The 125,979-nt window shown below is 41.6% G+C and overlaps 2 protein-coding genes across 6 annotated transcripts; one reads left to right on the top strand and one right to left on the bottom strand.

Annotated features, from left to right (window-relative positions):
• Positions 1-11,071: 11,071 nt before the first annotated feature.
• On the top strand, positions 11,072-18,415 carry LOC308328494 (twist-related protein 2-like). Of its 2 annotated transcripts, none has more exons than XM_080782351.1 (2): positions 11,072-12,307; positions 17,320-18,415. In XM_080782351.1, exon 1 carries the CDS (start codon positions 11,362-11,364, stop codon positions 11,938-11,940), a length of 579 nt encoding a protein of 192 aa, XP_080638477.1. In that variant the 5' UTR covers positions 11,072-11,361; the 3' UTR covers positions 11,941-12,307; positions 17,320-18,415. The 2 variants fall into 2 exon arrangements, with proteins under 2 accessions (XP_080638477.1, XP_080638476.1); XM_080782350.1 differs by having other exon boundaries at positions 17,280-18,415.
• Positions 18,416-18,560: 145 nt separating this feature from the next.
• LOC308328306 (histone deacetylase 7-like) lies at positions 18,561-84,999 on the bottom strand. Of its 4 annotated transcripts, none has more exons than XM_080782074.1 (25): positions 84,807-84,999; positions 56,498-56,682; positions 55,532-55,619; positions 55,142-55,274; positions 53,701-53,786; positions 52,268-52,384; positions 51,617-51,729; positions 50,449-50,547; positions 48,772-48,940; positions 47,896-48,125; positions 43,173-43,391; positions 41,403-41,610; positions 41,042-41,175; positions 40,688-40,808; positions 40,208-40,257; positions 38,709-38,816; positions 38,132-38,187; positions 36,033-36,120; positions 34,423-34,542; positions 31,750-31,847; positions 28,359-28,477; positions 27,907-28,040; positions 27,164-27,248; positions 21,870-22,017; positions 18,561-21,594 (listed from the first exon to the last, which is right to left on the bottom strand). In XM_080782074.1, the coding sequence occupies exons 1-25, from the start codon at positions 84,823-84,825 to the stop codon at positions 21,549-21,551; spliced, it is 2,973 nt and encodes a 990-aa protein (XP_080638200.1). In that variant the 5' UTR covers positions 84,826-84,999; the 3' UTR covers positions 18,561-21,548. The 4 variants fall into 4 exon arrangements, with proteins under 4 accessions (XP_080638200.1, XP_080638201.1, XP_080638203.1 ...); XM_080782075.1 differs by having other exon boundaries at positions 51,617-51,726; XM_080782077.1 differs by lacking the exon at positions 84,807-84,999 and adding an exon at positions 75,514-75,847.
• Positions 85,000-125,979: the final 40,980 nt, after the last annotated feature.

Below are 125,979 nucleotides of genomic sequence, written 5' to 3'. Positions count from 1 at the left end.
CTTTTTTTCGTATGAAATTAGAGTCTGCTTATTGGCCAAGTTGGCTTTGATGAGGAATTTGACTTGGAGAAGATTATCATTATAAAATGTTATAATATACGGACATTGCGGTACTACTGTAGGTAGGCTACTGTAGGAGCATGAGTGAAAATAGCAGGAATCAGCAGCACTGGATGACATCCATATCTAATGATTTGTCCTGATGAGGAGATGCACTATATTGAAACATTGGCCATAGTTATAATATCCCCCATCAAGGTTTGACTGTGCAACTATTTTATTTGTGAATTGACAGTTTATACATGCACTAGAAACATTCAGTTAAAGGGATTCCTGAAACCTGGTGTCCCGTGGTTTGCTTTGCTAATCCTGGGGTTCACACTGATTCAGTATTTTCCAACCCTTGTGGCCTGCACATGGTCAATTTATCTGCTGATTCACTGAGCATGATAACGGTGCTGTTGGAGAAAGTGAACCTTGCACATTTAAGAACGCTGAGTCAGTTGTGAAACCAAGAGTTCTGTGTGATGATGTGAACAGTTATGCTGGCTAAGGGTTCACTGTGTTGAAATACATGTCAGTGCAATACTCATATGAGTAGGATTGAAAATCATTGTCGAGGCAAGTAATACTATATGTAGAAAATTGATTAAAAAAAAGTACAACGTTTCAACCACCGTGGGTCTTCATCACGTCTGACCCGATAAAGATTCTGCGTATTCGGCTTACTATAGACCGGTGCCCGGCTGTAGAGCACTGAATCGGTAGTAGTGCACCAAGTCGGTAACGATGGAAGTTGGAGATCCATGCCCCACCTGGCTATGCAATACCCGTTGTACACCGGGCACTGCACACCCTGTGGTGACTTGGAATGCCTGTGTCAAATTTGAAGTCGGTGGGGCAAACGGTTGCATGGATTACAGACGTACGTACAGACGTACACACACAGAGACGTGGTACACTTATAGATAGATAGAAGAAGATAAGATAGAAGACTACAGCGGTGCCCGTTGGGCACTGGCCTACTTGGAACAATGCAATTTGGAAATGCATGGCAGTTATTATGTCTGTGTCCCTTTTATGCCCATATGGAGTTCTTTGTCAGGAAAGATGGAGTTTATGCAGATGTCAGAACAGGCCAGCTCCATATATGGAGATATAGGGGTGATCAGGTCCAGAGCCCGGGCAGAGGCTTTTGCGCTGGTTCTAGATAACAGACTCGACACCGGGCACTGCACTCACTGTGGTGGTGTGGAACGTGTGTGACAAATTTGAAGTCGGTGGGGCAAACTGTTCTCGAGTTATGTGGATTACAGACGTACGCAAATTCGATTTGGTCAAAAATGTTCTAAACCTCAGATCAAATGCTTGGCTACGGTGTGTAGTACCAGCATTCAAATCCGAGGGGGGTAAAACATTTCTGGCCTTCTTTGGTCCTTGGTCGTGGAACGACCTGCAGTCCAGACTAAAATTGGCTTTGAAAGTTTAATTGAGAAGTTTCAAAAGGATCATCTTAGATGTACAGTCCAACACCTGCACATATTTGGATATGTTATGTACTACTATCCCTTGTTTAGACCTATATATTTATTATTTCTATTTATGTTTTCTAGTTTTAAGGTATGCGGTCAGCTGTATGGCTGGCTCAGGGAAGAGGACGCCCCTGCCTTGCATAGTCCCGTGGGAGGCAAATCTCAATGATTGGGCATGGGACACAAGCTAAGGCTTGATCACCCTTTAGCTGGCCACCTTTGATGAGGGTGTATAGTGTTGGAAGGCCGAAACACCCGCTGATTCAAAGGCACACTACTGAGGATGTGTCCCAAAATTGACATCATACCCTAGTTAAGAAATACACCTCCTAATGCCACTCTTAACATCAAGGCAATCTCATGTGAGCCCACACCATCTATTGGCACAATGGACAGTCTTAACATCACGTCCCGTGTTTTATGATTCTGTACATTGTGTATTTGCCCTGCCACTAAAATAATAAAATAAGGATGTGGAAATCACATGAGCAGAATACCTTTTCTCTATTTCTCTATATCCTTTCCTTTTCTTGGATTGAACCTACTGTTTTATGGACCCATGGGAGGGAGTATGGGACAGTGGGCTGGGCAATTGATCCACTAGTCGTCAAACTGATCACTCTTGGTTACTTACTCTGCCTAACCAAATAGAAGGGGTTGTGTTTGTCCTGTCTATGTATGTTTGTGACATGGAAAAAAACAAACAAGAAGTGTCACTGACAGTAACTCTGTAACCTCCTATAACTCTATACTTCTCCTTGAATATATTAATAATAATAAAAGATCTTAGACACAAATGCAGAAATGAGTTTGTTGCTGTTTTTCATCAGTATGTATTGTTCAGAACATTCAGAGTGTTGATTTGACTATTTGACATTCTACTGCGTGAATGATTACTTGAAGTCAACATGCAAAACCTCTCTGCAAGATTGGTTTATTACAGACCAACCTAACCTGTTGCCTAAACCTAGGCTCTTTCTCTCTCATATTGTATCCCCTGCTTAGCTGTGACCCAGTGGTGGACAAAGTACTCCACTCTTGAGCATCTACGTACTGTTGATACTCGTGGTCAAATATTACTCAACTGCAAGTGAATGTTACTCAGTCAAATTTGTACTTGAGTTAAAGTACTGGAATAGGATACTTGCTCTTATAATAATGTAATGCTTTTGAAAATACTTAGGTACTAAAAAGTACACATTTGTAATACATTTTCTTTTTAATATCAATGAAACAATTCTAAGATCTTCCAGAAACAAATGTATGTAGATATACTGTACTGTCTGTACATACTATACTGTACCAAAATGGGTTCCCGTCTTGAAGGTATAGTTACAAAAAGTTGTTCCCGCCCATCATGTAAAATTGACAATCTACAAGCTCACTACTCGTTGCTTCACGACAAGTGGTGAGCTTGTAGATCAGCTATTTACACTTTTTGAAATAGGGCTTAATTCATGTTCTTTGTCTCTTCCTAGAAATGTAGTGGAGTCAAAAATACAAATATTTGATTGAAATGTATCCAAAGATACTCAAGTAAATGTAGGCCTACTTACTGTACTTACTGTCCACCACTAGAGAGTGGTTTATTACAGAATACAGGCCAACCGAACCTGTTGCATAAACTTCTCTTTCTCAGGCAGTACAACATAATGTATCCCCTCCCCTGCTTAGCTGTGAACTCCACTGGGACTGTTTGTAATGTGCCATGGATGGACCCCAGGACTTAAACACAGTAATCAGAGCCAGTGCAGGATATTGGCTAAATTACACATGAAAGCAGGGACGTTTGGGGGAAGCTTGAGCACTAAATATTATGATAAATTACAGCCTAATATAGAAAGATAAGTCACAGCCAAACAAGAATAACACAGGTTAGCACGCAGACGAGAGGCAAAAGTCTTTTGAAGCAATCTGCCTCGAAAGGAATACGAAAATAAAAAATGTCTAGTTGCGTTTTTAGTGCAGCCTACCCTCTAGCACCAACTCCTAGGGGTCAAACAACAGTTCGGGAAGTTTATGTGTTCACACACGTGTGTACAGTACAGTAGCCTAATGTGTAAATGCATATATACATGTGTTTACAGTATGTGTGATGTGCAGTTTACAGTATGTAGCAAGGTAGCAATGTCTGATGCCTTGTAAATGTCAATCAATCGGACGTGCCACAAGAAAGAGCTAACTTGATTGATTGATTTGCCACTTGAACCCCAGCACAGCAAGAGATTTGGTGTAGGTAGAGTGAAAAAAGAGTGTACCAAGTAGGCCTACGGTTGCAATTCAAGGGTTTAAGTGATTAACTCTCATCCAGAGAAGTGTCAGATTCCAAACAGACAATAAAAACTCCCCTTCCATACTTCTCTTCTGTCACTAAAGGTGCTCTCCAGCTCTTCTCACTGACCACGATGCCTCTCGTATTCTGAGCCTAACGTCCACCCTGGTCTCTCTAAGTTTCTATCCTACTGCCCCCCCCCCCCCCCCAACACCACACCCACCCCATACACTGTAAAGAAGAAAAAAGCACCTTGAAACACCTCCCACCCACCCTCCTCCAGCCGCACGCCTTCGCCCACCCCCCACCACCTTCCATCCGCCACCCCCACAAACCCCTATAAGTGGATACCCCACAGGAAGGGTTTCTCCAGGGGGGAAATGGGTCCCAGATGTCAGCCTTTGTCCCACTAGGCTCCTCAGGAGGTATGGAGCCACAGAGAGATGGGTAGGGGAGGGGTGCAGACGCCCATGACAGCAGCCAGAAGGGCAGAGGAACCTCCTTGGGTGTAAAGGTGGAGAGACATTTATTTGTCCAGCCAGGATCACTTTCCCACCAGGTCAGGTACAGCGATTGATTGGTTCCATCATCGTACCAACCCAGTGAGTCACTGATCAGTCAGTGCAGTCTAAAAAGGAAAACTTTTGGGAGCCTGACTGTAATTGAGTTGACTGCATTACTGACTTAAAGAAATTGTTTTCCTATATCTGGGGAACTTCAAACGGCTCTTCTCTGTCAACATGGCCGCTCCTCCATGGAAGCATTTCAGCGCGAATCACGTCAGCCGGTACCATATGTCGGAGGGACAGAGCTGGACGATACAATGGTCTTAACTCCTTTGATATCCAAGCCCCCGCTTGCTATATAATATATATTACTGTATATTTATTTCCCTTGCTGTTGTTGCTGTCTGTTTTCAGCTCCGGGAAGGGTTAATTATGACCCCCTCAGAAATACAAAGAAGAAGAGAACAGGGCCGGAGTGTTTAGTGAAACATCATGTCAAGACTCTGACAAGGAAATGAAATGTGCAACATCAATCAGCCTATGAGGACAGAGATCAAACGAGCCTCCACACTCCTGCATCTGGTTCTGTTTGGTCAGCCTCACTTTTTTCCCCTTCTCTCTCCCTTCTTTCTCTTTTCTTTTCCCTTTCTTAATCTTCTTCCATTCTCTCCCGCTCCCCCCTCTGTTCTTCTGCGTAAAAGGGTGCACCACGCAATTGGCAATTCCTGTTAGCCCACTCGGTTAGTTTACTCATTTTTTCCATGATTATGGCATGAAGGCATGCTTCACTAAGGTAAGCAACAGCCCCCAAGGTTCGCCCCAGCAACAATGGCTTTCCTGTCCTCCTGCATAGATCCATTGTATCTGCCGGCAGTGCACTGCCAACAGACACCATTCTACTTTCAGTTAATCCTGGATTTGACTACAACTTCCTGTCCCTCCAAAAAGGCCTGTTATGCAAATAGGGACATCTATATAATTCAGTATCTCCTTCCCCAGCACCACTTTGATGGCCAGATGAGTTTTTCGCTCTGAGTTGATTGAACCTGACCGGGTTCAAGCTACTTTCCATTGAGCGTCCTTCTCTGAATGAAATCTATACCAGTGCAATCATGGGGCTCATCAAAATCTTCTGAGCCGCTCTCTTCACAGAGCTCACTTTTATGTCCGTTGAACGCACAGGCAATCACACCCAGATTGTTGGCTAGAGTGCTGTCACAACACTGTGTCATAAATGACATACGGTTCACTTACATTCCATGAACCTTTTATTGAATAGGCCTACCACTTTTTCAAAATAAAACCTAGACTTTTATGTGTTTTTTAGAGTTTCCTTAAACATGACTAAATTTGATTTAGTCTACTGAACAGTGGTGGATGTAATGGTGCCGTTTTTAGATATGGAAGCAATTATTAATTATGATGTCATCAAAAAGTACATATTTTCAGAAACTCCGGAGCGGAAATCCCCAACCAGATCACTTCATGGTGATGATGCGTGATGCAGAGTGAGGCTGGAGTGTAACTTTGTTGAAAAGCTATGTGACAGGTAGCTTTGGCCACAACCAACTCTTCTGGCTTCAACAGGATTCTGTACATCTGTAGGCAATGTTTTTGCTTTTGAGTTTTGAGTGTACGTGTGTTGTTTGTTCCCCAAGATTTATTTTAGGCTTTTATACTTTACCTCAGATAGACCAGTGGAGAGACAGAGCGAGAGGAGACATGTGAGACAAGGCTGGGGTCGGATTTGAACCGCAATCCTCGACTCCTCGCATTCGGAGCATAGTGGTCTGAGCACTGGCTGAGCGACCAGCCACCCAATCCTTTATGTTTTATAATGTTTTATCACTTCACAATGGCAGTGTTGTTATGAGAGAATGCTTTTGGACTTTTGACTTGCATGCTTGAGTTCCACGCTCATATTTTGTGTTGACACTCATACCATATAGCGACATATTTGGTCCGTTAATGTTAAAGAGTAACCAAAACCCAAATCTGTACAGCCTGACATGATTCTGATGGTGAAATGCATCAATCGGCTATTGGTTGGTGATTGTACGATGTGATGTCACTTCCTTTTGCCTTACAAACAGGAAGTGGAACTCTAGCATTTCCGCAAACAGGTGTTTGAGGAAGACTTTGTGGGCATGCACTTCATGTCAAGGACACCTAACTTGATACGTATTATTAATCTGTGGACACCCATTTGAAAAGATTTGGTTCCAGGGACCCCCATAAGACAAGATCCTAGTTGTTAGATTTGGTTAAGTACAGAATTCTGCAACTGTCTTTAGCTACTGCTGGTGGAGAGAGAAACAATTGTCATTCTTAAAAAGTACATTGTCTCATTGTTTTACCTCCAAACTGGTGAAGTTATAGTGAAATTAATCACGTGCAACTTGGCGTCCCTATTTAGTGCATGTCATGGACAAAAATAAAGAATAAAATAACAAAAATAGCAGCACATCGCAGCATTGTGACGCATTGTGTGATGGAGATTGGCTATTTTTCCTATTATTGAAATAGTGCTTTAGATGTAAAACTATTCCTCATTTTGCAGGGAACCCTTGGAACCCTCTCAATGAGGGTTCTCATTGGGATCTCTTTGAGAACCAGTGTGTTAGTTAGACCAATGGTTCTCAAAATGGGGATCCTTGAGGGGGTACAAAGGGTCCCCAGCTAAATTTGTTAATATAACATAATCAGTTTAAAGGAGCATTCAGTGATTTGGGTGATTAGCAACAGCACGTGCACCAAGGCCCGCCCCCGCTCGATCGTGATTGGAGGAAGGCCCCCTCTCATCCTGATTGGATGCAAGGTTAATTAAATAAAGTTAGGAAGCGAAGACCGTACGGTGGACTCCATGTTGCTCCATGGAAGGAAAGAAACATCCGCGTTCAACTTCCTTTGTCTCAATTGCGCATGTTTCTTTCCTTCCATGGAGCAACATGGAGTCCACCGTATGTACGGTCTTCGCTTCCTAACCTTATTTAATTAACCTTGATTGGATGAAGGCTGGCTAACCCTAGCCAAAAACAAAACCTAAGGGTTTTTGACCCCAGGGGTTAACTGGGGACAGGTCAGCAGAATTAATTAAAATCACTGAATATACCTTAGTGCTAAATATATTAATATATTAAGCACTTATATACTTATTTAAAAATAATAGCTTTTTTAAGCCACTGCTATCCACTGCTATGGTAGAGGCATATTGATGACCCCAACAACTCTGTCGAGGCCTTTATTATTGTGTCCTCTCTCTCTCCACTCTCCTCTCCCTGAAGCCTTGATGAGCCTGAGCGTTATCACCTGTGAGGACCAGATGAACTAGGTTGGCTAACGAGCAAGACACTATAAAACTGGGTTGTGTGTGTCTTTTGAACACTTTGTCTTTCCTTGAGTTGATGTGGCAGGTTCTCTGTGTCAGGTCCTGTCACAGAGGTGTTTTAGTTTCTAGGAGTGGTTCGTTCTTGAAGTGGGGGTTATTGGACTTAAGAAAATAGCAGATATACAAGCTCCTAATTAGCATGTTATGTGACATGCTATGGTGGGGGTTATTGGACTTAAGAAAATAGCAGATATACAAGCTCCTAATTAGCATGTTATGTGACATGCTATGCAGGTGCTAAGGTCCTCTGTCCTGTCCAGTGGTATTTTAGTTTCTAGAGCAATGGTAACCTCTCAAAGTAGGGGTTATTGGACTTCAGAAAATCACACCCGTGTGAAGTGAGGGGCATACGTGATCATACATCATCTCATGCTGGCCAAACACAAATCACAAAGAAATTGCCGATCTACAAGCTCACAATGTGTCACATTCCACTTTCTTTGATGAAAAGGAAATCAACACACATCTTACTTCATGCTACGTCTTTTCAGCTACTGGTCTGGCCAGATACATCAATCTGGGGGTCAAAGTCATACGATTAGTCGCACACGTTACCGCAGTGAAATATGTTCTCCTTGCATGAGGACTAATGTCCGTGTTTGAGGTGTTGTGTGCAGTAGCCTACACGTGTCCCTAAAAGACCTATTGGAAAAGAAAACACTGCGTGGTGATGATGATATAGACAAGCCCTTATAAATAAATAAAAATAAAGTGTTTTCACTTTAGCTCATGTTCCTCAAACACAACTGAACAGAGTTTAATTATACAGGGCTAATCTGTTTTTAATATCATTCAAGAAGACGTCCAGACGGTGTATTCTTGACCAGTGTAATCTTGACCAGTACACAATTGTAACTTTTGTATGAATAGTAGGCTATAATCCTAGATTCATAGTGTTAAAAATGAGATTCCTCTAAATATGGGTAGAAATGTAAAAGAAAATTTAAGGAATTCCAGCCCCTGCCCCTCAAATTTCCCTCTGCACGTCTCTGGTTATGGATCTGTAATGCCGACGGGTCCGTATGGTTACAGCCTAGCGTCGTATCAAGGACCAGATTTATGAACATCTTCTGTCCGCCTACCAGCAGACTGTTGAACAAGGCATGACCACGGCATGTCCCTAGCTGTCACCCGGCTGGCCTTGGACTTTTGGAACATGGCCATAACCGTGTACCATACCAGTAAAGCAATGTCCTGTTGTGGACTATGTGGTTGAACTTGATATTTACCGATACTCTAGTCTGCACCTTAATCTCATGTACAACGAACTGATGCTCTTCTTGCACTAATATCTGCTATGAACAGTATACATACTGTACATGCTGCCTTGCTCATGCATCTTATTTATAAACCTCGTGCACATAATGTTTGAATGGATATGCAAAATCCATCCATGTGTAAATAATATGTAGATACCTTGTCTCTTTTTTGAGTCCTTTTTTTTCCCCCTTCTTCCTTTTCTTTCTCTTTCTGGAAACAATCAAATGATGGAGCTTGCACAAAAAATGAATTCAACCACTGTTTTACAGCTGTGGACCTGTGACGTGACAATACAGCTTATTCTGAGTCTGGTTCCATGTACAGTACACACTGTCAGAGTTAAATTTACACTAAGGTTTTTACAGTGGAGTTATTGGGTTCCCAGAGATTACAAAAATACTAATACCAAATGAAGGTCTGACTGATGTAGCCAGATGAATATCAAACTGGGCGTTCTTGAAGTGAAAGGGATAGAAAGCATGTCAGTGTGTGCGTGCTAGTGGTGCTGTGTGTCTTCAGCAGGTCCACATGCTCCCACCTTCCCCAGGGTCCAGAGTGTAGAGCAACAACATGTGTTGGCTGCCCCAGAGGACATGGAAGGCACAATTAGCAGGGCTCTCTCACCTTATCAGGGTTGAGGTCAACAGGGCATTGAGGTCAAGGGTTATTCTGGGTACTGTCTGGCCTTTGTGGCTGTTAACGTGGAGATAGATTGAGCAGCGGACAAAGCACTCGGGCCCCAATGCTTCAATCAAAGTGTAGATAATACTCCTGGTCAAATATGACTACTATACAAGTGAAAGCACTCAAATTTGCACTCGAATTTGCACTCGAGTTAGTAGGCCTACTGGAGTGCAAAGAACATGCTTTGGTATTCAAAAGTAAATTTCTTTTGTAAAATAAATGTATTTTTATTATCAAGACATTTTTTTTTTTCTGACATTTTTAACACATCGCATCACGGTGCGTTGTGAGGATGTAGATCTGTTTTCACTATATTTGAAACAGGACGTATTCATAATGTACATTTTCCCCTTCCTAGACAGTGGAGTCCAAATTACAATATATGTCTTGCTAATGTGGACATAATACGTACAATAATAAGTACAAAGTACAAAAAATATAAAGTAAAGTAAAGATACTATAAACTAAAGTACTTACAGTATTCAAGTAAATGTACAGGTTCTGTCCACCGCTATTGTAGGAATGGATGAGGGCTGATGGCTGATGTAACCGATGCTGGAGTTGTTCATTTATAGTGTTCTTGGACTATATGGCATAACTACACTGAAATATGTATCAAGAATGTTATTATTTAGTTTGAAATGTTGATATATCATTATCATTTATCAACACCTGATTCTTTATAAACATGGTTTAATATATGTTCAAGCTTTTGAAACTTACTAAACTAACTAAACCTCTTTTGGCTTTGTGAATTACCATGGTAAAATCGGTTTATTTGTATAACCTGACAATCCAACTGCATGCTGTTAATAGTTATTTCAGTGACTGAAATTGAGGATAACAGGAGATGGAGAATATTTGTTTTATAAAAACAAATCATAATAATAATAAATATGTATTTATTTCTACACTAAAATATATAACCTCTTATATAAAATGTACACATAGTAACATGTTATGGATTATGGCACACGTATTCTTTGTCAACAGCATGATTTATACTTTACATGCTACATTTTACACTTTTTTCTCAGTCTGTCATGAATATGTTCGCTCAGATGAATATTAAACAATTTTCAATAGCATTCAAGGTTTATGTCGGGAGGGGGAAAAAAAGTTTAATAATTGCCCCTGACTTTGATGAGGGAAAGGACAGGCAACCGGGTGCGGACTAACGCCAAGCAAGCTCCAGCAGAAATCTGGAACCCATAAAGCCTCAGACATCTCCTGGAGAATTAGACACAGCTCTCCTCATTGGCGGAGCGGCCCACTTACCCCCTTCCTCCACCATCCACCAGCTAGCGCACACTTCCTGCTTCCCTGTCTGGCTCTGACCAAGTCACACCCAACGGAACTGCGTGCAGCCAATGGAAGCAGCACGCAGGCCCTTGCGTTACTGGACTAGTATAAAATGGGAGGAGGTGGACCAGCCCGTCAGAAGGTTTGTTGATGTTCTGAATGCCAGATTGAGATGGGAATGTGAAGGTGACACCTTTCAACAAGGAAATCCAGTCTAATGGAGTTTCAACGGGCGTAACTTGAGAAAGACCGTTCTTTTTTTTATGCTTAGGAGGAAGAGAATTTTTTTTTAGTCTAGCTTGTGAACACCATCTTCACTGTAGAAGTGTCAGCGCACAAGCGAAAGGGACGAAATCAAGGAGTAATAGCATACTGTCTTTGTAGGGAAAGACAGTAGGACTTCAGTAGGACGCTGCAATGCGAGAGGAGGTGTCCTGCACCAACTCCCCCGAAGGAGGTCTTGGAGCCAGTGAAGAAGAAATGGACAGGGGGTCTAAGAAGACCCTCCAAGGCCAAGGGGGGAATCGAAAGCGGGTTCCGTATCCCAAGAAGGACGGCCTCGGTCGGCCAGAGGAGACAGGAGCTGGAAGCCCCAACAGTCTGCTTCCATCTGGGCCCAAGAGGGTGAAGAAGAGCCCCACGACGGTGGTCTCAGTCGCTCCCTCGACGCTAGGCCCGGGGCCGGAACAGCCCTTCGAGGACCTGCACACTCAGCGCGTCATTGCCAACGTGAGGGAGCGTCAACGTACTCAGTCTTTGAATGACGCATTTGCCTCCCTACGTAAGATCATCCCCACGCTGCCTTCGGACAAGCTAAGCAAGATCCAGATCCTCAAACTGGCATCGCGCTACATTGACTTCCTCTACCAGGTGCTGCAGAGTGACGAGATGGACGCCAAGCTGGCCAGCTGCAACTACCTGGCCCATGAAAGACTGAGCTATGCCTTCTCCGTCTGGAGGATGGAGGGCGCCTGGGCAATGTCCGCCAGCCACTAGGGTCCCTGTTAACCTCTCTCCTCTAAACCCCCTGCTGTCCTCATTCCTCTAAACCCACTGTCTCTACCTATACACCTATTTCACAACTCGTAAACACACATTTAGATCCTCCCGCTTTCCAGCTTTAACACTTACATCTCAAGCCTTGCCATGCATGGCTCCTCTCCTCTCGCTCTGTGTATATGCTACCCATTCTCCATTCTATGATAATAGTGTTCATTATTATCAACATCAGTGGAACTATTCCTGCAGCTATACCTGTTCACCCTTTACCCTTGTCCCCCCTCCATTTTTTACATCATTCTCTTTATTTCTTGCCGTACAATTTATGCCCAATGCAACCAGCTGGTCCTGTGCATTCCCTCAGGTATGGGCACACCAACACGCCGTATAAACATGACAAACACACTCACTCATACACGTGTGCAACTGTGTGCACACACCTCTGTTTTACCCATGCACTTGTCACTGTGAGTGTGTTACCTATAGGCACTTGTCAGTGCATACAGTCACTATGTGGCACCTTTGGCACAACAGTAGCGTGTTATGTTACACATTATTATTATTATTTCAGCTTGTGAAAACAAAATAAAGTATTAACATAATATATATTACAAACCACAGCAAAAATAAAACAATATACAATATACGTTAAAAAAAGAGTAAATAACAAATATCATAAAGATGTGTACATTGTTGCTAATAGTAGTAATGTAATATAATGGCCTCAAACGTTATCAAGGATGCAGCAACTTGTATATGCAGGGAATTTATGATTAATGTTTATACAATTTAGTTTTTAAATCCAAACATTGTGTGCTTCGAGAGATAAGTATTCTGTATGTTAGAAAGTGTTTGATTATAACACAATCCCCCCCCCTGGCTCATTGGCACCACAACGACTAAATTATTGGTTTTATAGTTACAATCCTCAACGAATTGGGACATTCTTTTTAGTTTTGCATTTATGTACAAACTAATAGATTATACAAGTAGGCATACTTTATCCACAAAAAACTTTGAGAAATATACATATTCCAAGATTTACAATGCATTTTATGAAAAATACATTCATGGAATGTATCTCGTCTGAAACGTTTTAGTTTAAAAAGTGGTTTTGTATATTGATTTGACTTTGGTGCGTTTAGTGCAAATTTCAACGCGTAACTTAAAAAGTTACAAATAAAACAAAAAATATGAACTGTCAGAACCCCAATAAAAAACATTGAAAAACATCAAAAACTACGCATTTGTCGTACCATTCATTTTGGTTAAAATATTGAATCAACCAAATTAATTAAAGAGCATATTTGGTTTGCTTTTTAAAACACGTTTATAACAGCGATATAAGATAAAGTAGCAGTTTCCACATCGATGTCTATAAAGTGAATGAACAACACATTCAAACGTTAATGCCAGCCAAGTTAACCTCGGTGCTTGGCAGACATATTATGTACGACTGGATGCCATTAAAAGACAACCACTTGTTTTTTAACGTGATGGATGTTGGATAGGGCCTTATTATCTCAACAAACACATAAACACACACACAGTGTCTTGGACAGGTATAGGAAACAACAGAGGGAAACCAAGGGGAAGGGAAAAGCATCTCTCTCTCTCTCTCTCTCTCTCTCTCTCTCTCTCTCTCTCTCTCCCTCCCCTGCAGCCTTGCCCTTTCTCCTCAGGATCTCTTGTATCCAGTGTCGTGCAATCAGGCCCCGGCAGGGCCCAGACAAGCAGGAACCTTTAGATTGGAAACAGTTGTGAGGCATTAGGAAGGTGTGTGTGTGTGTGTGTGTGTGTGTGTGTGCACACGCGCACAAGCGTGTGTGTGTGTGTGTATACGTGTGTGTGTGTGTGTGTGTGTGCCAGGGGGGCATGGGGGTTGTCAGCATATGTGTGTGTGCAAGTGTGTTTATATGTGCGTGTGCGTGCGTGTGTGTGTGTTAGTGTACGCACACACACACCAGTACTCGTGTGTACCTGCGTGCGCATAGGCATGTTCACGTGGATGCATGTGTGTCCATGTGTGTGTGTGTGTGTGTGTGTGTTTACACGTGTACATATAAGTAAAAGGGAATGCACGTGCAGATGTCGTTTTCAAAGATAGTATCTCACGCGCTCATATCCTGGACTCGGTTTTTTTCAAAACATACATTCTTGAATGCCCATGGTGGCTCGTAACGCCTCGGAGCACAGATAAAACTGGAACTTAGAAAGATCAATTAAATTAATAAGACTGGGGAAAGCCAGTCAAAGACAGGAGATATAGGACCAAAGGTAGTGATATAAAGTATGAAGAGTTACTACGGGGAGTGGAGGAGGAGTGTTCAGGTCTAAGGTAGTAATATAAAGTATGGAGAGTTACTACGGGGAGTGGAGGAGGAGTGTTCAGGTCTAAGGTAGTAATATAAAGTATGGAGAGTTACTGCAGGGAGTGGAGGAGGAGTGTTCAGGTCTAAGGTGAATCTGCATGTCTGGGGAGGAGAGGAAACGCAGAGCTTTTAGATGAAATATCACCACCAACACCTGCAAACATGAATGGACACTGACACACATTCAGACATCTGCAAACTAGTAAGCACACACACACACACACACACACACACACACACACATGAACGCGCGCACACAGCACCACACACACGCACGCGGCACGCACCCACGCACGCACGCTCGTGCGACTGCAAGCATATACATACACATAGACTTGAGGGCAAATGCCATATGCTTGTGCACACATAAGTAACTACACACTATTGTGTGCAGCTGTGAACAAAGATGAATCAAAGATTACAGAAGCATGTGCAGGTAGAGAGTATGTAACATAAGATTATAATCAACTACACATTCACACATAAAGTACGTGCATGTGGACACATTTACTTGAGTACTGTACTTCAGAACGTTCTTTTTGGGGTAGTTGTACTTTCTTGAGTATTTGTAGTTTTTGTTAGTTATGACTTGCATTTCACTATTTCAAAGACATATATTGTACTATTTTCACTCCACTACATTTCAAGGAACGGAAAAAGTCTTATGACTGAACCCCTTAAGCTCTATTTCAAAAGTTGTGTGAAAATAGCAGATTTATAAGCTCACAACGTGTAACGGTGCTTTGCATTGTGAGCTAGTAGATTTTCACTATTTTTGATATTGTTTTTTTATTCCTGGAAAATCTTTTAAATGTCCTTGTGAACATTTCTAAATGTCAATACAGCAATGCATTGATATTAAATAGAAAATGTTACGTTAGAATCTTTACTTTTTAAATGCATGTACCCCAGCAAATACTCCAGTTCTTTAACTCAAGTACACATTTGACAGAGCATCTTCCACTTGAAGATTGAATTTGACCAGGATTATCTACACTTTGACTCAAGTAGTGAGTCAAAGTCCACCACTTGGTCCACCGCATGGTATTTACTGCAGTCTCCAGACACACACATGCAGCAGCAGCCTGCCATGTGCACAGTCCAGGACTCCAGGTGTTACAGTACTATTAAAGCCACGCCGCCTTTTGCTGTAGACTTTGAAGATTCCAGTGCTGTGAATAGAAACCCAAGGCCCTCGCTCTCCCTTTACATGTGGAGGGGAAGCATCCTTGCGCACGTGTGTGTGTGTCCGTGTGTGTGTGTGTGTGTGTGTGTGTGTGTGTGTGTGTGTGTGTGTGTGTGTGTGTGTGTGTGTGTGTGTGTGTGTGTGTGTGTGTGTGTGTGTGTGTGTGTGTGCGCGTGTGTGTGTGTGTGTGCATGTGTGTACGGGTGTGTGTGTGCATGTATGTGCGGGTGTGTGAGCGTTTGTGGTTGCTTGTGTGTATTTGTGCTTGTGATTGTGATTTCTGATTTGATGCTGTTTGTGGAAAGATAGCTATAGAGCACAATCAAGTATATGTACATGTATATATGTACAGTATGTATGGATAGAACACAAATGTGCACGTGTGTTTAGTTCAGCCAGTATTTAGGGTGTGTGGGTGTTTGGCTCAGTGTGCACTTCAATTTATAGCGTGAGAGAGGCTGCTGCTCTGTTTCAGCTGGCAATAACAATACACTCTATTCTGTTTATCCTCCAATCAAAATGCCTGTCACTGCCGCTCTTTTCTCTGCTGCAAACCTGTGTGTGTATGTGTGTGTGTGTGTGTGTGTGTGTGTGTGAGTGTGAGAGAGTGAATGAGTGAGTGAGTGTGTGTGAGCTTGCGTGCGTGCGTGTGTGGTAGTTTTGACCGACCAGCTGTTGGATGCTCTGCTCTGCATATTAAACTTCCAGCTTTAATTTTGGCCTGATCTAGGACCAGATGTAAGGTCCTTTGCGGCCAATCTATAGTTTAAACGCCTTGCATGAAATAGGCCCTTTCCAGAAGTAGTGGGCTTCTGAAACTCATCTTTATTTTTAGACGGTCAAACTTCAATCTGCAGCAAATGCAGGTGGTGTGCGACTGTGCGTGTGTGTGTGCGCGCGCGTGTGGTGTGTGTGTGCGGTGTGTGTGTGCACGGCCGTGCACGTGCATGCGCACGTGTGTGTGTTACGCAGCTGGATTGATAGAGCCACGGAAGAATAATTTCTGGTTTGACACGTAGGCAGGAGAATTGAAACAGGAAACTCTGGATGATTAAAACAGCGTTTGGACTCGGATGCGTCCCTGTATAAAATATGGTGCAAATAATTATGTCCTTATCTTTCACAATCCCCTAGCTTAATGTCATCAGTGTGCAATCGATCACCAGTTACACCATGTCAAATAAGTAACAGGCCATACGAAAGGTCAAATGAGCACAAAATGAATGCATTATTATGCGTTATCGCGTTGAAGCAATGTTAGGGTTTACAACTCACAGTTCAAATCATTCTGTGTTATCAGGAGGGTGGAAAGATTTGTCATTCTTTACTTGTAAGATGTGAGGGCATTCGTTTGATGGTATGACACTGTCCAAGACCTTCTTGTCTCCCGTCTACTAGAAATGTCTCTCTCTCTCTCTCTCTCTCTCTCTCTGTCAGGATGGAAAGGCAAACTGTAATTAGGGACAATTCAGAATGCTCCAGATGAAATGTTTACTTGTCAAAACAAGAGAGGAAGCAGAAGTTAAGGAGTTGTGTGTGTTTATATACTTGCATTACACAAAAGACTGTGCCAGTGACACAAACACTTTTATGTTCTGCATGTAGTAGGCCTACCATATATATATATGGGGTAAAAACTTTACTTGAAATACTTGTTAAATTTGTATTTTTAAACATACACATTAAAATATTTGTATTAAATGTGAAATGTGTCTTCATTGAGAGACAGCCAGGATTTGCTGTTAACCGTTTTGTCTCTATGTTTCTCCTTTTCCTAGAAAACTGACAAAAGAACCATTCTGTGTCTCCCTGATACAGAAATATGTTCCTGACTGACCCAAAATGCCTAAGAATATCTCGTCTTCTCTTTTGTCTCCAAGTGGACTGGACTAAATGTGCTTTTTAAAGGACAGACGTCGAGGTGCATCTTCGCGGCTCAAACTGCAACAATTTTCAGTCTTTTGAATATTCCCAAGTATGAACAATCCGAAGTATGAAAAAAAAACACAAGAAGAGCCAACAGCCGGTCTGAGGAGACAATGAAACCAAATATCTGTTGGTTGGGATTCCTCGGATAATTAATACCGTGATAGCAACCATTTCAAATGGGACGATGACTCCCTGCCAGACGAACATTATGATGAATAATGATAATGGCACAGCGATTGATGGGTGGTCACAGCCAATGAATGTTTACAGCTAAGATGCTAATAAGCTAATCGCTCCCGGCTCTTAACCCCACCCCATCCCCATTTTGTGGGTAAAAGGGAAGAGCGTGAGAAACATGATGAAAAAGTTTCTGCTTTGGTACTGTAGTACAGCTTCCTCTGTATTTTCTATTTAACGTGACTCTGTGTGGTGTGAATTTGCATTATGCATCACATTCGGCTTTACATCATGGAAAATATTCAAGGGAAGATTTCTGTGTGAATGATAAGCCACTGATGTCAGACCACCCACTATTCCACTTTGTGTTTTTATTCCTAGGATACCATTGAATGAAGTTATAGATTATAGATTTCTAAGACATCAAACATTGTATTGCCGTGACGTGAATGGAGTTCAGTTCTGCTGTTAGTGAATATAGAAAATGGTACTTTAGAATTCAAGAAAGGCTGATTAATAATCTATTGAGTAGGCCTATTTCATCCAGCATTTTTTTGACCTTTGCAAAGTTTATGCTGTGACATGTTCTCAGTGAATGGAAAATGCATTTAAAACGGTAGAACATTCTTTGTAAATTGAGCCAAAATTCTCATGAAGTGGTTACCGCTACAGCATAGGGAAAAAAAACATCTTATCCATAAATAGTCTAATTGCTGGTTGATCGCGTTTCTTTTGTATTGTGACATCTGCTTTTCATTATTTTCATTATGTCAGCTCCTGTGGATAATAAAATGTTTTGATGATTTTTTTTTGAGTGCGATATCTCGATAATGTCAGACTTTGCATTCAGTAGCAATTCTGAAGTGCGCGATACACACACAGAGAAATTATTAATACACAAAAACAATTGTCACTTATAAAATGAACATAACGAATGTAGTACTGTACACCAATTAGGTGAATATAATTTCCCTTTATTAAGGAAAATTTGTTTTTAAGACAAAAATAGTAGAAAAGACAAAAGGATGACATGAAACAAAGTTATGTACACTGTACAGAAAGACTAACAGACCAGTCATGGAGAATGAGATGTGTACGCGTCTTTGTAACTTGACTTGGCCTGTTAGTAGTTTTCATTAAGATCCAGTTTACTAAGGCTACCTTCACACAGGTTGGTCAGCATAATCATTTAAGGCACGTGGGTTGGTCTTTAACTACAGCATTTACAGGGTTAATTGTCGAGAACAAAAGTACAGAAAGTATACAAAATGATTTAAGATAAAAAGACGTAAGGTCAACTCGTCATGAATGTTCCTCTGATAAAACTCATTAATAAGAAATCAATGTTCAACTAAACAACAGCAACAGACTGTCACATGAGGTGTGGAAATACAATAACTCACTATGGTCAATGGCAATATGCAGCCATTGCATGGACATTTTTTTGTCTGTCTTCAAAGCACCACAATGCACAGGAATTAAGAAATACAAAAAGATATTTTAAAGGTTTTCGTAGCACTGTCAGTTTTGTTTTAAAACATGCAAACAGCCAGCACTTCAAAGACAACATTTTTGAACAGGGATCAATTTAGATTTAGAGAATGTTAGTGAAAAGTGAAGTTGTTTATACATGTACATCCTTCTGTGCCTTTGGTGATATTCAACTGTTAGCATTGAAAAAACAATCACAATCTTTAGAAAGTCTTTGAAGTTATTTAAGCCATGCCAGTCCATGGCTAGCATATTGTTCTCATAAGCTTTGGTTGCTCTCAACCTGTGTCCAATTGCACTGTACGCATATGCAACTACCTCAATGTTATTACTCCATGTTTAAAAGTCACTGTTTGGTCAAGGGAAGGAAAAAAACATCCCTGATGTTGACTGTAGAAATAGTAAGGCACAAGATTAATTATCACTTGTTGCGTTCGTTCGTGCATGTGTGTGTGTGTGTGTGTGTGTATAATTATATATAATTATTTTATAAAATACAGCAGGAATGCTAATCCACAGGTGGAAACACTGGTCCAACTAACCTAACATTATCAAAATAAGAATTTAAGACACAGGTCATTTATCTAAAATACAACCCTCTCTTACCTGAGGGTATCTGTTAAGTGCACTTTGTTTGTCTCTCGTGAATGTCAGAAGACCAAGAGATAAAGCTGTTCTTACTCAGAGTCGCTGTTCTTACTCAGAGTCACAGTTCTGACTCCATTTCCAAGTCAGGGAACCATTCCTCACTAAAGAGTAGTTCCTCATGTCCAAGTTGATGTGGATGCGTAATCTGTATACAATCATCTATGTGTGGTGCTGTTACACACTGTGTATGTGGTTAGGCAGCGTGGTGCCTTATAAGCCCTATTTCTTACTTTGGCTATTCAAAAAATAGCTGATCTACAAGCTCACACTGCATTGCAAATGTGCACATTGTGAGCCTGTAGAGCTGCTATTAAAAAAATATAATAGATTTTTATTTTATCTTGAAAAATTGTAAAAGATCTATAATGACAGGCCTAAAATAGGGACGGCAGCATTATTGTTGTTCATCTGCATCGTCATGTATACAATCATCTCTGTGTGTAATGCAAGACATCATGGGTATTTGACCTGTTCCCTGCCTTGGTTGAAAGATTTGTTTGATTTGCATTTCCTATATATTTTTACCCCCCCTCCCCGCTTCTGATACTCAAATGACTGAGGCATGAACAGATTACCAACGCTTTCCCTTTGTAAAGGAACGCTGTTAAGACTGCTTTGTCTGCATGCATTCGCCCAAAAGGGAGTGATAATAACGACCATGGCGGTCGAAGGTTGTGCTACGTCAACTCCCTCAGGAGGTGAAGAAAGAAAGAAATTCTTCTCAACATATAAAACAACATGAAACATACACAGTACTGTATGTGTCACTTCGCCGTAGCTACACTCCTGCATGAGTGTTCAAAGAAAAAAAATAAACTTACATGATGATGCATGTACAATAGACACCAAAGTAAAACGTTTACATATGCATATTCAAATGAGCTTAAAAAAAAAACACGAGCGAAAACGAGATGTTTTGTTGTCAACCCCTGAGGAAGCTCCAGGTGGAAGGTGGTCTTCTCTGTCGTATGAATGGAGCTTCTTCAGGTTCACATTTCAGACCGTACAGTGCAAAACAAAGAAAGAAAACTCAAGTCTCTGATTCTTTTCTTTTTTTTTTCTCTCCTTCATTGGCGTCTTGTCACATGCGGACATATATGACATCATCAGAGTGGGACGTCATATGCGTCTTAAGTGGTGGAGGACACATTATCTGTTCTTCTTCACGGACGTGTCCTGGGAGGACTATACTTCCTCTTTTCCGAGAGGTCGGCTCCAGCGAGCCGCGGTGAGCTTTGACCTTAACAAGGTTACAGCAGTGCAAGTGGTCTCAAACAGCTCTACTGGGACACATCTCTGAGGTGGCTCTGCGCAGAGCTGCGGGGCTGTGCTTCATCAAGTCTCCCCATGCTACGTCAAGTTGCTATAACTCCCAATGGGTACAAACAAAGTGAGTGGCGGCCATGAATTTTAAATCCTTCAAGTCTGTTTTGGAGGTTACGTTACTTCTTTCTCTCCTTGCCTATAGTTAGTTCCCCCAGACAATGTCCCATGCAGGGAAAATCACAGAGATGCATCATGGGAATATGAGTCCTTGGTCTCCTCAGGTGTTTGTCAGTGGTTTGTTTGTTTGGTTGGAAGGCTTAGTGTGTGTGTGTGTCCAGTAGTAATGCAGTTGGAGGTGGCAATGTTTGTGTGAGGCTATGAATGAACTGGCCAAAAGGAGGAGCTGGTCCCAGTGATGATCTATTTGCATGGTGTGCGCGCATGTGTGTGTGCGTGTGTGTGTGTGTCTGTGTGTGCGTGCGTGCGTGTGCTTCAGCACAGAAAATTGGTTGAAGACATTTACTGTATCAGGAACTCTACAGGGATTCACCATCTTTTTCCATGAGTTCATTTGGATGTTTTCTTTCAAAAGAAAAAGGAAAGAAAGAAAAAGAAAAAGACAAAGAACAGTTTCAGCTTGTTTATATGAATAACATATTACACACACGCTTGCGCACACATGTATGCACGCACCCGCGCACGCACGCACTCGCAGGCACACGCACGCACACGCAAGCACACACACACACACACACACACACACACACACACACACACACACACACACACACACACACACACACACACACACACACACCATAAGATTGTATTAGTTTGATAATGGAGGTGGTAGTTACCTGTCCGGGGTGTGGACCCCCATGGAGAGAGCAGCCAGAGCGCTGAGGGCCTCGCTGTCTGACTCTCGCCTCAGCCTCAGCCTCTGAGCCTGCAGGTAGGACACATCCACCATGGAGGCCAGCGGCTGGACGCTCTGCCAGTACTTACCTGCATAGAGAGAGTGTCATAGAGTCACGCTATCGCCTTCCAATGTTCTCATCCTTGACCTTAAGCCTGATTTATAATTATTCCTACGACGGTGTCCTACAACCCAAAAGTGTCACGTCTGCTCCTCTGTCCTTTGGACTTTGTGTTTATTCGTTTTTTGGACTTTTTCTCGTTCCGTTTCGGTGTTGTAATAATTTGTTGTTTTCCCCAGGCCAGTACATGTTATTTTGTTGGAATGTTCTGTACTTTAATGTTCTGTGTCTTTCCCGTCTGCCTTGTTTGCTGTTACGTGCCTTGTCTCGCCTCCCTGTATTATTGTAACCCTAGTCACCTGTGTTTCTGTTTGCCTGTTAACCTGTCCCAGTGGTGATTGTCTGTTTCTACTTTAGAGTAGACTCAATGTGAATGCCCGGAGAAGTTGCATCATTCTTGCATATTTAATTGGCTGCGTTTGCCTTCACACTGGCTGTGTCACAAACCGCAGCAGGGAACGTTATCAATGTGTTCAATTCATAAAGTGAAATGATATGTTGTTAAAAATATATACTTTGAGTAATAGGACGTAAAGTTAGGGTTACGTGGATGCAGGTTGTCGTCGGGGACTGGCTGTGTGTGTGTGTGTGTGTGTGTGTGTGTGTGTGTGTGTGTGTGTGTGTGTGTGCGTGTGCGTGCTTGCGCAATAACGGATCGCTACACCTTTACCAACTTGTTTTGTAAAGTAGCGGCTAGCCTACTAAAGCCTACATTCATAAATAAACGTGGTAGGTTAACAGGAGTAGCCTTAATTCTCAACTGTCTACACAAACACATACCACTTTTATCTAGCTCCAGATCAGCGTGTCAGGATTCCCAGTCCAGGTCTGTAGTACTACGAGCGTAAACTCTTCATGCGACATGCAACATTGTGCGAATGTGCGATGGAACCCAATCGCCTCCATTCTCTGGTTATATATGCTGTACACTACATTGTTCATGTATCGTGTATTGTTCACAATCTCCATATGGTCTGTGCCATCCCTTTCAAGCAGGGAAACTGCAAATATACTAGATAGCTTGACATGTGAAGTCAACTTGGAGAAATGGAGAGCAAGGGGTTAAATCTGGACTGACAATCATTTCCACTGACACTCAGCTGATTGTCACTCACTCACTCCCCAATTGCCTCACTAATCAGCATCAGTGCATTCACTGCACCTGAGAGTAGGGCGTTGGCCAAACACAGGAAACACACAAACCTCCATGAGAAACAGCAGTGTACATCCAAACAGGAGCAACACACACAAACAGCAGAGCAGAACGGTGCAGCCATATAAATGCTGGAGAGACAGCCGGTGAGAGAACTGTATATTTGTGACAGATCATGCCAGTTGCATGCCAGTTCATGGACACTTGTTATTGTTTGTTGTTGTTGTTTATGATGACTCTAGTTGAAGTTAAAGGAAACATTGAACAATGAACATGATCCTTTGATTTAAAATACATTTCAGCATATTTGATATAGGCCTATGATCGTCTGGTCAAATTGCAATAAGGGCTTCTATATCTTCATTAGACCTGATGTCCACGGGACATCTTTACGCATCGCAGCGTATTCTGCGTAATAATGCCTTCTCTTTCCTTCTCGTGTGCCAAATACCAACTTCTTCATCTCACAATGGCACATTCAGCCCCTATATTTTATGCGATTGCATTAACACCTGCGGTGAATGATCGGCACTCTTTGATCAGGATTCGAATGAGCCTTCACACCTGCCAAACGAAGCACTCTTTCCGACAATACGCAGCAGGATTTGTTTTAATCGCAGTAAGCATGCTGGTGTGAATGTGACCTTTGTCCATACAGTAAACATATGCCCCAGTGTGTTCAGTACTTTGTCAGTTCGTCGTCGTATACAATGTGGTCAGTTCTAGTTTGTCTTCTAGTCATTTTGAAGTTCCTTTTGGTATTTCCCCAGTCCTACTGGGAAGGAACAACAAACAGTTGGACTATGGAGATAAGAGGCTTCTGCCCGACAGCATATAAATCGGTCGTGTATCTGAAAAGTGCCATTATTACATGTCCATGTACATTATAGAAAAATACGACTTGGCTAGTGTTGTATTTGTATATGATCTGAATAGGAGCAAAGGTCTGGTAATAGTTGTGGCAAATACGTTGGCATGTCTTGTGGTCATTGAACACAAGTTCTATGCATCACAACCGTCACAATGTATAATATTAAAACCCGCAATCTTAAGCCGCCATGTTGATATATTCAGCAGCCGACACTCAAACTTAATAATCTATTATTTGCCCCAAAGTCTTGTAGTTACGTGTGTCCTCTGACATGTGGCAAGAGGATCAGTCACTTACTCCAGTGTGTGTGTGTGTGTGTGTGTGTGTCTGTGTCTGGCGCATGTGCGCCTTCTGTGTGTGTTCTCAGAATGCATCCTGCATATATTTCATCCCAGGCCTAAATTATGGGCTTAACATTCTTGTGGTTTTGCAAATATTTTTAATTAATCTAATTGGGTTGGGATAACATTTGTGTGCAATCAGGAGGGGATGTTGCGAAGGTCGTGTGCCAGAGACGTGTTTGAAGATAATTGGAGACAGGGCAGTAGTGTGTGTGTGTGTCTGTGTGTGTGTGTGTGTGTGTGTGTGTGTGTGTGTGTGTGTGTGTGTGTGTGTGTGTGTGTGTGTGTGTACACGCCCATGCATGCATGTACTGTATATGTGTATGTACTGTATGTATGCTCTATGAGAAGTAAGTTCCAAGTCTAAATTTCACAGGACATCGCACATTTACCGATTCCCATTTTGCAGAACAAAAAACATAAAAATAAATAAAATACTGTACTAGCGCTACACAAGAAGAGCAACGATGAAAATATCACATGTGTTTGGAAATGATGGGGACCTTCCAGACTGGATGGGGACATGATGAGGACCTTCCAGACTGGATGGGGACATGATGAGGACCTTCCAGACTGGATGGGGACATTATTGGGACCTTCCAGACTGGATGGGGACATGATGAGGACCTTCCAGACTGGATGGGGACATGATGAGGACCTTCCAGACTGGATGGGGACATTATTGGGACCTTCCAGACTGGATGGGGACATGATGAGGACCTTCCAGACTGGATGGGGACATTATTGGGACCTTCCAGACTGGATGGGGACATGATGGGGACCTTCCAGACTGGATGGGGACATGATGAGGACCTTCCAGACTGGATGGGGACATTATTGGGACCTTCCAGACTGGATGGGGACATGATGGGGACCTTCCAGACTGGATGGGGACATGATGAGGACCTTCCAGACTGGATGGGGACATTATTGGGACCTTCCAGACTGGATGGGGACATGATGAGGACCTTCCAGACTGGATGGGGACATTATTGGGACCTTCCAGACTGGATGGGGACATGATGGGGACCTTCCAGACTGGATGGGGACATGATGAGGACCTTCCAGACTGGATGGGGACATGACGGGGACCTTCCAGACTGGATGGGGACATGACGGGGACCTTCCAGACTGGATGGGGACGTGATGGGGACCTTCCAGACTGGATGGGGACGTGATGGGGACCTTCCAGACTGGATGGGGACATGATGGGGACCTTCCAGACTGGATGGGGACATGACGGGGACCTTCCAGACTGGATGGGGACATGACGGGGACCTTCCAGACTGGATGGGGACGTGATGGGGACCTTCCAGACTGGATGGGGACATGATGGGGACCTTCCAGACTGGATGGGGACGTGATGGGGACCTTCCAGACTGGATGGGGACGTGATGGGGACCTTCCAGACTGGATGGGGACAGACACCATGCTTGCGATAGATATGCTGCTTTCACTCCGACCTTGAACATTTGAATGGGATGCCTAATGCCTAAATCAGCGGTTGCCAAACTCTTACATGTCTTGTCTAGGGCCAGAGGCTATCGCAAGGACCCCCTGTTGTCCAAAATGACTTGATATTTTATTGTTCTGCCTGGAGGCCGTGGCTTTCACTTTGAAATCCTCTGGCCTAAATCAGCTGTAATATTATGTTGGAAAAAAGGGCAGTAAAAGAAGGGATGGTGGCTCAACAGTAGCAGTGCAAGGACAAGTTACTTAACTTTGAGAGTTTACAAACGGAACCAAATGGACCTCAGATATATAAGATGAGTGATGGAAGAATATTGGTAATAATAGTAATAATTGTAATTTTCAAATAAGCACAATCTACATTACAATAATTCACTTTCTATGCCAGGTAATGTGTTTGTGTAATAATCACAAAACACCCACAGAGGAAATGCAAAACGAATAGGCATAATATTAAAAGTAATAGAGATTAATGACATAATAATTCTATCATTTAGTGTTAGTATTTAAATGCTGTTTAAAAAAAAAGCATTGTAGCATGCATCAATTCAAAAAAAGGCAAAACAAAGTAAGGCATAATGTGATATAGTAACTGTATTTCCAATTCTTACAACATAATTGCTTTGTTACTCATAAAAGTAATGCATTGCCAACAACACTGTGAGGAATGCTACTGTAATGTGAGACTGCAATAAGTAGAGATATACTGTAGAAAGACTGGAGATGAAGAAAACAAGATTGAGCAAAAAACTTCGGCGACATGACGACAATGACATAAAATACATAGAGTATATTTACTGGTTGCGTTTAATGTGTGGAATGTCTTGGTGCTTATTGCACATTCTACCGCAGGTCGTTTCGAGGAAGCAATCGGATTGGTTGAAACAGCCTTCTAGCCGTGCGTTAAACCAGCACTGTTCAACAACACCTAATCAAAACAAATAATTCAGCTGCTCTGTTCTCCCAGAGCGCTAGCAAACTCGGTGGCTAGGCTAGCTAGTTTCTTGGGACATTTGTGGTCGTAGTGACTACATCTGTCAAAAATATATTCTTTCAGCGATTTTCTTAGTTTTAAGGGTAACTGTGGTAGAATTGCAATATTACACTTCAGTGATGCTTGCGGAACTCGACTTCGTCTCGTTTCTTACCGCATCACTGTCGTGGCAATAATCACGTTAACCCACACCCTCTCGTGTAATATTGCTTAAGTGCATGTCATGTTGTATTCTGCACACTGCGCGTGTATAATGCAGTCTGTACTGTTGATGTCTGTACTCACCTTGCACCTGAAGGACTCTCTGAAGGGAGTGCACAGCATTGGCACAGGGCCTCTGTTCTAGGACTGATGGGGACAGGGCTTCCACCTGAGAGACAAGGGTGGACTATTACGCTACATACTAGAACACTACATACTAGAACACTACATACTAGAACACTCAGGTTTGCACTATTCCACTATACATACTGTACTAGAAGAACACTGTTTCCCAAACAGATGGCCGGGACCCTTTTGTGGGTCACGGAACCAATTATTTTGGGCCACGACTCGAGTAAAAATCCCATTTTCTTTTCCAGCATTTCAAAAATATATATTTAAAAACAAGTATTGCGAAAATAGCCGATCTACACGTTACAAACGTGGCGCAAAGCAACATGTTGTGAGCTTGTAGATCTGCTACTTTCACTAGTTTGGGTCCTGGGCCCAAACGTCTATTATTCTCTCTTTTGGGTCTCCACCTGAAAGGTTTGGGAACCAGTGTACTATAGAAGAGCAGGATAGCACACACACATGTGCGCACGCACGCACGCACGCACGCACGCACGCACGCACGCACGCACGCACGCATGCATGCAACAACACAAACATGCAGAATGTAACTGTATGCGTAAATGTTGCTCCATCACTTGCTCCCCCTGCACACACACACACACACACACGTGTCCAATAACGGTCCTCTTGCATGCAATCACGTGCACGGGCATACGTGCACGTCGTGCACGCATAGCACACAGCCCTCATACCTCCATGCCGAGCAGGGAACTGACACATGCTTCTGAGGCATCACAGATGGCAGTGAGGTCGTGACCTCCCTCCAGAGCCAGAACCACCTGACCACCTGCCAGCAGCATCAGCTGACGGGTCAGGAAGCCAAAGCCTGTCAGGACACACACACACACACACACACACACACACACACACACACCACACACACACCACACGCACACGCACACGCACACATGCACACACACGCACACGCCCACGCCCACGCACACACACACACACACAGTAGTGTCATCAAAAAGACAAATGCAACTTCATTTGTGTGGAAAACAACAAACACCTCTACACATTGATGTTGATGTGAGTGTTTGTGTGCGTGCAACGTGTGTCTGTCTGTGTGTGTGTGTGTGTGTGTGTGTGTGTGTGTGTGTGTGTGTGTGTGTGTGTGTGTGTCGAATTAGGAAACACTTACACTTGGCTGAGACCCGGTATCCTCCCAGGGGGGCTGGGTGCCCCTCTACGGCGTCGAAGCCCGCCGACACCAGCACAATGTCGGGACAGAACTCCTGGGCGATCGGCATCACCAGTGTCCTGTAGCAGAGAAACCGCATACCGTAGATATAAATAAACAGTGAGTCTCAATGATGTCAATAATTCTCCATACATGTTTATGCCAGCGACTTCCTCTTGAGAAGGTAAACAAACTATACCGCCACATTTATGAAATATTCGGTTGCACTGCTTGCGGTTCAATCGCATCCATGTGTGTGTGCGTGTGTGTGTGTGTGTGTGTGTGTGTGTGGGGGGGGGTTATGAAAAATCCCAATCAGTCATAGATCAGAAGCGTGTTCAGGGGTCTTTAAGATAAATTACGGTACATTGTAAGGCAAGGCAGACATGGTTCTAGTCAGTCCTCATGGTTACATGTGAGGTAGAATACAACAATACAATACAGTGGGCGCCTTGCCTTGGCACAGAGCGCACCATGCAGAGTAGCTAATTAAATCTGGATCGAAAGCATGATTCAGACGATGCTGTCCCGTGCTCAGATTAGCAGATATGAGGGAGTATAAAGATGTGCAGCCTCAACTTAAATGGTCTAAGCATGGGGTCAGAACCAGCTTGTGGGCCTCTAATAACACAAGGCCTGTCCTGGTCACATCTAATCAGTCTGAAGGTACTTTGATATAGAAGCTGTATATATATGTGTGTGTGTGTGTGTGTGTGTGTGTGTGTGTGTGTGTGTATCATTTTAAATTGGAAGATTTATTTTCACACGCAAAAATCTTTATAAATGGACAGTTTGGGTGTAAATCTGTAATCTGTAACTCTTCCTGTACACTACTATATATACTCTATACATAAAGGCTGAAACAAAAAGTAAATTTTAGCAGGAGACAGACAGACAGACAACAGTGTTGTCTGTGTTACATAAAGGTGAGTGACACAGATAAATACAAATCAAGTTCAAGTTGCAGCCTTGACTGTGACGCCTGGCTGCATACTCCCCTGTACTCTGTTGGGACCACTTCTCCCTCTCTTCTCTCCTCCTCCCCTGCTCTTCCTCTCCTCTCCTGCTGTCAGTGATTTAGCAAGCGTGCACGGCCCATGCCGCGTTTGATTCCCCCCACCCCCGCCCTCTCTCTCTCTCAGGGCGGCAGTTCAAAGGCGTTTGTGAGCCGCCTGGTTCCCATTAGGAGCTCGTCCCTCTTCTCACGTCACTGACAGCCAGCCATCTGGGATCCATTGGGCTTAATTACACCGCCTTTGGATTCCCTAACAATGCACCCCCCCCCCACCTCTCCTCTCCTCTCCCTCCATACACAGCCTGGCCTATCAGCTTTTGCACACTCTCAGAAGTGCACAAACACACACACACACACACACACACTGTACGCATGCATCGGTGGGCTGAAATACACACATGCACCTATACGGTACAGTACGCATTCCTATACGCACCTCTTGCACCAGTGTATGTCACATGACGCGTGTGTGTGTGTGAGTTGAGCTACTGGTGATTTTGGACTCAATCATATCTAATTCTGACCCCTTTGGTAATCCACTTTGCTCTTTCATTGCAGCACACGTGCGCATGCACACGTCCAACATGTACACACTGGCGGCAGGAAGGAAGGCAGGCAGACAGACAGGCAGGCAGGCAGACAGACAGACAGACAGACAGACAGACACGCGCACGCACACACGCACACAAACGCACACACGCACGCACGCACGCACACACACACACACACACACACACACACACACACACACACACACACACACACACACACACACACACACACACCATTTTGTGACACATAATCTCAGCTCAATGGAGTCCTCTTTTGACTATGCGACAATCCCACCATTCCCAACCACAATATTTCCCCTGTCACTAATACACACCCAAAAACACAGACATACATCATCAGCAGTCACACTCTGGTATAATTTTCTGTTCCCTTCCAAAGAGAGAGAGTCTGGAAACCCCTTTCTTTTAAGTCATGTAGTATGTGAAATGAAATATAGCATTGGCTCCAGATTAGTTGTGGTGCTCATTGCATAAACAGGATTTTATGATGCATTAAATCTCGTCTGTACAGAATCGTATGCATCTATTGGCACTGAGGTATCAAGAGATTGGCAGCACTGAGCAATCCCAAATCAAAACCCTGAATTCCCGTTGCTCTTTGTACGGGAACGCTTTCTGTGTCGGGTAAAATACTGTACCATGTAATTTCTCTGGATAACTAAAATTGAATGCCATTGTTAGTAGGCACATTTCTCACAGGATATTGTACAGGACAGTACTATAATGTGGTTAAAATGAGGAAGTCTTTGGACTTCACTGTTCACTGTTGGCCAAACCTGATGAGCCACGCCATAGAAATGCCTGAATTATACCTGGTTGTGCGCCCATGCCGCCCGCGCACCACAAATAGCCGATTTACAGGTCACGTGTGTTTCTCAGAAATTCTATTTTTGGTGTGTGACTCCTGCATGCCGTATAACTCAGGCTTAACAAATGCTTCACGGCACAGGACAGGTTCGACCATTCAAAGCACCGCTAAACACAGCATGTAGTGTTAACTGGTACCGCCTATCGGAGTCTTAAGATTTGTAACGCGTTCGGAATAGCCCGTTAGCATCACTCCTTTTGACGTGAGGGCCCACCCAGCGTGCGTACTGTATGCACCATTCAGACCTCACATACTGTTTAATCATCTGGTGGTGAGCCAGCGCTGCTGACAGAAACACTCAGAGTCCATTACACCCCACAGCAGACCTTCACCATATTCATTCATGGAAGTGGATTGAATGAAACGGGGGGAAAGTGACGTTGTGTTGTGAACTTGTGAGTGCAAAGGTGCACATTAGTCCAGTAGTCCACAGACTCCACACTTGAAGAAGTTATTGCTGATGCCTGAGTTATGGATATCATAGTTGTGGCATACTTTATACATTCATAGCTCCACAGATGAGTGGAGAAAGAAGAGCACAGTGCATTATGAAACATGTCCAGTCACAGTGGATGAAGTAGATAGACAGTCTGAGAGACACAGACAGCAGTGTGCGTAGTTGAGCAACTACAGTAGTTGAGCACATCATTGACTTCATTTAGTGTGTTTATTCATTTGAATGTCAAAAAATTAAAATGGGATGAACTATCTTATTACCATTTTCTCGTGTCATCTACAGAAGGAAACTTAATCCAGGGAAGTGAAATCGCCTGAGACAAGCATTCAGTCTCCTCCCATGATGAATAGTAAGTAATACTTTGCTGACCTTAATATTTCAGACATTGTGTTAGAAATATACTGAGTCATAGCAGTAGCGGACAGGGAAACATTTTGTACCTGAAAGCCGCCAGATACTCAGCATCACCCATTGGAGGATCCAAACCACCTGTCCAAGCTATGTTGACATTGAAGCCGTCACCTGCACCAGTACCAACCTAGAGAGAGAGAGAGAGAGAGAGAGAGACACAGAGAGAGACAGAGAAAGAGAGAGATTTCATTGGTGTTCTTCTCATTGGTTTATTAACCTAAATGTCTTCTACATCCTGACAGTTTCTTCGATTTTTCTAAAGTAGCAGACCTACAAGCTCATAGCTAAACTGTAACATAATGCTAACACCAAAAGGGGTTCCCGCCCAAAATGGGTTTACTTTAAACGTGTATGTTTTTTAATAATGTAATGTTCATGTCTCTAGATCTCGGGCCTTAGGCAATATCACACCGAGCCCTGTTGAAAGTTGGGCAACAGCACAGTAATGAAAGATTTGTGTCAAATGTTCACAAAATCAGCACCAGTGTTGCAAAAGTTACAGCAATTGAGGGACTGTGTTGCTTTTCGGCAACACAAGGGAGTGATTACAATTCCTAAATGAAAGACGCATGGCTATTAATTCGACACCCCCATCCCTCCAGTTTGATTTCTGATACAATTTGTCAAATGGGCTTATAAATCACTCAGAGCCATAACAGCACACCACCCAGAGACGATTCCCAAGCTTTATCGCTATATTGGGACTAATCTTCATTTGGCACATTCTAATATTCCGATTTAAGCGATTTCACAAAATGCCAGGACAAATCGCAAAGGACTTCTCCTCTGTTTGACCTTGCATACTTGGAATGGAAGACAACTTGAGGCCCAGGTCTTGGAAAGAAGTAGGCCTACAGATTCCTGCCTCTCTCTTTGTAGTTTTGCTAGCAGCTATTTAGCCATTCTCTAAACCCTTCACCATCAGTCAATGTGGCAGGTCGAGAGGAGAGTGAAGAGTCTGACTGACACGGGCTTGGCAACAAGGCGTTATAATTTCCTTAGTGTGCAAATGTGTATGTGTGTGTGCGTGCGTGCGTGTGTGCATGCAATGTGTGTGTGTGCGTGCGTGCGTGCGTGGGTGGGTGTGAGAGGGTGTTTGAAAGTGCGAGAATGCTGATGTGCATCGTAGAGCGTCTGACTCCACTCTTCTCTCAGTGGACAGGATGTTCACAGGGTAAACCAAAACCACATGAGGCCGTCCATCCTTTGCCAACTGGTAATGTACCCACGTGCACACACATGTGCACGTGGAAACGTACGTACGCGTGCGCACACACACACACACACACACACACACACACACACACACACACACACACACACACACACACACACACACACACAGACTTTGACTTCAAAATCTCTTGCGCCCCTCTCCGTCCGTTCATTCTTTCATGTTTCATGAGTTGCTGGACTGGATTAGGCCTCCCGACGGTTCCTGTGTGGTACTGAGCGCTCTCTGTTATGGGTATGACATCACACCATCTACCCCATGGTGCGTTAGTTACATACCTACACGGGGGACAGCGAGACTCCAGAGGCTTACCACACAGCTCGACGGAGGTCGAGGGGCCACTTAAGGCGAAGCCACATCCAAGCATCGCAGCGTTTTATGTACCGTCGCCCATTGGGAGATTTTATGGGAAAACATCGGCCATTTTAACCTCATTATTGTGGGAGATATTGGGTGCTGGGAGGTTGGGGATTCTGGGGATGGAAGGGGGTGGTTATAATGCCACCGTGGGTTGGGGTCAATTTATCTGACTGGGAATGTGCATCACACTTGTTTTTTTGGCAAGACCACAGGCAGAATTTATATGCAGGCCGAATTTCCTGTGAGAATGTCAACATGCAGTCATTCCGTGCACATCCTGCAGAAAAGCTACAAAACACAAAGCACTGGAAGTTCAATGCAGTTTTTGAAAGAAACGGAACTACACTGAACTGAACGAAGCATGACTTAAGTGGTTCATGCGGTATTGGTTTTATCGGATAAAAGTGTTTCCTGCCTTGAAACCACTCTACAATTTGGATTTACAAGTCTGAATTAATTAATTGTACCTGACTTGCAGTACAATGCCTCATACATGAACTGACACAGGTATTACAGCCTGTTTACAATTAGACGTTGATAACGTAGTAGTAAAGACCTTATACACAGCACCTTGAAGCATCTTAAGCACTACGACAAATGTTGTGTTCATTCTGCTTTCCACTTAAAAAAATTATCGTTACTCTTCAAAAAATAAATTAGGATTAATCTACAAAAATAGCAGATTGACAAGCTCGCAACATGTGTTGTGTTCTGACTATTTAATAGTCACAAATATCACAGGAGATGAATCACTGTTACATAAACTCAAGTAAGGTACTTGAATGCATGTTTTCATCACCAATGATTGTTCACTGTGCAGAAAGCGCACACACAAACACACACTGTCTCTCTCATTTACTTCACATGTTTTGCCACTGTACTACTCCTACAGATTTTGTCTCTGGGGTCGTGTGATCAGGATGTATAAGTTAGATTTTTCAGATCCCATTCCAAGTGGCTACTGTATGACTGCCTTCCAAAGTTTGCGGGCCTTGGCTAGGCAACCCAGCCTGGCGGAGGACCTGTGCTCTCGGGGGGAACACTTTTCTAGTTACATTACGAGTTGCTACGAGCTCTATTATATGAGCGCCGTGTTGGCTGTACCCACCTCAGCAGGACCTCCACTGCCTGGGAAGAAGTTGCCGTCGTCGTATCGATGCAGAGATATGTACAGCACTCTGGGATCATTGTAGAAGGCTTCCTGGGTGCCGTTGCCATGGTGAACGTCCTGGACATTGATTAGAGAGTTAGAAGATTCTACCACTTAAGACAAGAGGATGCTTGTGTTGTCATCTTTACGCTGTGGTGCTCCACTGTGTAACCCAGGTTTACTGTATGTCTTTGTATCTGGTTGTCACAGGTACTGCATCAGTTCACAGCTCATCACTCACTCACTCAGTCACACCAGTTTCAATCAGCAATCATAACCACACCCTAGTCATCACCACACCCTAGTATAAAGCACAGCCATTTTGTCTCAGTCAGTGAGGTGCACATCACTGGCTGTGGCAGGTCTGTATCCCCTTTCTTCTGCAAACATTTTACCATTTTACTCTTCCTTAACAATACATGACATTAACACTGACCCTGATCATTGATTTTAGACTCCAAATACTGAACTGAACTGATGAACTGAACTCACTAACAGTATATGCTACAACTGTATTCTATGGTCCTTCCCTGTCTTTAAATGAAAACATTCATAATGTAACATTTAACTAAATATATTACAATAACATAAACATGGAAATATCTGCCGGAAATGTTTGAAATTATTTCCTCAACACAAGTGCATCATAATAGCATATATGCCTGAGGGAGCCTGTTTTGAGGAATCCTGTGGTAAGGGTCCAGTGACATCAGATCATTCTGTTGTGGTCAAAAAACACGCTCTTCTTCTTTGAAAAACACTTAATGACAAGAAGAAGAAGAGGAAAAAAAGCACAATCATGAACACTGGATGCACTTTTAAAAGATGGCGAGACCACTTGACAGGAAGGGGATGAAGTTGGACGCAGAGTTGCATGTAAACACAGGCGAAAAGTCAGTCACGGAATGTTTCTTTCTTTCTTTCTTTTTCCAAAACAAGCTACCTCAGGCATATGCTTTGTGGAAATATTTTCATGTAGATATTTCCATGTTATTTACCCTAGTAAGACAGCAAGAATGTTACGTGTTGTATCTTCAAAAGATTTGACAAACAAAGACAGTGATAGTGTTTAATATAGTGTCATGGCAATGAGGTATCTCTCTAAGACACTGATGAAGGTTCATACAACATATGGGGACCAGAGCTGAACACCTGGCTGCTGATCAATATCCTCAAGCTGGTGTGCATGTAACTGAGGTCGTGTATGTTTATGTGTGTGTGGGCGCGTGCATCTGTGTGTGTGTGTGTGTGTGTGTGTGTGTGTGTGTGTGTGTGTGGGTGTGTGTGGGTGTGTGTGTGTGTGGGCGCGTGTGGGCGCGCGTGTGCCTGTTTGCCTGTGCTTTTTTACGCGTGGTTGTTTGCAGCACACGTGGAGACCAGTGACAACAGTCTCTAAATGACAAATAGGAGCGCTACTGTGTAGCTATTCGAGCTGCTCCCCGGCCCTATGTTTGTGAAAGCACATGTGATATCTTCTTGCGCATTCGTACAGTACATGTGCGTGTATTTATTTTTTGCTATCCATATGGGGCCCAGCGGTGGTGACGACGTGCAGTGCTTCTGCTCACCCAGTCCACGATGAGGATCTTGTTGACGTTGAGTTTCTGCTGGAGTTGCTTGGCGGCGATAGCCACAGAGTTGAAGTAACAGAAACCCCTGTGGACAAACAAACACATGTGTTCATCAGGACCGCTTCACCACTCTGACCTATAGCGCTGCAGCTGAACAGGGCTTACAAAATACATTAATATGATATTAATATCATTGTTTTATTAGGATCACACACGTACAGGTACATAATTATAAGAAATATATCACTAAATGTACAATTGTTCCTAGTGCATTCATGTCCTTTCGCCACAATTTAGTAATGCCAATTCCCAATTTTCCCCACCATAACTAAAGGCCCATCCCTCCTATTAGCTGTTATCCCTCCCTTTGACCTCCTGTGGGGTTAAACCCCACGGGAGGTCAAAGGGAGGGAGAAGACAAACATGTCGAAATCGATTAATCTTAAAATAAATAAAATCCCAAAATGGATCTATGTGAGAAACTTATTTAACAAATACTTAAATAAGGTAATTAGAACTCCAAGTGCTCTTCCCTAAAGGTCCGAAGATGGATAACAATAATACAATTTGTGGACCGACTTACCATGGTAAAGTTATTTGAAACATATCTTTCTTGAAATAGTTTAATATGTTTTGCCCAGCAGTCAAAAACACAACAGAACAGATCAAAGACAATCATTCACATTTTAGTGAAGTTATACATTTGTTGTAAATAGCACATATTGGACATTTGTCACTAAACAGATTATTTTATTAGTGAAATATATTTCAACAAATTTTCTGCCAATCGATTAATACATTTTTTGATTAGCCATTTCACCTCTTACCATTGTGACTGTAAGCAATTCAAAAGTATTCCCTCAGTAGGTACAGTACCTCTGATATAGACCTACAGTTACAGTTACTGTATTATGTGGGGGCTTATATTAGCTGCATTCCGTACTTTTATATATATATATATATATATATATATACACACACACTATTGACAATACTGACTCTAAAAGGCAGTGAGCTTAAAAGGGGGGATTTCCCACCATAAACTGGGTGTATAATGTGAACTGAAATGTGTAAACATTTCCTTCTTTCTTGCAAATAATTGTTTTTGAATGTGATCTATGAGAATTGTGCACTGGGATAAAATGCTAAATCTTCACATTAACTGGTATAAAAATTAGAACACGCGGCACATTCCAAACGGTGCGGCAGCATATGAATTGCCTAGCATGACATGCGATATGATTTCAACAGAAATGACCTCACGACTTGGCGCAGCGCTTCCGTCAACGTTTGCAAGCCGAAGGTGCGCGGAGAGAAGAAACATGAAATGTGTCGATGTATGAAAAACAATCGAGGAATGTAAAAAAGCAGCAGTGTCAGCACGGGTCGTAAAACTGCGAGTATGTGTGGACGGTATATCATATCTGCTGTCCAAACTCCCCTCATCAAGAGAAGTCATTATCATCCCATAAATAACCAGTGACAAGTTCTGCTGAGCACACACACAGTCACAGCTGAATGTGGTTAATGTAGTTGGATAATGCCTCCTATCCTAGACTGACACACGCACGCACGCACGCACACACGCATGCACGCACGCACGCACACACCCACACACACTTTTTGGAGCGCTTAGTTTATGTCTTAACTGCTTGAAAGTACTCCAGCAGAGGAAGTAGATGGCTTCAAGCTTTAGCCAGGTAGCACACAAACAGTCACAGCATGTCTTCGGCTCTCACTATTGTTTGAGACACACATATTTCGGGGCGTGGCCGAATCTGCCATGATTGCTTCACGCGGTGAAAACAACGTAGCTTACCATTAGACTTGCATTAGGATACGTAGTACACATGCTTACGTTTGTTTTTTCGTCATAGCATAACATATGGTGAAGTATTGAGAAGACGTTGAGCTTGTGTGTGTGTGTGTGTGTTGTGTGTGTGTGTGTGTGTGTGTGTGTTTGTGCGTGTGTGTGTCTGTGTGTGTGTGTGTGTGTGTGTGTGTTTGTGCGTGTGTGTGTGTGTGTGTGTGTGTGTGTGTGTGTGTGTGTGTGTGTGTTTGTGCGTGTGTGTGTGAGCATCTTCTGCGGTACTTACAGTGGAGAGGAGCGACTGGCGTGGTGTCCAGGAGGCCTCACCACGGCAAAGCCATTCTAAGAGAGAAGAACAATGTAACAAAAACAGACTTTTGCCAAATGTTTAAACCAAGCATGTTCAAGCATTGAAAGCAGTGCCTGGATATGTTTATTTAATGTATTGATTTGTTCTCTGCGTTCAGCATGCTACTACTGTATCTGTACCGACTAGTAGACTGCTAGACCTACTGCACATGTAAACAGAGCTGTTACTGTACCTTTAAACACATTTTAAATCTAAGGCTTTTTTTTGGTATAATATAGTTTTGAGAACAAATGCTGCTATTTGTCCCAAAATGACAGCAAAGGATTTCTATTGGGAATAGCTTTATACCTTGTACATATATATGTATATATATGTGTATATGTATGTTTGAATGTATTACTTGTATTTGTAATGTGTATACTTTTTATGTTTGATTCTTTAAATTAGGGGAAATTCTCGATAAGCTTTTTGGCTTCTAACTGCTTCTAACTCCACAATATTAAAATTGTATATATCTTCTGTTTTTAACAGACAGACAGACAGACAGACAGACCTTGAGCTCGCCTTGTGCCACCTTGAGTGCCAGGTCTGTCACACATCCGGCGGCCATCCGAGACGCCGTTGACGTGTGCATCTCGTTCCAGACTGTGTCATTGTCCACCTGTCCGTCACACAATATCCAGGTGAGTGTCAAATGTTGGGTAAAGGAACCACAGCGGCAGCTAACTGAACTCTATCGTTTATGAACGTTCTTGCATGCACGATTAGGATACCAGAAGAAAAAGTTATTTATTGACAGTGCGTGCACTATACGTACAAAAGAACGTTGTGTGACCTATTCTTATAGCAGTAACACTGCTATATTCGCCATTAATCAGCATCACACATGCAGAAGATCTTATCATTTCAGGTCATAACATTACATCAGAAATTCTTTCATTTTTCACATTCCTAATTGTCTCTCTATTCTTTCCATTCTCAGACCTTGCCCCCCCCCCCCCCCCCCCCTCACGCACACGCACACACGCACACACGCACACACACACACACACACACACACACACACACACACACACACGCACACGCACACACGCAAGCGCACGTTCCTTCTTCTTGTCACTCTGTGTTTCAGAACTCACATCTCTGGTGGTTTGGTGTGACGGAACAATGAAATCAGAGGAATTTCTTTTATCACTGACTCTGCCATCTTGTTCCAATCAGACCACTCCACCAGAGGAGCCCAGGGCCGGAAATCCCAGCAGATTCAGCCCTCTTATCAGCAGACACCCTGCCCCCCCCTCCCCCTTCCTCTTCCTCTTTCTCTACCTTCTCCCTTTATTCTGTCTCTCTGTCTTCTACCACTTCTCTTCCCTCTCTCTTTGCCCTCATCCACCCATCCCTTGCTCTGTCTTCTCCTCTTTGTCTTTGCTCCTGCATGCTTCGCCCCCTTCCCAGAGCTTAGCCCCCCCCCCACCCCCCCCCAAATCCTTATCAAAGCCATGTTGCCGACTTTCACCATCCTCCTCCTCTTCCTCGGTTCTCCTCTCTTTTTATTTCCTCCCTTCTTTCATGTTCTTCATTCTGCCCCACCATTTCTATAAGCTCTGTTGCTTCTTCTCCATCCATCCACCCAACCCTTCCTAAATTCATTTCCAAAAAAATGAATTCCTTCTCACTCAACCACAGTTCCCCAGGCGTTTATCCTTTTGTAAATTCTCTCCTTTTTCTTTCCCCTTGTCGTTCATCACCCTCTTCCGTCTCTCACCTTCGTGTAGCCTTTGATATCTGATTGGCTTTCACGCAAAATGTAAGCCAGCAACAACAGCATCTACAATTTGCAGTACTATTAGCTTAATTGTGTAATGAGGTACAATCATCCATGTAATGTTTGCTGTTCAGTAATGCGATTAGATAAGTGGAAGGACTCCCACATGACTTCTCATTGTGTTTTACTGAGGCCTGTGATGTTTGCACGCGCATGCGCACTAGTGTGTGTGTGCATTGTGCGTGCATACACTGTACATACAGTGTGTGTTTGTTTGTGATACTCACCCCAACTCCTCCACATGGCAGCATCACAAACATCCGCTTTGATAAGATTCCTGGAATAAATTCAAGAAATTCAACAGAAGTGCAAATAATACTATTTCTAATACTATTTTAAGAAGATGGCAGCGGTACGCGTGCGTGACACGCACACACACACACACACACACACACACACACACACACACACACACACACACACACACACACACACACACACACAGTATAGACACAGTACACACACACACACACACACACACACACACACACACACACACACACACACACACACACACACACAGTACACCTGCGGTTCCAAGTGTGCACATTTCTGTGCATTTGTGTGTGTGTGTGTCATGAAAGGCATATTTGTGTATTTGGAAGTATGCATGTACAGTACAGTATACAGTATGTTTCTACTTGTATAATGTGTGTGTGTGTGTGTGTGTGTGTGTGTGTGTGTGTGTGTGTGTGTGTGCATCTCACCAGCCAGCTTGCGGTTATCCAGTTTGAGGCGGTTGAGGGGATTGGTGCCGTAAAGAAGCACATGTTCCTCTGAGTGGACTGACTGGAGCTCCTCTAGAGTTGCTTTCCTACTGCGGATACGCTACACACATGCACACACGTGCACACACATGCACACACGTGCACACACGTGCACACACGTGTGCACACACACACACACACACACACACACACACACACACACACACACACACACACACACACACACACACACACACACACACACACATTAGAATCTGCCAACGTGGCTCCTGAGATAAATCATTAAATGTGAGTCTCTGTGTGTATGTGTGCGTGCGTGCGTGCGTCATATACCTCACACTGGTTCCTGAGGCCTCGCTCGTGGAGTCTGGACCAGATGCTCTGGATTCTCCCAGCATGCTCAGGATGACGACTGTTGTCACCGCAGGTACACTGATGCTTCTGCATCTGACTGTCATAAACCAGACCTAGACACGTGCATGTGTGCCCACACACACACACACACACACACACACACACACACACACACACACACACACACACACACACACACACACACACACACACACACACACACACACACACACACAGATGGCGCGTATCTTATTCTATTGTCTAAACTCTAAAGCGATGCTCTATGCATATGTAATGTATTGTTATTATATAAAGTGACTTCTTGCAGCGTCTCCCTCACCGGTGGTGAATCGCAGCTTGACGGGCGTGTCTGGAGCAGCGCTCTGCATAGAGGTGGCTGACGGAGGGAACAGAGACGTGGCGGGCAGCGGGGATGAGCGGGCGCGGGACAGCGGCCGGTGGCTCTCCACCAGGAGAGGCAGCGGCAGGGAGTCTAGCAGCGAGCCTGGCATGCGGATCACCTGCCTGGATGGCTCTGAGCGCAGCGACTAGACGCACGAAGAGGAGAGACAAAACATTTGCAAAACAATGAGACTATTCAGGACCAGTGCGGTATGGACGACAAACAAGGAGAAGGATTCCCCAACTCATTTTAGCGGTCATTTTTTCATTTCTAGTACATGGTTGGCCTAACCATTCATTATCGAGCCAGCTGGATAGCATAACCAACTGAACAAGTACCTAAAACATCCCAATTTGGCAGTAACTGTAACTATGACTGCCACCCTGGACTTAACAGCTTCTCTACGTGACGCGACGGCGCCCTCTAGTGACAAGAACATACAGGAATATTGTTTAAGCGAGAGAATTTATGTCACCCTGGCTTGGTTGGTAATCAGATTACAGATGGGTAGAACACAGGACATGTAAGGTCCTTATTAGTGAACTCAATATTGTCTGCAGAAGTGAAACATGGGAGACTGCTCTCCCTGCCTTTAAGTCTGTTGAACTCCAAACCTGGCCTACACAAGGCATACAGCACAGTACTGAGAAGAAGTAAACACATGAAAACCATTTTAACCATAAGTTGGCTTCGATTTCAATGCTATTAACCAAAAACTTAAAATAAAGGTTTTAATGAGATGTAGCTAGGCGGCAACATATTTGAGGGGCGCTAGCCCCTCCTATATATAGCTTTTGTCCCCACACGTCTCAACAAGTGAATATTTGTAAATGTATACAAAGTTATATTATAATATATATTCTATATGAAAGTGTGAAACAGCTGAGGTTGTGTGAAACCCCCCCCCCAAAAAGCAGTTGTGAGCAGCTGTGAAGTTGCCCAAACTGAAAGAAAAAAAATATTAAATGCCATTGACAATGAAGGGAAAATTTACGTCATATGTAGACGAGCAAATCGGCTAACCAATCACATAAATCAGTTGTTCATGAGATGCTGTATAATGATCGCCCCTCACGTCACACGGGTGTGATTTTGTAATGCTACTAATCACACCCTGTGAAGTGAGGGGCGATCATATCATCATGCATCATCTCATTCTGGCCAATCACTTTGGTCCTCACTTTTGTCTTCAATGTTTGTGTTCACACAAACCCTCAAAGCTGGACATAGGAGCTATAGCGCCCCTCAAAAACAGTTGTCAGGGCAGCTTAGTGGGTATAGAGAGGACATCTGGTGATCAGAAGGTCACTGGTTTGCCTCACAACCCGCCCATGTCGAATTGTCCCTGAGCACTGAGCATGTTTTGGAACCATCCGTGGTCTGAGACATCCCATAGTGAACATTAATGAGGTATATGGAGATGATGATTGATCTCTCTTCCCTCGGCCTTGCCTCTCTTTTTTGGGATTTGACAGGAAACGGGGAAGGAGTGACACCCAGCAAATGTCCGCCTGGCTCAGGAATCCACCAGGGACTCGCTGTCAGGCTAGTATGTATGGCATGTGCCTCAACCACTAGACTAGGCCATCAGCGCCCCTTACTGGTCAATCTTTAATGGTTTTCATTGGGTGTTGGGTGTAGCCTACAGTGTACACTGTACAGTACTTCCTCTGAGTTTTGAGTGTGGGCGCAGGCTTTTCTCAGTACCTGATTGAGTGGGTGAGCGTGATCCACCAGGCTCTCCCGCGAGGAGGCAGTGGACTCTGTGTCGTAGAGCGAGTCGGTGCTGGCTCCGCTCTGCCTCCTCCTGTGGTAGCTCTCCTCACACACGGAGCTCAGCTCTGAGCCGGAGCCCAGCTCCTCCAGGTCCATGTCCTCCGATGGGATCTGCATGAGGCGCGGCTTCTCGCTGGACTTGTTCATTGACTGACATGATGGGACCAAAGAAAAGCTTCATTTCACCAAATGGTTTGCCTATGGGGAGCCATGTCGCTCTTTTGCTTAAAGAACCATGGTTGCTGAAGTAACCTCCAGTTCTTCTAAGCTTCATTTGACTAAATGGTTTCCCTATGGGCGCTCTCCATACGGGAACCATTTAGCTCATTTGCTTACAGAACCATAGTTACTGAAGTAACCTCCAGTTACATACAGTACATGTCATATGTTTAAAAATGTAGGTTACTCCAAAAAAATGATCTTATCCACTTCAGCCCTAATATCCCTAATATGGGCATGTCATATACCAGTACGCAAAATGTCTGAGAAAGTTAAAAGAGTTCTTCAAAAAAGATCAGCTCTATAAGCTCATGTCATGATAAGCTAAAAAAAATCCAAGCTCATCAACTAAATATAACTCAGGCTTTTTTGTTATTGTTATTGTTAAAAGTGTAATTATGGGCTGATAGGGGAATACAGTAGGTCAATTAAGGGATGAGTATGCTCTCGTTTGAGGAACTGGTCATTAAATATGATATCCCTCGCAAACACTTCTTTAAATATCTGTAAACTGAGGGATTTTATTAGAACTAATCTGGAGCAATCCATGCTGGCCCCATCCATGTCTGTGCTGGAGAAAGCTTTGGTTAATGAATAAGGACCCATTCGGAAGGGGGATAATATCAGATTTTTATGCTCTATTGTTTGACTTTTCTCCAGAGTCCTCGGAAGATAGGCTTAATGCCTGGAGAACAGATATTCAGGAGGATTTATCAGTGGAACAAGCTCAATCCCAGCCTGTGAATACTCGTCTAAAACTTCTACAATACAATTGGCTTATGAGAGTGTACATCACACACCGGTTAAACTTAATAAGTATAATTGTAATATTCCGGATGTATGCACCAGATGCGGTGAAGATAGAGGCACATTGTTCCACTGTCTATGGTTCCTGTCCAAAATTGATGGAGTTTTGGGGGAAGGTCGGGCAGGAAATACAGAAGATTTTGTCAATAAATATTGTACCAGAACCAAAGTTCTTCCTGCTCGGTCTATATCCAGAGGGACATAAGATAAAGCGTAATGAACAAATGTTTATAGATATTGTGGCAAACCAGGGGAAACAGCCAGGCCTATTCCCCACAGAAGGAGGCTGGGGGAGGTGATAGAGGGAGTATATCACCCTGGCCCAATCCCAATCCACTCCCTTGCTGACTCAATGAGCCCTCACTGATTTAGCTGCGCGTTCATGTGAAGTCTGCGAGGGCTTGAGGGATGTCCCATTTGAAATCGGTAAGTCAGTGAGGGCTCAGCCCCGCCCCTTTATGTGCCCTTTGCCAAAGTCAGCATCGATGCTGACTTTGGGCTGACTTTAGCAAAGAAATTACCCACAGTTCATAGCGTTAGCAGTAGGCATGTGGAAAATAATCGATACGTATCGATACATCGATTATGACGTGCGCGATGCGAGTGAATCGGTTCATTCACTGTGTGTCGGTAGAATTGACGGGTGAAATCTCGATGGATCGTTCGCGGAGTGCTTGTATCGGTAAAATCCGTGGTTGCACTGTTTTTTCATGGTAAATTTCACCCTATCCTGTGTTTCCGAGGCGCATTCAACGTACCATCAGAAAGGAAGAAAAAAAAAGGTCTCTCGCGAGTCGCAGCGCAGACACAGGGCGCGTTCGGAAATAGCGCACTGAGCCCACTGTGCAATGCAAACTAATAGGAGAGTGTGCTCCGGTGTGGTATTTCCGAACGCGCCCACAGTCAGTGAACAGAAGCTACCGTACGACGGTGCAGAGGGTGCTTCCCGCAGAGGAGACACGTTGAGAACAGACAGACTCAGACTATAATAGCACCCGCGACTAACAGAAGTGAGCCCCACGCATTAAACAAGAAGCACCACCTTTACTCTTTAGCTTTATAAAATAGCTGTCCGAGTAGCTTTGTCCGTCGATCAGTTGACTTTTCACTGTAGCGCTGCTTGCTGGACTGCTGGTAATGAGCCACACTCCACAGCTGTGCTTGCTGATTATCCGACGCAAATCTGCGTCGCGATCATTATCAATTTGTAATTAAAGAAAGCTTCTGCAGTCTGCACACACGTGTACAACAACAACAACAACGCCACAGCAACTTTCCACTGTCCAGCTTTCCCCTGCTGTTCTCTGGGATAGAAGCCTTATTTATATTCTGCAGCAAGACGGTGTCGCACGCCTAAAATTGCAGATCCACAAGCTCACAGCGGGGCGTGGATGAGACGCGTTGTGAGCTTGTACATCTGCTATGTATTTATAACGTTAATAATACATGCAGGCCAGGGTCTTCAATGTTTTTCAGGTCAAGCCAAGGACCACTTAGCTGAGAGTGAGAGATCAAGTAGGGACCCCCATATAGGCAATTATATTATAAAACTGTTGCAGATTAAACTAGACATAGACTTGTTTGACAGCACTACAAGTGTGACCTGCAATTTTTGTTTTGTTTATTTGTTTCTTTTCTATTTATATGTTGGTAACATTAATTGATGAACGATAGGCTATTACATTTTAATCTCTTGAAACCTCTATACTCAAAACCTCAAATTGACCTTTGAGATATAATAATTATACTATAGCCTATGATTATTAGTAATCTAACAATTCCACAATAACCAGCAGAGAGCAGACCCTTTGTTTACTTACAGAATTCTATAAGTTGGGTTGTTTGAGATGCAGAGCTATAATACTAACCTACAGTAAAACAATAAATTGCTTTGAATTTAAATGTAATGCATTTTTACATGTTTTGGGAAATTAATAGAGCTTTAATATAAATCCTTTCTATTGTGATGAATCGCCATCAAATCGTATCGGTAGAGGGGTGAATCGCATCGTATCGCATTGATTTGAACTAAATGGTTATCGCATCGCATCGCATCGGGAAGAGGGAGAATCGTATCACATCGTATCGCCAGGGGATTCCATGTATCTCTAATGTATCGTATCGCTGGCAGTGCATCGAGATGCGTATCGAATCGTGAGATGAGACGAGATTCACATGCCTAGTTAGCAGGGGAATGAGGGGGATCCTCCGAAACGTCAATCATTTAAATATGAAAATTAGTTATGTATCGCGATTAGAATGTCAACAAACACAATAGTGCTTTCTCACTGTTCTCAAAAGGAGACGGAATGGAAGGATATAGGCTATATATTTAATAACAATAATAATAATAAGGGAAACATGATGAGAAATGACTAATGAGAAAAGTAAAAGAATATGGAAATTAAATGTATAATGAATATTATTATATATGAATATTACAACCCATATCACACAGGAAAGTGTATTTATGAAACTAATAATAATAAAACGATCAGCTTAAATACTAAAATAGACATGATAGACATGGCAAATAGGCCAAGCATGTAGGTGTAGGCACTGGCTGTGAATAAGGACAGGTTTTATAAAGTGATGCAAAGTGTCATGGACTCATGCATGGCGGACTCATCTTCAAAGTGCTGTCCCATTTCTTTCACAACAATGTGGAGCCCTTGCAGCCTCTCACCCTCAAGCACTTACAGCTGACGTCATTAAAGTCAATGAGGGTCCAGGGCTCAGGGCTTGAGGGAGGCAATTGGGATTGGGCCCCTGTACAGGTATTGCAGCCAATGGGAATAGCCGACACCCAAGCTTCCTGGTGAGTGAGGAAGTGAGGAAGCAGGAATCACTCTGTTCATGAGGAGGCTGGTATGAGGGATATCTCACAAGTGAGTACAAGATTTAACTCAAACCTTTGGACCCACTTGGATGTGCTGTGCGTGTATTGTCTCGTTCTCTCTCTTATTTTATTGTGAATCTTGCCTATTCTCCCCTGGGTTGCCACAATATATGTCTTTTACAAGCTAAGAGAGTGATAGCGTTGACCTGGAAGAGGCCAGACAAATTACACATTACACAGTGGTTCAGGGAATTGTCTTTACCTTTGGAAAAGATCTTAAGGACAAACAAGAAATGTTTCAGGAGGTGTGGGGCCATTTTATAAGTTATATTAAGAACAATCATTTGTCACATTTTTAATGGATGAAGCTGCAGAGGAGTAGTGCAGTTGTCGTTTTGCGGTCATTGTTGTTTTTTCTTTGTATGAGTAATTTAGATGAAGCTGAAGAGGAGTAGTGCTGTTGTTGTTTTTCTTTTTTTTTGTTATTGTTGTTTTGCTTTCTTTATATGAGTAATTACTAATTGTCTTGTAATGTTCATTGTTTTTTGTATATTTGTATTGTCATTTCTGAACGGGAACCCATTTTGGTGTTGGCATCATGTTATGCTTTAGCTATTGAAAAATCCGAGTGGCGCGCTACGAGCTTGTAGGTCTGCTATTTTTGAAAGAATCGAAGAACGACTGACATTTTTAGAATCTGATCTCAGGTCAGAATGGGTTAATCAGACCAGTGTGTGTCCAGTGGAAACCTCGTATGAATCTGATCTCAGGTCAGAATGGGTTACTCACCTTGTTCTGCTTGAGCCGGTCCAGCATCAGACTGTTGTGGTACACTTGGTGCTGGGTGGACGGGTGGAGGCTGGCGGCAGCGGGCACTGGTGAATGGCTATAGGGGGGCGGCTCTGAGCGGGTTCGACCCAGGAGTTTGTGGGCCGACTGGACTCCCAGGGTTTCCCCTCTGGTGGGAGACGACAGGAGATGTGTCGGCTGCTGCACGGGCACCGGACTCAGGCCGCGGACTGGGGGGAGGAAGGCAGAATATAGATACGTGTACAGTATATGGTATACAGTGTGTGTGTAAACGTTCCAAACTTGCTAATTCCCTGTCTGTAACCATTGCCAAGAAACAACAGAAAACTTTAAGCTAGAGCTACAGGGCCTTGTGTGATCAAGGTATAGCGTTATTTTCCAGTTGGGTTTAGTTCATTTGTGTTTTCCTCAAGTGTTCATTTGGTTAATTTGGAGAAATTTTAGAAACCCTAAAACTATATCTTTGGACTGCTCTTGGAGCCTTGGCTGTTTGGGCAACTGTGTATGAGATATTATGGTTGTACAAGTCAGCTTTATTGTCCAGTGACAGTAGAGGGCGCTATTGTTCTATGCATACATGCAGGTACTACACATTAGCAGGGTTGAAGTTAACACATACTGTATTAGTCTTTGTCAAAAATCTTCAAAGATAGCAAAATAAATCTAAACTATAGCCTAATAACCTTGCATAGCTTCTAATGCAAATGGACATGTAATGTGTGACATTAGCCAATTGCTCACGTGCATGTGTTTTGTGTGCATTCCCATTTATGCATGTGTTCTTTTGTGTGTTTATCCATGTCAAAACATGCGTGCATGCCCAGTTGTGCGTCTGTTTTATACATGTGTGATTACCAGTGAGAAATTGAGTGTGCAACAGTCCAGTGTGTGGTTCCAGTATAAGCACAGGCTGCAGTCGCTGGGCCAGGCCTGGACTGCTGCTGTCTAGAGGCAGGTACAACTGTGGCAAGGCAGGCATTGGCATGGCCCTTCCCACACACTGGCTCATGGACTCTCTGTCAGCCTGGGTGGAGGTTGAGGAAGGCACAGGAGGTAAACAAGAGTCATTAACGGGGCTTGACATTAACTTCGGACAAGTACATTTACCATTCACTTGTCCGGACACAAAAGTCACGTGTCCGGAGCACGAGCACACACACAAATGCATTTTAAATCAACTAACTGTAACTGTTAGTTTGGTGAATACATTTTGTTTGAATATTAGATGAATATTCACAGTTTAAAAGTTACAGTAATAGCCCTAGAATGTCTGATCTTACATATACATTTCATCATATTCCAAATACACAGCCATAGATCGGTCCTATATCCGCGCACGGTTAGCAGACTGACCTAGCTCGTCATATTAATTTCAAAGTTCTGGCAGAAAATGTGTATTTAGTAAAATGACGAGGGGCCTGGAATGGACTTTACATAATTAACTTGCTTTAGGAAGCACAAATGTATGGGGCACACAAAATAGGTGGTGATCAATTACCCCACAACAATCGCAACACACCTGCCAATTGTGTGCCCCATACATTTGTGCTTCCCAAACATTGACTGTTCCCACAGGGCGTTTTCCTATTTTCAGTTCAGCTTTTCCTCATGGAAAAGTGGTGATATTTTACTTGACACACGTTTTCTGCCAGAACTTTCAAATGGATATTAAACTAGAGGACGATATCTGACTCCCAAGTCTTATTGGGGGAGTACACATGCAGTGCTACAAGTTTAAATGCCGACGTGGTCAGTCTGCTAAGCATGCGTGGATAGGACCGATCTATGGCTGTGTATTTGGAATTATACATGTAATGTAAGATCGCAGACATTCTAGGGCAATTAACAATATTGGAATGGTGATTATTTCAAAGCCAGACAAAAATGCCAGAGAATAATGTTGGCTGCTAGGAGTGTCACACCAACGGTACAATTTGAATGCACTTGTCCGGAAAGATTTATTACTTAATGTCAAGCCCTGATTAATGACAGGAGGAGAGGAGAGGAGAGGATGTCATGTTGAGTGAATGAATGAAAATGAATTAGAAATAGCGTAGAGTTTGAGTAAAAGGGTGGAAAGCACGAGGTGAAATTATCACATAATAAAACAAGACTAAGTGCTCAGTAAAAAATATTCACCAACTAACCGTATGTCTGACTCACCACATGGAAATGGCACATACACTAAAGGCCTATTCATACTTAGTTTTAAGTGATAAGGTGACCACCGAAAACTTCAACATGATGTCACGCCACAGTGATAAGCGCTTCACCACTCACCCAAACACATCTCTCTGTTTTTACTAACCACCTTATCACCTTATCACCTAAAACTGTATGAGTATGAAAGTGAAAACACAGAACTCGCAGCAGCCTTTAAATACCGTGTGGCATAAAGGCTATTCAGACACTCAAAACACAAATGGATGGTTGTACGTTTATCATTATTCTGTAGTAGAAAAAGCCCAATCAGAGTTTTTAGAGTGACTTTTATGTTAAGTGTCCAATAGCTGGTTTGAATCATGACCTGACCTGTGCGGGTAGTCCAGCAGAAATGGTGGGCATAGTGGTTGAACAGGGAGGCAAGGTGAAATATGCTAAGCTGCCATCCTTTAGCAGAAGCCTCTGGGCCTGAGAGGGGGAGAGGGAGAGGGAGAGAGAGAGAGAGAGAGAGAGGCAGGTACAGACACACGTTTATGAATGCTGAGATGAAAGGAGCTGCAATACTTATGCATTGATGCCGCACAACTCCTGGAACTCCTTGCGAATATAGGCTACTGTAAATACATCCTTCCAGTATGTGATATGATAAAAAAGCACTTTAGATACATTATCAGGCCTCGGTGGTAATCTATATTTATCAGTTAACAGCTGGCTAAATGTCTATTTAAAAAAACATTGCTAACTGCCTGCCTATTGAAATATACAAGTGCATTACCTGGAACACAGATTGATATTAATGCTTTAATTAGATAAGGAGTGATCGAGTAACATGGGCAAGGTCTATTGTGGCCTTCTCAAATCTCCCTCTTTAAAACATCGCCCACCACTACTGTACTGCATTTAATGCCCAATGAACATTCAACTCATTTGATACCACCTTACCACCTGACATAAAATCAATGGAATAACTGCCCCTTTCTCCTTTCTGAAAATGTTATACAGATTGTAGATTTTCAAAGCTGATCCTGATTCATTAATATAGGTATAGGTTTACACATTTATAGGCGTAAACCATCCTAATTGATCAGCGGACCTTTTACGTTGTGATTCTGCAAGACTAGCTGCATGCTATTACAGGGTTTGTGTCTGTGCACTTGTCCAGAACTAGCCTCACAAATTGGTGGTCCGATCAGCACCAAACCTTTGTATCCACGCTACCACAGAAGTACCTCCACTCATTTGTTTGTATACTTTTTGAAATATTTTACTTAACTTTTTTATAATGTAAGTCAATGGGGCTGCAATCACACTGAAACACTTGTGGACTTGTACGTCACAGATAGGCCAACGTTGTGGACATCTGACGTAATAGTTGACTGGTGTTACAGGCTGACCCCATCATGTCAGAGATCCACATTGGAGCCATTGTTTGTTTCTAATGTGGATACCGAGATACCACACATTTGTTTTACAATGGTTTGACGTCTGCCTCTTACTGAGACGAAGGGGTTCAACATAGGGAGAAAGTTGGACTCACTTCATGGGCCAGTCCAGCCGTCAGTGGGAGGGCCCCGCTGTCTGACAGGGGACTGTCATTGGGTGAGCTTCCCCCTGACGCTGGGGTGCTGCCGCTGCTCTGGGAGGAGTCTGCTGTGACAGAAAGGACAAGCAGCTGCTTCGTTAACCACTTTAGACCTGAGGACCATTCTACAAATGTCTTATAAATCTTGACAGTTCTCTGAAAAGCCTGTGTCAGTGGTTCTCAAACATTTCCCCCCAAAATATATGTAATTGCCCGCCGAGCCCCAGGTTCCAGGGACCCCCAAGCAAAGATTTGAGTTAAAAACTGTTCGCTCTGAAAGAATATATTCAAACATTTGGGCCAGATTTTTGAAAATCTATGAGCTTGTAGATCTGCTATTTTTCAATATCTAAAGTAGAACATAATGCTTAACCCATTTTGGTGTTAGCATTACGTTATGCTTTAGCTATTTAAAAATAGCAGATCTACAAGCTCATAGCGCACCACCGAGTGGCGCGATACGAGCTTGTAGGTCTGCTATTTTTTTTAAATCAAAGAACGACTGACATAGAAACATGGCTTTTTCAGTTTTCCATGTTGCACTTTCAAGATTTTCTATTGGGCTCTGATCCAGCAAAGGTTCTGTAGAACATAGCGGTACTGTACCCAGGGGTTCTCCTGTCCTGTGCCTGATGGTGGGAGGGGCGCTGATCTTTCTCTGTAGAGGACTCTGCCTGGTGTTGATGTGTTTCTTTAACTTCCACTTCAGGGTCGGCTCAGACACTGCACACACACACACACACATTACAAATCCATGATCATGTTATGTACAAGGCATATATGCACGCACGCACGCATGCACGCATACACACAGATATGTGTGCACACAGGAAAAGGAAATGTTAATTTTGTCCGCAAGCTCCACAACCACGGATCAGCATTGACCAGAGAAAATCTAACCATAAATACTGTGCACTCAAATCATAAAGCCTGGTTCATTTTGCATGACAATAAAGCCTGTGAAACAAATCTGCATTGTGAACCCAATGAAGAACTTGTGATACAGCGACAGTAGGATAAAACACTTGTGTTGACATTGTCGTCGGGCTGCAACTTGGCCAAACAAAACAATCGACCAGTACAGTAGCTGTTTCAGAGCAGATAAAGGACAGCTTATTGTTATTGCTGAGAGTGCAGGATGGAGTGTGTGCGTGTGAGAGCCTGTGTTCTTGTGTTATTGTAATGCGTCGCTGCTTGACATGTTGTGAGCTTCCTTGTAGATCAGCTATTTTTGGCTTTTCTCTTATACACTGTAGATGTAATATAAAAACAAAATGCCATTCATAAAATCACTGTCCTTAAATGTCCTTACAAGTATAGTAATAGAAACTTGTGCGTGCGTGCGTGCGTGCATTAAGCAGTCTGTGGAGTTGAGGAGACGGTTGCTAATGCAACACAGGTACAGTAAATAACGACATGGTTAGTGTATACTGTAACAGATCAACCACTCCTTGTGTCACTCATACAGCCTGGTAGACCTGCTCTGGACGCGCCTCTCACGCAGTTCATTTTACGCATACCTCGGCTTAATGTTATGTAACTGCTCTTGCCATTGTGTCTCGCTTGCACTGTTGTTTTTTTATGACTGTTGGGTCTCCTTCTCGCCCCGGAGGCCTGGTACTTGATGACTTTCCCCTGTCTTGGCCGAAAGTACACTTCCATTCTCTCTCTCACTCACTCTGCCTCTATCTCTCTCTCTCTCTCCCTCTCTTTCTCTCCCTCCCTCTCTCCCTCATCCAGAATAGGTAACTTAATGAAAGTTTCCTTTAGATACTGGAAAGTATCATGTATCCAAGATACCCCGCAAAGTTAAGCTGTCATAAGAGGAGCGCTTGCGATTTTTGAGTCTTGAGTAACTCGGATTACATTGAGCACTGAGAATAGAATAGTGGAAAATCACCAGTCATCTGGCCTGGCTGTGCCTGACAGAGGGAGCCCCATCACCACTCATCTGGCCTTTACTTGACAGAGGGAGCCCCATCACCACTCATCTGTACCTGACAGAGGGAGCCCCATCATAGCAGCCAAAGGTTCCTTACCTGTCCTACGAAGGGCACGTCCTTTGCTTTCATCACAGGATTCAGACTGTGGCTTTGGAGACATGTCAGGATCACGGCCGAGTTCCCTGGTTAAACCAATAATAACATCAAGGATTAAATAAGTGGGGGGGAGACGGTTGGCGTTAACACAAGGTATCCAGTAAAACAGTAACATTTCTGCATACCATCCGGTTCTGTTTTGTATGCATTGTGGTTCTACTGAGCATGCTGGAGTCTCTGTGTGGCACTATTTCCTCAAAGAACTATTCCATCATCCATGTGTGCAATAGTGGCCACCACAGCGACAACTAACAATAAACCTGATTTATTAAATTGTGTTAACCATCAAACATGGCTTGTTTTCCAGCATAAATTACAAATGAAGGTCTACTTCCGTCTAAATTTGGTTAAAAGGAAATGTCTGATTGAAACTTAAAACTTGGCAGTGTATTTAAGGTTTTTGTAGATTTGTAGAACTATGCCATGCAAAGAACAAAACAAAACAAGATTTTTGGTTCATCTTAGCCTATTTTCTATAATCTCTTCTAGGCATGTTATGATTCTCAAACAAATTAGTTTTGTAGCGATGACAAAACCAGAATATCTGTTTTGTATTAATTCTATTAACAGAAATACAAGAATGTAAACACCACATGTTCAAACATTAGGAGCTTTATCAAACAAGAGTATTTTCCATACTATAACACTATTCACTACACATTAGTGGAGTTTATAATGCAGTGACAACTAGCGACATTTAAATGTAATTATCTGAAGAGATAGCTATGAACTGACACAGCTTGGTGCCTCATACCATGGGTCTACAACACAGATGAATGATTTAATCCAGCGTTCTCTACCAGCAAATAGGGTCTCAAATCCAATTGGGCCATGGTGCGAGACATGGCCCAAGAATTTCCGGGGGTCCCCAGCCAAAAACGTTGAGAACCCCTGATGTAAGGAACACCAAAAACAGATTTCAGGTGGATTTCAATTCTTCAACGATCTCTGGAAGTGGCCATGGTGTATGGAAAAGAGTGCGGAATACAATACAGCAATCCAACAGGGACCAACAAAGAGTCAGCTACAGCATGGACATTTGTTTTGTCACTTAAATGCTTGCTTTCATTTATTTTTTCCCACCATACAATTGGCTAAAACACAATACAGTATACTCCTTCTGACGAACAAACTTTTCTTTGGAGTGGGAGGTGGTATAGCTACAAATTTAATTCGATATCATTCCTAGTTTAGGAAGGGCGGTCCCAGAACTTTTGCTCGGAACGTCACCAAAATGCCTTCTTCAGGGTATGATCTGATCTGCGTGTGATGGACCTACAGGTACATCCACGTCCACTTAACTGAATATCCACGTTCACCTACTGTACATCAACCCACATACAGTATACTGCACATCCTGCATAAATCCGCATCCACCTACATCCACATTCCTGTTGGAATGCTCCTGCTGTTAGAGCTGTTGTGGTTGGGTGTACTCCTCTCTAGAGCAGCATGCTTCTTCATCATCAATACCTTCCGCAGTTTCTGCCTCACCAGGGGACTGGCTACTGCACCTGCCAGTCAATGAAAAAAACAATCATGCTATCAAGAGCAGGAAACCATCTTCATTCCTCCCACCCTGAGTCAACAACACACATCAGTCAAAGTGAATAATGATGACACTGTTCAAAACACTGCCTGTTTTTCCTTGACAGGAATGACACCTGCATGAGCCTCAGCCAGCTTAAGTTTCACACAATGTGGTGTTCCACAGAAACCAAAAACCAACCACAACATTACGTTAAGGAGGACGTTAACACGCATTACTTACTTTGCTCCTTCTTACTCTTGTGCATCAGCTGTTGAAGTTCCTCTGTATTCTCGCGGTCCATCTCTCTTTGCCTTTGTTCAAAGTTGTACTGAAAGACACAAAGTAAAATAGGTGCTGAACTTGTGAGAGCCACAACAGCCCAACAGCATACGGTGTATGCACGAGACCGCCCATTCAGAAAGGCTCAAACTATTGTTGCTATACAGTATGTTCATGAAGCTTTTAGTAGTACAGTATGTTCTGTGTGACCTCTGTGTTTTGTGCAGCAAGCTGTACTTTTTTGCTAGTGCTTTTAACTGTTGTTTTGTATTAACTGTTTTTATCTTGTTGTATACGGCGACCTTGAGTGCCCTGAAAGGTGCCTTATAAATAAAATGCATTATTATGTTGAAACTTGTGAAGACTTAAAATTATAAAAGTAACATGCTTGCTCTATTGGTTGCTTAAAATCGGTCTTGCACTTAAGAATTCACATCCTGTACACTGTATGATTCAACTATTCAGCCAGTCCCAGATCTGCAGTGGGAGGATATGGGAATTCCATGACCATAAACTGGAAAACATTCCCATGAGACCCTTCTTGACCATTGCTCCTACTACTAAAGTGGTCACTTTCTAAAATACAACAACTGATTTCTGACTTCAGCCTGTTGAAGAGAGTGATGCAATTATTAATTAACCACATGAACCATAAGGTTTCAATTTTGGAGTCATAACAGGCGAACATTTGTCCAAAATAGGCAAACATTCAGAAAACAATAGCAGATCAGAACATGTTGCATTGCGTTGTGATCTTGTAGATCGACTATTTTCAACAAACATAATCGTGTGCATGTGTGTGCTGCAGTGATGAATGACCTGTTCTGGCTGGTGGGGGAGCTGTTGAGGGAGTTATCACTATAGTACCGAAGACACGTTTATTCTTTGAAGCTTTACTCATATTGTGGGAATATAGTATGCCCTTACCTGTAAGTGTTGCTGAGAAAACTGGGAGCAAGGCTGGGAAGAGAAGGGTCCAAGGAAGAAGGGGTGGTGGGGGACAAGCATGGCAGAGTCCAGGCCAGGACGAACCAACCTCTGGGTGACACTCAGGTCCATAGGTTGCTCCCCACTTACCGATGACACAACTTGATTGGTGACTGTCACATCCACTAAAGAAAGAGGGGCAGAGAGGGAGAGAAAGAGATGCTCTTCAGTCAGTGATCAATCATGCAATTTGTTGAAGGGTTAAAATGTAAGGAATGCATTTTTTTTTATGTTGTTAATGTTGTGGATTTGGCACAGAAATTGAACTTTAGTGTCTATTAGTGTCAGAGTGGGGCTTGGATTTATTTGGGTGATGGGAGGACAATCCTCCTAAACCCAGGGAACCTTCATTTTAGCAACTTTCATTTATTACATTTCTAATCGCATTTATTGTTTTGTGATATGTTTTTCCACAACAAAATCCACCCCTACCCCTATGCTGCACCATTTTCAAATGGAAGGCCTGACCCTGTAGACAACACCCAGCACAAATCATCACTGAATGAGTCCAGCAACACTTCAGATGTTTACATTGGAGATCATGTAAACATGCCTGAGACTGATGGTTGTAGAATGCCTAGATGTGTACAACTGCATTTGAACTTGTGTTATATTTATAGTCCTATTTAATTTCATTCAAGTCTTGCTGCTTCAATTGAACTAACTGGCTGTGTTCCAAACAAGTTACATTCAGAAAAACGAATACAAAAAATCTGAACTGAGTGGTGGTGTGCGCGCGAGAATCAGGAGGTTGATAGATGGGTCTGGCATCTTCCTCTCAGGTTTTAGTAGATACATATAGGCTACATTTTGTTCCTAAGAGTGAGGCAACTGAATCAAACCAAAGTGTCATAACCAAAAAACAGGTGCAGTATAAGTTAAGAGAATGTTTGATCTGTATGTTATCCAGAGGCAATAGCAGGTATGCACTACTTAGTTTTACCTTGCAATGTTTAACCCATTCTGAACGGGAACCCATTCTGGTGTTTGCATCATGTTATGCTTTAGCTATTGAAAAATAGCAGATCTACAAGCTCATAGCGCGCCACCGAGTGGCGCGCTATGAGCTTGTAGGTCTGCTATTTTTGAAAAATCGAAGAACGACTGACATTTTTTTTTATCTGATCTCAGGTCAGAATGGGTTAATCAGACCAGTGTGTGTCCAGTGGAAACCTCATCTGAATCTGATCTCAGGTCAGAATGTGTTAAGTATAAAATCTGTGCGTCAACTAAAAACACTTCTTATGACCTAACATTGAACTTCTCCCTCTGAGATAGAGAACAGACACAATGGCAAATGATAACTCATACTGTGTGTGTGTGTGTGTGTGTGTGTGTGTGTGTGGAAACATATCAACCCAAGTTCCTCAAGCTCTTTTCTGATGAATCATATTTGGCGAGACAAAAACATAATGCAAGCTCACAGACAACTCGATACTGTTTCACGTGGCGACGTGACTTGACACTTGAAACCAATAACCCATTCTGACCTGAGATCAGATTCATACGAGGTTTCCACTGGACACAAACTGGTCTGATTAACCCATTCTGACCTGAGATCAGATTCTAAAAAAATGTCAGTCGTTCTTCGATCTTTCAAAAAATAGCAGACCTACAAGCTCGTATCGCGCCACTCGGTGGCGCGCTATGAGCTTGTAGATCTGCTATTTTTCAATAGCTAAAGCATAACACGATGCTGACACCAAAATGGGTGCCCGGTCAGAATGGGATAAACATACGTTCAATAGTCTTGTGTGGAATGCCTCACTTCTGATACAAAAGAGGAGACGGATAAAGCATGCAAGGAGACACCTTATTACCGTACTCCCTCTAGGAGGGGAGGAGGGAGGGAAGGGGGAGAGTAGGGAATATGGAAATTTACTGAACTTGTATGTCTGAATGACTGTGCCACCACATCAACATTACTCACATAGTTCTTGACGAGTATCTAGGTCTCTTTACTGGTACACCTTGTAGAACTGCATTATCCTCTGCGGACACCACTGTAAGAGGAATGCCCTCGCAGTCGCAGAGACAACAAAACTAATCTCACATCACAAGACAAACACACACTCCTATCCTATCGGCATTGACCTTCGGTTGTTAACACGTCAATGTGTCGATAGCATCATTGTTTACGTGAACCTGAGACATTGTTGAAACAAAGACATTATTGACATCAAAGCCAAGTTCACACTGTTCTCTCTTGGAAGCCTTTAGGATCAATTATTTATATTAGTTCTTACTGGTCTCCAATGAAATTAACAATATTTTCAAAAGGTGCACTGTTTAAACGGTCAACTTTTGCAATACAGTACCAACTCTGAGTAAATGTTTCCATTAGTTACAGGAATGTACTGTATTGTACTGTATTCCACTAACTCTAACCTTCAGATGTGTATTAAACAGCCTGGAACTCATTTCTGCTTTGCATGTGCAGTGCATGTAGGATGTAGGTCTGCACAACACACCAGGTCTGATTCAGCTGCCTGCTGCCAGAGGCCCAGCATGATCAGACTCAGTGAAAGTGACTCAGAAAGAGAGAGAGATCGAGGTCTGCAAAGGCGTTTTCGGGTTGACAGAATTCCTCTGAAGAGGAAAGCACTCCCACGCTCTTATTACTGTAGGTCAAGTGAGACTGACATGCCATTAGGACATGAAACAACAGGGGGGGGACTTAATAAGTAGGGAAGTATTGACAGTGAGGATAACATCACATTCTGTAAGCTGGCTGTTTTCAGTACGATTACTCCTCCCGATAGCCCCAACCAGCAACATCTTATGGGCTGACTTGCTGGGTGTGTATAGCCATACAGTACACTGTTACTTTGCACATGTGCGTCACTGTGGCGTTGTATTATTGTATATCTATTCTACGTCCCAGCATAGACATGGTAACGCCCCGCCTGCCTCTGATTGGCCTATACCAACACTACAGAATACCGCTGGTCTCACCAGCGTGTCTGTCTGAGCACGGAAAGCTGCAACATGGTAACTCTGTAATTTCTCGAGCGTTTCAGACGCGAGAAGGCTGGAGGTCAATACAGTACATAGCCCAGTACAGTAACTATAACAATATAAGTATAGTTGCACCCCTCAGTTCACACGGGTCTGTCTGTCTGTCTCACTCTCTCTCCCTTTCTCCCTCTCTCTTTCTGTGTCTCTCTGTCTCACACTCACAGACCCGCGTATATCTATATTCTACGTCCGAGCATAGACATGGTAACGCCCCGCCTGCCTCTGACACACCGTTTGGGGCCCAGTGGTTTACAACAGCGAGTCAGATTCTCTGTGTTCTGTGTCTGTAAATCTCTTCTGGTGTCACAGGAATCCTACCTTGCCAGGTTGAGACTTGACGTTGTAACCCGAGGAAACCAATATGGAGCATCTCCAGTAACACTTAATCAACCGATGGAACAGAGTTCTGTTTCGATCCCCAAGAACAGGTCAAATCAGGGCGTGGAAGTCAAAGAGCAGCACTCAACCCTCAATTCAATTACCCACCAATGAATTGCCCTGGTGCAAGAAGGCACTTAAGCTCCAAGTGGAGCTGCTCAGTGCACAGTATGAATGTGTGTCGTACAGTATGTCAGTATGAGTATTGTTGGGGGAGAGCATTGGTGCTCAGCAAACCTTCAGTACCCAATCGGATACAGTACATCCCTAATAGAGACCAGCGGGTTGTAAATGGTAAATGGTGCATTTATATAGCGCCTTTATCCAAGGCGCTTTACAGCGCGTCACAGTGACACCGTACGTTGTGAGCTTGTACTGTAGATTGGCTATACTATATATACGCTGGGCGCTTCCCTGCGCAGTGGATTGCGGGTGGTGCGGATTAATACATTGGATTACCGATAATTAATAAATTGCGGTCGGATAACGGGCGGATTATGATTATGTACACGCGGATTCGGGTGACGGAAAAAAGCTCATCTGCTGATCTCTAATCCCTAAACATACCTCTTACTCTAAACTTGACCCTGAAGAAAAAGGCCTAAACTTTACCCATTTCTCTTTTATAATTTTTATGCCACAATTTTGCAACCCACTTTTTTCCATCCAGTGTCAATTATCTAATGTAATCCTGGGCGCTACACTTCCTCTGCCAACCTGAGGGGGCAGCGGACTGACCTCATGCTTCCTTCTATGCATGAGGAGGCCAAGCTGCTTCTTTTCACCTGACAGGGGGGAATTTCCCCGGCCGGACCAGCTTCCTTGGGCCGGACGTAGCGCGTGGAAGGAACACGTTATTCCTTTCCCCTCCATAAGGCGCCCCGGCTGGCCACTGTACCACTGTGCCCCCCTTAACTTAACCCTTAACCCTTAACCGTGTTATAATTGTTATTATAACACGGCCTATAATTATAGGCCTATTCATACTCCAATGTTTACGTGAAAATGTGACCACCGAAACGATGGTTAGTAGAAACAGAGAGATGTGTTGGGGTTAGCTGTGAGTCGCTTCTCACCGCGGCGTGATGTCATGTTGTAGTTTTCGGTGGTCACCTTATCACCTAAAACTGGAGTATGATAGGCCTTAGAATCGGGATGATAGCTCGATGGCATCTATAAATGACAAGCCCCAAATTGGGACACCAGTGTTAGAAGGGGTTACTGATACGCCTATTTGGCAAGCGCAATTGCCAAATAGGCCTGCTTAAAGAACTCCAGATAGGAAACGATCATGAAGTTGGTTTTATTTGTCATCTAAACAGAAACCACCCACCTGCGGTGTTTTACCCAGGAAACGCACCAGAGAACCTATTGCAACACAATCTACAGTATCTGCACCACATTCACAAGTGGATGTGTGATGAGCAGTGGTGGGCAAAGTGCTCACCCCACATAGTACTTCAGTCAAAGTATAGTCAAAAGTAGAGTCAAAAGTACAATATTTGTCTTAGAATTGTAGTGGAGTTAAAGTCTCCACAATAAAGTATCCAAAAATAAGTAAAGCACAGACTCTAAAATGTTTTACTTAACACACGCACGCGCGCGCACACACACACACACACACACACACACACACACACACACACACGTCAACACTTACTGGCTCTGTGTTGCCTTGCGTTCTTCTTTCCCGCCTTCTTTTGTCCTGCCTGCTCAAGTCCATCCACAACATCAGTGATTTTGCATGTGGGAAAACATTGTAACTCATTCAGTATAGCACTGGACACAGGACCCTCGATGCATAATGCATTCAGAGAGAACAGTTAAGGTTTCTTTCACCTTGACCCAGCAACGTTTCAATTAAAGGCCTTGGCAGTTGGCAGGACAGGACATTTGCTCACTGGCTTAATTGGGCTTTGCCATGACATCACATTCACAAATAATTAATTCCGGTATTTTGATATAGATTCACTCAAATGTTATTTGAGTGAATCTTCCTTTGCGCTGCCATTGTTCTGCAAGTGAGATGCAATGAAATGCAAACAAAGCGATACGATCTGGAATGTAAAGCGCATGAAATCATCTTCTCCTCCTGGCCGGGCCTCTCACATTTCAGCATTGTGGTGCTAAAAATAGGCAGGAGACAAACTTCTGGTTTCTGTAATAGCATATGCGTTTCACAACCATCATCCTCTTTTTGGAGACTGCTGCAATAACACACACACAGCATGCACTATCCACTGGCAGACTCACACACAAACACATAGAAACATGCACCACACACATACAGTACGCTCACATAGCAGCATTGACTTCCTCTTTCTAAAGTTAGTCTTCACCATAACATCCTCTTGGTTCATTTAGGCAAGCAGACGCTTCTATTTTTGTTGAGTGGCTTCATTGGCTTGTTTTTTTTTTTTTACCCTGAGAGTTACATATGTCTTAAGCCGTATTTATATCCACTCCATGGCCCCTGAAGAATACTCTGTTTATTGTTGGTTTGGTATGACTGTGTGAACCTTACTTTGTTATTGGATCGGGTAGGTCTGGAACTGGAAGTCACACATTAGGTTAAGTGCTAGTTACTATTTGTATACATAAATACTTGTGGCTAGGCTACGGGTTGATACTGGATTATATGGTATGTGCAACAAAGCAGAGCGTATGAGAAAGGTAGAGAGTGGAAACAAAATCTTCAATCTGGGGCACGTTGGTACAGTAAGATGACTGGATAGCGTGTTGACAATGTACATGAGAACAATGTTCCTGGGTCAATTCTGTCTGGAGACCGGCGTTGTGTATTTGTGCATTCTACCTTCTGGCATCAGTTTCCTGTCCATCTATCTACTATCTAAATGAAGCAAAAAACTAATTTTCAATAATTTACTGTATTACCTCATGACATTATTTTACCATCATGTTATGATTCTAAATTAACCTCACGAACCCTAGCATCCCTATTCTGGTCACGTTATAATATACATTCTGCAAAAACAAACTAAACGGATCTACAAGCTCACAACACATTTCAATGGAACGTGTTTTGAGCTTCTATATCTGCTATTTTCAGCTAAGAGATTTGGTGTAGACTAGAGGGGAAAAAAGGAGGTAGGGGACAAAATATTTTTGAGACTTTAAGCGGCGAATAACATTAAATAATCATTGAGTTATGAAACCAAATAATCAACAGATTAACCTATTCTGAACGGGAACCCATTTTGGTGTTTATGTTATGCTTTAGCTATTGAAAAATAGCAGATCTACAAGCTCATAGCGCGCCACCGAGTGGCGCGCTACGAGCTTGTAGGTCTGCTATTTTTTTTTTATCGAAGAACGACTGACATTTTTTAGAATCTGATCTCAGGTCAGAATGGGTTAATCAGACCAGTGTGTGTCCAGCGGAAACTTCGTATGAATCTGATCTCAGGTCAGAATGGGTTAATGGATTATAAAAATGATTATTAGTGACAGGCTTTCATTCCATTATGAGCATCATGAGTTCTGGCTGACGTCCGTTGGCCCTGGTGGACAACAAGAGGCTTTTGCTCTCAGGGCAAATCCATTGTCCACAGCTCTGAAACGGACCACTTTGAAAACAGACCCACCCACTTGCACGTCGACAACTGTAACGGCAAGAGCAGCTTCTCCTCCGTGCCAGCAACCTTCACTATGGCCCTCCATCTATCCCTCCCTCTCTCTCTCTCTCTCTCTCTCTCTCTCTCCACTCATCTCTGTCCCTCATCCTTACATCTAGAGAGGAATTCACAGCTGTTGGGGACATTCTGTCCTTCTGCTTCCGAACAGCTGGAGTATCAATCTCTTTCTTGTGTGTGCCTAGTGCATACTGTGTGTGTGTGTGTGTGTGTGTGTGTGTGTGTGTGTGTGTGTGCTTGCGTGTGTGTGCCTGCGTGTACAGTATGTGCGCCCATCCATCCAGTGTGTGCCAAGTAGGATATAAAAATGTAATGTCGGACGCATTAATAGTGTAGCGCCCAGGATTACATTAGATGGGCTAATTGACACTGGGTGAAAGAAATGGGTTGCAAAAATCATGGGATGAAAGAAATAAGAAATAAAAAGTCATGTCATGCATGGCCATTTCTCCTGGCCAAAATAATTGCGATTCACGAAGCATTCACATGGTTCAATTAGTTATATGCCCAATTATGTAAATGCCCAGAAACTTATAAAGACTTGTTTTGTTACAGTACAGTTACAGCATTAATTAAAAAACAAATCAAATAAGGTAATCATGAATTACAATGTCCCTTGCCTCTGCACAAATAAAGGGCAAATAAATAGAAAACAGCAACACTGTGTGAGTCTTAAATAAAATTAAGTCCAACTGGAGTTATTTGGCGTTGTAAACTTTATTTGTACTACTTTAAACCAGTTAAAGTAGCACTTTTCTGTCATCAAACAGTGCTGCTGCTGCCCTTGTGGCCTCCTAGAGAGTAAGACGTGCCAAACCTTGGTCCTTTTCTAAATGAAGTGGAAAGAAAGTCAGTATTCTTTGGGGCTTTAGTTGTGCTTGTAGAGGTGTGAGAATACCCACTGGTACTAAAACACTCTCTCAGAAGGTAAAACACTGTTAGTCGAGCTGCTCAACTTTTTCAAGACGTGCGTGAGATATTCATGATTAAGCCAATAATGGAAATTCACCACGATAAAATTATCTTGAGAGTTTTTATCATGATGAAAGATTACAGCTTATATCCTCTGAATGCCTAGTGCAAGAAATTCATAGTGCACAGTTGTTTCTTTTGAGTGTAAACAGCAGGTCTTTTGTAGCATCTGCATGTAGGCCTACTGTATGTGCGCAGACCAGCGTGTGTGTGTGTGACTGTGTGACTGTGTGTGTGTGTGTGTGTGTGTGTGTGTGTGTGTGTGTGTGTGTGTGTGTGTGTGTGTGTGTGTGTGTGTGTGTGTGTGTGTGTGTGTGTGTGTGTGTGTGTGTGTGTGTGTGTGTGCATGTGTGTGCGCGGCTGTGCCTGCGTGCGTGCGTGCATGCGTGTACAGAGCGTTGGCGTGTTTGGTGCCAGTATAGTATATTAATAGTGCACATTTGTTTCTTTACGGGAATACAGCAGCTCTTTGTACAAGTTTCAGTATATGAAGGCAGGCCGGTTTATTTTTAGTGTCACCTGTTGGTTAACACTTGTGTTATTGTGTGTATTCCAGCAAGTGCACATGTGTTTGAGAACATAGAGTGTGTGTGTGTGTGTGTGTGTGTGTGTGTGTGTGTGTTTCCCTAGCATATTAATAGCACGACCCCACTTGTGTTTTCATGAGCCTGCGTCGCATGCATATGTTTGCCTGTCAATGTATTAATAGCGTTCCCAATTGCCCAAACGCATGTGTCTGTGTGTGTATATGGCGTGTGCGTATGTGTCAGTGCTTGTCAATATCTTCAGCCCCATATGAAGCCCTATATGGGTGTGGACTACGAGTCTGTGATTACATAAACATCTAGGCTATACAGATGCAATTTGTATAGCCTAGAGTTTGATCTACAGCTCGGTGTGTGGGTTCTTTGTTTAAATAAAAAAATCCAGTTTTTAATGTGTTTATGAGGTGACAGTACTTCATTAGACCCCTTGGTGTAGTTGTTATGCGCAATGATGTCTTCCCTTTGTATTTAGGGATTCCTTCTGTCTGTACTTCTGTCTGTCAATCATTGGATTAACGATACAGCACTGTTACTGTTACATCCGTGCCATCATCAGAGAGGAAATATTATTGGCCGGTCAACCAAAGGTCAGGGGGTCCTGAGTTGACACTGTCTCCCTCAGGCGACCCATGGGGAAAGGTGAGAGGTCGCTGCTAGCTCACTGTAGAGACGTGTGAGAGAGTCAAAGTCACAAGCTAGCTCGCTCTTTAGCGCAACGCTTGATGTTTCTCACGGCCACAACAGACTGACAATTGTAGTAAAGCTTTTATTTTTTTTCAACCGAGCGGTTCAGGGGGGTTCATCATTTTGGTGGAAAAAGTGTTGAAAAATGGTAGCATTGAAAACCAAGCTAAATTGGATCTGGTGTGCTGTCATGCGGCTGGCATGAGACTGAAATGTGGTCTCACAGAATCTGACTGTTTATTCAGTACAGAAAATAATATTTAGTGCCGCATAATAAAACAATATACTAGGTACTAGGTAGCACTTCAACTGCATACTAATTGCTGCACTATAATCATGTAAAGCTGAGATATTATATTGGCAGCTATATATATTGTCAAAGAGTTTTTATTTCTACTGACAAGTCAGTAATTGTAATTGCAAACTAGAAGGGGGCACTCGTGGAGTCGTGCCGCACCACACCAGATCAAGTCATTTCCCCAAATTCAAGGTACCAAAAGTTAACTCTGAACTTGGTACTGTAGATCTGCTTTTGGCTTCTGTTGCCCTAATACATGGAATGACCTGCAAACTACATTAAAATTGACCACATTGGTTGGTACCCCTGAGCTGTTTTAAAACCTTGGTGAGCATACAGATCCCCACAATACAGTGTGTAACTGTTTTTAGATCGTTTTGAAATTTGTCTTGGCTTCTATTTTATTTGTAACCTGTGTAATTGTATACCTTTTTGTTTTCCTTTTCCTGATCTTCTGATGTATTGTGATGTTTTTTATATGATATTGTATTACTCGACGACACTGTACTTGAATGAATGAATATCTCCGCCAGGCCGGGTTGCCTAGCCAGGGATGAGTAAGTCTAATGATTTTAACCATACGAGAGGTTCACACGCCTTCGCCACGCTAAACATCTAGCTTAAAAAATAAACTCGGCTTCCCATCATGCACCTGTAACCCAATATGCCTTGCACTACGTCGACACACGTGTCACCTGACCGGCCATAGCCACTCGTAAGAAGGAAACACAGGAGTCCAGGTCCTGTTTCTGGGCCGTTTTCTCTGAATCTAGGCGGCGTCCGCGGTGATTGAACATAATGCGAACGTTCTGGCATCATTTCTGATGTTATGCTGTGTCGAGGTTACAATATTAACACTTCTGAAGAGAAATTGATTTTTTAGATGGACTGTAACTGTCTGTATAAACTTAAATTATATTAAATATGGTTTTGGTTTATGTAACATTTATGATCATACTTGGATAAAAAGGTTGATTTCATTATGAATAAATATAATTAAAAATGGCAATAAATATGTTAAAAGAATATATCACAAGGTAAAAATGCGCCCTATGCAAAGGGAGTCACATGATTAGTGTCACGTGACGTCACTCACATGATGTCACCTGTCAGTAAGGGTCAGAGGTTGAACTGAGTTCCTGGAGTGAAGTTGTATTTTTGGGAACGTCAGAGAGAGACAAATATTGAGTAATCTGCACATGGTTCAAAGGCGCACACGGTACATATTCTTTATTGTGTTCTTTTGAGTGTAATGTGTTTGTTGTGAATTGGCTAATGTTGCTGTAATGTAGAAATATGGACTTTGTTTGATCATTTGAATGCACATTCATGTGGACTCTCTAATTACTGTTTACAATGTATATGGACTCCAAAACTGAACAAAATGTCATTGTTTCTTTATTATAGTTTTCACGGTGTCTTGGTGACTGGAGGAGTTGAAAATAAAGCCAATATCGGACATGATGATGCGTGGACATTCTTGAACCTGTACAGCTACATGGACGGAGTGAGTAATGGCGGCTTTCAAAAACAGAAACATGCGTATTTGTGCAAGTGCTTTTGAAGGTACACTTATATATATGCCACAATTTAGGGTTGATTGGATGTTGTGTTCATGATATATGGTGTGTTTGTACAAAATAAGCCTCTCCTACTAATTTCGGAAGCCTAATTTTCTAATAGATTTCGGCAACAAGTGAAAGAGTTACGGTCGGTTGATTTTGTCTCTGTGTTGTTTAGAGGCCCCTCAATGTGTGATTTGGGGTCGATCTGACAATGTCTTCATGGTTGTTGCATTCTTGTACAATAGGCCCTTCCACAAACGTATTTGCAATACTACGGTATATTATACAGTAGGCCTAGGAAATTAGTAAATTAGGAAGGAAAATGAAAAATCTGACTGATACGGTATGTACATGTCTATTGCATGACATGTAACATGTAATGTTTGCACCTAATCTGCATATACAGTATGGGGAGCTGGCAGCTGGAAATCCAGGAAAAATATATTTTAATTGTTTCACATACGGTTCAAGATCTAGACCAAAATATGAAACGGTCTGGTCACCATCATCACCATGAGACTGATTTGAATGATTCTTGTCTTCTTTGGCATAGGCCTACTGGCAATGTGCACAAAAGGTTTGATTGGTTAATTTTAAATTCACAAAAATGTTATTATAATGCCAAATCCCAACAAGTTGTCTCAAGACACTGTCATTGTACGACCCTGAGCAAGCAATTTCTGTGAGGTCCAGTGGTATGCAAGATTAGTTCCAGACTTGCACCCACTTACACACACACGAAAAGGGGCGAAAACATAATCTCTGCCTCCTGGCCTCCTGGCTTGGTGGAGATAATTATGAATCCAGTACAGATACACGCAGCCATGAATGCACGTACACATGCACGCACGTCTCACACACACACACACACACACACACACACACACACACACACACACACACACACACATTATAGCACCTAAATTGTCCACCTTCAGTTGAGCAAATCATGCAAATGTATAGAAATAAACACGCACGCGCGCACGCACACAGCCACGCACGCACGCACAAAACACAAAACATGATATATGACACTGATCCACTGTATGGAATCCAGGTAATGGGATAAACATTGGTTGTCAAGAGAGAACAAGCCAGGGCCGGATTAACACCTCTGAGGGTCCCCCTACACATGCACGTGCAAATCGTTGTGCGCGTGCATAGCGTGCGTGCAAAATTTGGGCCATTTTGGGGCAGTTTATGTTGTTATATTGGCCTATTTCCGCCCCAGAGTGACAGTCAGGCAGTAACAAGCACCTTCTTTTTATTTTACCCACATAGTAAGCAGAGAGCACATGTGAGAGAATCCACCAGTGCCAGTGTATTTCAGTGTTTTTAGCTTTTTCTGTCGAGCATGACGCTATGCAATGCTGGATTCCACCAGAATCACCTCTCCACCTGACCTCACACAGCTCAGTGGGCCCACCCACCTTTAACAGCCAATCACCTGACCTCACACAGCTCAGTGGGCCCACCCACCGTTAACAGCCAATCTAGCGCATTGTTGCTGTTTTACACACAATTGCACTTTTCAGCTGCATTCTCAGCAACAATAAAACACACTTTCAAATTTAGACACCAATTATTCCATTCTGACTAGTGGAGGAAATTATGTGGAGCTAAAAAGAAAAGAAAAGAAAAAGAAAACGTATTATTATTTATTGAGGGCCCCCTGGTGCCCAGGGCCCCTGACTGAAGCTGTCCTTCATTGTACAATATCACACTGTGTACGGCAGTCTACCGCAGGCCAAAAGGTTATAAGGCTAACAAAACAGAAAGGCATCATTGTTTCTCAAACACCCCTGAAGTTATCAAGACTAAAGTTACTACTTTACTTTCTAATATTGCTACAGCTCAGTTTGATAGTTACAGTTAGAGTGTTTACAAATACTACAAGTAGGCACAGTCGCACACACACGCGCGCACACACACACACACACACACACACGCACGCACGCACGCACGCACGCACGCACGCACGCACGCACGCACGCACGCACGCACGCACGCACGCACGCACGCACGCACGCACGCACGCACGCACGCACGCACGCGCTCGAGCACGCACACACACATACACGCGCACACTCCCATGATACATGCTGTGAGCAATGTGGTCTCACTGACGCTGTGTGTGAAGGGAAGGAGAGTGTATCAGTAGTCAGCTGAGTTGATCTCAAATCAGGAACAGGAAATGTGATCTGGGGCTCTGGTCTGTCCAGAACACTGTCCCTATTGTCAGCACACTGCTGTGGCACTCACTGGGAAAACACTGGGGATTTTTAAAGGTTATCTAGCCTGGGAAGAGGTTTATATTCATTCTCACAAATAGCTCACTGCAGAAGGGCATCAACCAAAAGGGGATGCCAGGTGATGCTTAGATTGCCGATAGTAACTTTGGTGTTGTTTGATTACTATTTAAAGACTAAGGAATAAGTCAGAGTTGATTTCAGGGGTGCCGCCAACCAGGCCAAAACTAACATTTAGACATACAATGGGAAGGGTGAAACAGCTGAATCCAATGGCAAACTGTCCATTCTGGCACACACAGTAACACCTAGTGTAAATTAAACAACACACTCACAATGCTATTATTACCTTCAGCTAGGTGATTGACTGACTCTGGGCAATATACTGTATTATATTGATTGAACACTGGCCAATTGTGTTCGAATAGACTGCTAGCGAGCTAAAAGGAGGCCATCCAAAACGCCAATGTTCCAATCGGGACCTCTGAACATCTGAGTTTTGTCCAAACCATGGAGAGCTCTGTAGATTTAGTTATTCAGCTTTTCAGGCGGCCGCTATACAAGAAGTGAACAGCAGTGCGGATGCGTGAAACCGTTCTAAAAAAAAAAAACAGCAAACCTGTTTGATATCGATAATAAAGCTTATATGACGGAGCGTTCCATCAGAAGCAGTTGACAGTTGGATTTTATATGACGGAGTATTCCGTCATAAGTAGACAATGTGTTAAGTGGGTCCAAGGAACCCAGGGGGGTCTGAAGGGGTTCCAGGGGGTTGGCAGCAAAATGAGCTGGAGTTAACTGTAACGGAATTAACTTTCAACAATTATGCGTAACTATTCTAACGTTCTTTCAATATCACTACAATGAATGTATTTCTTATTTAATGTTATTGTATTTAAACCAAAGCATATTTCCCTATCAGGGTCCCTTTACTTGCACAGAATAACTTGAAATGGGATCCGTGACATGAAAATGTTTCAAAACCTCTGCTCCAGCTACAGTAACTCTTTCTCATCTGTTTTGCTTTTTGTCCAACCAAGCAGTGACTAGAAACAAAGCCATATTGCATCTCAGGCAAGGGTTTGAAGAACAAGAGTGCCCAAAGATGAAAAACTCCCTAAGGTGATCATCAGTCACATGTAGATGCATAAAACAACAGGGTCAAATAAGTTGAGGAATTAGAGTGCTAAGAAAATAATTATAATATTATAATTAGAAAATACTGTTCCTGAAGAAACAGTGTGGGGAGTAGCTCGCTATCGATGATTATGTATTGACCCACATGCCTATACATGATTATATAACTGGCTGTCGATGGTGACGTAATTACGATATGTTTCAATATTTGTAACGTATGTATGTATACGTACATGTAGTAGAGTTTATTTATTTTGGTCATTAAAACAAATCAATACAGTGCCTGCTTTTTTTTTTGCAAAAGAAACATGGACCAAAAAGGTGTAGGCTAAGCTTATAGTGCCTACCCTTCTAACAAATAAATGGCTTTCATAGGTAAAATAATACAACAAAGCAAACAGAAGGGGGGAAAAAACAAACAAGAAAACAAAACAAAAACAAACTAACATAACATAAAACAAAAACAAAGACAGACAGGACAATACAGTTAACAGGAACAAGACAAAAAAGAACAAAAACAACAAAACAACAAAACAAAACACAAAACGAGAAAACAAAACATCATATCAATGTTCTATAATTATGTATCTACTATTTTTGATCTATACAATTCTTAAAATGTATTTATTGTACTACAGTTTTTTAGTTCGTCATCCAATCCATTCCACAGCTTGACCCCTCTGACCGATATGCACCTCTCTTTGATGTTTATTCTAGCATTTGTTTGTTTGAATATGGAAGTGCCTCTTAGGTTGTAGCGGTTCTCTCTCTAGGCCAGAACAGCTCCTGGATACAGCTCGGGAGCAGGTGATTGTGTGCCTTATACATTGTTATTGCGGTATTTAGATCTACTATATATTGGAGTTTGAGGGCTGTATTTTGCGTGTCTTAAGTACCAGGTCTTATTCCCTAACTTGAGTAAACTAAAGACCTGGAGGCGTGATAAATGCCATTTGGCTATTCTGAGTGGCCAAAGAGCATTGATCACGCCTCCAGGTCTTTAGTTTACTCAAGTTAGGGAATAAGACCTGGTACTTAAGACACGCAAAATACAGCCCTTAGGGTGTAAATATTAAGTAGGAATATTGGCTGGATAGTTGTTCTGTACTTGTTCCCCCATACCTCCACACAGTAATTGATGTATGGGAGTATGAGGGAGCAATACAGCATATATAGTGAGTTCTGGTTTAGAATAGGCTTAGCTTTATACATTATAGCAATGGTTTTAGATAATTATGTACAATCGCGCTCTTCTTGCGCTAGTAACAACTAGAAATGCACTCTGTCGAGGTGACAACTTGGTGGCCCCCCATTGGCCAACGGGCAACACCGACATACGCAGCCGATTACAGTACGTTTGCACGCTCTGCTTGCGGGAGTAATAACAATATTATCACTTTTTATACAGAGGACATGCTGCTCAATTACTTTGCATTCATAAAATAGAGGTTGAAAGGAAATGTAAGAATTAAGTCATTAGAAATAAAGGTAAATTTTTATTTGATGTTTAATTTACGTCATATTTAGTGGAATTATCAGCTCTTATCATCATACAACATCATGCATCATCTCATACTGGCCAATCAGAATGCCTGTTGCCTGTGATTGGTTAGCTTATTTGCTCGTTTACATATGACGTACATTTTCCCTTCAATGTCAATGGCGTTTAATGTTTTGATGTTTAATTTACGTAATATTTAGCGGAATTCTGACGTAATTTCTCCGGTCATTGTCAATGGCAAATATTGAGATGTATGGGGACAAGATTTAGCTGACATTTGACCTGAATTCCCCATTCATTGTCAATGCCAAATCTTGAGACGTGTGGGGACTAAAGCTGTTTAGAAGGTGCTAGTGCCCCTTAAAAATAAAACCTTGCATGCCGCTCCTTAAATGAGATGTTTGGTACTGTTGCATCTTGCCGAGTTACAAATGGCCAAGTTTCTAAGATGGAAGAAAGCAGACTTTGTACGCATGTTGATGTGATTTAAAACTGATAACACCCAGATTTGTTTTTTACTTAATCCTTTATTGCCTTGGGAGCCAAACTAACAAAAAACAAGTAGGCTATGCGCAACAGTGCAAAGTAAGAGGACAAGTAGAATCTATCTAATAAACTGGTAATGACTAGTCACTAGCGCCAACTTTTGTGAAAGAGGAAATCAGGTGACTGTGGTTCAGCCTAATATCGTAGAAAACAGCCTTCAGTATCGAGTGACTGTTTGTTCATGTTGGTAGGAAGACTACACACAACAAATGTTAGCAGGCTACTGCTGATATGACCACAGCAATTCACAATTTAGGCATTTAGCAGACGCTCTTAATCCAGAGCGACTTCCAGTAAGCAAAAAGCCAAAAGTAGGTTCCCACTTCCCTCAGAATTGATGCATTCAGTTTTTTGTTTCAGGAATACAGTTTAGAATCAACAACCCATTTCTGTGTGAGTGGAAAAGAATATGGCAATGCTAAGAGGTGTTTATCCAAGGGGCCATATGGGTGACAATGTTTCGTGCAGGTCGATCTGCTCAACAAGAAGGATTGTTTTTGTGATAAAGCAGATGGCCTAGGTTGTCACAATATGGAGTCAGCCTTAAAGAAACCTTTGTGTTCAACGGTTCTGGTAAGAAGATACGGATCACGTAGGCATATAAAGCAAGCTGGTATGATCACAGTCTTTATTCACTGATGCGCCTTTGTAAACACACACAAACACACACGCACGCATGCGTGCGCGCACGTATGCACACGTGCACGCACACGCTCACACACACACACACACACACACACACACACATACACACACGCACACACACGCACACACACGTGTACAGTATTTGCATGCTCCATATTCTAGCATGCATGCACAGACTCAAAGCAATAATGATTTGAGCTGGTTATCCGAGATGGCAAGAGGGAAAAAGAGAGAAGGAAGGAGAGAGGGAGAGATCTAAAAGGCAACACAAAGGGGGGAGTGGAGAGGTGGTGTCGATTCCTTTGGCAGAACCCACGTGAAACTAATGTAACCGTATCCGCCCTACAGGACTAAGGCTGTGACCTCATCCTGTCTAGAGACGGAACCTGGACACATGAGAACATTATTCCACGCATGGCTGCTGCTGCTGCTGCATGTGTGTGTTCATGTGTGTTCGTGTGTGTGTTCGTGTGTGTGTGTGTGTGTGTGTGTGTGTGTGTGTGTGTGTGTATGTGCGTGTGTGTATGATTGTGTGTGTGTGTGTGTGTGTGTTTACAGTACATGTGTGTGTGTGTGTGTGTGTGTGTGTGTGTGTGTGTGTGTGTGTGTGTGTGTGTGTGGATGTGCACACGCGTGTGTGTACATGTGCGTACGTGTGTGTACTGTGTGCGTGTGTGTGCATATGTGTATGTGTGTGTGCGCGCACATGCGTGTGTGCGTGTGTGTGTGTGTGTGTGTGTGTATGCGTGTGTGTGTGCGTGCTGTGTGTGTGTGTGTGTGTGTGTGTGTGTGAATGTTCTATGGGTTCTAAGGGGACTTGGGCGGGATCAAACAATTTTAGCTATAACTAATGTCATTAGAAAGCACACACTCCCACACAGCTGCCCACCCACTGGTACACCAAACAACGGAGTATTTGTTGTCCAATGAATGAGTCAGACTTTTCAATGACGTTATGGGCACTGCAGACCGCCAGGTGGTCATTTTACACTGGCACTCTCGAAGCAGCTTAACACCATAATCACTGCAATTTATATTCAAGTTAACGTGCCTCTAATTAGTATTCTTAAAGTCAAATTAGGCCAATTACCAGAGCAACTTGAGTTGGTTCACAAGCCAATTACACCTCAATTATCTGCAACTGGTGCATCTGACACGTATAGTCTACCTGTGTCAAAACCTAATTAGTCTTGAAATGTACACTCACTTGGATAATGTTTTAGGTTCATTAATGACATTTATTTTAATATATAGGCTATTTATTTATTTATTTAGCCTATTTATCAATCATAAAAGTGACTTGCATATATTTGGAACACTATCCAGTAATATCTGCATGACAATAATGACAGTTATTAACGCAAAACTATAGTTTTAATTTATTAGTTTGCGCAACTAGCCAACCCTGTCAGTATTTCAGCCTTTTCAGGACCTGAGTTTATATAGGCAATAGGCTAGTAGTAGGCTATCATAGAGTAGGCTACTATAGCTCTGTATGTTACAGCAATAAATCAGCAAAATAAAGAACTGAACTGATTGACAATAATAACGTGACAAATTGACAATCAACTGTCCGAGGTGCAGCAGCAAGGTGCAGCAGAAAACTCCCCGGCGTGCTCTTGTCTTCAAACTAAATGTAAGCGCATGAAAAAGTAGGCTAGTCTAAAAGTTATCTTTAATAGACTAACTATAACAGTATAGGTTTAATTGTGCAAAACGAGTATGCTTTATAATATGATCGGTGACTATACGGCATGGCACCTACCTTTTGAAGAATCATTTCATAAACCAGACAACTGCATGGTTGACGCGCACCAATTCAAAGGGCAGGCAACGCGGCGCTCCGTCAAAGCAACAGATGACTTCAAGACAAGTCCTTATAGCATCGTCTCTTTTATACAAATTGTTGATTGTTTGCGCGTCAGTCAGCGCAGATAAGATACTCTGGTGTTAAAAGACAACAACTTCTCATGACGTCTCGAGTTCGTGGGCCGTGTCCTGGACTGATCCATAACCTTATCACAACTTTGACACTAATTATGTAAGCAAAACACTCTGCTGACCAGCGTCACCGAAAACACGACATCACACTGCCTTCTCTGCTATAGCTACACCTCTCTCTCTCTCTCTCTCTCTCTCTCTCTCCTCACATCCCCTCCCCTCTCTCTCTCTCTCTCCACCTCTCTCTCTCCTCACATCCCCTCCCCTCTCTCTCTCTCTCTCTCTCTCTCTCTCTCTCTGTCTCTCACTCTCTCAATTGGTTCAACTGATATAATTCTATAGTCTCACTTTCATCTGCTACATTGCTTCATGTAAATGAACCATTGGTGTGAGGGCTCCATCTGCTGAACTCGTGTGGGTAGCGAAACGTGTGTGTGTGTGTGTGTGTGTGTGTGTGTGTGTGTATGCACGTTGCACAGCCCATTAGAGTTATGTTATTGTTATGAACAGGCCGCCGCCTACTTTTAATTATCACAGACAGTGATGATTTTCAATCTTCATTCATTATCTGACTGTTTGTTTGTTAAAACAAACAGTCTTTTTCTTTTGTTTTGTGTTAAATCAATAACAGGAGTCTCCCCATTTCTCCAGCTCTTTAATATAATAAACAGATGTCCAGATCATTGGATACCAATTTCAGCCAATCAGGATCAGGAGGATCAATTTCAAAATCATATAATGTTCCATTTCCAATTGTGTCTGTCTGCCCACTTCTTTGTTTCATTATAGTCATCACTTCCAATTCCACTTGTTTGTCCTGTATGGTTCCCGACCTGAACTGAAAACACATTTTCTATTTAGTCGAGCTGGAGAGACATGGAGAGTCCTGAAGAAACCCATTGCTTATAAAATATCAAATAACTTTAATAGGGATATAAAAACCCAATAAGCTAAATATGATTATTTAGGCCGCCTAGTGCATGTCTGGAAATTGGTTCCCTCTCGAGTCCTCGTGTTGGAATGCCATGGCCTTTGTAAACACTGGGCATGAAGTTAGACTGTCTATGAAGATGTGTGATTAATTACATGGCTGTAATTACATTAATTACATTGATCAAAAACACAGAATTGTTCTATTACCAATCAATAAAGACAAAAGTGGGTACATGCTCATACAAGTTCAATTGACACCAGTTGTTCTTTTCATTCTATTGTTGTCACTCTTGCTTCAGGTGAGTTAATTAATTGTAAAACATGGTAGGATCAGACCAGGTATAGATAAATCCATGGAGCAGTGCCCTGTAGGCTATGTGTAGGAAACAGGCCATTGAATAAACCGCCCCCAAATGCTTTCATCTCAGATTATTTTCCCATATTCCTTTGCCGTTACAAAATGTATGTTTTTGGTTAATTAAAAAAAGGTTGTGGGACAATGCACATACGCACTGTACCCGGATTTGTGCAGAAATATTTATATTTATTCTTAAGCCTTATTTTAGTTGTGTTATTTTTCTTATTCTTTTGCTAAACTATTATGTTTGCATGGGCCTCAGTGTACATAATCCTGCACTGGACTGAAGGTGTTTTGGAGAAAAAGAAATACCAAAAACTGCATTCTTACACGTGTGTGTGTGTGTGTGTGTGTGTGTGTGTGTGTGTGTGTGTGTGTGTGTGTGTGTGTGTGTGTGTGTGTGTGTGTGTGTGTGTGTGTGTGTGTGTGTGTGTGTGTGTGTGTGTGTGTGTGTGTGTGTGTGTGTGTGTGTGTGTGTGTGCGCGTACGTGCGAGGCTGTGAGCACATGCGTGCGTGTGTGTGTGCAGATGCAGGGCAGCAGAGCGGAGACTTTCCACCGGGAACAATCATGGAGGTAGGAACGGTTTGCTTACACTTTGCAACGCACACTGAAAACAGCTGATCTACAAGCTCACAGGGCTTTGTGATGCAATGTGATGCATTGTGAGCTTGTAGCTGGACTGTGTTCGCCACACGACTATAGTATCGTAATAAAGCAAAAGAGACAAGAGAGACACAGCAGATTGCTGAGCCTACATTTGCATACGTTTTGCTTTGACTGTTCCCACAAACTCAACGGTCAAACAAAGATGGAGAATGAGATACATCCATCATGCTGGCACTCATGCACTGCAGTGTCTTCAGTAGCACTCCAAGGTAGAGTTTTGTGGCCAGTGGGGTTCACTTCTCTCCCAGTCACAGGAAGCCAATAGGAATGAGAGGAATGCAGTCAGGCAATACAGTGATGGAGGGAACAGCAGTTACACAGGGCAGATTGCCAAAGGAATGGAAGAAAGGGGGGAAAAAAACAGGCAGGGAAAGATTGTGATAAGAATGTGACGCGATAAGAATGGGAGAAGAAAAGCCAAAAGGCCTGAAAGATAGAGATGCAAGAAAATAAAAAGAGTAACAATAATGTGCCACACAGCTACGTACAGTATGTTATACACTGTTTAACACACAATTACCACATATGGTTTGGTTTCATTTGTACGTGTAGTACACGCACACTCAAAAACAAGTATATGCGCTATACGGCATGTACCGTATGTTTTAATGCTAGGCAAACTGCAAAGCAATTTTAATGATTTCACTTGGATGTTCCATGCCTAAACTGATTGAATATGAGTAGGCCTAAATACTGGAGAAGATCTACTTCCACATTAGTATTTTTGATAGCATTACATCTCTATTGCTTCTGAAGGACAGAGTAGAGCTTCTGAAGGCAATTTTAGTATAGTACATTCAGGAAATTCAATGTGCTTCATACAGAACATTAAGCAAAGGAAATATAATTATACAATGACATTACTGTAGGATGCATAAAACAATAACGGATACAATTACAGTGCAGAACAGATCGAAGGCAGCAGCAAACATGTTTTTAGTTTAGGTTTAGTTTGGTGGCAGTAGACCTGCAGTTTTCTTTTCAATTTTTTAGTGGCTTTTGTGCCTTTATTGATAGTTACAGTGAAGAGGGACAGGAAAGAGGGAGGGAGAGATGGGGAGAGATATGCAGCAAAGGTCGTAATGAATGGGATTCGAACACACGACACGCTGTCAGGCCAGAGCCTATATGTGGCATGCGCCTGGACCACTAGGCCAGCGGACGCCCCAGACCTGCAGTTTTCTGTTTGTTCCAGATATGTGGTGCATAAAAGAAAATCTGCTTCCACACGTTTATTTTTGTTTTTAAGGACATAAAGCAGACCTTTTGCCCTAAACCATTCAAAGCTTAATGGACAAACAGTAGGCCTATAGTATTTATTTTGAAATCAATTATTTGACACACAGGGAGCCAGTGTAAGGATTTAAGAACTGGAGTGATATGCTCCACTTCCTTGGTATTGGACTCGAGCAGCAGCCTTCTGAATCAACTGTAGTTGTCCCATTTAGTTTTTAAGGATACTGAATATGAATGCATGGACACGTTTTTCTAGATCCTGCTGAGACATACTGTAAGTCATTTAGGAGTTCCCAAACCTTTTAGCCCGTGACCCAAAAGAGAAATTCGATCCCAAGACCCAAACTAGTGAAAATAGTAGATCTTCGGCTATTTTCACTATTACTTAAACATTTGTTTTGGTCATCTATGGAAAATTTCTTTGATTTTTGGAATTTCTTTCTTGAAAGAAAGAAAGAATGCAGCACTGAGTTACTGAAATTTTGCATTTCTGTATTTAAGTGGTTGTCATTGAAAACATTAACATTAAGAGCCGTGTCAGTGATGGTGGTGTGGTTGAAAACCTGACTGGAAGATATCGAGGCCATTTAGTGTTAAGAAGTTGTTCAGTTGTTGAAATAGCTGTTTTTTTTTTTAATCTACTTGTATACTGTACTATATCATCTAAAGGAGAGACTATCTCTATACTGTATAGCTCCTGAAGACAGACTCTCTATATTGTTCTGATTATGAGTGAATAGGTGCTCCTGAAGCTGAAGGAGAGGCTCTCGCTATATATATTGTTGTTATTTGTGGAATGTGTCACATTATCTGTGTGGCAGATTTCCTGGCAAGGGGAGGAGGCAGGGGGTCCACGCCCATAGACAAACACTCATTTGTTTTCTGTCCAGGGGGCTGCGCAACCTTACAGACATACACACTCAAAGGTCTCAAGGTCTCAAGGTTGTACTTTATTGTTACATCTTGTGTACAGGTACATAAGAATAAAACTTATTTCTGTTTGGCTTCCTTACAGACAATGCAGCATTACAGCAGCATATAGATAGCATAACATTCAAAACAACAAATTGCATTTTCCTTTGCCCGGTTTCGCTCTGGTTCTTATCAGTTTGTTCATGTAACTGATTGTTCGGGGAAAGAAGCTTTTTTGCAGTCTGTTTCCAGTGGCTTTGAGACTGCGAAAACGTTTTCCATGCGGCAGCATCTCAAATAGTCTGCGGTTGAGATGGCTTTCATAATTCCACAATCTTTTCTGACACAACGATCGTCGGTCGTTCAGGGCTTCGATGGGGGGGAGATCACATCCGCTGATGCGTTCGGCGGTTCGCACAACCCTCTGCATTGCTTTGCGGTTGAGGTCGGTGCAGCTGCCATACCAAGACCAGAATGCTCTCTGTAGAAAGCTTTTAGGACTTTGGGGCCCATGCCACCTTTCTTGAATCTTCTCAGGAATTAGAGGCGTTGTTGTGCTTTCCTGCTGCTCCGTCTGTACTGCCTAGGTGAGGTCTTCAGTGATGTGTACTCCCAAGAACACGTGCTGATGTGTATGCACTCACGCCACACACACACACACACACACACACACACACACACACACACACACACACACACACACACACACACACACACACACACACACACACACACACAGGGAGGGTCCATCTATCTCGCTTTGTGTGTCTCTCCAAGCTTTTTCCATTCTTGCTCATCGGTGTGATAAATTGTTTGCAATCTGGGGGGCTACTGTAGCAGCAGTCTGGTTCACTGCAAGGATGTCACTGAAGGCAACCCAGATAACGGATTGAATTCACTGTTGTAATTTGTACGTTGTAAATGAACAAAAAACAGTACATAGGGAACAGTGGCAGAAAACTTTACTGGGATTAATGGACCTACACCGGGACGCTTGGGTGGCGCAGGGGTAAAGTTCAGATTAACCCATTTTGGGCGGGAACCCATTTGGTGTTAGCTTCATGTCATGCTTTAGCTATTGAAAAATAGCAGATCTACAAGGTCATAGCGCGTCACCGAGTGGCGCGCTATGAGCTTGTAGATCTGCTATTTTTTTTAAATTGGAGCAAATTTGGAAACATAGGTAGAAACATAGGTATTTCAGAAAACTGTCATGATTTAGAAGATTTTTTTTTATTTCGACGTCAGGCCTATTAATGGACATACACCGGGACGCTTGGGTGGTGCAGCAGGGGTAAAGTTCAGATTAATGGACCCACACCGGGACGCTTGGGGGTAAAGTTCCTGCTCACCACTGCGGAGACTAGAGCTTTCAATCCTCCACAGGACTTTTCACATTGAAATAGGCCCCAGTAAACTGCAGCCAGACTTTGAACCAACTGCTTGTGACAGTGGGTTTCATCTGACTGATCAAGCCTTTCCCAGTAGACTCGAGGTTCTAATCTACCCAAAGAAAGCAGCTATTGCGCACGCGGTTTCTCTGGAAACTGACAGAGATGCTGGAAAGTGTAGCTCCACGACGCCCTCACACTTTTCTGTATGTGTATATGAAAAGGTCACGAGAATGCAGTGCTGTTTACCCCTTTGAAATGGTTAACGGCTTTTTGCCTTTTAAAGTATGTCAGATAACGTACCACCAAGTATCGTTGTTAACTAACAGTTCCATAAGAGCCATTTAAAAGTTTCTAAACTCGCAATAGTTTAGCCGCAGAATATCAGTGAAATAATAATAAAAGACCAACGGGCACTGCTGTAGAGGCCCCATGCTCTAGTTTATAATAATAACGTGAAATGAATGTATATACTTTCAAAATGTAGAGGTACATTTGCAATTGTTTTCCTGAAAGATATATATGTGCTGTTACACTGACTCTTGGCAACTAAGTAGCTACTGTATTAATGTGTTCATGACATTGATTATAATAGACATGCAATAAGTATACTCCTCCACAAGGGGGTGGTAGCCAAGTGGGCTAGTGCACCATACATACAGATATAGAATGCAACTGTAATCCATTCACCACCAGCACAATCAATTTCGTACTCTATTAACCATATTAACTTCCACATGCCTGTTCATCCTAATACATATATATCCACATATCCACTAACGTTACATACTGGATCATCACACTATGGACTGTGTGCTGTTATATAGAAACATTTTATTTGGAAAATATGACTCCAGAATTATTTTGGTAGGAAATGTACAGTATACTTTAGTTTATAGGTTGGAATTCACTATTAACTATGTGCTTTTTTTTAAATAGGAGAATTAAGGCTGGTCTCCCCTAAGTTTAAAATATACTTTCTTTTCCTGACTAAGCTTAGTTATTGGGTACTGTACTCAGCTCCTTAACAGTGTTGGTGATCATTTAGACCTTTGGTTCCCAGGTCACATGCATCCAACAAACAAGATTTTCATGCTGTGAAAACATCAAAGATGGAGTGTATACGTCTGTCAGTGACAGAGAGAGGGAGTTATATATCCCCAGTCACGTCTAGCTCTCTGTGGCCTCTTAACCTCTTGACCTTTGACCATAACAAACTAAACAAACCTCGAGCCCAATAATTCATCACAATGACAGAAATACAGACTGCCCTGCCAAGTCCATGAAATCATTAAAAACGGAGTCCGATGGCTCTATGCATATTGGCCATTTTCAATAGTGTTCTTGTTCAACCCTCATTCAAAATGACATTGGGTTACATTACATTTAATGCAATAAAAAAATGAATAGTTTCACACTGTACAGAAGTCCAGCAAAATATAACACAAGCTGTGGTCTGCTAAAATGTAGGCGTACCTGATTGTCATTATAGTCTACAGTTCAAGGCCTATTTTGTCATGTACGGCGATTAAAAAGGTATGACAATGTACTGAGGATACTCTCCTTTCCAAATAGATAGATTAGACAGTTCATATTATTTTATCCTCACCGCACTAAACTAACATCCAAAAAGCAACAGCATCGGCAGCGGCCGTTATCAAAATGTTCAGGTCTGCTCAACAGCTAAATTCATTTTCAAAGCAGGTTATATACTTTCAGTGTCACACTCACACAGACATATTTGTAGTGTTAATTCAACTCTGAGAGTGTAAAACATGGACCTGTAAGGGATTTTACTGGGATTTTATAGTATCCCTGAACTTGAACCAAGGTGAAACTCCCTGAAACTGTAATTTATGTTTGTCACCTCAAGAGTTAGAGCAAAATAGCCTCATGAATGTCATCATTATACACCATTATTGTAAGAACAGACATAAAAGAGGTAAAAGTAAAAGCCTGATTTATGGCTCAACAAACCACGTAGACAAGCCTCTAAAAATGGAACACTCGTGGGAGAGTAAAAATAGAGGGAAAGTTTAGTGTTTTGGAACGAGGGAGCAGGCAAAGTCTGAGACCAGCATTTCATCTTCTCCAGCTACAGATGTGTGTAGTGTATATTAACCCATTCTGACCTGAGATCAGATTCATACGAGGTTTCCACTGGACACACACGCACTGGTCTGATGAACCCATTCTGACCTGAGATCAGATTCTAAAAATGTCAGTCGTTCTTCTAATTTAAAAAAAATAGCAGACCTACAAGCTCGTATCGCGCCACTCGGTGGCGCGATATGAGCTTGTAGATCTGCTATTTTTCAATAGGTAAAGCATAACATGATGCTAACACCAAAATGGGTGCCCGGTCAGAATGGGTTAAAAACCAAAACAAATGGAGAAGGCTACAAAATGGCATATAATCTTTCTTAGTTTTTATTCACATTCTGATTTAAGTTTCTACACTCTATTGGCAAAGGATGCAATTCTAGGGTGGAACTATGAAACTACGAAAGGGGATTCACAGAGCGTCAGCGTCTGGAAATGATATTGGGATGCACAGGACAGGAGAGGGTAATATTATCTAAAACAAAAATCAGGAAATGTACCCAAAATAACTTTGTTTTACTCTAGTATGGAAGACACAGCCCATGTTGTGACAGACAGCAGCCCAGTTCACTCTCACTGCCATCAGCCCATTTACAGCCTCACTCACCAACCTCTCTCTGTGGGAAAAGTGACACAGGGTACCCAAAACATGTCACACTTAGGGAAATACCCCCATACTCCCCCTCCCAAAAGAAACCCCCTTGAGTCTCTCTCTCTCTCTCTGTGTCTCTCTCTCTCTCTCTCTCTCTCTCTCTCTCTCACACACACACACACACACACACACACACACACACACACACACACACACTGTCCGTGCAGTGCGTGTACCACTTTCCTTTGAATTAGTGGTGTGAGAGAGTTGTTTGTTGTGTCGTCCCTGTTGTTTGGGCACTGATACTTTTTAGGACAGTCTAAACTCTCCGGAATATGTGGGTGGGTGGGTGGGTGGGGTGGGCGGGTCTGTTTCCAATTTTCTCCCCTTCCCCGTCCTGAGAAACGACACCTCCAAAGCCAAACAACAAAACGGAAAGAAAATGAGGCACAATTATTCTTTTTTTCCATTGCTCGAACCGCAATGAACCCCCGAAACATGCCTTGTTTTTTTTTTGTCTGTAGCCTATGACTGTGAGGTATTTCCACTGATAGCAATGTAAGGAGAAACAGCTACAGAGCAGCCAGCCCAGAAGGAACCAAAGCTTCCCACACTTCAAGCCAACCAATGCTGACCATCTGCCGGCAATAACAGAGCACACTGAACACAACGATACCAGTCACGCACTCAACTCACAACCTTGACAGTTGACAATCCTGAAAAAGTGTGCCTCTCCATCTGCACACAGTGGGACAGAACTAACTAAAAAAGAACCATCTATATAGGCTATCCTTAAACAGAAAACAAGTAAGGACCTTTTACATGCTTTCTTATGACCAACCAATCACGACTACAAGGACAGTTATAGGCTTCTAATGTGATCATATATGCAGAAAGATTCAAGCGTGAAAACATGTTCCTTACCAGGTTTGGGTGCGGACATCCAGTATATGAGGTCCCTCGTTGTGTCAGGTCAGTCTCAGAAGCAGCACTGGGACATGGGTTAAGAGGCTGTGAGGATAGATCCTGCTTTGACAGGGGAGTGGTGCTGCATGTAGTGCTATAGAGAGCCTATACGGTGTGCACACAGTGAGACAGACTCAACTCTCAAGGGGCTCCCTCTCACTTTTCAATATCTCGCGCTTTCTCTTCTGTGAACTTAGTCTCTCCTTTTCTCTCCGTCTCTTCCCTCTCTCTCTGCCTCCCCCTTCTCTCTCTCTCTCTCTCTCTCTCTCTCTCTCTCTCTCTCTCTCTCTCTCTTTCAGAAAGGACACAGTTGCTCTGCCCTATCAGTCCCCTTTAACTTTGTCAGTGCTGCCTCTGAATCAGAAGCTAGGGGCAGAGGAAGAGGTAAAAAGAAATATATATATATATATATATATATACTGCATGTTTGTGTGTCTGTGATAGAGAGAGAGAGAGGCAGCGGGGAGGGAGTGGGGCTTGATTCTGACAGACAATAGCAGGAAGTGTTGCATCAGGATGCACACACAGTACACACAGTACCAAAATAAGAACGGTATATCAATTAACATCACATAGGGTAAAGACACAATACTAACACATTTGAGTTGACACAAAGAAAGATGTGAATACTATTTCCAATGCAAGTTGAGTTCATCAGGCAAACTAAATTCCTGTCATATTCATAAAGAGAGTTGAGTGCACAAATGCATGATGCATGGACCTGGCTGCTGCACTTTAGCTACATGATTCTATTGTATAATATCACAAGTATAGAGCGCCGAAGTCCTGACGTCACTCGCTCATCCCCTCGATTCCCCTGGTTCACGGAAGTAATTTCTCTATGGAGAATAACATGGGGTCATCTTAAAATTGTTTCATATAAGCATAAAAATAAACAAGCTGTCTCTGCATTATTGTCGGGGAGGTGTCTCTGTATCGTTTGCGACCGTCAGTCACTCATAATATGATATAGTCTGTTTCTAGCGAAAACTTAACTAATTCAGGAGCAGTAACAATAGCGTTTTCTCTCAGTCAGTTGATTCTTCATATCCATACGAGTGTAACGGCCGAGATGACATGTTTATTTTTCAAACACAGTTCTTATGTGAGACGGTCTAAAATCCCCCTATGGGGATTACAATGCAAATTAAAAGTGGATGAACCCGTGGATTTGCGCCCTCAGCATCCATCTCCCAAGGGTCTAGTGCATTGTAATGGGGACAGACTCCTGCGTGTTACCGGCTGATGCAGACAATAAGCCACTCCCGACCTACTAGGACCAACTAGGCCTAGGTTGTGATTATTATAGATTAAGTCTTTGTGGAGCTGTTTAAATTACATGTCATGCCCTCACGTGTCCAATATGGCGTCACATAACCGATAACTCGATCACATTACACTGGCGGGCAAGCAGGCCATCTTTTCATTGCATTCTTTGTGTCTTTAAATTAACTAGACCTGTACGTGCCCGTTAACAGTCGGCCACCGGCCTACTTGGGAACGATGCAACTTGGGAACCTGATGATATACGTTGTCATAGCACCTGTTTTAACTGTCAGCCGGTGTCCCACGTGGAGATCTGTGTATGTGCCTGTGTGTGTGTGTGTGTGTGTGTGTGTGTGTGTGTGTGTGTGAAGACTGAAAACTGAAAAGTGTACTTGGCAATCAATTCGGCCCACTGACAGAGCCTGATTGGTTGAGCCTCAATTGGCTGAGGCAGAGGCTGGAAATTGCACAGGTGAATGGACTTGGCCTCATTAGGCCCACTGGCAGAGCCTAACCAGAGCCCTTTGTGGTGGTTCTGGAGACTGACTCGATACCTGGCACTGCACTCCCTGTGGGGGTGTGGAACCTCCCTGTGGGGGTGTGGAACGCTCCCTGTGGGGGTGTGGAACGCTCCCTGTGGGGGTGTGGAACGCGTGTGTCGAATGTGAAGTTAAACGGTTCTCGAGTTACGTGCATTACAACCGTACAAACACTCACGTACGCATGCGGAGATCGTTGGCGCATTTATAGTAGGATTTGTTTTAATAGAAATATTTAAATTTAAATCAAATTCTATAAAATGCTTGGCAACATGACGGGAGACCAAAAGTAGTTTATTGGAAGATTTGATCATTTACGCTGTAGGCGTATTCCACTGTGTGATGTTTTCGAAGGCAACAGTTACCTTGTGGCTTGTGGTGATTTCATTAACGATAGTAGTAGCCTAGTATTTAGCACTGCTGAACCCAGTGACCCAGTCATGCACTTACTTGTGCGTAAACACACAAATAGAGCATTCAGTGTGATTACTAACACGAGGTGACATATTTTACTTTAGGTAATTCGATTTCTGCCTGAGTGAAATTAAGGAGGGAGAAAATAGCCAGGATGCTAGTGACTCAGTGAAAACACTTTGTGTGCCTGGATTGAGAGACGAGGAAAACATTCTATTTTAACTGTATGAGAAATGTTTATAAGCTATGTCAATGATCATGAAAATAATTTCAAGTAGAATTGAACATGAATTGAAATGTCAATGAGACGTTCTGGGTTACTGGGTTAACTGCCACTGCAAGCCATAACATATAGCACTTATTTTCAAATTATTTCTTTGGGGGGTGAAATGTTAAATGTCGTAAAAGGTTTGATAGCCCCCGAGTCAGGCCCTGATTACTGTGTGGTCTGTCTCACTATGTGTTATATCGCTAGGCACCATGGATTAGCTAGGTGGTTCAGTTGTAACTCCATCCTTGGGAAAACACTGACCAAAGGCAACCATGCTTTGTGGGCCGTGACCCTTTGTCCTCGTGGCAAGAACATTTTTTTCTTGGTTATGCTTCCACTGATATCAATTTCTCCTCAAATAAACATGTTGGGCAAAGGAAGAAGATTGGGAATGGTGAGATGATTCTATGATATTCAAAGAAAATTTACAGCACTTACAGTGAATTTCTATTTTGGGATTTCCTCTCTATAAAAGACAGCATGTTATACAGTATGTGACTAATGCATTCTTACGTGATCTGTAATTTCTGGTAGCCTAGATATTCTCATCCGAAGCACGTTCCCAGAACTTCTACGAGTCGGCATGCGTGCAGGCATTCATAAAAACCTGCAACAAATCACTTTTCAAACCTTCTTAATTCCACGCAGTGTGACGTAATCAACCAGGAGGCTGCGGTTTAAGGTGTTACAAATGGCTAACCTGTTCCCTTTGGACCACAGAGAGAGGAAAATGGGGTAAAAAAAATAAAACTGCTGATAGGAAGCAGGCAAGGAGTCCTTGAGGAAAACAATGGGATCCGCATCATCTGGAAACACGAAGCCTGAGTATAGGCCGTTAAAAGACCCTGAAGATCAGTGGGAGGGGTGGGACGCCCGTCTGCCAGAATAATTGAGATCATAAGAGGTTGAAAGCCGGCAATGTTTTATCAGTGAACGAACGGTCGTTGTTCGCAGGCCCTCTTGTTTTTTATCTCTTGTCATACATAACATGCACTTTGGGATTGTTCCTCATGGCACAAACACTGTGCATACTGTGTAAACAGTGTTGTCACAACATCTGGTGCTTTGCAGTATAATTGTATTTGTATGAGACTGGTTAAGATTTTTTTTGTAATTTTATTTTTCTTTAATGAAAAACCGCAATGCACAGAATTCTGTCATGGCCAATAAGGAAGACATGTTGTATGTAGCCTCCTCCTGAAGAAACACGCACGCACGCACGCACGCACGTTTCGAAGAATGCTGGCTGTTGTGCTTCTCAGTCTTCAATCAGCCGAACGGCGAGTCGACCTCTCTCTCGCAGTGGCGGCACAGGAAGTGGGAGTTTCCTGAAAGGTCATGGTTGTTCAAGCCAGACCAAACACTGGCTAATTGCGTTGTTGTTTGTCGGGTGGCTTTTCCATGGCTGGTTTTGTGTTGCACATTTCCTTTGTTTGCATTCCCAAGTATATTACCTGAGCAAGTGGCCAAAGGGCCAGGATGAACTGAGAAGTTAAACTCGATTTATACTTCGTCACACGGCGGTGTCACACACATCGAAAATAGCTGACCCACAAGCTCACGGCACGTTGCAAGCGTGATGTGTTGTGAGCTTGTAGGTTGTTTTTGTCAATTATGTCCTAAGACATAATTTAGGTGTTAGGATGGAGGGAGAGCATGAGAGGGTGACTGAAATTATGGAGTCAGTGTTTATGCAGTGGTTGCAGGGATTGGACCCTGATGGGACCCCCCTTTTCTCTCTCTCTCTCTCTCTCTCTCTCTCTCTCTCTCTCTCCTTCTCTCTCTCTCTGAAGCTAAAAATAGACAGGACAGGAAGGTGCTTATGGGACCAAGGGGAAATAAATGGGGGGACAAGAAGAGTAGTGACTGCAGTAATTGGCCAGCCAAACAGCTGGCGGGGGGGGGGGGGACGGGGGACGGAAGGACGGACGGACGCTGGACGCTGTGTGAGTGTGTGTGTGTAGTCTTGGTGTAACAGGGTTCCACACAATGCAGCTGTAGTCTGCCTTTCATATTCTATAACCCTCTCAAATTGTTACATTGCCCAACACTCATGCACACGCACGCACGCACACACACACACACACACACACACACACACACACACACACACACACACACACACACACACACACACACACACACACACACACACACACACACACACACACACAGCAGGAAGGAGAGTAATGGGTCTCTGACAGCCAGAGCCCTAAAGAATGAAAGAATGTGCAACATGAGGCAGAGTAACAGCTGCATGGAGAGAAATGAGGGCGGGAGAAAATAAGAGGTTGGGGGGGGTGGCAGTTAAAACTTTGGACATAAATATATAGAGTCACACAAATGGGGTGAACTTGAATAAGCACAACTGCAGTAGAAACCAGGGCAGGTCAGGTTGTGGCCTCCTGGTGGCGCTATAATAGGCCAATGTGAAAAGGGTGCCATTTGTTCTTATGCCTTTGATGTCAATTGGATGATTTGAGGCATTTTGTAACAAAAATGTGTTTTGCAAAAATCGCTATAACAGGCCAATGTGAAAAGGGTGGGATATATTCCTCAGCCTATAGTAGGAAAGTGCAGGAAAGATTTCACGTAAATTGCATGCTGCGTTCATGATTTGAGGCTTTTTGTTCAAAATGGGCCAGGTCCTGCAAACTTTGAAAGCCAATGTTAGCCAATTAGGATGAAATATTAAATATCGGACAGATCAGTCTTGAGCACATGACTATAGAGATACTGTGTAACGATTTTCGGACAGAATCTGGAGGAGTAATAGCAAAAGAAATATTTTACAAAAGTCGGCCTCCTGGTGGCGCTATAACAGGCCGTTCTGGAAAAGTTGAGGCAGAGGTTCATCGTTGGCATCCAGGGAGTGTGTGTGCAAAGTTTGGCATGGATCGGGCCAATAGTGCCGGAGATTAGCTGGTAACGGACACACACACACACACACACACACACGCGCGCGCGCACGCGCAACACGCACACGCACATGCACACGCACACGCACACAGACATTATGACAGACACACACGGATGGAGTGCAAAAGATACTCTCTCCCCATGCCTTCGGCCTGGTGGAGACAATTATGGGAAACAGTCTATAGGGAAGACTGCTGGAATACTAGGGTGGAGGGAGGGCGGACATTTTTGGTACAGGAACAATCGGTGCAATTTATCGACTTGTGTCAAACATTTGTCTAAATCAAGCCCAGAATTTCCTCGCTGGAAGCGAAAGCCCAGCAGATGTTTTGTTCAGCTGTTGCAGAACCGATGTGTTGGGTGGAGGATGTTGCAGTGTGCACTCCATTAACTGGGCTCTCTTTTACGAAACAACCTTGGGAACTCAAACGGCTCAGAGTGAACTAACTCAACACAAGTTTGACAGAATACAGATCCCTGGATCGTGTGTGTGCGTGCGTGCGTGCGTGCGTGCGTGCGTGCGTGCGTGCGTGCGTGCGTGCGAGCATGAAGACTGGAAACAACATGAAGTCACCCTGGCAAGTGAGATACTGACTATTTGGGGTGACTGTGATTGGACTATAGTGACTCTTACTGGAATGTGGAAAACCTGACACATGGCATTGCTAACACATTGTATGTTCATTTCATGCACATATAAAGTTATGCATGTGAACACCTCACACCACACACTGAACATTTTATTTAATTTCACCAAAATGTATTGTGCATACAGTACGTGATGCAGAGCCGCTCTTCATGTCAGATATGTGGTGTAGAAGGAAACAAGAGCAGAGGGTTTAAGCCAAGGAGTTGACGTGTGTTACATTCACTGATTCACACATTCACAAACAGCATCTGTATCATCATGGCTCAGTATCATGTCAGTGACATGGTCAGTAACAAGTAACAACATATCAGTAACATGGTCAGTATCATATCAGTTTAAAACAGGTAGGGTGCACACATCCAGTCCCTCGCTGGTGCTGGACACATCTCGATGAACTCGTTGGTCACGTGTCGTGGCCAATGACCATGTAAGGGAGGTGTGTCACACTTCTGGTGAAATCCCCCCTTTCTACTCACATATACCACAGTTGCCTGTGGTGAGAGGTGGAACTTCATCACAAACTCTTTTGTGTGCGTGCGTGCGTGCGTGCGTGCGTGCGTGCGTGCGTGCGTGCGTGCGTGCGTGCGTATTTATGATCTAAGCTTGAGCGGGAGCAATATGTAACACCTGGCCTGGGTAACAGTGGAAGTGTAGTTCACGTCGACACACCACAACATACAGTACACACACACACACACACACACACACACACACACACACACACACACACACACACACACACACACACACACACACACACACACACAGACACACAGGCCACATTATGTCAACGTGTTGTAGCATCGGTACCCAAGCTTTTATTATAAAAGCCTGGGGAAACCCATTGGCCTTCACATATGCCCATATATTTATTGTTTTTTGGTTCCCATCCATAAATGTACTTTGTGTGCAAAATTTCTTGTACCCGGTTATTGTTAGTGTACCATTTTGTAGTATATATTATATAGGTTTCTGGAGGTATTGTCGTGGATTTATTATTGGCTGTTGTATAATTTGAAATTTCTCTCGTGAGCTTGTGTCTGTAGTGTAGGTCGGAGACAGGTTTTTACGGGGTGCTTGTTTTGCATCGCCAAGGCCCCCTGGCGGATGGAGCCCCATTTAAATTGAGACAAATGAAACATCGTTAAGGCCGCCCTGTGGTGCTGGGCAGGCACAGGTTTAAAATGTATGACACATGAAAGCTAGCCTGTTCAACTTACCTGACTTATATTTGTGCAAAATGTGGATGCAACTATACTGCTGATCTGCCACTGGAAGGCCAACACACAAACGATGTGTAATTGTGTCTCCTCAGACATGACATCTATCATCTACATCTGACTGTTACGTGGCTGGGTTTTGTGCTTTTCAAAGCCCAGTATTAAAATGTAAACAATCGTTTGTCAATATATTTTATATACACCAGAAGAAATTGTAAAATGTCAACAATGCCACATCTGACAGAGCTTATCTGAACTGTTTGGAACCTTCACTGAGAAATGTCGATCATTACCACGACATACGACATACATATGTTATTCTTTTCCAAACATAGATTTCCTATTCTTGGTATTTATCTTTAAATCATACTTCTTTCTACTACTCTACTACTATTAATCTTGCTAAGTATTTTGGTTTGACTGTCACACAGACACACAGGAAGGCTGTCACGCACGCACGCACGCACGCACGCACGCACGCACACACATGCTGTATGTAGGCCAGGGAGACCACAGGGTCCTTCCAGGTGTCCCCATGCCTCCAGCTGTGATCATCAAACAGCCCTGTGGTTCTTACACAGAAAGCACTCCCAGCCCCCCACCACAACGCAGCATGCTATAGCCATACAAACAGCATGATTCAGTCTCTTGGTTGTGCATGCAGGTCTTGGTTGTGCATGGTGTTGCGCACAAGAAAAGCAGATTTGCTACTGTAGCTCACTATGTGTTGCGCGCCATGTGAGCTTTCATATCTGCTATTGTCAATGCGCTAAGAGTATAAAACAGGCCTCTGGCATACACTGCATGTTGCACGCATCATGATGTGCATATCCACACAATTGGAGGATAAAATGATGTGTGCGTGCGTGCGTGCGTGCGTGCGTTGCATACAGTATGTACTCAATTTACAGATGTTCAGGAAACCGCAGAGCTGCTCAGTGCCCCAGTAAAGTAAAGCTGACATTTCCAAAGTATCTAGTCTATACTCACCAGGTTCAATCAGCACTTCACATGAATACAGTTACAGGGTACAGTATATGTGGCCCATGTTGTGACATCGATCAATTCTGGATTAAAAGCACCTAATAGGCTATATTATTTATGTCCCAAAAGCAGATTTTATTGTTAATACAAAAATGGTTACAAAGCTGATCTGTGATGTGACGTTATGAGCATGTGTAGCAGAGTGGCTGTTATGTTATAATTTGCTACTCTTTTTTTTTTTTTTTGTGTAAAGGGTGTAATTACAGAGCTGTCTGGGTGTTGTAAATATTGATATGACAATTAACATTTTCACACATTATGTTTTTATTTATTATTATGTATTACTGTTGTATGATAGACAATATATTAAAAGTGGGTTTCCAGTGTGGTAATCTGAACACAGCGTCTTTACACTCTAGTGAAATAGTTAATTTCATATTGAATGTAAACATACAACAGGACAGAGGTGAGGCAGTCAGCAGGTCACAGCGCTGTAGGGCTTCGAACCCTATATCCAGAAGCTTGGATAGTACTTATTACTACCAGTGCTTTTTTTGCCTCTGCAACACCATGCCTTTACTTGCATGTGAATTATTTTGTTTTGACGCTACTTGTACTGTTCTACTTCATTTAATCAATCAATCAACCCCATTAATTATAACACAAAGATGCTATTAACTAAGCTATCCATGTCAACATGCTCTGAGTCTCAATAATAAGTAACTGCTGTTTAATGTAACAGAAGAGTCAATTAATTGAACACAGTTTGGCACAATTTCAACATCCCAGATCGATTGAAAAATGAATCTACTGTGCTGACTACAGCAGGTCCATAGCTCTAATGCCCATTAGAGCTATGGAGCAGAGCTAGACTACACCATGATATATTAGGAGTACAATAGCATTGTGAATAAAAAGGTAGCCACCGTGTGGTTGCAGTGTAATGCTAAAGGTTTAATCACAGGGCTGTCTGCTTCATGTATTATGATTAAAGGTGCATTCTGGTAGTATTGTGAATCAATGGATGAGTGCTATCCTTACTTTCATGAAAGCACCAACTTCAGTGTTTACTGACTGACCTATAATAACAATAATAGCACAATGAGTCTCAGACTGATTTTGTGTTGTGTTTTTTAATAGGCCTAGCATCAACATCAGCTATATCGTCATATAATACAATACAAAAATGGTCTTGTCTGAAGTGCTCCACGTCATACATTTTATTTGTCGTAGACACTTTACAGTTACATTAATAATTATACTCGAGTTGGAAGCATTAAGACCCATTTTTATTCCTTTCTGAAAAATAACGTTATTGTAAAAGAAAAAAAATTAAGATTCCCCGCGTTCATATGTTAATGCATAATGTAGCTATTTAGTAGTTACACTGAGAAGCGGACGGGACCCGGATGTAACGTAGGAGGACTACAATATGACTACAAGAAAATCGTGGCAAAAAACTCGCAGGCGTGGCCTCACACCGGAAGGAAGTAACCCCCCCCCCCTTAAATACGGCACAGACGCGTGGAGGGGGGTTTGGTCAGTGTTTGTTTGATAGTGCCACGGGCGGCACGCATCGTGTCCGTCGTCGTCGTCTGTCCGCAGCAGGTAAACAATGAAATGTTATTTAATACTTAACGTTGTTGTTGTTCAAACATGTTATGCTTATGATGTTACTTGTTGTGATGTTTATATATTATGTTCGTACTACTCTGTAAAACCGTGTTCCAGTAGCCGAATGCCGGTTACTGTCGGCGATGAGTAGACAAAAGGGCCCGGGTTCTAGTCCCCATCGAGGACTGAAAGTTTGCTTCCTTATTACCAAACAAACAAAATTGTTTTTGCATTTGTTCGAGGTCCATTATTCATTCAGTATTTGAGCCTCAAATGGTGGTCCGTGGCTCAGATACTGAATGAATAAAGGACCTCGACTTGATGCAAAAACAATTTTGTTAAGAAGAAAACAAACTCAGTCCTCGACTGGGAGGAGAGGTGAACCCGGGCCCCGATGTTCACAAACCATCGACTGTAACCATTCGGCTACTGGATCACGTTTTTATAAAGCAATAGTAACATATAAACACAACACAGTAAGAACAGCATTCTGGGATGGATTGGCCCCAAACACATGAACGCGCTGCCGTTGAACGAACGCGAACTAGCGTGCTGCCGTCGTGAACGTGCACAATGATAGTCAACGGACCAGCGCGTTCATGCGTTTGGGGCCAGCCAGTGTTAAATAACTCTATAGTGTGACAGTAATCATTGCTATAGAGTGTGTTCAGTAACAGTGTTAAATAATTCTATAGTGTGAATCATTGCTAGAGTGTGTGTTCAGTAACAGTGTTAAATAGCTCTATAGTGTGACAGTAATCATTGCTATAGTGTGTTCAGTAACAGTGTTAAATAGCTCTATAGTGTGACAGTAATCATTGCTATAGAGTGTGTTCAGTAACAGTGTTAAATAGCTCTATAGTGTGACAGTAATCATTGCTATAGTGTGTTCAGTAACAGTGTTAAATAGCTCTATAGTGTGACAGTAATCATTGCTATATATGAGTGTGTTCAGTAACAGACTAGTGTTAAATAGCTCTATAGTGTGACAGTAATCATTGCTATAGAGTGTGTTCAGTAACAGTGTTAAATAATTCTATAGTGTGACAGTAATCATAGCTATAGAGTGTGTTCAGTAACGGTGTTAAATAGCTCTATATTGTGACAGTAATCATTGCTATAGAGTGTGTTCAGTAACAGTGTTAAATAGCTCTATAGTGTGACAGTAATCATTGCTAGAGTGTGTTCAGTAACAGTGTTAAATAGCTCTATAGTGTGACAGTAATCATTGCTATAGTGTTTGTTCAGTAACAGAGGTCTCCTGGTCCCTCCAGCTTTTTGTTAAACAGAAAAAGCTTTTTCTGAAACTGCAATTTTATCCAATCAGGAACGCAGTCAGGATACAGATTAAAGAAGTGGAATTGTAATGACTGTAACAGACACAAATAGAACTGGAACATTAAGCTCATAAATAGCTACTTTCTCCTGATTGGATGAAAATGTGTTACATACCTGATTTAAAAAAAATCCTGATTGGCTGAAAATGTGTCACATACCTGATTAAAAAAAAAAAAAAACCTTTCTATTTATTAAAGAGCTGGAGAGACAGGAATATTCCTGTTAATGAACACACACTATAGCAATTATTACTGTCACAATAACTTTGTAATGCTACTGATGTTTGTGTGCAACATTTGAGCTGACAGGCCTTATTTTTATGTCAATCAATCAAGTCACCTTAATTCAAGTGATAGATTATATACAGGGGCAATTGGATGACTTTACATAGGGTCCCTCTTCAGTTCGTAAGCCTACAATAGGACGCAGCTGTACATAACCTCCGTTGCGGTCGGGCTGCATCTATTGATGGTTGTGAGATGTTTCAAAAGAAGCATATCGGCTATAGGAGACCACGGAAACGTCAGAGAATTTTCCTTTGGCGCAGAAGCTGTTAACGGCTTCTGTGCCAAATGAAAATTCGCTGGTCTCCTATAGCCAATATGCTTCTTTTGAAACATCTCACAGCACGGCCGCAACGTCTTATGTACAGCTGCGTCCTATTGTGGGCTTACGAACTGGAGAGGGACCCTATGTAAAGTCATCCAAATGTCAGAAAACTTTACGTAGGGTCCCGAGAGGGGCTAGGCATGCCATGTGGTCTACCTGCACAGCCTTTGTGATCTACTGGTAGATCACAATGTACCTTTTGGGCACCCCTGCAATACAGGATTCCTGTCCAGAATTGTTTTATTAAATATAGACTAAGAGGGTTTAAGTCGTTCTAAATTTGTGTGTTTCTTTTTCTGTCTTTCTTTCTTAGGACGGAGATCAAAGTAGACAGCTAGCCAGCAAGCCCGCCCAGTCAGCCAACGCAGCCAGCCAGCTCCGCCAGTCAGCCAGTGTAGAAAGTCAGGCTTCCAAGCCAGCGCACATCAGCCCTTGCAGCCATACCAGCCTTGCTCAGTCAGCTCAGCCAGGCCTCTCTCGAGGCCTGGCTCTCTGTCTGCCTGGCCTGGTCTGCCCAGACAGCCTGTGCAGACAACATCAGCCAGACCAGCAGGGCAGCAAGCCAGGCTCCAACCCTTGCAGCGCAGCCCTAGGGTAGTCCCCCTGCCTGCACTTTGTTGCCTTCCTGACCTTGCCTGCCTGCCTCTGTCTTCCTGTCTGCCCTGGCCTGCCTGTCTGAAACTGGTTTTGCCTGACTGCGTGCTTGCCTGGCTGCCTGCCTCGGCCGACCTACCTGCGTGCCTGCCTGCGTGCTTGTCTGTCTCGTCCTGCCTGCCTGCCTGCCTGCAACTTGAATGAGGTGTGTAAACATTTATTTCACGGGTGTGGGTGTTGACCTTGGCTTTTGTGTTCTGTCCAGTGTAACTCCAAGTTACATGGGGTGGGTATGGTTGGAGAGTTTGTGACCATCCCAAGTGACGCTCAGTTCTTTTTCCGCGTCTCGGTTCTTCAGGTGAAAGCATAGTTGGGTTTTTGATGTGTTTGGTTTCAGGTGGTTGTATTGTAGTAGCTTGACATTTCTTGGAGGGCACTTTCAAGGACAGACTCAATCTTCTGGAAGTCTGCTTGTTGGGTGGTAATGCAGAGGTCGTCAGCGTAGATGAAACGCTGGCATTCTGTGGGTAGTCGTTTGTGTAGATATTGAAAAGGAGGGGGGCGAGCACGCTACCTTGTGGGAGGCCGTTCTTTTGGGCTTTCCATTTACTCCTCTGGTCATTTAACTGGACATGGCTGTTGTTGAGGAGGCTTTTCCTGACCATTGTGCGGTTTTGGACAGTGTCGTAGGCAGCAGAGAGATCTCTGAATATTGCTCCAGTTATTTGTTTTCCCTCAAACCCATCCTCAATGTGTTGGGTGAGGTTGAGCTCTGTCCAGCACAGGAGCGGCCGGGACGGAAACCAGCTTGGTCTTTAGTCAGCTTGGTATCTATGAGTGGCAATGAGGCGTTGGAGTAGCAGCCTCTCATAGAGCTTGTAGGTGATGCAGAGTAAATAAGGTGGTTGAATGGAGTGATAACAACGCTCTCATCATTAACACAAAAAAGACAGAAGAGATTGTTTTTGGTACACCACCAGAGATACACAGATCCCCCATTACTATTCATGGGGAACCGATCAACCAGGTATGTTCGTACAAATACCTAGGAGTAGTAATAGACCAACTTTTGTCATGGAAAGATCAGATTGATTCAGTGTGTAAGAAAACAAAGCAAAGAATCTACTTCCTTCGCCGTGTAAGATCCTTCGGTGCTAGTAGACGGATTCTTCTTTTGTTTTTCACTTCTGTTATTATGAGTGTTCTTCAGTACTGTAGTACCACCTGGTATGGATGTTTGTCTGCAGCCCTAAAGTCACAACTGCTGCAACAACTGAACATTTGTTCAAAGATTGTTGGACAACAACTTCAGAAACTTTATACATCCACATATGATAACAGCATCCTAAGGTTAGCAAGGAATACTAAGCATGTGTTGTATAGAGAATATAGGTTGCTACCTTCAGGAAGGAGATATGGTGTACCAGCATACAACAAGGTCAGACTAAAGAGGTCCTTTGTCTACCAGTCGACCTTGAGGCTTAATCAGGAGATGTAGTAGCCACAGGATAATCTATGCGGTGGATATTGCTCATGTCTTTATGTATGTAAATTGTCTTGTTCTTTGTGTTTGTATATGTTCTGCATACTTGGCTGCTTGTGTCGCAAGACAAATTTCAGTGTGAACTGACAATAAAGTACTATATCATATCATATCATGCAGAGGAGGGACATGGGTCGGTTTGGGGATAATGGGTCTTTGCCAGGTTTAGGGATTGCAACCACTGTGGCCTTTCTCCAGACAGAAGGGATGGTCTTCTGTGCCATGCATGTATTCAGCATCCCCACGAGCCAGGTCTTTGCGTTAGGTTCCAGGTGCTGTATAATTTCTGCCAGTATGTCATCAATCCCTGCTGCTTTTCCGGGTTTCAACTTTCCCATTGCAGTTTCGAGTTCTTCTAGGTCGAAGGGTTTGGTTTGAGGGCTGGCTGATTGTGGTTGGTCTGATACCACTGTGCGATGGTATTCTCCTGTGGGTCGGCGGCGGTGTTGGTTAAGACTGTTGGCCACCAGTTGTGATGCAACAGAGTTCGCTGTGAACGTTGTGAATTATGGGTGGCTCCCAGAGGTCCCTGATCCCCATGGGGTCCAACAGTGGTCATTGAAGCGTGCACACACAAATGCACATATGCACCTACACACGCACAGGCGCACATGCGTATGCACACCTGGACCTGTAAATGAACAACACAAAAACTAAGGCACTGGTGTCGGACTTCTGGTTTACCGGAACGGGGTTCAACTCCCTGCAGTGCCCTGCTCAATGTGTTGTATTTACATGGTTCATTGGTCTCAGGTCATTGAGCGGCGCGCTATATAGACAACGCTATATACTGTTATTTTTCATGTTGGTGTTCTCTATATCTTTTCGTCCTGGGCATGACGTTAAACTGTTCCGTTCGAGAGGACCGGCGACCCTCGAATGTAAACAGCCACGAAAGGAGTTGTTATTTAGGGCTGTGTCGACCAATTTGGTGTGACGTGATCGGCTCCAGCTTGAGCAGGCATACTCTGCTGTAGAGAAAGACAGGGCCATGGCAGTTGCACGGATTGTTTGTGGGTCTGCGTCCCACTTGGAGTTCACTAGTTTTCACAGGATGTTATTGTGGGTGTTGACCGTGGCTTTTGTGTTCGCCAGGTGTTTTTTTTTTGGAGAGTTTGTGATGCTCAGTTCTTTTTTTGCGTCTCGGTTCCTCAGGTGGAAGTTGCATAGTTGGGTTTTTGATGGGTTGGGTTTCAGGTCGTTGTATTGTAGTAGCTTGACATTTCTTGGAGGGCACTTTCAAGGACAGACTCAATCTTCTGGAAGTCTGCTTGTTGGGTCGTAATGCAGAGGTCGTCGGCGTAGATGAAACGCTGGCATTAGGCATTGGGTAGTGGCTGGTCGTTTGTGTAGATATTGAAAAGGAGGGGGCGAGCACGCTACCTTGTGGGAGGCCATTCTTTTGGGCTTTCTATTTACTATGTCCTGTCCAGTGTAACTCCAAGATACATGGGGTGGTTGGAGAGTTTGTGACCATCCCAAGTGACGCTCAGTTCTTTTTTCGCGTCTCGGTTCCTCAGGTAGAAGCTGCATAGTTGGGTTTGTGTGTCTTTCTTTTTCTGTCGTTCTTTCTTAGGACGGAGATCAAGGTAGACGCCTTTGGAAGGCTCAACACAAGCCGATGCCCCTAGAGATCCATCCCAAAGCTTCCCTCAGGGAGCCCAGCAAGCCAGCTAGCCAGCAAGCCTGCCCAGTCAGCCAACACAGCCAGTCAGCTCCGCCAGTCAGCCAGTGTAGAAAGTCAGGCTGCCATGCCAGAGCATATCAGCCCTTGCAGTCAGCCATTGCAGCCATACCAGCCTTGCTCAGTCAGCTCAGCCAGGCCTCTTTCGAGGCCTGGCTCTCTGTCTGCCTGGCCCGGTCTGCCCTGCCCTACCTTGCAGCAACAGAACCAGCCTATCTGGCAAGCCAGCCAGCTCAGAATGCGAGCTTAGCAAGCCAGTGCAGCAACAAGCCCAGACTAGGTTACTGCAGCCTTACTGTGCAGCCACAACCACTCAGCCCAGACCAGCAGGAGCAAGCCAGGCTCCAACCCTTGCAGCGCAGCCTTAGGCCAGATAGTCCCCCTGCCTGCACTTTGTTGCTCATAATTTGCCTCGTTTCTCATCATTTTGGACCATGGGCTATAGCCCATATCGTACGGCATACTATAGCGCGCCGTTTTTCATCATTTTTGAGGATTTGAAAAAAATGACGAAATGACAAAAACGATGGGTTATAGCCCATGTTTTTTGAAATTTTGAAAAAAAAAGTTAGCCTCGTTTCTCATCATTTTGGACCATGGGCTATAGCCCATATCGTACGGCATACTATAGCGCGCCATTTTTCATCATTTTTGAGGATTTGAAAAAAATGACGAAATGACAAAAACGATGGGTTATAGCCCATGTTTTTTGAAATTTTGAAAAAAAAAGTTAGCCTCGTTTCTCATAATTTTGGACCATGGGCTATAGCCCATATCGTACGGCATACTATAGCGCGCCGTTTTTCATCATTTTTGAGGATTTGAAAAAAATGACGAAATGACAAAAACGATGGGTTATAGCCCATGTTTTTTGAAATTTTGAAAAAAAAAGTTAGCCTCGTTTCTCATAATTTTGGACCATGGGCTATAGCCCATATCGTACGGCATACTATAGCGCGCCATTTTTCATCATTTTTGAGGATTTGAAAAAAATGACGAAATGACAAAAACGATGGGTTATAGCCCATGTTTTTTGAAATTTTGAAAAAAAAAGTTAGCCTCGTTTCTCATAATTTTGGACCATGGGCTATAGCCCATATCGTACGGCATACTATAGCGCGCCATTTTTCATCATTTTTGAGGATTTGAAAAAAATGACGAAATGACAAAAACGATGGGTTATAGCCCATGTTTTTTGAAATTTTGAAAAAAAAAGTTAGCCTCGTTTCTCATAATTTTGGACCATGGGCTATAGCCCATATCGTACGGCATACTATAGCGCGCCGTTTTTCATCATTTTTGAGGATTTGAAAAAAATGACGAAATGACAAAAACGATGGGTTATAGCCCATGTTTTTTGAAATTTTGAAAAAAAAAGTTAGCCTCGTTTCTCATCATTTTGGACCATGGGCTATAGCCCATATCGTACGGCATACTATAGCGCGCCGTTTTTCATCATTTTTGAGGATTTGAAAAAAATGAAGAAATGACAAAAACGATGGGTTATAGCCCATGTTTTTTGAAATTTTGAAAAAAAAAGTTAGCCTCGTTTCTCATCATTTTGGACCATGGGCTATAGCCCATATCGTACGGCATACTATGGCACGCCGTTTTTCTACATTTTTGAGGATTTGAAAAAAATTAAAAAATTAAAAAAACGATGGGTTATAGCCCATGTTTTTTGAAATTTTGAAAAAAAAGTTAGCCTCGTTTCTCATCATTTTGGACCGTGGGCTATAGCCCATATCGTACGGCATACTATAGCGCGCCGTTTTTCATCATTTTTGAGGATTTGAAAAAAATGACGAAATGGACCATGACGAAATTTTGAAAAAAAAAGTTAGCCTCGTTTCTCATCATTTTGGACCATGGGCTATAGCCCATATCGTACGGCATACTATAGCGCGCCGTTTTTCATCATTTTTGAGGATTTGAAAAAAATGACGAAATGACAAAAACGATGGGTTATAGCCCATGTTTTTTGAAATTTTGAAAAAAAAAGTTAGCCTCGTTTCTCATAATTTTGGACCATGGGCTATAGCCCATATCGTACGGCATACTATAGCGCGCCATTTTTCATCATTTTTGAGGATTTGAAAAAAATGACGAAATGACAAAAACGATGGGTTATAGCCCATGTTTTTTGAAATTTTGAAAAGTAAAGTTAGCCTCGTTTCTCATAATTTTGGACCATGGGCTATAGCCCATATCGTACGGCATACTATAGCGCGCCATTTTTCATCATTTTTGAGGATTTGAAAAAAATGACGAAATGACAAAAACGATGGGTTATAGCCCATGTTTTTTGAAATTTTGAAAAAAAAAGTTAGCCTCGTTTCTCATAATTTTGGACCATGGGCTATAGCCCATATCGTACGGCATACTATAGCGCGCCGTTTTTCATCATTTTTGAGGATTTGAAAAAAATGACGAAATGACAAAAACGATGGGTTATAGCCCATGTTTTTTGAAATTTTGAAAAAAAAAGTTAGCCTCGTTTCTCATCATTTTGGACCATGGGCTATAGCCCATATCGTACGGCATACTATAGCGCGCCGTTTTTCATCATTTTTGAGGATTTGAAAAAAATGACGAAATGACAAAAACGATGGGTTATAGCCCATGTTTTTTGAAATTTTGAAAAAAAAAGTTAGCCTCGTTTCTCATCATTTTGGACCATGGGCTATAGCCCATATCGTACGGCATACTATGGCACGCCGTTTTTCTACATTTTTGAGGATTTGAAAAAAATTAAAAAATTAAAAAAACGATGGGTTATAGCCCATGTTTTTTGAAATTTTGAAAAAAAAGTTAGCCTCGTTTCTCATCATTTTGGACCGTGGGCTATAGCCCATATCGTACGGCATACTATAGCGCGCCGTTTTTCATCATTTTTGAGGATTTGAAAAAAATGACGAAATGGACCATGACGAAATTTTGAAAAAAAAAGTTAGCCTCGTTTCTCATCATTTTGGACCATGGGCTATAGCCCATATCGTACGGCATACTATAGCGCGCCATTTTTCATCATTTTTGAGGATTTGAAAAAAATGACGAAATGACAAAAACGATGGGTTATAGCCCATGTTTTTTGAAATTTTGAAAAAAAAAGTTAGCCTCGTTTCTCATAATTTTGGACCATGGGCTATAGCCCATATCGTACGGCATACTATAGCGCGCCGTTTTTCATCATTTTTGAGGATTTGAAAAAAATGACGAAATGACAAAAACGATGGGTTATAGCCCATGTTTTTTGAAATTTTGAAAAAAAAAGTTAGCCTCGTTTCTCATAATTTTGGACCATGGGCTATAGCCCATATCGTACGGCATACTATAGCGCGCCATTTTTCATCATTTTTGAGGATTTGAAAAAAATGACGAAATGACAAAAACGATGGGTTATAGCCCATGTTTTTTGAAATTTTGAAAAAAAAAGTTAGCCTCGTTTCTCATAATTTTGGACCATGGGCTATAGCCCATATCGTACGGCATACTATAGCGCGCCGTTTTTCATCATTTTTGAGGATTTGAAAAAAATGACGAAATGACAAAAACGATGGGTTATAGCCCATGTTTTTTGAAATTTTGAAAAAAAAAGTTAGCCTCGTTTCTCATAATTTTGGACCATGGGCTATAGCCCATATCGTACGGCATACTATAGCGCGCCATTTTTCATCATTTTTGAGGATTTGAAAAAAATGACGAAATGACAAAAACGATGGGTTATAGCCCATGTTTTTTTGAAATTTTGAAAAAAAAAGTTAGCCTCGTTTCTCATAATTTTGGACCATGGGCTATAGCCCATATCGTACGGCATACTATAGCGCGCCGTTTTTCATCATTTTTGAGGATTTGAAAAAAATGACGAAATGACAAAAACGATGGGTTATAGCCCATGTTTTTTGAAATTTTGAAAAAAAAAGTTAGCCTCGTTTCTCATAATTTTGGACCATGGGCTATAGCCCATATCGTATGGCATACTATAGCGCGCCGTTTTTCATCATTTTTGAGGATTTGAAAAAAATGACGAAATGACAAAAACGATGGGTTATAGCCCATGTTTTTTGAAATTTTGAAAAAAAAAGTTAGCCTCGTTTCTCATCATTTTGGACCATGGGCTATAGCCCATATCGTACGGCATACTATGGCACGCCGTTTTTCTACATTTTTGAGGATTTGAAAAAAATTAAAAAATTAAAAAAACGATGGGTTATAGCCCATGTTTTTTGAAATTTTGAAAAAAAAGTTAGCCTCGTTTCTCATCATTTTGGACCGTGGGCTATAGCCCATATCGTACGGCATACTATAGCGCGCCGTTTTTCATCATTTTTGAGGATTTGAAAAAAATGACGAAATGGACCATGACGAAATTTTGAAAAAAAAAGTTAGCCTCGTTTCTCATCATTTTGGACCATGGGCTATAGCCCATATCGTACGGCATACTATAGCGCGCCCTTTTTCATCATTTTTGAGGATTTGAAAAAAATGACGAAATGACAAAAACGATGGGTTATAGCCCATGTTTTTTGAAATTTTGAAAAAAAAAGTTAGCCTCGTTTCTCATAATTTTGGACCATGGGCTATAGCCCATATCGTACGGCATACTATAGCGCGCCATTTTTCATCATTTTTGAGGATTTGAAAAAAATGACGAAATGACAAAAACGATGGGTTATAGCCCATGTTTTTTGAAATTTTGAAAAAAAAAGTTAGCCTCGTTTCTCATAATTTTGGACCATGGGCTATAGCCCATATCGTACGGCATACTATAGCGCGCCGTTTTTCATCATTTTTGAGGATTTGAAAAAAATGACGAAATGACAAAAACGATGGGTTATAGCCCATGTTTTTTGAAATTTTGAAAAAAAATGTTAGCCTCGTTTCTCATCATTTTGGACCATGGGCTATAGCCCATATCGTACGGCATACTATAGCGCGCCGTTTTTCATCATTTTTGAGGATTTGAAAAAAATGACGAAATGACAAAAACGATAGGTTATAGCCCATGTTTTTTGAAATTTTGAAAAAAAAAGTTAGCCTCGTTTCTCATCATTTTGGACCATGGGCTATAGCCCATATCGTACGGCATACTATAGCGCGCCGTTTTTCATCATTTTTGAGGATTTGAAAAAAATGAAGAAATGACAAAAACGATGGGTTATAGCCCATGTTTTTTGAAATTTTGAAAAAAAAAGTTAGCCTCGTTTCTCATCATTTTGGACCATGGGCTATAGCCCATATCGTACGGCATACTATAGCGCGCCGTTTTTCATCATTTTTGAGGATTTGAAAAAAATGACGAAATGACAAAAACGATGGGTTATAGCCCATGTTTTTTGAAATTTTGAAAAAAAAAGTTAGCCTCGTTTCTCATCATTTTGGACCATGGGCTATAGCCCATATCGTACGGCATACTATAGCGCGCCGTTTTTCATCATTTTTGAGGATTTGAAAAAAATGACGAAATGACAAAAACGATGGGTTATAGCCCATGTTTTTTGAAATTTTGAAAAAAAAAGTTAGCCTCGTTTCTCATCATTTTGGACCATGGGCTATAGCCCATATCGTACGGCATACTATAGCGCGCCGTTTTTCATCATTTTTGAGGATTTGAAAAAAATGAAGAAATGACAAAAACGATGGGTTATAGCCCATGTTTTTTGAAATTTTGAAAAAAAAAGTTAGCCTCGTTTCTCATCATTTTGGACCATGGGCTATAGCCCATATCGTACGGCATACTATGGCACGCCGTTTTTCTACATTTTTGAGGATTTGAAAAAAATTAAAAAATTAAAAAAACGATGGGTTATAGCCCATGTTTTTTGAAATTTTGAAAAAAAAGTTAGCCTCGTTTCTCATCATTTTGGACCGTGGGCTATAGCCCATATCGTACGGCATACTATAGCGCGCCGTTTTTCATCATTTTTGAGGATTTGAAAAAAATGACGAAATGGACCATGACGAAATTTTGAAAAAAAAAGTTAGCCTCGTTTCTCATCATTTTGGACCATGGGCTATAGCCCATATCGTACGGCATACTATAGCGCGCCGTTTTTCATCATTTTTGAGGATTTGAAAAAAATGACGAAATGACAAAAACGATGGGTTATAGCCCATGTTTTTTGAAATTTTGAAAAAAAAAGTTAGCCTCGTTTCTCATAATTTTGGACCATGGGCTATAGCCCATATCGTACGGCATACTATAGCGCGCCGTTTTTCATCATTTTTGAGGATTTGAAAAAAATGACGAAATGACAAAAACGATGGGTTATAGCCCATGTTTTTTGAAATTTAGAAAAAAAAAGTTAGCCTCGTTTCTCATCATTTTGGACCATGGGCTATAGCCCATATCGTACGGCATACTATAGCGCGCCGTTTTTCATCATTTTTGAGGATTTGAAAAAAATGACGAAATGACAAAAACGATGGGTTATAGCCCATGTTTTTTGAAATTTTGAAAAAAAAAGTTAGCCTCGTTTCTCATCATTTTGGACCATGGGCTATAGCCCATATCGTACGGCATACTATGGCACGCCGTTTTTCTACATTTTTGAGGATTTGAAAAAAATTAAAAAATTAAAAAAACGATGGGTTATAGCCCATGTTTTTTGAAATTTTGAAAAAAAAGTTAGCCTCGTTTCTCATCATTTTGGACCGTGGGCTATAGCCCATATCGTACGGCATACTATAGCGCGCCGTTTTTCATCATTTTTGAGGATTTGAAAAAAATGACGAAATGGACCATGACGAAATTTTGAAAAAAAAAGTTAGCCTCGTTTCTCATCATTTTGGACCATGGGCTATAGCCCATATCGTACGGCATACTATAGCGCGCCATTTTTCATCATTTTTGAGGATTTGAAAAAAATGACGAAATGACAAAAACGATGGGTTATAGCCCATGTTTTTTGAAATTTTGAAAAAAAAAGTTAGCCTCGTTTCTCATAATTTTGGACCATGGGCTATAGCCCATATCGTACGGCATACTATAGCGCGCCGTTTTTCATCATTTTTGAGGATTTGAAAAAAATGACGAAATGACAAAAACGATGGGTTATAGCCCATGTTTTTTGAAATTTTGAAAAAAAAAGTTAGCCTCGTTTCTCATAATTTTGGACCATGGGCTATAGCCCATATCGTACGGCATACTATAGCGCGCCATTTTTCATCATTTTTGAGGATTTGAAAAAAATGACGAAATGACAAAAACGATGGGTTATAGCCCATGTTTTTTGAAATTTTGAAAAAAAAAGTTAGCCTCGTTTCTCATAATTTTGGACCATGGGCTATAGCCCATATCGTACGGCATACTATAGCGCGCCGTTTTTCATCATTTTTGAGGATTTGAAAAAAATGACGAAATGACAAAAACGATGGGTTATAGCCCATGTTTTTTGAAATTTTGAAAAAAAAAGTTAGCCTCGTTTCTCATAATTTTGGACCATGGGCTATAGCCCATATCGTACGGCATACTATAGCGCGCCGTTTTTCATCATTTTTGAGGATTTGAAAAAAATGACGAAATGACAAAAACGATGGGTTATAGCCCATGTTTTTTGAAATTTAGAAAAAAAAAGTTAGCCTCGTTTCTCATCATTTTGGACCATGGGCTATAGCCCATATCGTACGGCATACTATAGCGCGCCGTTTTTCATCATTTTTGAGGATTTGAAAAAAATGACGAAATGACAAAAACGATGGGTTATAGCCCATGTTTTTTGAAATTTTGAAAAAAAAAGTTAGCCTCGTTTCTCATCATTTTGGACCATGGGCTATAGCCCATATCGTACGGCATACTATGGCACGCCGTTTTTCTACATTTTTGAGGATTTGAAAAAAATTAAAAAATTAAAAAAACGATGGGTTATAGCCCATGTTTTTTGAAATTTTGAAAAAAAAGTTAGCCTCGTTTCTCATCATTTTGGACCGTGGGCTATAGCCCATATCGTACGGCATACTATAGCGCGCCGTTTTTCATCATTTTTGAGGATTTGAAAAAAATGACGAAATGGACCATGACGAAATTTTGAAAAAAAAAGTTAGCCTCGTTTCTCATCATTTTGGACCATGGGCTATAGCCCATATCGTACGGCATACTATAGCGCGCCATTTTTCATCATTTTTGAGGATTTGAAAAAAATGACGAAATGACAAAAACGATGGGTTATAGCCCATGTTTTTTGAAATTTTGAAAAAAAAAGTTAGCCTCGTTTCTCATAATTTTGGACCATGGGCTATAGCCCATATCGTACGGCATACTATAGCGCGCCGTTTTTCATCATTTTTGAGGATTTGAAAAAAATGACGAAATGACAAAAACGATGGGTTATAGCCCATGTTTTTTGAAATTTTGAAAAAAAAAGTTAGCCTCGTTTCTCATAATTTTGGACCATGGGCTATAGCCCATATCGTACGGCATACTATAGCGCGCCATTTTTCATCATTTTTGAGGATTTGAAAAAAATGACGAAATGACAAAAACGATGGGTTATAGCCCATGTTTTTTGAAATTTTGAAAAAAAAAGTTAGCCTCGTTTCTCATAATTTTGGACCATGGGCTATAGCCCATATCGTACGGCATACTATAGCGCGCCGTTTTTCATCATTTTTGAGGATTTGAAAAAAATGACGAAATGACAAAAACGATGGGTTATAGCCCATGTTTTTTGAAATTTTGAAAAAAAAAGTTAGCCTCGTTTCTCATAATTTTGGACCATGGGCTATAGCCCATATCGTACGGCATACTATAGCGCGCCATTTTTCATCATTTTTGAGGATTTGAAAAAAATGACGAAATGACAAAAACGATGGGTTATAGCCCATGTTTTTTTGAAATTTTGAAAAAAAAAGTTAGCCTCGTTTCTCATAATTTTGGACCATGGGCTATAGCCCATATCGTACGGCATACTATAGCGCGCCGTTTTTCATCATTTTTGAGGATTTGAAAAAAATGACGAAATGACAAAAACGATGGGTTATAGCCCATGTTTTTTGAAATTTTGAAAAAAAAAGTTAGCCTCGTTTCTCATCATTTTGGACCATGGGCTATAGCCCATATCGTATGGCATACTATAGCGCGCCGTTTTTCATCATTTTTGAGGATTTGAAAAAAATGACGAAATGACAAAAACGATGGGTTATAGCCCATGTTTTTTGAAATTTTGAAAAAAAAAGTTAGCCTCGTTTCTCATCATTTTGGACCATGGGCTATAGCCCATATCGTACGGCATACTATGGCACGCCGTTTTTCTACATTTTTGAGGATTTGAAAAAAATTAAAAAATTAAAAAAACGATGGGTTATAGCCCATGTTTTTTGAAATTTTGAAAAAAAAGTTAGCCTCGTTTCTCATCATTTTGGACCGTGGGCTATAGCCCATATCGTACGGCATACTATAGCGCGCCGTTTTTCATCATTTTTGAGGATTTGAAAAAAATGACGAAATGGACCATGACGAAATTTTGAAAAAAAAAGTTAGCCTCGTTTCTCATCATTTTGGACCATGGGCTATAGCCCATATCGTACGGCATACTATAGCGCGCCCTTTTTCATCATTTTTGAGGATTTGAAAAAAATGACGAAATGACAAAAACGATGGGTTATAGCCCATGTTTTTTGAAATTTTGAAAAAAAAAGTTAGCCTCGTTTCTCATAATTTTGGACCATGGGCTATAGCCCATATCGTACGGCATACTATAGCGCGCCATTTTTCATCATTTTTGAGGATTTGAAAAAAATGACGAAATGACAAAAACGATGGGTTATAGCCCATGTTTTTTGAAATTTTGAAAAAAAAAGTTAGCCTCGTTTCTCATAATTTTGGACCATGGGCTATAGCCCATATCGTACGGCATACTATAGCGTGCCGTTTTTCATCATTTTTGAGGATTTGAAAAAAATGACGAAATGACAAAAACGATGGGTTATAGCCCATGTTTTTTGAAATTTTGAAAAAAAATGTTAGCCTCGTTTCTCATCATTTTGGACCATGGGCTATAGCCCATATCGTACGGCATACTATAGCGCGCCGTTTTTCATCATTTTTGAGGATTTGAAAAAAATGACGAAATGACAAAAACGATGGGTTATAGCCCATGTTTTTTGAAATTTTGAAAAAAAAAGTTAGCCTCGTTTCTCATCATTTTGGACCGTGGGCTATAGCCCATATCGTACGGCATACTATAGCGCGCCATTTTTCATCATTTTTGAGGATTTGAAAAAAATGACGAAATGACAAAAACGATGGGTTATAGCCCATGTTTTTTGAAATTTTGAAAAAAAAAGTTAGCCTCGTTTCTCATCATTTTGGACCGTGGGCTATAGCCCATATCGTACGGCATACTATGGCACGCCGTTTTTCTACATTTTTGAGGATTTGAAAAAAAAAAAAAAAAAAAAAAAAGATGGGTTATAGCCCATGTTTTTTGAAATTTTGAAAAAAAAAGTTAGCCTCGTTTCTCATCATTTTGGACCGTGGGCTATAGCCCATATCGTACGGCATACTATAGCGCGCCATTTTTCATCATTTTTGAGGATTTTAAAAAAATGACGAAATGACAAAAACGATGGGTTATAGCCCATGTTTTTTGAAATTTTGAAAAAAAAAGTTAGCCTCGTTTCTCATCATTTTGGACCATGGGCTATAGCCCATATCGTACGGCATACTATAGCGCGCCGTTTTTCATCATTTTTGAGGATTTGAAAAAAATTACGAAATGACAAAAACGATGGGTTATAGCCCATGTTTTTTGAAATTTTGAAAAAAAAAGTTAGCCTCGTTTCTCATCATTTTGGACCATGGGCTATAGCCCATATCGTACGGCATACTATAGCGCGCCGTTTTTCATCATTTTTGAGGATTTGAAAAAAATGACGAAATGACAAAAACGATGGGTTATAGCCCATGTTTTTTGAAATTTTGAAAAAAAAGAGTTAGCCTCGTTTCTCATCATTTTGGACCGTGGGCTATAGCCCATATCGTACGGCATACTATGGCACGCCGTTTTTCTACATTTTTGAGGATTTGAAAAAAATGACAAAATGACAAAAACGATGGGTTATAGCCCATGTTTTTTGAAATTTTGAAAAAAAAAGTTAGCCTCGTTTCTCATCATTTTGGACCATGGGCTATAGCCCATATCGTACGGCATACTATAGCGCGCCGTTTTTCATCATTTTTGAGGATTTGAAAAAAATGACGAAATGACAAAAACGATGGGTTATAGCCCATGTTTTTTGAAATTTTGAAAAAAAAAGTTAGCCTCGTTTCTCATCATTTTGGACCGTGGGCTATAGCCCATATCGTACGGCATACTATAGCGCGCCATTTTTCATCATTTTTGAGGATTTGAAAAAAATGACGAAATGACAAAAACGATGGGTTTATAGCCCATGTTTTTTGAATTTTTGAAAAAAAAAGTTAGCCTCGTTTCTCATCATTTTGGACCATGGGCTATAGCCCATATCGTACGGCATACTATAGCGCGCCGTTTTTCATCATTTTTGAGGATTTGAAAAAAATTACGAAATGACAAAAACGATGGGTTATAGCCCATGTTTTTTGAAATTTTGAAAAAAAAAGTTAGCCTCGTTTCTCATCATTTTGGACCATGGGCTATAGCCCATATCGTACGGCATACTATAGCGCGCCGTTTTTCATCATTTTTGAGGATTTGAAAAAAATGACGAAATGACAAAAACGATGGGTTATAGCCCATGTTTTTTGAAATTTTGAAAAAAAAAGTTAGCCTCGTTTCTCATCATTTTGGACCGTGGGCTATAGCCCATATCGTACGGCATACTATGGCACGCCGTTTTTCTACATTTTTGAGGATTTGAAAAAAATGAAAAAAAAAAAAAAACGATGGGTTATAGCCCATGTTTTTTGAAATTTTGAAAAAAAAAAGTTAGCCTCGTTTCTCATCATTTTGGACCGTGGGCTATAGCCCATATCGTACGGCATACTATAGCGCGCCGTTTTTCATCATTTTTGAGGATTTGAAAAAAATGACAAAATGACAAAAACGATGGGTTATAGCCCATGTTTTTTGAAATTTTGAAAAAAAAAGTTAGCCTCGTTTCTCATCATTTTGGACCATGGGCTATAGCCCATATCGTACGGCATACTATAGCGCGCCGTTTTTCATCATTTTTGAGGATTTGAAAAAAATGACAAAATGACAAAAACGATGGGTTATAGCCCATGTTTTTTGAAATTTTGAAAAAAAAAGTTAGCCTCGTTTCTCATCATTTTGGACCATGGGCTATAGCCCATATCGTACGGCATACTATAGCGCGCCGTTTTTCATCATTTTTGAGGATTTGAAAAAAATGACGAAATGACAAAAACGATGGGTTATAGCCCATGTTTTTTGAAATTTTGAAAAAAAAAGTTAGCCTCGTTTCTCATCATTTTGGACCATGGGCTATAGCCCATATCGTACGGCATACTATAGCGCGCCGTTTTTCATCATTTTTGAGGATTTGAAAAAAATGACGAAATGACAAAAACGATGGGTTATAGCCCATGTTTTTTGAAATTTTGAAAAAAAAAGTTAGCCTCGATTCTCATCATTTTGGACCGTGGGCTATAGCCCATATCGTACGGCATACTATAGCGCGCCGTTTTTCATCATTTTTGAGGATTTGAAAAAAATGACAAAATGACAAAAACGATGGGTTATAGCCCATGTTTTTTGAAATTTTGAAAAAAAAAGTTAGCCTCGTTTCTCATCATTTTGGACCATGGGCTATAGCCCATATCGTACGGCATACTATAGCGCGCCGTTTTTCATCATTTTTGAGGATTTGAAAAAAATGACGAAATGACAAAAACGATGGGTTATAGCCCATGTTTTTTGAAATTTTGAAAAAAAAAGTTAGCCTCGTTTCTCATCATTTTGGACCATGGGCTATAGCCCATATCGTACGGCATACTATAGCGCGCCATTTTTCATCATTTTTGAGGATTTGAAAAAAATGACGAAATGACAAAAACGATGGGTTATAGCCCATGTTTTTTGAAATTTTGAAAAAAAAAGTTAGCCTCGTTTCTCATAATTTTGGACCATGGGCTATAGCCCATATCGTACGGCATACTATAGCGCGCCGTTTTTCATCATTTTTGAGGATTTGAAAAAAATGACGAAATGACAAAAACGATGGGTTATAGCCCATGTTTTTTGAAATTTTGAAAAAAAATGTTAGCCTCGTTTCTCATCATTTTGGACCATGGGCTATAGCCCATATCGTACGGCATACTATAGCGCGCCGTTTTTCATCATTTTTGAGGATTTGAAAAAAATGACGAAATGACAAAAACGATAGGTTATAGCCCATGTTTTTTGAAATTTTGAAAAAAAAAGTTAGCCTCGTTTCTCATCATTTTGGACCATGGGCTATAGCCCATATCGTACGGCATACTATAGCGCGCCGTTTTTCATCATTTTTGAGGATTTGAAAAAAATGACGAAATGACAAAAACGATGGGTTATAGCCCATGTTTTTTGAAATTTTGAAAAAAAAAAGTTAGCCTCGTTTCTCATCATTTTGGACCGTGGGCTATAGCCCATATCGTACGGCATACTATGGCACGCCGTTTTTCTACATTTTTGAGGATTTGAAAAAAATTAAAAAAATTAAAAAAACGATGGGTTATAGCCCATGTTTTTTGAAATTTTGAAAAAAAAAGTTAGCCTCGTTTCTCATCATTTTGGACCGTGGGCTATAGCCCATATCGTACGGCATACTATAGCGCGCCGTTTTTCATCATTTTTGAGGATTTGAAAAAAATGACGAAATGACAAAAACGATGGGTTATAGCCCATGTTTTTTGAAATTTTGAAAAAAAAAAGTTAGCCTCGTTTCTCATCATTTTGGACCGTGGGCTATAGCCCATATCGTATGGCATACTATGGCACGCCGTTTTTCTACATTTTTGAGGATTTGAAAAAAATTAAAAAAATTAAAAAAACGATGGGTTATAGCCCATGTTTTTTGAAATTTTGAAAAAAAAAGTTAGCCTCGTTTCTCATCATTTTGGACCGTGGGCTATAGCCCATATCGTACGGCATACTATAGCGCGCCGTTTTTCATCATTTTTGAGGATTTGAAAAAAATGACGAAATGACAAAAACGATGGGTTATAGCCCATGTTTTTTGAAATTTTGAAAAAAAAAGTTAGCCTCGTTTCTCATCATTTTGGACCATGGGCTATAGCCCATATCGTACGGCATACTATAGCGCGCCATTTTTCATCATTTTTGAGGATTTGAAAAAAATGACGAAATGACAAAAACGATGGGTTATAGCCCATGTTTTTTTTGAAATTTTGAAAAAAAAAGTTAGCCTCGTTTCTCATCATTTTGGACCATGGGCTATAGGCCATATCGTACGGCATACTATAGCGCGCTGTTTTTCATCATTTTTGAGGATTTGAAAAAAATGACAAAATGACAAAAACGATGGGTTATAGCCCATGTTTTTTGAAATTTTGAAAAAAAAAGTTAGCCTCGTTTCTCATCATTTTGGACCGTGGGCTATAGCCCATATCGTACGGCATACTATAGCGCGCCGTTTTTCATCATTTTTGAGGATTTGAAAAAAATGACAAAATGACAAAAACGATGGGTTATAGCCCATGTTTTTTGAAATTTTGAAAAAAAAAGTTAGCCTCGTTTCTCATCATTTTGGACCATGGGCTATAGCCCATATCGTACGGCATACTATAGCGCGCCGTTTTTCATCATTTTTGAGGATTTGAAAAAAATGACGAAATGACAAAAACGATGGGTTATAGCCCATGTTTTTTGAAATTTTGAAAAAAAAAGTTAGCCTCGTTTCTCATCATTTTGGACCATGGGCTATAGCCCATATCGTACGGCATACTATAGCGCGCCGTTTTTCATCATTTTTGAGGATTTGAAAAAAATGACGAAATGACAAAAACGATGGGTTATAGCCCATGTTTTTTGAAATTTTGAAAAAAAAAGTTAGCCTCGTTTCTCATCATTTTGGACCATGGGCTATAGCCCATATCGTACGGCATACTATAGCGCGCCGTTTTTCATCATTTTTGAGGATTTGAAAAAAATGACGAAATGACAAAAACGATGGGTTATAGCCCATGTTTTTTGAAATTTTGAAAAAAAAAGTTAGCCTCGTTTCTCATCATTTTGGACCGTGGGCTATAGCCCATATCGTACGGCATACTATAGCGCGCCGTTTTTCATCATTTTTGAGGATTTGAAAAAAATGACAAAATGACAAAAACGATGGGTTATAGCCCATGTTTTTTGAAATTTTGAAAAAAAAAGTTAGCCTCGTTTCTCATCATTTTGGACCATGGGCTATAGCCCATATCGTACGGCATACTATAGCGCGCCGTTTTTCATCATTTTTGAGGATTTGAAAAAAATGACGAAATGACAAAAACGATGGGTTATAGCCCATGTTTTTTGAAATTTTGAAAAAAAAAGTTAGCCTCGTTTCTCATCATTTTGGACCATGGGCTATAGCCCATATCGTACGGCATACTATAGCGCGCCATTTTTCATCATTTTTGAGGATTTGAAAAAAATGACGAAATGACAAAAACGATGGGTTATAGCCCATGTATTTTGAAATTTTGAAAAAAAAAGTTAGCCTCGTTTCTCATAATTTTGGACCATGGGCTATAGCCCATATCGTACGGCATACTATAGCGCGCCGTTTTTCATCATTTTTGAGGATTTGAAAAAAATGACGAAATGACAAAAACGATAGGTTATAGCCCATGTTTTTTGAAATTTTGAAAAAAAAAGTTAGCCTCGTTTCTCATCATTTTGGACCATGGGCTATAGCCCATATCGTACGGCATACTATAGCGCGCCGTTTTTCATCATTTTTGAGGATTTGAAAAAAATGACGAAATGACAAAAACGATGGGTTATAGCCCATGTTTTTTGAAATTTTGAAAAAAAAAAGTTAGCCTCGTTTCTCATCATTTTGGACCGTGGGCTATAGCCCATATCGTACGGCATACTATGGCACGCCGTTTTTCTACATTTTTGAGGATTTGAAAAAAATTAAAAAAACGATGGGTTATAGCCCATGTTTTTTGAAATTTTGAAAAAAAAAGTTAGCCTCGTTTCTCATCATTTTGGACCGTGGGCTATAGCCCATATCGTACGGCATACTATAGCGCGCCGTTTTTCATCATTTTTGAGCATTTGAAAAAAATGACGAAATGACAAAAACGATGGGTTATAGCCCATGTTTTTTGAAATTTTGAAAAAAAAAGTTAGCCTCGTTTCTCATCATTTTGGACCGTGGGCTATAGCCCATATCGTACGGCATACTATAGCGCGCCGTTTTTCATCATTTTTGAGGATTTGAAAAAAATGACGAAATGACAAAAACGATGGGTTATAGCCCATGTTTTTTGAAATTTTGAAAAAAAAAGTTAGCCTCGTTTCTCATCATTTTGGACCATGGGCTATAGCCCATATCGTACGGCATACTATAGCGCGCCGTTTTTCATCATTTTTGAGGATTTGAAAAAAATGACGAAATGACAAAAACGATGGGTTATAGCCCATGTTTTTTGAAATTTTGAAAAAAAAAGTTAGCCTCGTTTCTCATCATTTTGGACCATGGGCTATAGCCCATATCGTACGGCATACTATAGCGCGCCGTTTTTCATCATTTTTGAGGATTTGAAAAAAATGACGAAATGACAAAAACGATGGGTTATAGCCCATGTTTTTTGAAATTTTGAAAAAAAAAGTTAGCCTCGTTTCTCATCATTTTGGACCATGGGCTATAGCCCATATCGTACGGCATACTATAGCGCGCCATTTTTCATCATTTTTGAGGATTTGAAAAAAATGACGAAATGACAAAAACGATGGGTTATAGCCCATGTTTTTTGAAATTTTGAAAAAAAAAGTTAGCCTCGTTTCTCATCATTTTGGACCATGGGCTATAGGCCATATCGTACGGCATACTATAGCGCGCCGTTTTTCATCATTTTTGAGGATTTGAAAAAAATGACAAAATGACAAAAACGATGGGTTATAGCCCATGTTTTTTGAAATTTTGAAAAAAAAAGTTAGCCTCGTTTCTCATCATTTTGGACCATGGGCTATAGCCCATATCGTACGGCATACTATAGCGCGCCGTTTTTCATCATTTTTGAGGATTTGAAAAAAATGACGAAATGACAAAAACGATGGGTTATAGCCCATGTTTTTTGAAATTTTGAAAAAAAAAGTTAGCCTCGTTTCTCATCATTTTGGACCATGGGCTATAGCCCATATCGTACGGCATACTATAGCGCGCCGTTTTTCATCATTTTTGAGGATTTGAAAAAAATGACGAAATGACAAAAACGATGGGTTATAGCCCATGTTTTTTGAAATTTTGAAAAAAAAAGTTAGCCTCGTTTCTCATCATTTTGGACCATGGGCTATAGCCCATATCGTACGGCATACTATAGCGCGCCGTTTTTCATCATTTTTGAGGATTTGAAAAAAATGACGAAATGACAAAAACGATGGGTTATAGCCCATGTTTTTTGAAATTTTGAAAAAAAAAGTTAGCCTCGTTTCTCATCATTTTGGACCATGGGCTATAGCCCATATCGTACGGCATACTATGGCACGCCGTTTTTCTACATTTTTGAGGATTTGAAAAAAATTAAAAAATTAAAAAAACGATGGGTTATAGCCCATGTTTTTTGAAATTTTGAAAAAAAAGTTAGCCTCGTTTCTCATCATTTTGGACCGTGGGCTATAGCCCATATCGTACGGCATACTATAGCGCGCCGTTTTTCATCATTTTTGAGGATTTGAAAAAAATGACGAAATGGACCATGACGAAATTTTGAAAAAAAAGGTTAGCCTCGTTTCTCATCATTTTGGACCATGGGCTATAGCCCATATCGTACGGCATACTATAGCGCGCCCTTTTTCATCATTTTTGAGGATTTGAAAAAAATGACGAAATGACAAAAACGATGGGTTATAGCCCATGTTTTTTGAAATTTTGAAAAAAAAAGTTAGCCTCGTTTCTCATAATTTTGGACCATGGGCTATAGCCCATATCGTACGGCATACTATAGCGCGCCATTTTTCATCATTTTTGAGGATTTGAAAAAAATGACGAAATGACAAAAACGATGGGTTATAGCCCATGTTTTTTGAAATTTTGAAAAAAAAAGTTAGCCTCGTTTCTCATAATTTTGGACCATGGGCTATAGCCCATATCGTACGGCATACTATAGCGCGCCGTTTTTCATCATTTTTGAGGATTTGAAAAAAATGACGAAATGACAAAAACGATGGGTTATAGCCCATGTTTTTTGAAATTTTGAAAAAAAATGTTAGCCTCGTTTCTCATCATTTTGGACCATGGGCTATAGCCCATATCGTACGGCATACTATAGCGCGCCGTTTTTCATCATTTTTGAGGATTTGAAAAAAATGACGAAATGACAAAAACGATAGGTTATAGCCCATGTTTTTTGAAATTTTGAAAAAAAAAGTTAGCCTAGTTTCTCATCATTTTGGACCATGGGCTATAGCCCATATCGTACGGCATACTATAGCGCGCCGTTTTTCATCATTTTTGAGGATTTGAAAAAAATGACGAAATGACAAAAACGATGGGTTATAGCCCATGTTTTTTGAAATTTTGAAAAAAAAAGTTAGCCTCGTTTCTCATCATTTTGGACCATGGGCTATAGCCCATATCGTACGGCATACTATAGCGCGCCCTTTTTCATCATTTTTGAGGATTTGAAAAAAATGAAGAAATGACAAAAACGATGGGTTATAGCCCATGTTTTTTGAAATTTTGAAAAAAAAAGTTAGCCTCGTTTCTCATCATTTTGGACCATGGGCTATAGCTCATATCGTACGGCATACTATAGCGCGCCGTTTTTCATCATTTTTGAGGATTTGAAAAAAATGACGAAATGACAAAAACGATGGGTTATAGCCCATGTTTTTTGAAAATTTGAAAAAAAAAGTTAGCCTCGTTTCTCATCATTTTGGACCGTGGGCTATAGCCCATATCGTACGGCATACTATAGCGCGCCATTTTTCATCATTTTTGAGGATTTGAAAAAAATGACGAAATGACAAAAACGATGGGTTATAGCCCATGTTTTTTGAAATTTTGAAAAAAAAAGTTAGCCTCGTTTCTCATCATTTTGGACCGTGGGCTATAGCCCATATCGTACGGCATACTATGGCACGCCGTTTTTCTACATTTTTGAGGATTTGAAAAAAAAGAAAAAAAGATGGGTTATAGCCCATGTTTTTTGAAATTTTGAAAAAAAAAGTTAGCCTCGTTTCTCATCATTTTGGACCGTGGGCTATAGCCCATATCGTACGGCATACTATAGCGCGCCATTTTTCATCATTTTTGAGGATTTTAAAAAAATGACGAAATGACAAAAACGATGGGTTATAGCCCATGTTTTTTGAAATTTTGAAAAAAAAAGTTAGCCTCGTTTCTCATCATTTTGGACCATGGGCTATAGCCCATATCGTACGGCATACTATAGCGCGCCGTTTTTCATCATTTTTGAGGATTTGAAAAAAATTACGAAATGACAAAAACGATGGGTTATAGCCCATGTTTTTTGAAATTTTGAAAAAAAAAGTTAGCCTCGTTTCTCATCATTTTGGACCATGGGCTATAGCCCATATCGTACGGCATACTATAGCGCGCCGTTTTTCATCATTTTTGAGGATTTGAAAAAAATGACGAAATGACAAAAACGATGGGTTATAGCCCATGTTTTTTGAAATTTTGAAAAAAAAAGTTAGCCTCGTTTCTCATCATTTTGGACCGTGGGCTATAGCCCATATCGTACGGCATACTATGGCACGCCGTTTTTCTACATTTTTGAGGATTTGAAAAAAATGACAAAATGACAAAAACGATGGGTTATAGCCCATGTTTTTTGAAATTTTGAAAAAAAAAGTTAGCCTCGTTTCTCATCATTTTGGACCGTGGGCTATAGCCCATATCGTACGGCATACTATAGCGCGCCGTTTTTCATCATTTTTGAGGATTTGAAAAAAATGACAAAATGACAAAAACGATGGGTTATAGCCCATGTTTTTTGAAATTTTGAAAAAAAAAGTTAGCCTCGTTTCTCATCATTTTGGACCATGGGCTATAGCCCATATCGTACGGCATACTATAGCGCGCCGTTTTTCATCATTTTTGAGGATTTGAAAAAAATGACGAAATGACAAAAACGATGGGTTATAGCCCATGTTTTTTGAAATTTTGAAAAAAAAAGTTAGCCTCGTTTCTCATCATTTTGGACCATGGGCTATAGCCCATATCGTACGGCATACTATAGCGCGCCGTTTTTCATCATTTTTGAGGATTTGAAAAAAATGACGAAATGACAAAAACGATGGGTTATAGCCCATGTTTTTTGAAATTTTGAAAAAAAAAGTTAGCCTCGTTTCTCATCATTTTGGACCATGGGCTATAGCCCATATCGTACGGCATACTATAGCGCGCCGTTTTTCATCATTTTTGAGGATTTGAAAAAAATGACGAAATGACAAAAACGATGGGTTATAGCCCATGTTTTTTGAAATTTTGAAAAAAAAAGTTAGCCTCGTTTCTCATCATTTTGGACCGTGGGCTATAGCCCATATCGTACGGCATACTATAGCGCGCCGTTTTTCATCATTTTTGAGGATTTGAAAAAAATGACAAAATGACAAAAACGATGGGTTATAGCCCATGTTTTTTGAAATTTTGAAAAAAAAAGTTAGCCTCGTTTCTCATCATTTTGGACCATGGGCTATAGCCCATATCGTACGGCATACTATAGCGCGCCGTTTTTCATCATTTTTGAGGATTTGAAAAAAATGACGAAATGACAAAAACGATGGGTTATAGCCCATGTTTTTTGAAATTTTGAAAAAAAAAGTTAGCCTCGTTTCTCATCATTTTGGACCATGGGCTATAGCCCATATCGTACGGCATACTATAGCGCGCCATTTTTCATCATTTTTGAGGATTTGAAAAAAATGACGAAATGACAAAAACGATGGGTTATAGCCCATGTATTTTGAAATTTTGAAAAAAAAAGTTAGCCTCGTTTCTCATAATTTTGGACCATGGGCTATAGCCCATATCGTACGGCATACTATAGCGCGCCGTTTTTCATCATTTTTGAGGATTTGAAAAAAATGACGAAATGACAAAAACGATAGGTTATAGCCCATGTTTTTTGAAATTTTGAAAAAAAAAGTTAGCCTCGTTTCTCATCATTTTGGACCATGGGCTATAGCCCATATCGTACGGCATACTATAGCGCGCCGTTTTTCATCATTTTTGAGGATTTGAAAAAAATGACGAAATGACAAAAACGATGGGTTATAGCCCATGTTTTTTGAAATTTTGAAAAAAAAAAGTTAGCCTCGTTTCTCATCATTTTGGACCGTGGGCTATAGCCCATATCGTACGGCATACTATGGCACGCCGTTTTTCTACATTTTTGAGGATTTGAAAAAAATTAAAAAAACGATGGGTTATAGCCCATGTTTTTTGAAATTTTGAAAAAAAAAGTTAGCCTCGTTTCTCATCATTTTGGACCGTGGGCTATAGCCCATATCGTACGGCATACTATAGCGCGCCGTTTTTCATCATTTTTGAGCATTTGAAAAAAATGACGAAATGACAAAAACGATGGGTTATAGCCCATGTTTTTTGAAATTTTGAAAAAAAAAGTTAGCCTCGTTTCTCATCATTTTGGACCGTGGGCTATAGCCCATATCGTACGGCATACTATAGCGCGCCGTTTTTCATCATTTTTGAGGATTTGAAAAAAATGACGAAATGACAAAAACGATGGGTTATAGCCCATGTTTTTTGAAATTTTGAAAAAAAAAGTTAGCCTCGTTTCTCATCATTTTGGACCATGGGCTATAGCCCATATCGTACGGCATACTATAGCGCGCCGTTTTTCATCATTTTTGAGGATTTGAAAAAAATGACGAAATGACAAAAACGATGGGTTATAGCCCATGTTTTTTGAAATTTTGAAAAAAAAAGTTAGCCTCGTTTCTCATCATTTTGGACCATGGGCTATAGCCCATATCGTACGGCATACTATAGCGCGCCGTTTTTCATCATTTTTGAGGATTTGAAAAAAATGACGAAATGACAAAAACGATGGGTTATAGCCCATGTTTTTTGAAATTTTGAAAAAAAAAGTTAGCCTCGTTTCTCATCATTTTGGACCATGGGCTATAGCCCATATCGTACGGCATACTATAGCGCGCCATTTTTCATCATTTTTGAGGATTTGAAAAAAATGACGAAATGACAAAAACGATGGGTTATAGCCCATGTTTTTTGAAATTTTGAAAAAAAAAGTTAGCCTCGTTTCTCATCATTTTGGACCATGGGCTATAGGCCATATCGTACGGCATACTATAGCGCGCCGTTTTTCATCATTTTTGAGGATTTGAAAAAAATGACAAAATGACAAAAACGATGGGTTATAGCCCATGTTTTTTGAAATTTTGAAAAAAAAAGTTAGCCTCGTTTCTCATCATTTTGGACCATGGGCTATAGCCCATATCGTACGGCATACTATAGCGCGCCGTTTTTCATCATTTTTGAGGATTTGAAAAAAATGACGAAATGACAAAAACGATGGGTTATAGCCCATGTTTTTTGAAATTTTGAAAAAAAAAGTTAGCCTCGTTTCTCATCATTTTGGACCATGGGCTATAGCCCATATCGTACGGCATACTATAGCGCGCCGTTTTTCATCATTTTTGAGGATTTGAAAAAAATGACGAAATGACAAAAACGATGGGTTATAGCCCATGTTTTTTGAAATTTTGAAAAAAAAAGTTAGCCTCGTTTCTCATCATTTTGGACCATGGGCTATAGCCCATATCGTACGGCATACTATAGCGCGCCGTTTTTCATCATTTTTGAGGATTTGAAAAAAATGACGAAATGACAAAAACGATGGGTTATAGCCCATGTTTTTTGAAATTTTGAAAAAAAAAGTTAGCCTCGTTTCTCATCATTTTGGACCATGGGCTATAGCCCATATCGTACGGCATACTATGGCACGCCGTTTTTCTACATTTTTGAGGATTTGAAAAAAATTAAAAAATTAAAAAAACGATGGGTTATAGCCCATGTTTTTTGAAATTTTGAAAAAAAAGTTAGCCTCGTTTCTCATCATTTTGGACCGTGGGCTATAGCCCATATCGTACGGCATACTATAGCGCGCCGTTTTTCATCATTTTTGAGGATTTGAAAAAAATGACGAAATGGACCATGACGAAATTTTGAAAAAAAAGGTTAGCCTCGTTTCTCATCATTTTGGACCATGGGCTATAGCCCATATCGTACGGCATACTATAGCGCGCCCTTTTTCATCATTTTTGAGGATTTGAAAAAAATGACGAAATGACAAAAACGATGGGTTATAGCCCATGTTTTTTGAAATTTTGAAAAAAAAAGTTAGCCTCGTTTCTCATAATTTTGGACCATGGGCTATAGCCCATATCGTACGGCATACTATAGCGCGCCATTTTTCATCATTTTTGAGGATTTGAAAAAAATGACGAAATGACAAAAACGATGGGTTATAGCCCATGTTTTTTGAAATTTTGAAAAAAAAAGTTAGCCTCGTTTCTCATAATTTTGGACCATGGGCTATAGCCCATATCGTACGGCATACTATAGCGCGCCGTTTTTCATCATTTTTGAGGATTTGAAAAAAATGACGAAATGACAAAAACGATGGGTTATAGCCCATGTTTTTTGAAATTTTGAAAAAAAATGTTAGCCTCGTTTCTCATCATTTTGGACCATGGGCTATAGCCCATATCGTACGGCATACTATAGCGCGCCGTTTTTCATCATTTTTGAGGATTTGAAAAAAATGACGAAATGACAAAAACGATAGGTTATAGCCCATGTTTTTTGAAATTTTGAAAAAAAAAGTTAGCCTCGTTTCTCATCATTTTGGACCATGGGCTATAGCCCATATCGTACGGCATACTATAGCGCGCCGTTTTTCATCATTTTTGAGGATTTGAAAAAAATGACGAAATGACAAAAACGATGGGTTATAGCCCATGTTTTTTGAAATTTTGAAAAAAAAAGTTAGCCTCGTTTCTCATCATTTTGGACCATGGGCTATAGCCCATATCGTACGGCATACTATAGCGCGCCCTTTTTCATCATTTTTGAGGATTTGAAAAAAATGAAGAAATGACAAAAACGATGGGTTATAGCCCATGTTTTTTGAAATTTTGAAAAAAAAAGTTAGCCTCGTTTCTCATCATTTTGGACCATGGGCTATAGCTCATATCGTACGGCATACTATAGCGCGCCGTTTTTCATCATTTTTGAGGATTTGAAAAAAATGACGAAATGACAAAAACGATGGGTTATAGCCCATGTTTTTTGAAAATTTGAAAAAAAAAGTTAGCCTCGTTTCTCATCATTTTGGACCGTGGGCTATAGCCCATATCGTACGGCATACTATAGCGCGCCATTTTTCATCATTTTTGAGGATTTGAAAAAAATGACGAAATGACAAAAACGATGGGTTATAGCCCATGTTTTTTGAAATTTGAAAAAAAAAGTTAGCCTCGTTTCTCATCATTTTGGACCGTGGGCTATAGCCCATATCGTACGGCATACTATGGCACGCCGTTTTTCTACATTTTTGAGGATTTGAAAAAAAAGAAAAAAAGATGGGTTATAGCCCATGTTTTTTGAAATTTTGAAAAAAAAAGTTAGCCTCGTTTCTCATCATTTTGGACCGTGGGCTATAGCCCATATCGTACGGCATACTATAGCGCGCCATTTTTCATCATTTTTGAGGATTTTAAAAAAATGACGAAATGACAAAAACGATGGGTTATAGCCCATGTTTTTTGAAATTTTGAAAAAAAAAGTTAGCCTCGTTTCTCATCATTTTGGACCATGGGCTATAGCCCATATCGTACGGCATACTATAGCGCGCCGTTTTTCATCATTTTTGAGGATTTGAAAAAAATTACGAAATGACAAAAACGATGGGTTATAGCCCATGTTTTTTGAAATTTTGAAAAAAAAAGTTAGCCTCGTTTCTCATCATTTTGGACCATGGGCTATAGCCCATATCGTACGGCATACTATAGCGCGCCGTTTTTCATCATTTTTGAGGATTTGAAAAAAATGACGAAATGACAAAAACGATGGGTTATAGCCCATGTTTTTTGAAATTTTGAAAAAAAAAGTTAGCCTCGTTTCTCATCATTTTGGACCGTGGGCTATAGCCCATATCGTACGGCATACTATGGCACGCCGTTTTTCTACATTTTTGAGGATTTGAAAAAAATGACAAAATGACAAAAACGATGGGTTATAGCCCATGTTTTTTGAAATTTTGAAAAAAAAAGTTAGCCTCGTTTCTCATCATTTTGGACCATGGGCTATAGCCCATATCG

This window comes from Protomyctophum bolini, assembly GCF_963924005.1.
Source record: "Protomyctophum bolini genome assembly, chromosome: 2".
Classification (NCBI taxonomy): Eukaryota; Metazoa; Chordata; class Actinopteri; order Myctophiformes; family Myctophidae; genus Protomyctophum; species Protomyctophum bolini.
This window is presented reverse-complemented; position numbering and strand designations above follow the sequence as displayed.

Coding starts and splice junctions, on each gene's coding strand:
- LOC308328306 (XM_080782074.1), bottom strand. Junction 40,809..41,041: donor GCCTCAGGAACCAGTGTGAG/GTATATGACGCA, acceptor GCATGTGTGTAG/CGTATCCGCAGTAGGAAAGC. Junction 28,041..28,358: donor ATACCGGGTCTCAGCCAAGT/GTAAGTGTTTCC, acceptor GTGTCCTGACAG/GCTTTGGCTTCCTGACCCGT.
- LOC308328494 (XM_080782351.1), top strand. CDS start 11,362: ATGCGAGAGGAGGTGTCCTGCACCAACTCCCCCGAAGGAGGTCTTGGA.